This window comes from Martes martes (genome assembly GCF_963455335.1).
Source record: "Martes martes genome assembly, chromosome: 14".
Lineage (NCBI taxonomy): Eukaryota > Metazoa > Chordata > Mammalia > Carnivora > Mustelidae > Martes > Martes martes.
In genome coordinates, this window is record NC_137902.1 from 27,211,010 (window position 1) to 27,321,358 (window position 110,349).

General features: G+C 55.3%; 8 protein-coding genes across 15 annotated transcripts; 2 read left to right on the forward strand and 6 right to left on the reverse strand.

Moving 5' to 3' along the window:
• Positions 1-19,989: 19,989 nt before the first annotated feature.
• KAZALD1 (Kazal type serine peptidase inhibitor domain 1) lies at positions 19,990-23,781 on the reverse strand. The gene is made up of 5 exons (XM_080823555.1): positions 23,509-23,781; positions 22,547-23,121; positions 21,234-21,394; positions 21,005-21,152; positions 19,990-20,831 (listed from the first exon to the last, which is right to left on the reverse strand). The coding sequence occupies exons 2-5, from the start codon at positions 23,067-23,069 to the stop codon at positions 20,737-20,739; spliced, it is 927 nt and encodes a 308-aa protein (XP_080679681.1). The 5' UTR covers positions 23,070-23,121; positions 23,509-23,781; the 3' UTR covers positions 19,990-20,736.
• A 5,675-nt stretch (positions 23,782-29,456) lies between these two features.
• On the reverse strand, positions 29,457-29,981 carry LOC308355437 (small ribosomal subunit protein eS24-like). Its single transcript, XM_080823671.1, has one exon. The coding sequence runs from the start codon at positions 29,949-29,951 to the stop codon at positions 29,559-29,561; it is 393 nt and encodes a 130-aa protein (XP_080679797.1). The 5' UTR covers positions 29,952-29,981; the 3' UTR covers positions 29,457-29,558.
• Positions 29,982-36,567: 6,586 nt separating this feature from the next.
• SFXN3 (sideroflexin 3) lies at positions 36,568-52,570 on the reverse strand (the record flags this gene model as incomplete). Of its 4 annotated transcripts, none has more annotated exons than XM_080822420.1 (11): positions 36,568-36,813; positions 47,064-47,111; positions 47,792-47,841; positions 48,517-48,566; positions 48,743-48,870; positions 49,132-49,217; positions 49,363-49,438; positions 49,790-49,888; positions 50,248-50,418; positions 51,082-51,245; positions 52,486-52,550. In XM_080822420.1, the coding sequence occupies 10 exons, from the start codon at positions 51,240-51,242 to the stop codon at positions 36,810-36,812; spliced, it is 873 nt and encodes a 290-aa protein (XP_080678546.1). In that variant the 3' UTR covers positions 36,568-36,809. The 4 variants fall into 4 exon arrangements, with proteins under 4 accessions (XP_080678546.1, XP_080678544.1, XP_080678547.1 ...); XM_080822418.1 differs by lacking the exon at positions 36,568-36,813 and adding an exon at positions 44,667-46,804 and having other exon boundaries at positions 52,486-52,570; XM_080822421.1 differs by lacking the exon at positions 36,568-36,813 and adding an exon at positions 45,290-46,804 and having other exon boundaries at positions 51,082-51,209; positions 52,486-52,534.
• A 2,271-nt stretch (positions 52,571-54,841) lies between these two features.
• PDZD7 (PDZ domain containing 7) lies at positions 54,842-73,804 on the forward strand (the record flags this gene model as incomplete). The annotated part of the gene is made up of 17 exons (XM_080822703.1): positions 54,842-55,064; positions 60,320-60,460; positions 60,781-60,955; positions 61,490-61,666; positions 61,900-62,047; positions 63,259-63,319; positions 63,715-64,122; positions 64,622-64,816; positions 66,388-66,438; positions 66,996-67,171; positions 70,526-70,617; positions 70,736-70,827; positions 70,984-71,055; positions 71,557-72,150; positions 72,459-72,559; positions 72,964-73,008; positions 73,514-73,804. 17 exons carry the CDS (start codon positions 54,842-54,844, stop codon positions 73,802-73,804), a joined length of 3,042 nt encoding a protein of 1,013 aa, XP_080678829.1.
• A 201-nt stretch (positions 73,805-74,005) lies between these two features.
• On the reverse strand, positions 74,006-84,125 carry LZTS2 (leucine zipper tumor suppressor 2). 4 transcript variants are annotated; one of them, XM_080823192.1, is made up of 5 exons: positions 84,068-84,125; positions 78,246-78,695; positions 76,960-77,622; positions 76,142-76,399; positions 74,006-75,376 (listed from the first exon to the last, which is right to left on the reverse strand). In XM_080823192.1, the coding sequence occupies exons 2-5, from the start codon at positions 78,651-78,653 to the stop codon at positions 74,693-74,695; spliced, it is 2,013 nt and encodes a 670-aa protein (XP_080679318.1). In that variant the 5' UTR covers positions 78,654-78,695; positions 84,068-84,125; the 3' UTR covers positions 74,006-74,692. The 4 variants fall into 4 exon arrangements, with proteins under 4 accessions (XP_080679318.1, XP_080679316.1, XP_080679319.1 ...); XM_080823190.1 differs by lacking the exon at positions 84,068-84,125 and adding an exon at positions 81,268-81,341; XM_080823193.1 differs by lacking the exons at positions 76,960-77,622; positions 84,068-84,125 and adding an exon at positions 81,268-81,351.
• A 2,406-nt stretch (positions 84,126-86,531) lies between these two features.
• Positions 86,532-91,664, reverse strand: TWNK (twinkle mtDNA helicase). Of its 2 annotated transcripts, XM_080823011.1 has the most exons (6): positions 91,526-91,664; positions 89,782-89,908; positions 89,354-89,594; positions 89,093-89,200; positions 88,644-88,785; positions 86,532-87,728 (listed from the first exon to the last, which is right to left on the reverse strand). In XM_080823011.1, exons 3-6 carry the CDS (start codon positions 89,473-89,475, stop codon positions 87,408-87,410), a joined length of 693 nt encoding a protein of 230 aa, XP_080679137.1. In that variant the 5' UTR covers positions 89,476-89,594; positions 89,782-89,908; positions 91,526-91,664; the 3' UTR covers positions 86,532-87,407. The 2 variants fall into 2 exon arrangements, with proteins under 2 accessions (XP_080679137.1, XP_080679136.1); XM_080823010.1 differs by lacking the exon at positions 91,526-91,664 and having other exon boundaries at positions 89,782-91,338.
• Positions 91,665-91,717: 53 nt separating this feature from the next.
• MRPL43 (mitochondrial ribosomal protein L43) lies at positions 91,718-93,132 on the forward strand. Its single transcript, XM_080823012.1, has 3 exons — positions 91,718-91,911; positions 92,001-92,107; positions 92,238-93,132. Exons 1-3 carry the CDS (start codon positions 91,781-91,783, stop codon positions 92,477-92,479), a joined length of 480 nt encoding a protein of 159 aa, XP_080679138.1. The 5' UTR covers positions 91,718-91,780; the 3' UTR covers positions 92,480-93,132.
• A 605-nt stretch (positions 93,133-93,737) lies between these two features.
• SEMA4G (semaphorin 4G) lies at positions 93,738-107,650 on the reverse strand. Its single transcript, XM_080823008.1, has 16 exons — positions 107,556-107,650; positions 104,150-104,624; positions 103,891-104,039; positions 103,545-103,607; positions 100,351-100,449; positions 100,119-100,212; positions 99,861-99,974; positions 99,500-99,669; positions 99,247-99,416; positions 98,801-98,945; positions 98,445-98,667; positions 97,929-98,044; positions 97,631-97,794; positions 97,428-97,489; positions 94,946-96,003; positions 93,738-94,831 (listed from the first exon to the last, which is right to left on the reverse strand). Exons 2-15 carry the CDS (start codon positions 104,271-104,273, stop codon positions 95,174-95,176), a joined length of 2,523 nt encoding a protein of 840 aa, XP_080679134.1. The 5' UTR covers positions 104,274-104,624; positions 107,556-107,650; the 3' UTR covers positions 93,738-94,831; positions 94,946-95,173.
• Between the last annotated feature and the right edge of the window lie 2,699 nt (positions 107,651-110,349).

The window sequence follows — 110,349 nt, forward strand, 5'->3', positions numbered from 1 at the left end:
AGGAGTTCTTCAGAGTGGGACGTCCAAGTCCAGGGCCTCTCTGCCTGGGCTTGTCACCTAGGGAGGGATCAGGAGCTGGGAGACAAGGGAGGCCGAGGGCGAGAAAGAGTCATTCTCCCCTAAAGCCCACACCTTCACCACGCCCCTGGATCTCCCCTGCTTTGGCTGATGCTTTTGATAATTATTCAAAATCTACAAGGTGCCAGACACCGTGCGAGGCCCGCTCTCACATCTCACTCAAGCATCACCACAAGCCAAGGAAGTACACACTATTCTTCCCATTTCACAGATGAAGAAACTGAGGCTCACAGAGACAGCCAGGATTTGAAACAGGCATTCTACCTGATTTGCCTTAAATGATCTCTCCTCTCCCTTCCCCAGCAACCCCTTACCCCACTGAAGGAGGCAGAGGTCATGGGGGCCGTTCCCTAGACGGGGTGAGAAGGCTAGAAGCCAGAGGACACCCCCAAACACTACTGCCACAAGAGTTCCCACACGGGCTAGAGACCACGCCCCGACCCAGGATCTGGCCTAAACCAGAAGGAGGGAGAACCAGGGGTGTGGAAGGAAATCACAGCAGGCTAAATCCTCTGTTACCCCCATGATCCAAACCTGAAGACTCGGGGATTCTGCTCCCGGAGGGTCTATGCGAAGGGTCTTCATCCACCCCCACCCCAAGGATAAGAACAGCCTCTGGATGGGATGGGGGTGGCCTGCTGTCCTGAGCCACGGCCACAGCCCCAGATGGAGCTGAAGGAGGGGACGCCCGAGACTGACAGGGCAGAATCAATGGCTGCCCTGAGCAAGGGGGCAGTGGCTCAGGAAGGGAGACCCTTGAACCTCTGCTTGGAAACAAGCTCCCTGTTCCCGCTCCCCCTCCCTCAGCAGGCCCAGCCTGGAAGCAGCCACTTGAAATGGGTCCCAGGGAGCCTGGGAGAGAGGGGCTGGCCTGGCTGCCGCCCAGTCAGACCCACTCCTCCACCCCGCCTTGGGCCCAGCCCCAGCTGGGGTCGGGTGAGAGAAGGAGAGCCTTCTCTCCAGACCCATCCCAGTCAGGGTCCCTCCCTGCCACACACACCCAGCAAGGCACCTCTCCAATTGTTCCAGCCCTGGAGAGGTGTAGGGGGAGGGGAATGTGGGCAAGTCAGCACCCTCTCCTTTCCCAAAAGGCCATGGGGCCTGGGGAGGGGGCAATCCTCCTCCCTGGGGTTACTCCAGGGCAGGGCACTGGGGAGCCTCCCCGGGTGGGGCCTCTATTCTTCTCTTTGCCCTGGATGAGTGTTCTCTGACACGAAGCACCCCCCTCCCCTGAACAAACAGTGCCACCCTCCCCACCCGCCTCACACCCAGAGGGATCTGGTGCCCTGGTAAGCTCAGCCAGAGATATCCAGGATCAGCCCACAGGGAATGCTGAGAAGGGGCCCGGGGTACACTGGGGGGGCCTTGAGTAAAGTTAGCCTGTACTGAGGCGCTGGGTAGTGGCAAGTATGGGTTTTACCATTTCCTGGCTATGCCAGCTTAAGCATGCCTCCAAACCTCTCTGAACCTCAATTTTTCATCTGTAGAATGGGGCTGTAAATAGAACCTACTTCAAAGAGCTTTTTGTGAACATTAAAGTTGTGACATATGTAAAACACTTAAGCTTGTATCTGGAGATACTTAGAACACAATAAATGACAGTTGTATTGTTGTCTGCCAGGTGAGATGGTCCCTAGATTGTCAATAAGAATAATAATAATAACAGATAACATTGTTAGACCAAGTTAGGGACCACGGCCTCCTCCACTAACCCAGTGGTTCTCACTAAGAAAGGAGGAGAGGACTCTGTCTCCTCACCTCGACCCTCCGAGGCCTCCACTACCTATAGCCTACCCTGGCCTGAGGATTTCAGAGGGCAGACTCAGTCCTGGCTCACTCCCGATAAACCCTAAAGGTGCCCCCATCACGTCTTTATCCGTGCCCCCGCCCCCCACGCACACACGAGCACACACATGGCGTTCCTCCTTCTCCCTTCCTTTCCCTGAAGCAAGGAAGAAAGAGATATCAGAGTTTGAAGGATGTGAAAATTAGCTGGAGCTGAGAGGTATCAATTTCAAGGAAGCACCCCCCTGCAACACCCAATCTCTGCCCAAGGGATGGTGTCTCCACAAGTCTCTGCAGGGAGCCCCCCAGCCCGCCCCAGGTGTGGACTGACACTGTCGAGCTGGGAGAGTGAGCAGGAAAGGTGGTTTGCCAGCTAGAACAGCTGCCCCAGCCCGAGGGCCCGTGTCTGGGCTGGGGCCACCAACCCACCAGCCCAGCACTCAGAGTTGTGGCCAGGGTGGGAAGAGGCCTGAGTTGGGGTCGGTCGGACCTTCTGGATCCCAGCTTCCTTGGCCAGAGCTGAAAGCCCGTGGGTTTGTACCAGCTGGTTGGGGGACAACGCTTTCCCTGGGAAGCAAGAGGGATCTAGGACACTGCCCTTGTCTCCAAGTGCCTTCCCAACCTCACCTCCGGCCTGCCTAAAGGTCCTGTTGGAGTCCCGGCCTCGATTTCCCTCTCAAAGAGGGCCACCAGCTGTTACTTGCTCAGCCTTCTGGTCAGACTGAGCAGCGAGTGAGAGCTGTGGGAGGGAAGGCTGGGGCAGAGGGGCGGCCCCTCATCCTGTCTCTGTCATCGTTAACAGCCACAATTATTATTATTTGGAGAGACGGGCCAGAGGTGGTCAGAGACGCGGTTGGGGTGAATGAAATGAAGAGGTTCTCGGTATGTGCCGTCTCGCCAGGTTAATACTCCTGCCTGTCGGCCTGACAGCTGCAAGATTGATTACCCGGGCCTTCCGCTCTTTATAACTCGATCAGTCGAATTAATCTCTGGCTGTCGGCCCATCTGATGCCTGAATCACAAATTTAATTTGGAGGTGCACGGCTCCTCCCCCATCCCCGTCTCCTCCTCTCCTGCCAGCCCCCTTCCTCCTCCGTCCCTGCCTCCTCCTCCTTCCCTTTCCTCCCCTGGCCTCAGCTTCTCCCCACTTCTTCCTGTTCCTCCTGCTCCCGCTTCCCTCTGCCTCTAGGGCCCCTCGGGGGCAGTGGGCAGAGGGCGAGGGAGAGAGGGGTGGGTGGGTCTGAGTCAGCAGCCCCTCTGCCCGGGCAGGGGGAGGGGTCATGTTCACCCAGCCACCGGGCAAGGCGCCCACCCCACCATGCTCCACCCCAAATGGAAAAAGAGGCTTAGCTGACACTAAGTAAGACATATTAATGTACTAAAGACTTAATGAAGTTGGGGGGGGGTGTGGGGTGGAAAGTGCTTGCTTTATTAGTTTATGGCCGATTAATGGGGACGCCATTACTGTGATGGAGATGGATTGCTGCTGTCAGCAGCCGAGGCTGAGGGCCGGCCGGTGCTCTTCCACTGGTGGTGGGTGCCCTGAACAGAGTCAGGGAGAACTTCATTAGAAGGGCCTATAGAATCCCACCTGGGGAGGCCCAGAGGCCAAGCTGGAGGGGTGGGGGCAGGGCTCAGCTCTAGGTCTTGGGAGGGGAGTTCCAAGGGGTCAAGAGCTGGGAGCAATTATCAGCCGGGAACTCACCCAAAGGCAGCGGGGCAGGGAGGTGACTCCAGACCTGCATACAGCAGGCGCTCACCAATGTCACCTGGAGGAAAGAGAGGGAGGAACCTGAAAGGACAGAATGACCAGTGCCCACTTTATCCGCCTAAGACTCTTCTCAGGAAAGAGAATGAAGACGAAGGGAAGGGAGCCCTATTGCTTCCATCCTTCCTCAGAGGGGGATGGTGCACAAAGACCCTGGGGCCCGCTACCCAGAAGGACTGGGCCACTCACCACCAGGCGGCAGTCTGCCCTCGCCAGCACCAGGGCCCGAATCCCCAGCACCAGGGCCAGACTTGTCACCCCACTGCTCTACAAATGGGTAGAGAGAACGCCTCATTGCCTCAACTACCTGCCAGCTCCCGACTGCCCAGACAGCCACAGTGGAGGTGGAGGTGGAAAACAGGGTGGCGGGACTTAGGGGAGAGCAATGGAGGGATGGGAGGGCAGATGCTACCCAACCACCCCAGGCTTTCTCAGGCCTGAGGACAGGGTGTCCCAGTCACTGGGCAAGCTGTACCACACCCCCTCTCGGTGGCATCCCTCTTCCCCAGCCCCTCACCTCCGTGACCCCAGCTCCACCTCGCGTACTAAGACGGGGAGAAGGGCTGGATCTAACACAGCTCTGCTCGCAGGGGTCACTCTCTATTTGGAAGAACCCAGAGGTCCCCATCTCTCAGGAGTACACGACATTTGGCCACTTTGATGCAGGAACATTAAACTTCCTGACTTTTTTTTCTTTACCAAGTGATGTTCAAAACAGCACTCTTCAACTCCTCCTGAAGCCCCACTCCACTCGGTCCTGAGCCCTGCCCAGCCCCCCACTCAGCCGTGAGAGGCATCAGGGATGAAAAGAGAATCCAGGACGGACTCAGAATCAGTCTGTTGACCCCAGTACGCGGTACTCGAAATACATTTTTACATTTTGACACACGTTAGACCAAGCAGCTGTGGCAAAACGACTGAGCCCAAGTGTCCTGTTTGGTCTCCTTGCTCTTCTTGCTCCACGCGGGATTCTACGTGCGCATGCGCCCAGCCCAGCTCCGAGGGCCCGCCGCGGGCTCTGAGCTCCCTGGGCTCCCCAGGGCCTGCGCCTGCGTGTCTGCAGCTCAGGTGGACACGCCCTCCTGGGGCGCTGCCTTTGCCACTCTGCCAGCTCGGCCGAGGGCCAATCACGGACTCAGGGGTCACCACCCAGGCTCCCTCCCCAAGGTAGGAGCTACCTGCTCAGCCTAACTGGGAAATAAATACCCTCTTTCTGAGAGTAATTTAATTATTGGCTCCTGCGGACTAGTGGGTAATTAAATTCCGTAGCTCCCAAAGTAATTAATTGCTATGCAAATAGTAATGCCCTCTGCTTTGGAGAAAAGGATCTCGGCCTGGGTTTGCCCTGCAATTAGAAGCTAATAATTACCCTGTCAGTTCCCAGCCTCTGCCTGGTAATTACCTGCTGCTGCCCCACCGGTCACTGAGGGCCGTTACTGTCACCGGCTGCAGTGGCCCCAACAGCCAGGGCAGGGCAACTCGGGGGCCCTGGTCCATCTTGAGGTCTTCTTGAGGCTGCACTGTATCCAAACCTCAGGAGCCCCAGAGAGATACCCTCGCTTCTGACCCCAGACAGCTACGGCCAGAGCCCCCTCAGCCTCCCTTTGTTAAGAGAAGCGGAGCCTCAGCCCCTCAGTGTGTAAATCCCTGCTAAGTCCACACGGGGAGACTCCTAGCTGCCAGGAACTTCCCCAAAGAGTACCTAACAGATGATCTTCATAAAAATAATTTTTGCCGTATGATTTTCTTAGATGCGCCCACCAGGCTAGGCCCAGCCACGAGAATGGGAGAGGGCAGCCACCACTCTGTAGCAAACACACACCTGCTCCTGGTATTCAAGAAACACTCATCTAGGGCCTGCTTCAAAGGGATTTGGAAGACCTCATTAAATTCCCTAATTAGTCGACCCCTTCCTGTTCAGCAGCAGGGTGTGGCTCCGGGTCTCAAGTCCAGAGTGGGGACGCCTGTGCCCGAAGGGGAAGGTATCTGTGGGTCCCCATATCCCATAACTCTCAGTGTCCCTGTAGTTTGGCTGCTTGTTCATCTCTCATCTGGATCTCATCCCCTCTGTCAGCTCCCAGCCTCCGATGTCCAGGCCGCTGATGCCCTCCTGTGATCGCTGCTGCCTGGGAGCAGCAGCACCATGTGTCTTCTCAGCACCGGTTAAGGAATACCCAGATCCCATCTCCTCTAGATCCTTCTCCTCTGGGTCTGAAGTCTTTCAGCTGAATCCCCAGGGGGAAAGTGTCTGGGTGAAATCTCAGAGTTGGGAAGACTCTGGGGAAGCCGGATGCTGGGCAGGGCGTGGCTGGTGGAGGAGGACTTGCAGAGACCTCACTGAAGGGCACTAGTCTGGGAGAAAAGTGGTGTAAGGAGCAGAAGGGGCCACGAGGCTGACAGTCCCCATCCTGCCCCACACTTGGGCATGTCCCCCCTCACCCTCCAGTGCTCCACTTCAGTGTACTTCTTCCGGGAAGCTCTCCCTCACCCCTAAAGGAGGGTGGGCCACAGGCGCCATTCTCTCCCTCCCCTCCTTCTGCTCCTTCTGTCCTGGGCCAAATGAGCAGAAGAGCAGAGGACACAGGTGATGCGGGTGACCGGTTCTCCTCAGCCCACAGGACCATGTCTAGGACTAGAGGTGACAGGAAGCATGGCAGGCTTTGAGGCCAAAGTCTAGCCCTTGAATGCCTTGCCCTTGGGTCAGACTCAACCTGGGATGAGTTTGTGCCACTTAAGGCAAGACAATCGCCAACACTACTGGCTGGAATGACACAGAAATGGCAGATAGACAGTGGGCACCAGGAAAGCCAGTGGTGAGAAGGGCGCCTGGGTGGCTCAGTTGGTTAAGCGACTGCCTTCAGCTCAGATCATGATCCTGGAGTCCCGGGATCGAGTCCCGCATCGGGCTCCCAGCTCCACAGGGAGTCTGCCTCTCTCTCTGACATTCTCCTCGCTCGTACTCTCTCTCACTGTCTCTCTCTCAAATAAATAAATAAAATATCTTTAAAAAAAGAGTCTATTTAAAAAAAAAAAAAGGAAAGCCAGTGGTGATGAACAAACAGGCTTCCCAAACTTCACATGAGGACATGGGCAGGAAATCCAGGGAAATAGTCAAGACTCTCGATGTCAGAAGGGGAAAGTCACTTGACACCAGTGAGGGTCTCATCTGTTTGGGAGAAGGCAACCTAGGAGATGTCCCTTACCTGTCTCCCTGGCTTCCCTTGGCCCAGTTCCCCTCCATGGTAGAAGGAAAGTAATGGCATCCCCTGGCCAGGAGTCTGCAGCTTGCCTTCTATGCCCAACTTCTGTTTCTGATTTGCTGCAAGAACTGGGAGGACTGTTCCCTGTGCCTTCATGAGGAGGCAGTTTCTTGCCTCTTCCTAGAGATTTTAGGACAAAGATGTCTGTTACTTCTAAGTTAGTACTCTTTGGAGAGCAGTCTAGAAAGTGGGGGCCATTTCTCCCCCATTAAACTGGGAGTTCCCTCCAAGCAGGGGACCACATATCTCCCCTCTAAAGAGGGATTCCCAAAGGCAGTTGATAGTTCCCTCCCATCTTCCCCCTCAGGGCCTGGCACCAAGGCCTATAAACAGTGATTCTCAAAAACAAAAATTATAAAGTAGCCTCATAGGACCAGGGGTCTCAGAGCATGGCCAGGGCCTGCCAGGCACCCTCTGCACAGTCTGGCCTCCTGTCTTGGCTGGTGCAGTTACTGCCCCACTGACAGCTCTTTAGAATCCACTCAGAGTTTTGGCCCTGCTGTAATCTCTGGGTGATGAATATTTCCCCTAATGAACTACTGGGAATTGGATTAGGCTGGAATGCCCGTGTGCTTAGACTCTCGCTGATTAAACCCCCATCTGTGCAGGTATTGCCTGTGAACAGCTCGTTACATATAATTTTTTGAAGGAGGGAAAAGATGGTGTTGGTATTTGGGTTTTGCAAAGGAGCAGAGGGAAAGTAGAAGCAAAATGTCTATCCAGAATTTGGCAGGGTCTAGTTGCTTTAAAGCTGACCAGGCCGGCACTCCACTTTCCCCGACACAGGCCAAGGGTTGCAGAGTTCAGATGCCTGCACTTTTACTCAGGAGCCTTGCCCAGGGTTCTCTGGGCTCACACCTACCTGTCCCCTGCAAGGAGCACTGACAGGATAGAGAGTTGCTTTGAAAAAGCCAGGGGAGGGAGATGGGGTAATAGTGGGAGAAGTCAGACCTATGAGTTCAGTTCTCACCAGATGAGGCTCCAGATCTTTGTTTTTTTCCAAAATTATCCAGTCTCCTTCAAAGAAAATTGTAAGGAGTTTGGAGACCCATTCGGGTCAGGGGCTCTGGGCTATTCCTGAGCAGATTGTCAGTCAGGACCAAGGATAGCACCTGTGCCAAGAATCTCCAAACTTCCCAGCTCCTCCACCCATCATCCCTCTTTCCTCCGTGCTGAACACGTTTGTCCATTCTTTAACACTCCTTCCTCTTCCTCCTCCTCCCCTTCCTCTATCCCTCCCTCTCTCTCCTCCTCCTCTCCTCATTCCTTCTCCTTCTTAATCCCAGGGACGGAGCCTGGCTCTGGTTCTTCACCACCAAGTACTTCATCCCAGGAATCTCTCAAGAAGTTATTAAAAAAAAAAAAAAAAAGGAAAAGAAAAGTTATTTAAGCACCCCAAGAAGCCTAGCCTATATAGCCTCTGTTAAAAGCCTTATTCCCAGGATTGGTACTCATCCACACCATACAAGAACACACATACATGGGGTGTCTGGGTGGCTCAGTGGGTTAAAGCCTCTGCCTTCGGCTCAGGTCATGACCCCAGGGTCCTGGGATTGAGCCCTGCATCGGGCTCTCTGCTCAGCAGGGAGCCTGCTTCCCCCTCTCTCTCTGCCTACTTGTGATCTCTGTCTGATAAATAAATAAAATCTTAAAAAAAAAAAAAAAGAACACACACACACACACATGCTGAAACATGGTGTCTAGCAGGAAGGAAGGTCAGAGTGATTGTGTTTCAAAGACTGGCTGGCCAACTCTCCCCATCTCCAGTGGGGTCAGGGATTGGCCCACCTGACTTAAGTCCTCCCAGCATAACTCCAACTCCAACTCCACAGCCCTCCCTCTCTCTTCTCTCCTCCCACCCTTTCCCTCCCCCTCCCTTCCCCTTTGCTCCTCTCCTCTGTGTCTCTATGAAAAGTGGCAGCAGCTGCTGGAGAAGGCATACCCTTCAATGAACATCAGCATTTGTGGTGACTGAGTGTCCCAGCCTTCTTTCCTGGTTAATCTAACTTGGGAAGACTTGAGGTGCGCTCTGGCTCTGCTGCCCATGAAAGGCAGAGAATAAATAACAAGCCAGAGGCATAAACAGATGTGCAGATAAACGCAGCTGGGGCTTTCCTGCCAAATTACCACGGACGGAACACTGGCAGGGGGCCAGGATGCCTCCCCCTTTGTTTGGAATTTGGCCACCAGGACCCATCCAAGCTCACCATCCATTTGGCAACATCTGAGTGAGGGGAGGGGATGCCAGGGAAGGGAGTGGAAAGGCTGCAGGTGCCCTTAGGTTTGGTGAAGAGCTCCGGAGCCTTAACACGAAGACTCAGGCGGGTGGGGGTTAGTGGGTTCAGGGAAGAATGGGGAGTTCTGACCAATCCCACGTGCAGTTGCCTTAGAATAGCATCCCCCAGCATGTGGCTTGAAGTGGCCTGAAGGCTGACTCTAACAATGCCATATATACATTCAATGGGCCCTATGTTGCCACCCTCCCTCTCACCCAAGGACTGGATGTTCCTGTGATCTTTGATCACATACGGTACTGCTTAGTGTTGGCATGGCATGCAGCGGGTGGGCAGCAGCTGGATGAGAACCAACCAGAAACGGCCCCGGGTGAGAGGCTTTCCCTGAAGACTCCAGGTCTGGAACAAGGAATGGGGGAGAACTGGTTGGAACTTTTGTGGAACGAGGGGAAAATGCAGGTGAGCAGGGTGGGAGCAAGGAAGCATGAGCTGGGTGGAGGGGGAAGTGTTGCCAAGGACATCTCCCTCTCTGCAGACACCCCCAGATCTGAATTCAGAGACACACCAAGCCACTTGCTGGGATTCATTCAGATCACACAGAAACTTTTTCTCTTCATCGGTTATTAATTTGTCTTCCTCTTGCCAGGCCAGCTCACGCAGATTGGGGGGGGGCATGGAAGAGTGTTTCCAGGGCCCAATGACTAGCATCCATGGGCTCTTGCTTGGAAATATGGGTTTCAAGCTTGAAAGAAAAGTCCAAGTAGATATACTGGTCTTTGAACCCAGCAATGTCAAGAAATACTCATTCTTATGCAAAATGACATATATTTAAAGAGGCTCACTGTGGCATTATTTGTAAGAGACAAACTTGGGAACAACCCAAAGGCCCACTAATAAGGAATTGGTTAACTCTGTTATGGAGTGCCCTGTAAAGTATGTCTATATGCATTCAGGTATGTCCTTATATGCTGGCCTGGAAAACATCTCTGATATTTAAGTGAAAGGAATAACTAATAAAGTACGGCATGAAAAATCTATGTAATAATTGTTTTTAAACCTAATTTGGGTGCGTGTCTGTCTGACCGAATGTATGTGGTGAATGTAGAAAAGACCTAGAAGAAGACACACCAAATGGTTAAGAGCAGTAACTTCCAGAGAAGAGGATAGGATCAGAGGGAAAGAGGGAAGAGGGGCTTGTCCTTCTTACTCTACCCATTTTTGGATTGTTTGAAATTCTCATAATCCTATATTCATGTACTACATTTAAAAAATAAAAACAAGGGACACCTGGGTGGCTCAGTGGGTTAAAGCCTCTGCCTTTGGCTCAGGTCATGATCCCAGGGTCCTCTGCTCAGCAGGGAGCCTGCTCCCCTTCCCCTCTCTCTGCCTGCCTTTCTGCCTACTTGTGAGCTCTGTCAAATAAGTAAATAATATCTTTAAAAAAAAGAATAAAAAAATAAAAACAACAACAAGGATTCTTACAGACAGATAAGGAACTACCTTATGAAGGTGATGGGGAAAGTTCTGGAGGTGAGAGCTGGGCTTGGAGCTGGAAGATGAGGACTATACCCGCAGAAGGGGAGCTAGGAGAAAGGAGGCAAGGCTAGAACGTGCCTGAGGAGAGTGGAACTCATTTCTGGCCTCCAAGGCTGAGACAGACTCTGCACTCCACCTGTGAGGCTGTCCAATCCATTCCCTCCAAACTCCAAGCCTCCCCCTCAGCAGGACTGAATTGGAACAAGGGCCCATCTTTCTTCCAGGGCCCCTCACGTGACTGTTCCAGGCCCCATGCTGTTAGAGAAAAACCCACTTCTTTCTTCAGTGCCACACTTGCCTAGAAGACTACCTCAACGATCAGGGGCACCACACTGCACTGGGTGACCCAGCGCCCCCCCCATCCACAGGTGGCCCCAGCCCAGGCGGCCCTGATTCCTTCCGCTTCTCTCCTCTCCCCTTTTCCAAAATGCCCAGCACTTCCCCAGTGAAGAAAATAATAGCCAGAAATGAATTCCCTCCTGGAGGAGAGCTGTGTGTTTGGGGGGTGGGGACTGAAATCCAAGGGACAGGCAGCGGTGACTCACAGGGGCTCCTCCCCTGGGGAGATGGAACTGACAGACCAGGGTGTGGGGCCCTTGGAGGTGATTTCCTGACAAGGCTGTCAGCGCATTTCACTCTTCACTCTCCGCATGAGTCCCCTGCAGGGGGTTGAGCCTTCTTTCTCTCTCTTCACCTCTCCCGGCTCTCTTCCATTTCCAATGCTCCCTCTCCCCGTGTAGCAAGTCCTTTCCAGTGCTAACTTTCTGCCTTGGCGCTCTGCTCTCCAGTTCTGCTAGGCTTTCTTCTTTTTCTTTTAACAGAAGCATATAGAGTCAGCTTTTCTGTTGGGGTGCCCTGGCCCCTGGCTCCTTCCCAACCACAGCAAAATTTACACATGATTGGGAGTCCAGGGATGCACAGTGTGGGGAGGGGCCAGGAGGGCTGGGGGGTGGAGAGGCAGGGAGAGCAGCAGGCGAGCTAGTGAGCACCTTTGGGGCTCCTTATATGCTGCTCAGGGGCCGGAGGGTTCTGAGCATGCGTAAGGGGAGGTGCAAGCACATTTGAGCCTGCTAATGTTCCTCAGGTCTTAGAAGATCACGGGACATCAGGATGGGCAGTATCTATAGTGTGTCTCATCCGTCCACCCCTCCCCCCCCTTTATAAATGAGCAGCCTGAGGTCCAGAGAGGTTAAATGCTTTATCTTCCATCATGCAGCTAGCTAAAATTGGTTCCGTTGGCAGAACCAGGATGAGAACCAGGAATCCTCCCTCGCAGACAATGCCATGTCCACAGTTCTAGCAGAGACTTTAGAGACTATTTCTCAGACACTGTAGATGACAGATTTGACTAACAACCTCTCAAAGAGATGGAAAAAGCTAGAATCCCCTGGCCCTCAGGCTGCCCGGGGTGGGGGTGGGGGGACCTGGCAGGGTACAGTCTCTCTACGCCCCTAGGAGGCCCAGTAGTGACAGCAACAAGCAACACCTCTCCTTCCCATCCTGGCTGTTGGCTGTTTCTCCCTGGGGTCACCTCCGACGCACAGCAGTCTGTCTGGGAATAGTTCACATCCAAATTCATCTCCTTGGCTGCAGACAACTCTTGCCTGACCTAGAGTCCCACCTGCTTCATTGGAGGACCTAGCCCAAAACAAATTTGTCTTCTGTTTTTCTAAGCTCTGATTCCAACCACCCCGCCCTAAGGCTTTTGTTTTTGTTTTTACTTTTTGGATGTGTTGTCTTTCTCCCACCCCAGATCTGGAGAGCTTTTAATCCAGGGTCCCTTGGCATTGGAGTCACTTGCCTCTCCTGGACAGACCCCTCCGCTTTCACTGCTTGGAACAAAAATTAATCCTTAACATAAGCTCTAGTCATTTGCCATAAATGTGAAATATTGGCATGGCGATCCCCAGGGCCACGTGGAGCAAAGCGGGCTCATCCTCAGGTCTCCTCTTGGCACTAAACTAGCAGAGCAATCTCCATCCCTACACCACTGTGCCCCAGCTCCCCCCCAGGGCTATGGGAGGCACCGAACTCGCCCATGTGAGGGGAGCTGTGAGCTGGTGAGCGCACTAGGCTCTCTCCAATTCTTCTAATTGTCCCTCCCAACTGCCAGCCATTCCCGGTGAAGAGAGAGTGGAAAGAAGGGTGTGGAAAAGAGGTTGGCAGGGCAATAAAAATGTCAGGGCCTTTCCTCTCGGTGGCTCCCTTCCCTCTCAATCCTCTCCCGCTTTTGCCCTTCGTCCCTCTCCATCTCCTCCCTTCCCTCCCGTTTTTCCTCCCGCAGACCCCGCTGCAGCCGAGGCCGAGAAGGCAGCATTTGGGGTATGAGGCGGGAGAGGTTAATTATTGCTCCCCCGCCCCCACGCCCCCCCCACAAGATGTATCTGACTGTCAGAAGGGGTGACAGATGAAGACAAAGTACAGGTAGGCTCTGCGAACCCGGCCCTCCAAGTACCAGCCAGGGGTGGGAGTGGAGGGGGGCGCGCTACCGAAGTTTTAACCCCTCTGACGCCGATCCGCACAGCTCGGCCGCGCGGTGCGAGCTGGGGAAGCCGGGGTTAGAACCTGGGTTCCGGCCCCTGCGCGGGCTGCGCGCCCGGAGACTTGTTGGCTTTCTCTGGCCCTGCAACGGGGATCTGGGGGAGGCGCGATGGGGGGTGGTGGAGAGGCCGGAGGGAGGCAGGGAGTAGCTCTCTCCCAGAGGCTGCAGACTCAAGGTCACCAGCAGTCAACCCAAGATCGTACAGGTGCAGAGAAAGGGACTCTTGGAGTGGCCTAGGGGACAGGTAGATTTGGGGGCCCAGGAGCTCCAATGAGAGAGAGAGTCCCAGGACTCCTCCACCTTCTCCATGACAATGTGCCCCCTCACCAGAGTCTGCTCTCCCGAGTCCTGGTCAGGGTGTGCTTGGTGTCTGAGAATGAGAGTTGTGTGTTTGAACCTGTGTGTACTTGTGATGACGACATCACTCAAGAGGCTGGGAAGGACTTGAATCCGGTGTGTGTGTGTGTGTACTTGCACATACAACGCTTAAGGGGCATGTGCAAGTATCTGCAAGAGTGCCTGTACCTGTACTGGGAGCACAGTGTGTTGTGAGTGTTTGTGTCTGGATAGAGAGCTTTGCCCTACAGGCACAGCTGCAGGGAAGGAGTGTCTTCAGGACAGTGTAGACCCGCGCTTGTGAGGGCTGAAGCATCTATACTGGGGAGGGTGTGGACAAGGCTTGTCTTTCTCTGGGTACACAACGTGTGCCCGTGTGAGGGGATACATGTAGACGCTGCTGTAGCACGACTGTGTGTCTGTGCATGCATGCACACGCGTGTGTGCGCACACGGGCTGGCTTGAAGCTGCCAGCCTCTTCCTCTCACTGGCATCCCTCCCTTTCCTGACTCTCTCCTCTCCATAAGCAAACGAGGTGAAATAATTACTTTTCCATTTAAATGCCCCATGTTCAAGCCAGAATGAAAACAAAGTGATTTAATAAAATTGTCTTTAAAGGGGAAAAGAGGAAAATAAACGTCTGTTCTGCTCCTCTCCCTGGTGTTCAGGGAGGCCCCAAGCCCTTCAAAGTTAATTAAAACAGGAACTAAAATCACAGAATAGCTTAGCAACCCTTTTCCCATCTCTGCCTTAAAGGCAAGGCAGCCCCCAGAAGCCCTGCCTTTGGCCCAGAACTTGAGGTCCCCCCCTGTTCTCAGGCTCAGCTTCACCCTGAGACTAGCCTTCACCCCTGGCAGGCACCCCCGCCTTCCTGCAGCCATACCTAGGGGAGGAAGCTCTGCTCCTTTCCTCCTCCCAAAGAGTCCTGAAAGGCCTTGTCTGAACATTTGAAATCTCTGATGGACACTGGTCCCCATCAGAAACTTCCGGCCCTTGCCTCCTCCCAGGGCACAGCCTGCCCAAAGCCCCTCCTGCTCCTCTGCCCCACGGGTCCCCTGAGTCCCCAGCTGCTCTGAGTTTTATCTGTCTTCACTGACCCCCTGGCCTGGTCCTCAGCTCCAGCTCGGTACAGTTCCGGCTGCTTCCGCCTGGTCTGTATCTGTTCCCCATCAGAGGCCCCATTGGAGTTCCAGCCCTTCAGCAGCCCAGATAAAAGAGATGGATGGAGGTGAATTTGGGGGACGCCCCTCCCTGCAAGTGCAGAGCTAGAGCCCTGGGCTGTGACAGGGGCTCCCTGGGGAGGGCTGAGAGTGAGGGTGAAGACTGCCAAGTGCTCTGGAAGCCCAGTTCCTACCCATCCCCACCCTGCCTTAGCCTTTTCCCTCCTCCAAAAGCCCAATTCCCAAAGCCTCCTCCAGGCAGGCACCAAGACTGCGATCACCCCATCCTCCAGCGCACACTTCAGCAGGAAGCTCTGTACTCGGTGCCCCCAGCTCCATGCAGCTCGCCTGCTGCGAAAGAGCAGTAGTAAAATGACCATTTGCTGAACACCTTTTGTGTTCCAGACACATTACTTAGAAGATCTCTATTGTCATCACAACCCCTACAGAGCAAGTTTTACATTATTTTTCAGAGGAGGACACAGAAGAAGGGAAGCCAAGAAAATCACCCAGGGTATGCACTTAGATGTTCAAACCTGTATTGCAAAACCTTGTGTGCCCTTGTCAGGCTGTCCTTGATCTCCAAGCCCTGGTTCTGCCCCCAAAGACCCATCACTGCCCTTGAGAGAACACTACCCCTGAGACATCCCCCCCCCACGAACCCCAGAACTGAAACCTTTCTGACACCAGTTCACACTGTGGGGGAGGGGCAGGGGGAGCTGGGGAGCCAGAGTTAGAACCTGGGTCCCTCCAGGACCAGCTGAGTCCAGGAGGCCAAGAGGGCCTTCTTCAGCTTCAATGATCTGGGATGGGAGTGGGGGTGGGAGGTAGGAAATATTTGTCCCTAGGTCCTCAACCTAGGAGACATCCTGGAAGACCCTGTCACTTCTCACAAAGACTCTGTCTTTTCTCCCAGGGACCTCCAGACCTGCTTCAGCACCCTCAAGTCCGTGCTGCCTCCCAAGGTGCTACCCACCAAGGGGACCAGGTGAGAGTTGATTGTGGGGCAGCATTTGTTACCCAAACTGGCTTTCCTGACTGTTCACCTTGTCCAGAGAGCCTTCAGTCACTCCCACGGCAGAGAAAACGTAAAAGAGAAGGAAAGGAAAGGAAATCCAGGTCAGGAGCCACCATGTCTTCCGCCCCTCCTCCACTCCTCTGACCAGTGGGGACACAGCACAGGGATCTAAGCCCTCAACCCTGGGAAGGAAAGAGAGACTGAAGGAAGGGGAAAGAGGCAAAGAAGGGACAGAAACCTTGGTTTTAGGGTGAAGTAGTCAGGCAAAGGTGTGGCCGCAGACCAGGGCTGAGGATGGTACCGGAAGACTTCTGGCCTTGAATGCGTCTGGAAAACATCTAGCAAAGGAGGGAAGGAAGGAAGAAATCATTCAGAAGCACCTTTCCTCATTCAGCCCCAGGAATGTGTGGGTGTATATGGGCAGGGGGAGTCTGTGACCTTTTCCAGGTCCAGGCCTCACCCTTGTTTGAACCCCTGCGCTGAGCCCAAACTGAAAGCTGGTAATGGCAGCGGGGCGGGCAGTGGCCCAGGTGGCTGAGATGAGGCTTCATGGTACAGTGGTATTGGGAGCCCGGCCTCACCTCGCCTACCGGTGAGTCACCTAAGCCAGGCCAAGCCCTGGAGCCTATACTCTTCTCCTCTGCCACCAGCACATCTGGGACCCAGCTTAGGCAGAGAGAGGATGAAAGAACAGAGGGGCCCCAGCATGGAGAAGGGAGGGTGGGGAGAAAGGCAGGGATGATTCCCTCTGAGCTGGCCTCCAGGTTCCGTCCCAAGACTGCTGCTTGTGCCTCCATCTCTACCCCCTCAACTCCATCCCTGATGCTGACCTCATTCTTGACCCCTGGGCCCATCTCTCTCTATCTACCAGCTCATCCCTCCCAGAGTCCTCAAACCACTTCCATTACCCACAACTGACTCCTAGAGTCATTCTAGACCAGATCCCTCCTAGACTCTACATGCCCCCACCACTGCCCTCAGAGAACTCATCCCTACCCCCAGCTTCCCAGACCCCATTCCCACCCATCCCAACCATCATCCTTCCCAGCCAAGATGCTTCGCTTTGAGATGTGAGAGTAACATCGTTAACATCTCATCACCCTGTGGATTTCCATGGCCGTTCACCGTTTAGAAAGAATCTACACATTTAGAGGGCTGCGGAAGTGACCAAAGTACATCCCAGAAGGTAATCAGCCTATGTCTCCAGTCTCTTTCTCTCTGCCTCAAGATGCCTGCACACTTAGAATAGAGTCCTAAGTGATGGCACCTGAACTTTTGAGCACAAAAGAGCTCAAGGAATCTCCAAGGCCATCAGAGGAGTGTTTAAGCCTGTCTGCCCCTCATGTGTGTAGACAGAGCGACACATACATGTGCACACAATCCCATGCACATACACATATATAATTGCTCTAAGTATATGTACATTCACATGCACATGTTACAACAGAATGTAAGCTCTGCAAGGTCAGGGATGATGTGGATGATGTATCTCCAGTTCCTACAACAACATTGGCCCATGACAAATATTTGTTGAAAGAAGGGCACATAATGAAACACATACTTGCAAGTAAATGTATACACAGAGCTATACACATGTAACAATACATCCCTCTGTACAATGCTTATGCACACACATATGTATCTGCATGGTTATCCGCATACACACATATGCTTTTAGATAATTCACATGTGTAACATATATTATGGTATATGTACATACATGTGTATATACACTTCATATACAATGCATATAAGCACACGCATAACTACTATGTATATATTACTGATATTAAATACACGTCACACACAGATACCACATATATATACTAAACACATATGCGCATGTTCACAAAAATAAGTGAATACAAATGGAAGCATCCTTTTACTCAAATTTTTCCAATTTAACTGTCTCAAGGCCCCCTGACCCAGACCTGGCTGCCACAACCAGAAATGTCCACCAGATGGCACTCTTTTGCTACTTCACGTACTCCCAAGCGTGGCCAGGGGTGTCGCCAGAGCTGTCGCCCCTTCTGGCCCACGCAAAAAACTTGCGAAGTCGATGTACCCCAAGAGCTTCCCTCTCGTTCCCCCACCCACCAGGGCGGTGGGCGAATTCTTGGTCCCTAAAGTCTGCAGTCTCGGCCATCTCCAAAATCGGGCTCGTCCTCTCGGGCCTCCAGGATTCTGTTGGACGGGCGGACTCGCCCTTCGGGGGGGCCCCAGTTCTGCTCAGCCCTCAAATCCACCCTGGTTCACCAGTGAGCCAAAAGTTAGGCTTCACCCGTCAGAACCACGCGGCCGAAGGACCTTTACTAGGAGGCTTCTTAGTAATAAGCAGGCCTATGTCCCATGACCCCAGAGGAGGGAGTCAGGGTCATTCGAGGCTCCTACACACCCGTACACACCGCCCTCTAACCAGGCGTACTCTCGACCTCCTGCCCTGGACAGCCAGCCGGGGTCAGCCAAAAGCAGAGAGAATGGCCGGACCTAGTACCCTCGGCTGGGGAGGGTCTGGTCCCGGGTAACCCCTTCCGCACCAGTACAGTGTAGACTACCGATCTCTGGCTCCGAGTCGGAAGGAAGTGCATTCGCTCATCTTAAGCAAGGCACTTAGAATCCCGGAGTTGGGGGAAGTTGGGTGGGACCGAGCTCCTCCCGCCTCCCTGCCTAGGCCACTCGAGTCAGCTCTCCTGGAGCCTCACATTTCTGGTGTGAGCAACCTCGAACGAAAAACGCAGGGAAGGCTTGAAAACCCGTGGGGAGGCGAGGCCGGGAGTTCTGGCAGCGGCTCTGCTTCCCCCTCCTCTTCCCCTCTCTTCCCTGGGGAGCAGCGGGAAATTATTTATTAAAACGCCGCCCGCGCTCTCATTTATTTGCGGTGAATAATCTCGGCATCGCAGCGCGTTTATTAAACCTTTCCCGTCCCCGCATTACTTTAATAATAAATCGCGTGTCACTTTCCAGCGACGTTATTAAAGCCCGTCTGCGGAGCAGAGGCGGGGAGGGGGCGGGGGTGTGGAGCAGCAGGGATTCCTTCTATTCCAGGCTGTGGGGTCTGAACCAGCAGGGCTGGGAGGGGAAAACTGAGGCCGTAAGAAGCCTGCACTCGAATAATCTATGAAGTCTGCAAAAGTGATCAAGGAGTACAGACTGCCGGGGTGCCTGTGACCCCCTTGGGTCGGATGGAGCCTCGGCTCTGCAGGTAGGCACCGTAGTAGCAATAGACCCACCAGGGGGCGCCTTCGAGCACGGCTGGGCGGGAGACCCGCCAAGAACTAGACAGGGTCGGACCACCCACACCACGTCCCCCCTCTCAGTCCTGAGTAGAACGCCTTCTGGTCCGGACGCCAAGCAACATGACCTCCTCTCCCCGGCACACCGCTCACATCCCCACTCCTGCTTCCGCGGTCGTCTTGGAATTCACCCCAAGTCTCAAACCCGCTCGAGCTGTGGAGTGCAGTTCCTGGGGCCGCCAGGCTCTAGACATACTAGTCACCGCCAGCTGCCCCCTCGCTTAGCCTGCGGAGGAGCCCTGCGGTCCCGCGGGAGGGACGGCCAAGCTCTTGGGTGGGGATCCCGGGCCACGCCCTTCCCAAGAGCCCGCGCTGCCTGCCTTGGGCCCCAGAGGACAAGCTCAGACACTGAGCCAACTGGGATCTCTCTGGTGGTGGCGCCAGACTCCAGGTGGGGCCCGCGCGCGTAGGAGACTGTCGCCATCCACACACAGGGTCTTGGCCTCCAGAAGTCAAGCCTTCATTTTCTGCTTCACTCAGCCAATAAACACTGGGCCTCCTCACCTAGGCCAGGTACAGCGAGTGTGGAGGGAGATGGGAGTGACCCCCCCCCCCCAGCCAGATAGGACAGGTCACAGTTGGCAGATAAGGAAATTGGCTTACCTGACTTTGGTTTCAGTCAGGAAACCTAGGGTGCAGCCCACGCTGGTTGCCAAGCTGCTCCCCTCCTTCATCCAGTTTGTGCTTTTACCCTGGGGCCCTACCCACATGGACCCGGGTTCCCCATCTGCAGGGGCAGGCCAGCCCCAATGGAGCGCAGATGGGGAGAACACCCTCCCACCAAGCAAGTGTCTTCAGACTTGCTCCCTAGAGGGCAGGGCAGCCCCCCCCAACCTGCTGCCCCAAGCTTCCTCTCTACATCCCACAGGCACATGCCTAGGGAGCAGCTTCTGGAAGCCAGTTTCCTACTACCATGGGAAGCCTCCCAGGGAAATGCGGTCTTCATGTGCACACCTGCACGAAACACCTGTGCATGTGTCTCAGTTTGTTCATAAATCTTTATTGCATGCCTACTGTGCCTAGTCCTGTGCTAGGCAGTGTCCAGTACAGAGTGGTATAAGATATGGTCCTGGCCTCGAATTTTCCAGAAGGACAGAAGTTAGACATGACCAAATGCCCATCTTAATGCACTGGCCTAAACCGTGCTCCATTATGCTTTTCCAGACCACAGATGGCCAACAGCAAAGAGGACTGCTGTTAGTAAGTGCAATTAGAACTTAGGTGAGGGGGGAATTTCTAGAAGGTGAGTTTTGAGGAAGGGAAAACTGAGGCTAGGCAAAGGTTAGGGACTAGAAAAATAACAGTATGAGTTGTGGCAAAGGGTAGTTCAGAAGACTGGCTGAAGAGGGCTGGAGGGAAGGCTGTCAGGAAGAAGTGGAGGATCCCGGCTGCCTCTTTGTGTTTCCTCGGCAACCCCCTTCTCTGATACTCCCACCCAGCCTAGGGACCAGGAGGCAGCTGCTGTCTTCTGCCTGGTTGGTCTATGCTGGAGGCCGTCCTGGCCAGTGCGCCTCCTCCACGGGCCTCTTTGCTTCCCACTTCCCCTAGCGTCTGCCTCTCTCCCTACCCTCTGCCAACTTTTGTCTCCCTACTTAACCACCACTGTGTTCCCCCTATTAAAGGCACTAAAGCAATGAAAGGGCCCTGCTCCCCCTTCCAGGTCTTTTCAAGAGCAGGGATGAATACTCTCCCCACTCACGCACCCCCACAGGCCGGGGCTGCAGACCTAGTAGTAATCCTCGCCCTCTTCACTCTCAGCCTCCTCCCCAGAAATCAGATGCAGGGATGGCAGATGGGGGATGCCTGTGGAGTTCAGCTGGTCTGCAAACACATGTGGGCAAAGGAGAGATAAGAGGAAAGAGGGGCTGTCAGTGAAGCCATACTTGCCTCTGAACCCACATGCACATAGGCACACAGACACACATTCAAGGGCCTGAATCCACCACCAGCACCAGTCCCCCCCTCAGTCCCCAGAGCCCAGGGCTCACCCTTACCTGGTGTAAGCACTGTCAGGCTAGCTGGGGCCTCAACCTGGCCCAGGGCATTGCGGGCCAGGCAGCGGTAGATACCTTCATCGCTGGGACGCACAGCCTGGATCTGCAGCCAGCCTGTCACCTCAAACCTCTGAGGTCCACCCCTGAACTGGAGCCAGGGGTGGGGTCAGCAGGGTCCTTCTAGGAGGACCCTGGGCTGCCCAGAGGAGGCCTCGACTCCCTCTCCTACCTGCACTGAGATGTGGGGGTCATCCCCTGGTAGCTGAACATCCAAGCCGTCCTTCCTCCACTCGATGGATGCCATGGGGTAGGCAAACACCTCGCAGCCAAAGATCACATCCTGCCCCGTCACGTTCCAAACGTCATACGGGTGCAACACGATCTGGGGCTCTGGGGACCGAGATGGGAGGCCTGAGAATGGGCACATCCAGCCCCAGAAGCAGGCCGTGTACGAACCATCATGGATGTGTTTGTGGGGGAAGACAGTCAACGCAGAGGTAAATACACACCCATACACATGACTTGATCAGTACACACGGGTACATGTAAATGTAGGTACAGCTACACGCAAGGTATAAACTCCGAAATGGTGAGGTACAAGCAGACAGGATGCCGCAGCTCAGCAGCCACGCTCCATCCCTGATCTCTCCCCTGTCCTCATTCCACCCTAGAGGCCCCTATCCTGCCCTACTTGTAACCAACACCTCCCTCTACCCTCCCCCTTCCTAACCAGATCCCGTTGCCAAAGACCCCAGGAGCAGCCCTTCCCGCCCCACACACACACCCTGGGACCAGGGAAGGAGGCAGGGGAGGGGGGATTCCCACGTGGGAAAGGCAGAGAACCCGAAACCAGATCTGGGCAGCGGGCAGAAAGCCTGCAGTTATGGGGCAAAGTCTTGGGACCCCGCCGGTGTTTGTTTTCCTGGCAGCCCCAGCCAGGCCGGATCCCTCAAAGGGGCTCAGGAAGTGAAAGTGACTAACGCTGCCAAAGGAAACCTGAGGCCTGAATGGCCCTCAGCCCCCGGGGGTAGGAGGGAGGAGCTGGAAGAGCCCCCTCCTTCACGAATCCTAAGGCACAGAAGAAACCGAAGGGAGGTGGGGAGACTGGGCGAACAGCTTGCTCTACGAAATCGGAATCCGCCCAAGAGAATCGGAAACGCCCGATTGCATCTCTCTGGAACCCAAGTCTCGCTGCCTGGGCCCCAGCAGTCTGGGCAGACTGAGAGTCTTTGCTCTCTCGGTTTTGAGACCAGTCATTGTCTCTGTGCCTGCTCCCTCTGAGGGTGGGTCCCTGCCGGCCGGGTCTGGGGCTTCCACGAGCCTCAGAGGGGCACACAGCGTGCGGACAGAGCTCGGCCCGTGAAGGTGCTGGTCTCTGCGGACCAGCGGTGAGAGCGGGCTTATACTGGACTCGAGGACTCCCCGGCCTCGACTTTTTCGCTCCGCTGGCCAGAGACCAATTCGGTAGCAGGTCGGGGAGCAATGCCTCGGGTGCCTGGAGTGCCCCAAGTGCCGGGGGTAGGGCCCGCGGGCCGTGCGTACCCGATTCGCAGGGTCCCGGGTGCGCCAGCGTGAGGTTGGCGTCAGGCCGAGCGCGGGCCGCCTCCTGCAGGCGGCAGATCTGCGCGTAGGTGCGGCCGTCCGACCCGCAGAGCGGGCGCTGCGAGCGGCAGGCACACAGAGGCTCCGGCACCTCTCCGCGGCTCAGGTCGCCGCCCGCGTCCAACCGGCACTCAAGCTGCTCGCCGCAGCGCCCGTAGAAGTGGGCGCTGGGGTCCAGGTCGCAGAGCTGGCCCTCGAGGTTGGCGCATTCCCAGCAGCAGCCGCATACGTCGCGCACCCGGCCGGCCAGGCAGCCCCGCGGCTCGGCGCACTCTTCTGGCCGACAAGGAGCGCAGCCTTCGCCCTCCGCCAGCAGCCGCAGCCAGCCGCGCCGCAGGTAATCGGGGCCTGGGGACGGCCGTGCGCCAGACGGGGGCGGCGTCCGCAGCAGCAGCAGCAGCAGCAGCAGCAGCAGCAGGAGCAGCGAGTGCGGCGCCGGGGCAGCTGCAAGCGGCTGCGGCATAGTTAGCTGGAAGTCCTGCGAGCACTCCGGGCATCAGCGCGTTCGTGGCACCCTGCCAGGGAGGGAAGCCAGGTCAGGAGGTCAGAAGCGACCTCACTGTTCCTTGTACCAAAGTCTGACCCAAGCACACTGCCCCCTCCCCTGCTGCCTTGGCGTCCAGCAGACCCTCCACACGGATGCCTGGTGACTCTCTAGGAGCCATCCAGTGATCGACTGGACTGTGTTTCTGGGGTTGGGGAGAGGTGAGAAGAACGGGTAATAAAGCTCAACCACCAGAGCGCGCGCGCACATACACACACCCCAGCGGCAGCACCAGACCATCCAGCTCCGAAGCTTCCTGCCCTAGAGGAGGATGAGAGCTGATGGCCCCAGAACTAAGGAGTTGTTAATAAGGGTGGGAATGGGGAAGAAGTAATGCCCCCGGGCCCAGAGCGCTCACCTAGTGTCCAGGACTAAGCCCTTCAGAACAGCCGTGTCTCCGGTGGGAAAAAAACAGGTGGTGGAAAGAAAGCAGAGGCCAACAATCCGCTGGGCCTGCCAGCCACCTCTGCTCCGGCTTGAGGATCTCTGAGAGAGCCCACGGACTTGGACTCAGAGAGCACCTCCTCCGCCCCTCTCCCCGCCTCTCGACGTCGCACTCAACCCCCTCCTTCCAGTTCTGAAGCTGCCAATTTCATGCAGCCGCACGGGACCCTCCTGGGCCACTTCCCCTAGCGGAGCCAAAGTCACAGTGAGAAGTGAGGAGCCGTAACCGTAACCGGACACCGAAGCTCAGGGAAGACAAGGGGCAGGGTGGGGTGGGGGTTGGGAGTAGGGGATATGGGGGTGGCTGGGAAGCTGGAAGGGTTGAGTGAAGGTCGAGGGCTTGTCCCATCGGACTTTACAGTCCCTGGGGTCTGCCAGAGCAGCTGCATAGTAGGGAGGCAGTAGGAGCTCTGCTGCCAAGTTGGGCGCTCCTGGAGGGCAGGGCCAACCAACGTAGTCGCCCTGCAGCCCAGGGCTGGCTTCCCGGGGGCTATTGCAGGCTTGCCCATCCAGCTTCCCTACCAAGGCGCTGACCAGAGACTTGGCGCTTCCATCTGCCACCCCACAACTGGTCTCCTCCCTCCCCACATCCGGCAGGTGCTGCAGCGCGACTGATTATAGAGGTCCCCGCAGACCAGCAGCCGCAGGGAGAGGTGGGCGGGGCGCCTCCCGCGCGGACCTCGCTCCGGGTCGGGATTACAGGTTACATTTGCAAGCCCGCCAAGGCTGGAGGCGTTCGGTCTCACGGCCGCCACCAGCGCCACCGTGGCACTCTGGGCTGGGGGTGGGGAGGAGAGCGTTCCTGGAGGCCCGCCCGCCTTACCGGGGGTCTGCCAGGCCCCGCCCTAGCCTGCCCCGAGCGGTTTACAGAAGCCGCGCTGCAGTCCAGTTTGCAGGGAGCTGAAACAGAGCTTTGCAGTCGGGGAGGTGACGGTATTTAGACGGTATTTACTCGTCCCAGAAGAACCTGGCCCCGGCCTAGCGGCCTGGACCTGGGCCTCCTGACCAGCCCCGAACTTCAAGGCGGGCGACTGCCTCCACACCACCCAGGGGGATCGGCTCCGCATGCGTATTGGAGGACTGGAGAGTCAAAACTCCCGGATGCGGCCCAGGACTCTCCCTCCGGACCTGAACTCGGCCAAGCCCTTTCACTTAGGGGTTCCCTAGCCGCATGCACGTCACTCCTAGCCGGGGTGGGGGTGGGGGTGGGGGCTCTGAGGAGGTGGGCGAAAGCAGAGAAACAGTACCCCCCATCTCCAAAACTCCAGCAGGACAGGGAGCACACTTCACGCGATGCCTCGAAACTGTCGCGAGAATCAGAACAGGAAGTCTAGGAATTCAAAGCAGGAAAGGCCCGCGGGTTTCAAACAGGAAAAAAGAGGGGGCGGAGCCAGCGGTTGCTAATAGTTGTGGGTAATCCCTTGTGCTCGGCCCTGGGTCCAACTGGAAGTGTTGACCTAGAGCAGAAATGGACTGTAAGAGAACTGCAGGAAGCCCCGAAAAATAAAACGAGGGAGGGGGTAGGAAGGGACATGAAATTGCGGAGCTTACTAATGGAGCCGCTCCAGCTGGTCTATGGCTCTGAATTACAAAATGCCTTGAGGGTGGAGATCATTCCCAGTGCACCCAGCGGAAGCAGTTGGGGATCTCAAAATGAATTGTTACCGGCTTCTAAGACTTGGAGCCAGTATTTAAACAACAAACTCGGGGGCGCCTGGGTGGCTCAGTTCTTAAGCGTCGGCCTTCAGCTCAGGTCACCATCCAGGGGGATCGAGACCCATTGTTGGGCTCCCGGCTCACTGGGGAGCCTGCTTCTCCCTCTCCCACTCCCCCTGCTTGTGTTCCCTCTCTCGCTGTCTCTCTCAAGTAAATAAAATCTTAAAAGACAAATAAACAACTCCCCAGACCCAGAAACTCTTCACTTACCCCACTTAATTGTACCCGGTTGTTTACTTTTGAGTCTTCGCTGCTCTCTAAGTGTTTGGTATTAGGAATCGTGCCTAATTCTTCACTGTATCCTGTGCACATAGCTCTGCACCTGGCAGCACAGTAAATTCTCGGTAAATATTTGTGTGGATTAAATATGAAAGACTTCCTGTGTGTGAAAGTCAAGTTTAATTTGGATTTTCTGAGTCTCTGATTGAAGGCTAGATAGACGGAGAACGAGCGCCCTCTGGTGGGCTTGCTGTTGGTGACAATAACATGACCGTGCACACAGTAGGCACCGAAGATGTGGACTCATACAGATCTGCTTTTATTAAGTAAAGATTTATTGCACATATTGTAAAAACATTTTTTAAATACGTAAAAACACCACATATTGTAAAAATATTTTTAGAAGGGATTTTTTTTACAGAAGACAATTTGAAAGTCTAGATATTTGGGGTTCCTGTGTGGCTCAGTGGGTTAAAGCCGCTGCCTTTGGTTCAGGTCATGATCCCAGCATCCTGGGATGGAGCCCCGCATTGGGCTCTCTGCTTGGCAGGGAGCCTGCTTCCTCCCTTCTCTCTCCACCTGCCTCTCTGCCTACTTGTGATCTGTCAAATAAATAAGTGAAATTTAAAAAAAAGAAAGTCTAGATATTTTCCCAGATCCCCATTATCTGACACTATCCATTCAGACTGCAAAACACATTCAGTAACATCTATTCCCATACAATTACAGCATACACATACTTTGAAAATGTTGGCTCAGTTTGGGTCATGCAAAACTGTTGGGCCACAAGAAAAGGATTCTCTAGTTTAGATAAAGTGAGTACTACAAGGAGAGGAGCCAGGTGGCCCCACCTTTGCATCTAGATGAGAGAGACTTGATTCAGATGAAGAGAGTGAAGTTAAAATTTCTTGAAGAACAGGTAGTCCTGCCGCTTTCTCCTCCCCACCCTTGACTGTAGATGCCTGGACTGGAGAGAGAATGACATCTAGAATGTAGTTTGCTTTCCACTGTGAATCATAGCCTGTACTTCACAGGCTATCATATCTTCATTTTCTTTCAGCCACTGACCCATGAAATAATTGTTAAGTATAATGACAGAATGAAATGGGTCTTACACAGATGAACAGCATAAGATGAAACAAGGTGTAAAGGATCAGTGTGTATCTTGTAAGAAATTACTTGGGAAGGGGGCGCCTGGGTGGCTCAGGCCCAGGTCATGATCCCAGGGTCCTGGAATCGAGCCCCGCATCGGGTTCCCTGCAGGGCAGGGAGCCTGCTTCTCCCTTCCTCTCTGCCTGCTGCTCCCCCTGCGTGTGCATGCTCTCTGTCAAATAAATAAATAAAATCTTTTTTAAAAATAATAAATATATAGAATCTTTTTTTTTAAAACCACCCAAAGACAACTTGAAAGGAGGCAAATGGTTGTGTATAATGCTCACTATTCCTTTGTTTTGTAAAATTATTTTCCATAATAAAAAAGTAGAGGCTATTTTTATAGGTAAATTAGGATGCTGAGATAAATTTAGAAACATGGGACAGCTAGGCGGAAAGAGAAACATAATTCAGCTACAAATGATGTTACCAAACAAAGCTGGAATACCCAGGAGACTAGCTGTCTGGAATAGCTAGAGGCATTAAGTCAGATTAAATGAGCTTTAAGGCATGCAGAGAAAGATCAGGTGAAAATTTGTTTAATTTACTTTTCCTATATCCAAAGAGGCAATTCTCCCCACCCGCCCCCAGTGTCCCACCCACCTTTGAAATGGAGAATGTAGCTCCATCTGACCTGATGACTTGGCCATCTTATGTATCAATAAACTTAGAAAGGAAGTTTAAATCATTTAGACTCTTCCTACACTTCTTGTTCTCTTTTTAAGTCCCCCTCCTATTTTGAAGTATAGCAGAAAAGTGCATGAAATAGAGATATAGTTTAATTATTACAAAATAAATACTCATGTGATCACCATCCAGATCAAGAAATAGAACATTGTTAACTTCTAGAAACCCCCATCATGTCCCATCACAACCATTAATTCCTCCTTTCCCCCAGACAATGATTTCTAATGCCACATTTTAATTTTACCTGATTTTGACGCCTATGTAAATTGCAATACATCTAGGAATGGAATTGTTGCATCCTGTGATACACATGCATTCAACATTAGTAGTTATTACCAAACCATTTTTCCAAAGTGACTCTATCAAGTCACACAGTCCCCAGCAGTTAATGAGAGCTCCCACTGTGCCACATCCTTGTCAACACTTGGTATTGTCAGTCTTTTAAATTTTAGCCATTAAGTAAATATTTTAGAGCTTAAGATTCTAAGATGGCCAGTCCACAAGGATTCCTTCCCTGGATTTTTTTTTTTTTTACTTTATTTTGAAATAATTTAACATTTGCCTAGAAGTTCCAAAAATAGCACAGAAAGTTCCCACGTACCCTTTATCCATCCTACCCCAGTAAAACATTTTATGTAACCATAATGTGATTATCAGAACCGAGACACGGACATTGCTACGATACTATTTTTTTAAACAGATTACTCATTTTGGGGGTGGGTGGGTGGGACAAAGGGGCAGAAGGAGAGGGAGAGAGAGAATCTCAAGCAGACTTACCGCTGAGCCCAGTATGGGGCTCAATCCCACAACCCTGAGGTCATGACCTGAGCCAAAATCACCGGTTGAATAATGCTTAACCAACTGAACCACCCAGGTGCCAATAAGTTGCTTTTTAAATTACTATCAAAAGTCATTGAAGGGAGGGGCACCTGGCTGGCTCAGTCAGTGGAGTGTGCAGCTCTTGATCTCAGGGTTGTTTGAGCCTCATGATGGACGTAGAGATTACTTAAAAAATAAAATCTTTAAGAAAAACGTCATTGAAGGGAAAGGAGGTTAGCTGTCAGGAAAGCTAAATACATATTTTCACGGTCTACATCTACCTGTTGGGGCAGCTGTGGGCAAGGCTCGAGCTCCAGGGTCACTGGTTGAGGTCCACTGTTCATTACGGCACACTCAGAAGGAATGATCTGGTGTTGACAAGTGATGTTCTCCAAAGTGGCAGGCTCTTCAGTCTCGCCTTACTTTTTACTTGAAGACAATTTTCTGTAAGCAAGGCCAATGAGATAGCTTTCTGTTGGCATCTCTACAGTGATTCCTCCTTCCTTCTACCATGGTTGTTTATGTCCAGATGATTCCCAGATTTCCATCTCTGCCCTAGACTTCTCTCCTGAATGTCACACCAGTATGTTCAAACTGATGAATCCACTTCTAATATTTTCTTCCAGGCCACCAGGGAAGAAGGCCATAAACAGCTCCTGCCTGCATATACTTATGGCTTCCAGAAAAAAAAAAATCAATATATCAAATCACAGGGTAACATTTTATTGACTCTGCTTGAGTGATACACTCGACAAGAATTAATGTCATGGCCAAGGCCTGGCCATCCTGGAGCATGAGTCTCCCCCTATAGCAGACACAGTCCGTGCCCCAACCATTTACCCTTGGCCACACCAAAGCTTACCTGCAGATGGTTCCTGTACAAGCTCATGGGTCCCTCTGCCTGAGGGAGGCTTCCAGCCCCTAGAGTGAGCTTGGGTAGCAGGGCAGGCTAAAAATGTCCAAGTTTACTCAAAAGCAAGCCACGTCCGATGAGGGCCAGGAGTTGAAGGATAAATACCTCTGCTTCCTTTCCTTCCAGTGGGATAATTCTGAGGTGCGTTCTGTCCGGTCTTCGGGGTGGCTCAGTGGGATTGAGTCCCGGTTACCCGCAGTGGTAACTCGCTCCCTCGCTCCTCTCTTTGCTTTTCCTCCCTTCCCTCCCTTCTGTCTCCCTCATTCTGTTTTCTGGGAGGCTTCCCAAATAAACATCTTATACTCAATCCTTGTCTCAGGATGTGCTTTCTTTTTTTTTTTTTTTTTTTTTTCACATTAACATTCTTAGTTTATTAATCCTCTCATGAAAAATCTGCACAATCACCACAAATAAAGCCACTGCAGCATCTTTACTCCTTCTGTTGTCCAATCTCCAGCTCACTTTTTGCCAGCACCAACATTGGCTTTCGCAGTCCCCCTGACTTTCTTCATTCTGTTCTTGCGTTCTTTTCGCTGTTTTCTTGAGGTCTTTTTCTTCTCATACAGACCATGTCTTGCAAGTCTATGTTTGGGTTCATTTTTCTTTGCATAATCCAAGGAATCATAAATCATGCCAAAGCCAGTTGTCTTGCCACCACCAAAATGGGTTCTGAATCCAAATACAAATATGACATCTGGTGTGGTCTTGTACATTTTGGCTAGTTTTTCCCGAATTTCTGTCTTAGGTACTGTTGCCTTTCCAGGATGAAGGACATCAATAACCATTTGTTTGCGCTGAAGTAGTCGGTTGGTCATGAACTTCCTGGTCCGGATAGTTACTGTGTCATTCATGATGGCGGCCGAGCTTCAAGCAGCCGGAGAGGAAAAAACCAGGATGTGCTTTCTGAGGAACCAAAACTAAGACAGCTCCTGGAAAGGCCATCTGTCTGGGAGCCCCATCAAGACCCTATGACCAGGAAAAGGTCTCAGATTCCAAACTACATGTGTGTGTGACAGTATCCTTGCTCACATCCCACTCTCAACCTTTGCTTTTAGGGTACAACAGTTCAGTAATGGCTTCTGTGAGGAGTTGGGCAAGAGGTTAACATTCAAGATCCCTCTGAACTGGTTATTTCCCTGAAACCAAGGAAGAATCTGGAAAATGTATGCTTAGAACTCCAAGGAAGAAATGATGGGATGTTTTCTCAAGGGCTGAGGTAAGACAAAGAGCACTATTAGGCAGGAACTACTCAGCTTTTTTTTTTTTTTTAAGATTTTATTTATTTATTTGACAGACAGAGATCACAAGTAGGCAGAGAGGCAGGCAGAGAGAGGAGGAAGCAGGCTCCCCGCTGAGCAGGGAGCCCAATGTGGGGCTTGATCCCGGGACCCTGAGATCATGACCCGAGCCAAAGGCAGAGGCTTCAGCCCACTGAGCCACCCAGGTGCCAAGAACTACTCAGCTTTTAAAGAACCACACCACGTAGAGAACCTTGGGCTCTAGGCAAGCATCAAAATATGGTGAGGATAATCCTGACCAGAGAACAGCTGTCCTCTCTGGTCAGTGTGGGCAACTCAGCACTCACTGAACAAACATGTTAGAATAGGCTGGGGTGCCTGGTGGCTCAGCCAGTTGTGTGTTTGCCTTCAGCTCAGGTCAGGATCCCAGGATCCAGGCCTGGGATTGAGCCCCGTGGGCTCCCTGCTAGGCGGGGAGTCTGCTTCTCCCTCTACCTCTGCCCCTCCCCCATCTGGCTCATGTTCTCTCATGTGTGTGCTCTCTCTCAAATAAATAAAAATTTTTAAGCAAAAGAGGAAAGAAAAGGCTATAAAGAACAAGCACAAGGGGCGCCTGGGTGGCTTAGTGGGTTAAGCCTCTGCCTTTGGCTCAGGTCATGATCTCAGGGTCCTGAAATCGAGTCCCGAATCAGGCTCTCTGCTCAGCGGGGAGCCTCCTCCCCCCCGCCCCCCGCCTGCCTCTCTGCCCACCTGTGATCTCTCTCTCTGTGTCAAATAAATAAATAAAATCTTAAAAAAAAAAAAAAAAGAACAAGCACAAGGCTCAGCATGAACCTCTGAACATGTTCAGAAGCCCATAAGCTGGGACGCCTGGGTGGCTCAGTCGATTAAACATCTGCCTCTGGCTCAGGTCATGAATCCTGGGTCCTGGGATCGAGTCTCATGTCGGTTTCCTTGCTGGGTGGGGAAGCTGCTTCTCCCTCTGCCTGCTGCTCCCCCAGCTTGTGCTCTTTCTCTCTGACAAACAAATAAATAAAATCTTAAAAAAAAAAAAAGCCCTTAAGCCTCACATGTCAAAATGCTCAGGCATATGAACCTCCAGATGCCTTTGTGCATTTCCTACCCTTTTCCCCAACAGTAAGGTACAGGAAGAGAGGTACCAAGAGGTAACAATCAGGAGAACTGTGCCTAGCAAGCCTCCTGATGGCTCTGTCCCCATTGAGAGAGACCAAAGTGGGGAATTTTTTTTTTTTTTTTTTGACAGAGAGAGAGATCACAAGTAGGCAGAGAGGCAGGCAGAGAGAGAGGGAGAAGCAGGCTCCCCGCCGAGCAGAGAGCCCGACATGGGGCTCAATCCCAGGACCCTGGGATCATGACCTGAGCTGAAGGCAGAGGTTTTAACCCTTTGAGCCACCCAGGTGCCCCAAAGTGGGTAATTTTTTAAGTAGAATCACATTGAAGTTGGGCTCAAGACATGTGTAGAAAATAGCTCTTTAAACAAAGTTGGTATCTCCAGGGTCCCAAGACTTGACTTAATGTCACACTGCCCTCTACAACATTTTTTAAAGAATTCGGGTTTCTCACAAGAGCGAAGATGGCTAGGACCCAGGTCCTGTGCCTCAGGAGCTGTCCGGGGCTAACCCTGGCTGCCTCTGTGGTGGGTGCAGCTGAAAAGGCCCCACAGGGTAGGAAGGGCCTCACGGAAGTTCTTACTTTGACTTCGAATCCAGGCTTCCAGTCAGCTTTGCCAGCAGCTGCAACCCATCTGAACCTCAGTTTCTTCTGAGGAACGAGGGTGAATTCAGCCTTCAGACATGTTGTATTTGGCACAGTGTTTTGGAGTTTTTAACTAATTGCCAATATTTCTGTAGTGAGGGTTTTTATATAGAAATCCAGAATTTGGAGGTCAGAGTCATCAGGCCAAGATGTTCAGAGAAGCAGGGGGGTAGGGGGAGAACTCCCAGCTGCTCTTAATATGAGCCTGGAGTAAGAAAAGTCAGAGCTAATATCAAGCTGTTGGTGCTGCCAAAAAAAAAAAAATGATTGAAAAAAGAAAAGAAAAGAAAAGCTAGGGAATTTGTTACATCCAGCAACCATTGAAGATAAGCACTGGCTGCTGTTTTCCGTGTGGCTGGCCTCTCCCGTTCCCCACATTCCTGATGACAGGACCAACTTCCCTCATTTAAGACTCCTGCCTGCCCCCAGGGGCTTTGCAGTTCTGATCCTTGAACCAGATGATTCTTTGGTTCTCATTCACAACAAAACAGCAATAGCGACCACTTAGCCAAAGGTTCCCATGTGCCAGGCACTGTAGCTGGCAATTTACATACACGAGCTTGTTTCAGACCTACAAAGCCTTGCAAGGTAGGATTATTACCCTTAGTGTTTAAGTAAGAACACCAAGGTTCAGACCTGTCAGTAAGTTTGCCCACTGTCACACTGACCAGAAAGCAACAGAGTCAAGACTTGAACCTGGGGCTGCCTAGGTCCCAGGCATGATTCTAGCCATCACGCTATCCTGACGCTATCACCGTTCTCTTTGTCAGCCTAACTTCAGGGCACCTGGAGCCGGAACTGCAGCGGGCGGTTTATGACTGTAAATGCCCCGTGTGCCGAGACAAGCCCTAGAGATGCAAGTGAGCGTGTGCCCAGTGAGCCGAAAACCAGGAGGTGGGAGGTGATGCGGCATATCCTGGGTTATAGCATCTGGGCCCCTGAGGTCAAGGTGATTCACGGTGAGTATCAAGAGAAGACAAGAGAGATGAGCTGGGGCTGGGCGGGGGAGGCACGTCAGTCTCGCTGGAGGACAGGACCCTTGAGAGGCCTTGGGGAGAACTTCCAGATGCTCCAGCACTGAGACAGGCAGGTAGAGGGTGAGAGAGCTTATGGCTCACACCGCAGCCGCTGCTGTTGGCAGAAGCTCTCCTGGCTGTGGGTGCTTGGGGTGAGGGGTTGGAGGGGGTGTCTAAGCCGGGGGGGGGCGATGTGAGCCTCGGAGCCATGGGGCTGAGGGGTCCCACCCGTGCTGTCCTCCTTCCTGCCCCTTTCCCCTCCTAGTCTGAGTGATCTGTGGTAACCAAGCAGGTTCCTTCGCAGGAGGCAGCCCAGTTACCTCACAGGGGAAAATAGAATTGAAGCCTTTCTTACGTGCAGCAATTTACCTAAAGCCTCTGGGCCACCAACCCCCTGCAGTGCAGGGTCTTGAGAGGGATCGGGAAGAAAGGACTAGCTCCGAAGTCCTTCACCTCGGCGCGTGGGCTGACCCGCGACTTACCTGGCGGGGTGGGTAGCAGGGAGGACGAGGTGCGGTCAGCGGGCGAGGGCACCGCGCGATTCCGTGGCTCAGTCAGGTGAACCCCGCGAACCCAGAACCCGGCGCGCTGCCGGCGATCCCGCAGCCAAGGCCTGGAGCGCCCCCTGCGGGGGAGCCGAGAGCACCGCAGGCAGGTGGTGGCGCGGGGCGAGGAGGCCGGTGGAGAGAGCTCCAGCCCCGCCCGGGGAGCCCGGGGCGCCCCCAGCCCACCTGCGCGAGGGCACCCCGCCCGGGGGAGGAGGGGCGGGAGTCCGAGGCGGGTCGGATTCCCAGCCAGCTCTCTCCTCACAGGAGGCGGCCCATTATCCGGCGTCGTTAAAGAGCAATTAGATGGAAATTAAGCCGAGAACAAGTATTGATTATCTCATTAAGGCCGGGGGAGCCCGCTCTGTCGGTGAGAGTTTACCGCCGCTCACCCCATTATCTGCAAGGTGAAAGCCTGCGGTCATCAAAACCCACTGAAGTATCGATCTTACCCTATCCCCAAACCCAGTCCGGGGCCCTCCCACTAGGTCCCACCTTTAGAGAGGTGACACGGGGAGGGGGTGTGTGACAGGTGAAGGAAGATCTCAGGTCCCCACTGTCTGGGTCTTAGCACTTCCTCCGAGGTTCCTTTCATTTTCTTCTTCTAAAGCATTATTTTCCCCCGATGCTACGTTGGTTGGGGGGTTGGTGAGACCAAAGATAGTTCACATCTCTCTAGGGTAGTAGAGGGGAGTCCCCTAGTTTTTACAACCATGGAAGATGAAGTAAAGTTGAAACTTAACCGCAAGTATTTGCCCTTGTCGGCACAGTGTTTAGGGCATCCCTGGGCCCCAAACTCCTTACCCTGCAGGGAGAGGGGGGAAACCTAGCTCTGGATCACCACCATCCCCAAAAGAGGAGATACTTTGGACAGTCCCCAAGGCCCCCAAGTCCTAGAAACCCCCGAGTTCAGAAGGGGCTTCCCCAGGGTCCCAGATGATGTGACCTTTGGAGAAAAATCACGGCATTTTAGAAAAGTTGTTTTCATCCTAGTTTTGCTTCTAGCTAGTTAGAGGCAAGTCACTTGCCTGTTTAGGCCACAGAGTCCTTACAAGAATAGGGTTGGAAGAGCTCTAAAGCTTCTGTGCCCTCAGACACAACAATCTGTCAGACAAAGTGCTGAGCTTAGGCTGGCAGGCCCCAGGGGTGCAGCCAGCCGTGTGCCCCAGCCCTTGCCTGCCCCCAGGAGCTTATGCCCTCAAGGGGAAGAAGACATTGAACAGATAATCATGGAAATAATTAATAAGTTACCATTGCGATATAAGTGGGAAGGAAGAGTGCAGGTGCTATGAGGCTGTTTAAGAAGAAGCGAAGGGAGCTTGCACAGGAACCAGATGTTTCAGTAAAAACACGGGGATCGCCTGTTGCCCACTAACTCACTCAACAGACAATTACTGAACCTGCTCCAGAGCCCATGGTGAGCAAAACGATGGTCCCTTCTCTCTGGAGCCCACAGCCAAGTGAGAGTGACAGATATCCATGATATAACCACAAATAAAGGCAGGAACACACATACGGTACGTATTCTGAAAAATATGACGGAGCAATGAGCGAGAATGAGGAGGAATCGACTCGGAGAAGAGGGTCAAGGAAGCCTCTCTGAGAAAGCAATAATCCGTCCATCATTTAAGATCCGAAGTCTTCCGAACCAGTCTTTGGGAAAGCTGGGGGAGTCTCCTGGAGAGGGCGCACCTTCCTCTCCAGCTCGCCTTGCCTTGGAGCGCGCCCAGGGCAGAGACCGTGCCGAGCACAGGGTTCGGGTCTCTGACACTCCCGACCCTATTGTGGGGCTCACCTGAGAGAGTTCCAGGGGAGCCCAGGGGAAGAGGGGAAGAAGGCGGAGGGGTGGGGGGCGCGGAGGGGGGGGATGGCGGCGGCAGGTGGTACGCCCGGCGCTCACCAAGTTGGCCCGAGCTGAGCGTGCGGCGCTGCTGCGGTATCTGGGCTCCTCTCCCTGCCCCGGAGCCGGGCAACTATTAATCTTGGTTGACGGTTTCTAATGTCCTAATTGGGAAGTGGGGAGAGCGGCCCAGTCCGCCCTAAAGGTAGAAGCGGCTAATGGGCCTCTTCATCACCGCCAGGAGCGGGTCCCTGGCGGAGCGCGAGGGGCGCTGCAGCAGGTGAGACGCGGAGCTGGCGGAGGCCCTTAATGAAGCCGCGGGGCCCGGGCGGCCGGAGCTCCCGGGAGGGAGGCGGTTCGAGGGGCGAGAGGGCAGTGAGCTCAGCCGCGCAAGGGGGCTCACCTGGGCGCCCTCCGCCTGAGGAGGCCTCCAGGGGGCGCGTGCGGGGATGGGGTGGGGGTGCTGGGTTAGAACTGAGTAGATACGGATCTTTTCAGAGGTGACAGGAGCTGGACGGGATGGGGGGGTCGCCCTGCAATAACCGAGGCCCGGGCGCAAAGTGGGCGCTCCGCAATGTTGCGGGTCCACGAAGCGTGGGCCCGACGCGTGCCGGGCGGAGATGTTAGAAGCAAATGTGCCTTCGCAGGCTTCCTGGACCCTAATGCCTCCAGAGCGCCTTGTCTTTTTCGTAGCCGCGCCCCTGCCCCTTTGAGACTCAGTTTCCCTTCTGGAGCGGGTTTGTGATCTCCCAAGCCTTCCGCCTCTCATGTGGGTCCCCCCTCCCCCCCCCTTCCAGGATATCCTAGCGGGACTTGCAGCCAAGCTAGTCCCACCAATCCAGTTCCCCTCACCCACCCCCGTGTGGCCCAAACCGTTGGGGAGGACGGGTGGGGGGGTGCTTGGGCCCACCCAGCCGGGTTGGCGCCGCTCTTCCCCTCCCCTGGGAACCGCTGCGTCCCGGAGCCGTGGCTTCTCTGCGGGTTTCGCTGTCTCTCGCTGTCAGCCTCTCTCTCCCGCCCCCTTCTCCCTCCAGCAGCCTCAGAAATATATTGTATTCTCACCTAATCCTGTTCAATTACAGCATAATAAAACACATAATAAAAACCTAATTCATTTTTCTCCCTCACCTCCTCCCCCCGCCCCCATCTCCCGGCATCTTCTTGCTCGGGATTAAAAATTTGTCTTCATGCTTGTGGCACCGCAGTCCCGGCGCGTCCGCATCTTTAATGTATGAGCACGGGAGCTAGGGACCCGCCAGTTCCGCCGTCTTCGCTCAAGGAAGGCGTCCGCTAGTCACCTGAGGATACGGGTGGGGAAGGAGGGGAGAAGCGCAGACCTGAGTGGGGCCCCACTTGCAGCCACCCCTCCCTTCCGCGGGTTGGCTTGGGGCTCAAAGCCTCCCCAGATTTCCAGTGGCGAGGCGATAGCCTGTCGGTCCAAGCCGAAGGACCCAGTGTGGCCTCCAGGGGGCGCAGTGTGGGGCAGGTCTCGGGGTGGAGTTTACTGAGGAGACTTGGCAACCCCATGCCGCCCCGTCCCGTGATGCAAGGCAGAGCCAGGCGGGAAGGAACCCCAGTGTCCTTAGCCTCCATTCTCTCCTTTGCTCCTGATCTCAGCTGGCCCGGACAACGCGCCTCTGGCTTCTAAATTCCCACCACCATCCCCAGTCCCTAGGGACTCTCTCCCACCCTCTGATCACATTGTGAACAACCTGGATCCCTGAAACAAGGTTAGAACTTCCCACAAAGAATTATTATGAATTCAATAAGAGAAAATTTCCTACAAAGCCACAGTGCCTGGAGATTACAGAGGGCAGCTCTGAGACCCAATACACCCCAGTGATATTCCCTCATGCCTTCATTTCTTCCCTCATGCATTTAGGGCAAGGGGTCCCAACTTTCTAGAATTATGAACCCTTAGTTTTCTAGTAATTTTTAAAAAAAATTTTTAAAGATTTTTATTATTTATTTATTTATTTGACACAGAGAGAGCTATCACAAGTAGGCGGGGGGTGGGGAGGGAAGCAGGCTCCCTGCTGAGCAGAGAGCGGGATGCGGGGCTTGATCCCAGGACCCTGAGACCATGACCTGAGCCAAAGGCGAAGGCTTAACCCACTGAGCCACCCAGGCACCCCTAGTAATTTTTTCACAATACCCTAGGCCAAAAGAAATATCTAGTAGTTCCCTGTAGGTACTTAGGTCCAAGAAATTTTAGGACATATTTATGGCTTAACTCCTTTGTACTCTTTTGAAAAATGAATACCTATATGTTGGAGGGAATAAAGAATATATTTTTTAAAGATTTTATTTATTGGGGTTCCTGGGTGGCTCAGTGGGTTAAAGCCTCTGCCTTCAGCTCAGGTCATGATCTCAGGGTCCTGGGATCAAGCCCCGCATCAGGCTCTCTGCTCAGCAGGGATCCTGCTTCCTCCTCTCTCTCTCTGCCTACTTGTGATCTCTGTCAAATTAATAAATAAAAAATCTTTAAAAAAAAGATTTTATTTATTTGAGAGAGAGAGTGAGTGGGAGGGAGAGGAAGAGAGAATCTGAAGCAGATTCTGTGCCGAGAGCAGAGCCCAATGTGGGGCTCGATCCCACAACAGCATGACCTGAGGTTGAACCGGCGAGAGTCAAACTGCTTACCTGACTGCGCCACCCAGGTGCCCCAGGTGTTTTTTTATGTAATTCTTTTTATTATTATTATCATTACCGTTATTACTTTCTTTTTTATTTTTTTTTTATTACTTTCTTTTTTAAAAAAAGATTTTATTTATTTATTTGATGGACAGAGATCACAAGTAGGCAGAGAGGTAGGCAGAGAGAGAGGAGGAAGCAGGCTCTCTGCTCAGCCCGATGCAGGGCTGGATCCCAGGACCCTGAGATCATGACCTGAGCTGAAGGCAGACGCTTTAACCCACTGAGCCACCCAAGCGCCCCTATCATTATTACTTTCAAGTAGGCTCTGCACTCAATGTGGGGCTTGAACTCACCATCCCAAGATCAAGATTTGCGTGTGCTACCCACTGAGCCAGTCAGGTGACCTCCCTTTTTATGTAATTCTTAACCTTTGTTAGTTACTGATTGGACATCGAGTATGCTGAGATCTGCATAACTTCTCAAAGCTTAGAATCAACTTGGCTACTGCCATCCTCATTGCCTGTGCCACATTAATTCTTTTTGTCACAACAACCATCAAAAATCCAGTTTCGCAAAGACATTGAAAATAATGCAGCACAATCTAATTTTGGAACCATGAACTGGAGTTTGTAGTTTGTGCAATGTCCAGATATGGAATATTGCTGGGTTCCTCTTGAAAACAAAAAATGTCCTGCAGCAGTCCTGCAAGTTCATTGTGGCACTCTGGGATGCCTCCACACACGGTTCTTGGTTCTCGGGAAACCACAGATTTAGGGAGTCTGCCTGTTTCCTTTACACAACAATGGTCTTGGAAAGTTTAGGACAATTGAATGGAAGTCATTTGATTTGGCCAAAGGAAAAGAACTTGAATTTCATCCACAACTCAGGGTCAGATATAGGCAGTGGAGTCTGAGAGCTTGAGGGTTTAGGTGTTGGAAGCCAGCTTGCAGAAATGGGGCCTTGAAAGAAATCACTAGCAGTGAGGAGCAAGTCCAGCCAGGAAGAGTCAGGCTCAGCAGAAGGCCTGAGTATCATAAAAAGGAATGCTTTTAGGTAGATTGCAGGAGGGTTGCTTAATCTTACATCACTACTACCCAGTACCTCCCCACCCCATCGTGCCTTGGTGCCTTGGAAAACAGGCCATGAAAATGAAACCATATGGCCAGAGGCCCAAGCAACTCTACGGTGAGACCCCTCAGTGGGAACTGGACAAGAGTAAGGCGAAGATGTCTCCTTTCCAGCATGCCTTAAATGATGGCAGCTCAGTGCCAATCCCAAGAAGCTACAGAGGTAGAGAGAGGGTAGGTCAGCACCACAGGCCACAAACTACCACAGGAAAGAGTCACTGACACGGTGCAGAGAAACAGACAACAGAGTGGAAGACAGTGGCTCTGATTACATGTGAAATACTCTCCCTCATCCCCTTTCATTTGGGGCTCCTGGAGAGACACAGAAGAGATGGGGCTGATCTCCTTCTCTCCCTGGCCATCATATGTAGGGACATTTCCAGGGACAGCTTCACTTTGCCTGAAGGACTTTTCAAGCCCCTAGGTTCTTTTTTGTTTTTGTTTTTGTTGTTTTTTTTTTTTTAAGATTTTATTTATTTATTTGACAGAGAGGTCACAAGCAGGCAGAAGGGCAGACAGAAAGAGAAGGGGAGAGGCGCCTGGGTGGCTGGCTCAGTGGGTGAAGCCTCTGCCTTTGGCTCGGGACTCAGGTCCTGATCTCAGGGTCCTGGGATCGAGCCCCACATCAGGCTTTCTGCTCAGCGGGGAGCCTACTTCCCCCTCTCTCTCCGCCTCTCTGCCTACTTGTGATCTCTCTCTGTCAAATAAATAAATAAAATCTTTAAAAAAAAAAAAAGAAAGAAAGAAAGAGAAGGGGCAGCAGGCTGCCCGCTGAGCACAGAGCCCCATGTGGGGCTCCATCCCAGGACCCCGAGATCATGACCTGAGCCGAAGGCAGAGGCTTCACCCACTAAGCCACCCAGGCGCCCCTAGCCCCCAGGTTCTGATAAACCTCCCTGGGAGGATATGCTCTCCCATTCTCCAGGCTGAATGCCACTAAAGATGTGAGCCACTGTTTCCTTTGTAAATATGTGACATATTTTAGATTTGTTGAGGAGTAAAACAGATTGAGAACCACTGTGTTAGTGATCTTACCGAGGACCAATCTATGAGTGGGGTTTAGGGTGCTTTGCTTTCCATTCATTTATTCAGCAGACATGTATTGAGTACTTACTGTGAGTCGGGCAGCATTATAGGTGTTGCAGGCATGCAAAAGTGAAGATATGGGCTGTTGTTTAATGGCTATAGTTTCAGATGTGCAAGAAGAAAACGTTATGAAGATCTGTTTCCCAACAATGTGAATATACTTAACACTAGTGACTTATACACTAATAAACAGTTAAGATGGTAAATTTTATGTTCTGCGTTTTTCACGTTTTTTTAAAAGATATTATTTATTTATTTGACAGACAGAAATCACAAGTAGGGAAAGAGGCAGCGGGAGGCAGGCACCCTGCCGAGCAGAGAGCCCATGCGGGGCTCATGCGGGGCTGGATCCCAGGACCCTAGGATCATGACCTGAGTGGAAGGCAGAGGCTTTAACCCACTGAGCCACCCAGGCACCCCTCCACGTTTTTTTTTTTTAAAGGTAAGATATGGTGCCAGCCCTCAGGGAAGATTTCATTTCAGAGAACTACAGATGCAAGGGACCAGTAATAACACATTGTGTATTAAATATCAATCATGGCAATTCCCAGCTCACAGTAATTGCCCTACTCCCCAGCCATAGAGGTAGACCTGAACCAATGATGTCCAATATCCTTGTAACTTGACCCTGACCTCTGGACACCTCCCGGGAGGAGACAACTGATCTAACCTGCACAGATTTCTGAAACTTGAATGGGAGATCAGAAACTAGAGCTGTTGAAGCTGCTACCTGAATGGGGGTGTCTATAAACTCCAGTTGCTGAGGCCCCAGAGCAGCCCAGCTTCCCGCTCTTTGCAAAGCCAGGCTGGCTAGTGCTGCCTCTGGTTCTGAGAGCTGCTGCGGAGTCCTTCCAATACATCTCTGTTGACTGAAGCTAGCCACAATCACTGTTGTTTTCCACAAAATAACTTGAATTAAAACCCAAACCAGAAGTGCTTCTTCTGGGAAATGAAAGTTGCAATTGATTGAGGACTTGCTGGTGATAAGAGAAGGAAGGTCTTTAGTCAGGTAATAATATAGGTGGTTGAGTGGTTAGTTCATAGATTTACACAGCAAATTCTTGTTCCATAAGCAAACACCTTACCTTGAAGGAACTGCTTGTGGCTTGTTAACAGGAGCCGGTTACTCTCCTATTGGATGTACGGGGTCACAGGAGGAGGAAGGGGTTGTGTGTGTGGCCCAAGCTATGCAGGCTTCCTCCTCTGTTCTCCCGGTCCTTATTCAGTTGCACAACTTTGCTAAGATTAGAAGGAAGGAGAGGCGGGAGGAGGCTGGGATGCAAAGCTGGGGACTGCAGTTGTCCCTCTGGCAGCCAGGGTTGGGACGACTGCCCGGGAGGTAAAAGGTGTGTGTATTTAGAGAGGAGGGAGCTGCCCAGGAAGTTCCCTTGGAGGGAATGATCCAACCCGGTCAAGATCCCTCCAAGATTCCTAGCAAAAGAATGCATCTGCATCGGGGGCCGAGATCGCTGACAGGTAGGGAGACTGACGTGGAGGGGATGGAGAGAGGCTTAATGACTGCTGGGCACAGGCTGTGTCCCTGCAGCTGGGAAGGGCCTCGGTTCACTCAACAGGCCATTTCTACCCAGCTTCGGCCACAGAGCCACTCTTAGCAGAGTTCAATAAACGTTTCCTGAACGTTTATTGCGAGGCAGGGGCAAGAGGCAGGGCCGACAGCCTCGTAAGCCGCGAAAACACCCGGGCTTGGTACCTAAGGAGGGAGAGGCCTCGCGCGATTCCTCGAAAACCTCGCGGATTTCCGGGCAGGAAGTCAAGGGGCGGGCGCCGAGGTGCTCTTGGGCTTCGAAACTGGAAAGGAGGAAGGCGATTTGGCGGATTTAAGGGTCCGGGACCGAGGTCACCCGGAAAGCGGATCTGAGCTCCTTGCTTAGACCGGGAGGATGAATCGCATTCCGGGCCAGCGAAGATTAAAGCCGTTGCCTGGGAAACGGAAAGGAGGTGGAGCCGAGCCTGACTTTGACAGGGGCCAGAACAGGGGCGGGACTCTGCGCCAGACCGGCTTTGCCCCCCCAGGGGGTGTGGCCTACCTATGACTGACAGGCACCCACCCACCCCCAGGGCGGGGCTGGCTTGAGACCGACTGCCGGACTGAGGAAACGGGGCTTTGGCTGTGATTCGTCCGGCACCGCGAGGGGACAGGGGACTAGCCTAGTCTGGCTGGCATGGGCCCACGGCGCCGGAGCTGAAACTGGCCGTCACCACTGCCCCTAAGACCCGGCCTCAGTGACCCTAGAAAAGAGTAGGGGACCCCAGAAGAGAACAGGATATACTCACTTAGCCCCCTCCCTCTGGCCAGGCTAAGCCAGAGGGGAGCCCTTTTCCTCCTTAGAGGATGGGCTGGGAGAGAGGGAGTGTTGTGGTCTTCATAATGGGCAAGGTGGGGGCAGATGAGGCCAGGCCAGGGGAAGAAGGCTGGGAGGAAGACCAAGGACGCAGATGTAGGCTCCCAAAGAAGCGTCCCAGGGTCTGAGCAGGAGGAGGAGAAAGGGAGGCCCAAGAATGGGGGAGATTGCTTTCCAGTGAGAAAAGGGCTACCTCTGCCCAAATGCTGACTTCTGAGGAAAAAGTCCAAGAGTCTGGAAGCAGTTTGGAAAAGGTACCTGGCTAGGCTTTGCCCCCAGAGAGCCAGCCTGTGAAGTGAGCTGAAAGCAAACTTTTGCTTTGAGAAGCAGGTGTGGAACTAGGAAGGAAAGACGGCAAGAGAGCCTTCCTTCCTAACTGTCCCCCCCAGTGCCTTGGCTGGTCTTCTCTCTGATATGTTTGGTGTTATCTGCAGAGTGTAAATAAGTACGTTATAAAATGTTCTTAGTGATTTTAACAGAGATTCCTGCACCTCACTCCCCAAGTAGGTTTATTTTACATGGATTTTCCAGTAAAAGTTCAAGGCCCCTTTTCAAGGGGGTTACCAAAGGCCAAAGCTGTACCTTCAGACAGAGGCGTGAAGAGTTGACCCAGGGCCCCATGGGCTTGGTGGGAGGCAGCACTCAAGACAGGCAGAACAGGATGGAATTGAAACGTGTCTTCTAAATGTCACCCCATATTTAAAAAAAAATTTTTTTTAAGTAAGCTCTGGGTCCAAGGTGGGGCTTGAATTCATGACCCCAAGACCAGGAGTCGCATGTTGGACTGACTGAGCCAGCTAGGGGCCCCCTCTAAATGTTGCCGCAAATTCAATCAAGAATAAGATGGGTCGGGGCGCCTGGGTGGCTCAGTGGGTTAAAGCCTCTGCCTTTGGCTCAGGTCATGATCCCAGGGTCCTGGAATTGAGCCCCTCATCCAGCTCTCTGCTTGGTGGGGAGCCTGCTTCCCCCTCTCTATCTGCCTGCCTCTCTGCCTACTTGTGATCTCTGTCTGTCAAATAAATAAATAAAATCTTAAAAAAAAAAAAAAAAGATGCATTGCCCCGGGGGGCTCAGTCGGTTAAGCAGCCTCTGCCTTCTGCTCAGGTCATGATCTCAGGGTCCTGGGATCCAGCCCTGCTTGGGGCTCCCTGCTCAGTGGGGAGTGTGCTTCTCCCCCTCCCTCCTCCCTGTTTGTGCTCTTTCACCCTCTCAAATAAATAAATAAAATATTAAAGAATAGGAATCTTTGCTCATGCTCCTTCAGCTATAAACCCCTCAACTCTTCAGTGGCTTTAGTAAAAGGTCTGAGTACACTGTGGGCCTCAGTTTTGCTGGACTGTAACGAAACTGGGCCCAGGGAGGAGATGCCCTGAAATGTCAAAGGGACCAGGAGAACTATTTCAAGTTCGGCTGGGGACTGGCAGGTCAGGAAGAAGCTTAGCATCGCAGATTCAGAGTCACACAGGTCGGCTTGAATCCTGGTTCCACCACTCCCTAGTTGTGTAGCTGCGGGCAACTTTTTACATGTCTTTAAGCCTGTGTTTTTGCCAAGAGTGGATATAACAAATCTGGCCCCACAGTGGGTTGTGAAGATCATAAGAGATAATGGGCTTAAAGCACTGGGCTTTATCAAGCCTGGCACCACACATAGGGCTCAATGAGCAGTGGCTGCTGTCACCTCCACTGTCCATACCAGTAAATTTCTACGGCCCAAGAGGCATAATCGAGCCCAGGCCAAGGTACCAGGTTCACTTCTGGCTGCTGTGGGACCATGCAGCCCTAAAAATTTTTCCCTAACCACCTACTGTGAGAGCTTTGAGCTGACAAAGGGGAAATGAGGGCTATGCCCTGCTTGGAGTAGACAATGGATTTTATTGTAGATTCATTCCTGTTTATTCTTTTGCATCTTCCAAAGCCAAGACTTACCGTAAGAGACATAGCTATAAACTGTTTAATAATAGCTCTCATCATCTGTTCATAGACGTGAACTTTTGGTCTCAGTTTTCCCAGGGAAAAAAAGGGGTGTTACATAAGGAGGGATGGAGGGTCCTAGGATGGGGGGAGGGGGCATTAACCAGCAAATGGTCTGTGCCAGGCTTATTCTTGTGTTGTACTGATGGGGTGTGGAGGGGTATGGAGGGTGTGCTGGTGCCCTAACTTCTCTCTGATGGAGCTGGACAGTCCTTAGCCCTCTACCCTTCCTCTTTCCAGAGGCTGCCCCGGGAACCAGAAGCTACCAACCCATGCCAAATGCCTGAAGGGAACCAAGAAGCCCAGAGCCTGGGTTGGCCTGTAGGTGTGTGATCAGCCTTCTTAGCAAAAAAGGAAATGGAAGGCATCTACATCCCTTCTAGGGTAGTTAATACTCAGGGTGCCAATGGAGGACTGATTTTCTAATCTCACCGCGCCCTCTGCTGGGAGCTGAAGTTCCTTACAGAAGGGGAAGGAAGAGACTAAGACCTGCATTTTGTGGGGAGGGAAGGCAAGGCCACAGGCAGGAGGTTGGCTCTCCCTGGACCGCAGGATATGGAATCAAGTGAAGATCAAGAAGTAGACAGGTTAAAAAAAAAAAAAAGAAGTAGACAGGTTTTCACTTTATTGAGTAACAATGGCATCATAGTTTTAGTTGCTGGTGGCAAATAGCTGGGAGAGAAGGAAAGTGCTCTTAGAGGATCCCATGGGGCCTTCCTTCGTTGGCCAGAAGGCCCAGCTCACTATACTCACTATACTCACTGTACCGCCCACTGCTTCGGCTACAGCTCATGGGAGTTGGAGTCAAGGTCCAGCCCTGTACCCTATGAATATATCACCATATATTCCATTCCCAAGCCTACCTCTCCTTTGGACCCCCTGTGGATGCCCCAGCCCTTCTTCCTCTTGGGAGATGAGGGCAGGAGTAGGGGTAGGAGCAGGACTAAGCCTCAAAAAAGAGGAGCTAAGGTCGGACTTCTGCTGAATGTCTAACAAGAGCCAACAGAACACAAAATGTCCTGTCTTAAGATTGTACACTCAGGGCCTAGTTGCCCTTGGGTGTGTCCTTGTCACATCCATCCACTCAGATACCTGAGCAGGGTAAGCACCATTCCCACAGCTGTGTCCCTCTGTAAGAGGGGGCAGTGGGAGCTCTTAAAGGGGAATGTTTGCTCTGCCTTCGTGGCTTTTTGGTGTGAGGAAGGAGTTGGGACCCTAGCGTAGAGTCTATGATGTCAGAGCAGACCAAGAACTCTGAAGGTTGTCCCTAAGGACTCCCACACTGTGGTGTGGGGGAGAGGGGAAGATGGCAGGGGTGCTACAGGATACTGACACTCCTTTGTTCTCAGAGAGGAGAGAGGATGAACGTATCTATTTCAGGATGTGGGGGATGCCTAAACTGCCTGTCTCCCTTATCCTGTCATGTCTTCCTCTGCCAGCCCAGTTCCCAGGACAACTTTGGGAGCTAGGAACCAGAATTCTGAAGGGAGTCAGCCCAGTTTGGCCGGCTAGTGTCCCTCAGTCTCTGTGCAGAGATCCCGCGGCTCCTCCTGCATCTAGAAGGGGCGAGGTGCTGCTAGAAATGACTTGGCCAGTGGAACTGTTGAGGCAGGAAAGTCGTGTAGCCTGGCTGGCTGACAGGTGGCGAGATGCCAAGAGAAGCCAGATAGCAGCATACCCTAGGACAGCATATCTGTTTCTAGTTTCCAGAATAGCACGTACACACACACACACACTTACGTACATGTATCGTGTACGTACGCACGTAGACAGAGAAGCCCAGCAGAAAGGGATTGTGTGGCCCTGCTCTTTGAAACCAGAAAGGAGAGAAAAAGGCTGAATGGAGGCACCTCTCTCAGCCTAATGGACTGCTGGTCTCCCCCATGGCTTCCCCACCCAGACCCCACCCAGTACCAGGCAGATGGGCAAGGGATGGGGAGGGAGGGTGAGGCTCCAGGAAAGCAGCAGCCCCAGGAGGTGAGGGAAGGGGCCAGGGACTGACCCTCCCTCAAAGCCCCTTGTTGTAGTAAACCACTTCGATGTCTGGGTTTTGCTCACGGATCTGAGCTCTCAGCTCTGGCTCCAGCCTGCTCACAGGTAAGGAGCTGCAACAGAACAGCAGAGGTGGGCTGAGTATCCCCGGAACCCAGCCTGCATCAGGCCAAGCAATCACCGCCTTTCTTCCTCCCAGACTGAAGAATCTCCTTCGGCGGCCAGAATCTCCTTTCCCGGCCCCAGAATAAGTTTAGTGCCCGGCAGGCCAGCCCTCCTCCTGGAACACACTGAAGGACCCTCAGGGCAGCTGCTTCCACAGATATGGAGACCCACCCAGAGCCCCCAGTCCAGCCGGGGGGCAGCACTTACCTTCTCTGGGGGAACAGGGCACAGCACAAGGGGGTGGCAAATACCAGGCTGGGGAGAAAAGTGTTGGAAAGGTTTGTGAAGTTTTGACCTAAGGCTGTTCCCTCCCTGCACCCCATGCCTTCTCTGGAGGCAGCCCCTAGGGGTGGAGACTGATTAAAACCAATGGTGACATTAGGTTCTGGCTGAGGGACGAGCCTCAGGGCAGCGACAGTGAGGGCCAGAACCAGCAGTTAAATGTGCATGAAACTCCTGGATGGTACCAAAAGGTATATTTCCCTGCTTTCCTCTCACAAATGAAGACTAGAAATATCTCTAGTATTTCTACTGGAAATACTGGCTCAGTAGGTTAAGCCTCTGCCTTCAGCTCAGGTCATGATCTCAGGGTCTTGGGATTGAGTCCCGCATTGGGCTCGTTCTCTGCTCAGAGGAGAGCCTGCTTCCCCCTCTCTCTCTCTGCCTGCCTCTCTGCCTACTTGTGATCTCTGTCTGTTAAATAAATAAATAAAATCTTAAAAAAAAAAAAAAAGAGAGAAGTATCTCTTCGACTAGACTGTTGGCCTTCAAGGATGGAGATCACCCACAACACGCCCTACAAATGTCCCAAGACCCCCTACAAGCCAGATGTATGAATGAATGAAGTACATGAATATCTTAAAGTCAATAAATATCCACCATACACCCACCGTGGAAAGGACACTCTCACCCTAGCTGAGTCTCCGCACACTTACCAGAAGCCCACCAGTCCCACCTGCAGGGGCGCCCCCAGCCAGGGGCGACGCTGTGGGGAGACAGAGACAGTGGAATGGTTTGCACCCCTTCCTCCCCTCCCCTCCGCCAGGCCTGCTTGCTGACACCCTCCTTAGCGTCCCATCACCCATTCTCCCCTCTCGGAATGGGTCCCACACTTCCTCTAATCCTCCACTCACTTTCTCCTGGCCTAATTGGCCTCCATGAACCTGTCCCTTCTCCATTCACTCCAGCCACAGGAACCACCATTCTGTTCCCCCCAACGGACCCAGTTGGTGCTCAATACTTGTGAATAAAAGATTCAGTGAATGAGCTTGTATTCCTGTGTCCCCCTTCTCTGTTCTGTTCATGCATGTGTGAGCCTGTGTGTCTTACTGTTGTCAGTAGGTGACAGCATGAATATGCTGGCAGATGTGATTGTGGTAGTCCCTCCCCGAGTCAGAGGCCTCGGGAGTGACACCGGTTCTCTTCCGGACAGAATCCATTTCCTTCCTTCCCTTATCTTTTCCTCCCGTCCCCTCAGGGTTCCTTCACCCCAGCCCAATCCCCTCTTGCTGAAGGAATGAAGGGGGAGGAGGCAGCACAGGGGTGGAGCAAACAGGGGGCGTGTCTCGGACTCAGGCCAGGCTGGAAATAGGCTCCGGGCTGGTCAGTACTGCTTCCAGCCACCACCACTTCCAGGATGGGAAAGGTGAGAGTGACCTACCTTTAAGAAGTCCTTCTTCTCCAGAGTGTCCATGATCACGGGGGGAATGGCTGCAGGGAGAGTAGGGCGGCAAAGCAGGGAGTTAGTGAAGTGAACGCCCCCGGGATTCCCGGGAGAGACCGATCACCCTTCACAGCTCCTCCCACTCCCCCCAGCGTCGCAGCCCCCAGAGTGCTCAAAGCCCCTGGAGAAGCCCCCACGCCCCACCCAGGCGCCTGTGCCTCACCCATGGCAGGAATGGCCATGCAGATTCTCGATATCACCACCTGGAAGATTCCTTGCTTGGCCGCAGCCACCGAGTGGCCAAGTCTCTGATTTTCTTCATCAGTTACTGGGATGCCCACTTGCAGTTCCCTGAAAAGGAAAGGGGGTGGGGGGTCACACCACAGGCCCTAAATCTTACCAGCAATGCCCTCTTGGGCAGCTGTTCCCTGGGGTTCCCCCAGGTGTCAGAGAGTCAAAGACTATTGTTCCCAGCCCAGGATCTCAGAGTCAGACTGAGACTGTGCCCAGCAACTTCTGTTTGGGGAGGGAGAGGGCTGGGCTCGCCTGTGTGGTGGGACCGTGTGCCCACACGCACGGTGGGCGCGCGTGCCCAGAGCGGGAGCCACTCACCTCTGCCTCATCAGGGGGATGTTGATGCAGTTGGCAGCCGCCACCGCTGCAAAGGGCACAAATCTGCCGACCAAGGGGGGCAGGTGCTGGGGGAGGGAAGATATCACTTAGTGGCCCTAAGGGCCATGGGGTAGGAGGAACTCTGGGGAGAGATGTGGGGAGCCTGTGGATTGGTGTGGATGAGCGATGAGGAAAAGGGAGATGAATAAAGGGCACGTGGAGGGCATTTACCTTGGTGAGGGATTTGAGACCCAGGGCTGTGGCCACGGCACCCGTGGTGGCACTCACGTAAGCCGTCCCCAGCTGCCTGTGGTGACAAGAGTCAGGACACAACGTGGGAGGTGAGCAGTCCAGCCCGTGGTTCTTTCTCTCAGGGAAAGGCCAAATCCTCAATACGTGAGGCATGGAAGGCAGAGAAATTCCTCCCCTGCCACAGTGTAGGCTTGTCTGGAAGCTCCGATCCCTCCCTTTCAAGGGGAGAGAGGCCCCCACAGCACATACAGGGGATGCCATGCCCTCAGGCCAGGAAAGCGGGGAGAGGCACAGGCCTTGAGGAGGGCTTTGAGGCATCAGCTGAACAAGCACAAGCACGGGGAACAGTAGCAAACAAGAAGAAACAACAGGAGGCCGGGGCGGAGTCGCTGGGTACAAGCCTCACCTCACAGTGATGGGAGCATCGCCACTGCGGTTGGAGTAGTTAACAACAGCATTGAAGGACTGATTCACCCACTGCCAGAACACCACCGTCGGGGTCTTCCTGAGGGAAAAAAGACGCTTACTTCTGCCCCCTCCACGGTGTCCCTCGTCCTCAAATTCCTGATAATGCAACCCCAGAGGATATTCCCAAACCCTCAGGGGGGATCCAGCTGAGGACCCTAGGACTTGCTCTGGTGACCCCCACACAACCCTCCCCACCTGCCCCACTTACACAACCACAAACCCTGTCTCTGGGGTGGGAGGCAGTGCCTGGGGCTGAGTTCTGCGAGGTGTCTGGGATTCTAACACGAGCTCTCACCCACCCACTATTTTTGGCCCACCCGGCCTCACCTCGTCATCAAGCTACACTCTGGCATGCCTAAAGTGCTCAGGGTAGGGGACCCGTGGGACAGGACCTGCCTGTAGAAGGTGAGCATGCAGCCAGTGATGGTCATGTTCATGGGCACCTGCGCCGACATACGGCCAATCAAGACCACCTTCTCCCCGGTGTCTGGATGGAAGGCAGAGTCATACACATACTTGGCCCTCCACAGCTGGTCCTCGGTGAGCCCAGGTGTCACCACACCAGCCCTGCAGAGAATGGCAGGGAGGAGACAGGTAACTGTAGGTGGCAGATCTGTCCCTGTAAGGCCTGACCACTCAGCTCAGGGCACGTCTGGGCAGAGGATCAGGAACTTTGACCCCCGATCTCAGAATAAAGGAGCTCCTTGTCTCGGTGGGAGAACCACATCTTCCCAGAAGAGTAGGCAGGTTCCTATTTCTGTTTCCCTTGTAGCCACACAGAGAGGGGTCCCCTTCTCTTTCTGCCTCAGTGCTTGGTCGTGAGTGATGGTGGTTCCCAGTGGAGTGAAATGGCTAGGGGCATCACAGGCATCACTCCTGGAAACAAGGGGGATCCTCTCCTTCTCCCTGGGCTCCACTTTGAGACCCTCTGTTCTTGCAGAGGGTGGCCTAGCAGTGGGACACGCCCCTTTAGAGGGTTTGTGAAATAGACAGCAGCCCCCTGCCCACCAATATCCATGCCACCTCTTCAACCCAAACACCCTCAGATTCTCTGGATTAAAGCTCTGTGCCATAGCTGTCTGTGAGTCCAACACATAAGGCCAGGGAAGAAGAGGGTTGAGGAGTGGGGCAGGGTCACTCTCAAGCTTGGGGAGATAGATGCAAAAGGTACTGTAGTCATGGCAGGGAATGAGGCTCTGGGCTACAGGGTCAGATGGGGTAGTGGTCTACCTATAGTTCTGCACGATGTTTCGGGAAGCTTCCAGCTGTGCTCCAGACAGCAGCAGATTTCGGGGGTCGGTGACAGTGAAGAAGTGCCGGGCTCTGCCCAGGAAAGTGCTTTGGTCCCAGCGAGGTTCCTGGATATTGATATCCAAGGGCAACTCACCCATTTTCTGCAGGGCAAACACCAGCGTCGGGAGAACTCCAAGGAGGGGGTCCAAGAGCTCTGCCTGTGGGAACCTCTGGTGGGCCCTGCCCTGGTCCCTGGGCCGCTCACCAATCCCTTTGAGAGCTCAAGGTGACTCCAGATAGGTTAGCAGGGTTGGGGGGAGGAGCTGTTTTCCAGGCAATGTTCTGCCTCGGAGACTTGCAACTTGCAGCCTCGGGAGAAGGGGGCAGGGGAAAACAGAACCAGAAAAACAGATCTCCTTTGCACTCTGGCCTGGTGCAGATTTTCACCAGAGAGGGCTGACACGTGTATGGTTGATGCAAGAGCAGCAGCTAATCCTGTGTAGTTACTCTCGTGCTCTCTACCCACAAAAATACATATTATATGCATTATATATCCATGTTCACGTCAGTTTTAGGGCCCAGCTGCCTGGAGACCTAGATGCAAACTCCCAAGGCTGTTGGGGAAGATGGCATAAGCCATCCAAAACCCCAGCCCCTGATTGGAGGAGAGCAAGGGCTCAATGGCCACCCCAGGGGCTTATCTATTCCAGATCTCAAGTCAGGGACGCTGATGCCGGTCACGCTGATGCCGGTCACGCATGCGTGCTAGTGGGCAGGCCCCAGTCTCCTCTCCAGGGGCATCTTACTCAACCCACACTGAATGGCCCCAGGCCCTCCTTGTTCCCCAGTTGGGCAGGGCTGGCACAGACACCCATCCACCTCTCCCCAACACACCTTTGGCCCGAAAGGATTCAGTAAGTGCCCTCTCCACCCAGTACAGAGAGGAAAACCTGAAGCAGCATCTGGCCGTGTTAGGCAAAATCCTACAATATGACTAATCCTCTCCAACCACACTTCCTCCCTCCCTGGAAGACACACCCTCCCCTCTCCCGCGCACTCACACGAACATACCCACACACATACATATATGCCCTACACAGACACACGGAGGACACGCCCTGCATACCCTAGCCCACAAAGACCGTTACCTGCACGCTCACACATGCACGCACAACCCATGGCCATCAGCTGCAGACCCCTGAATGTACAGCCCCATGAGGCCCCACCCTGACATTCCTCCCCGCAAGCAGCCTCCCCTCGCGCCCCAAGGACTCCTAGAACCAAAGATACTGAGTCCGGAGAGGACAGGGAGCACACTTCAAGGCAGGCTTCCGTCCCTCTTAGCCCCCCATCTCCTACTCCCCTGACCGCCGAACCCCGCCCGGGACAGCAGACACTCACGCTTTCTTGAGCTCCGGGGTTTCTGGCCTCTGCAGCTCGCAGACCCGCCTTCCTCTAGGCGCCGCGCCCCTGCTCCTGCCCTCCCACCCATCACGCGTAACGTCACGCGTGACGCTAACCGGCAGGAGGGGCAGGGGCTCCCCGCCTCCGCGCGTTCGCTGAGCGTGCCCAGGGATTGGCAGAGCCTGGGGGCGGTGGGTGCCATTTGGGGAGACGCCCCCAGCCCAGGCTCCCGGGACCTGGCCCAGCGCCGCCTCCCAGAGCCAATCAGGGCTCGGGGAATCAGTTCTGGCCAGTCCCCAGCCAGAGAGAGGAGAGGAGGGACGGCGGGAGCGCTGCCCCCTTTGCTTGCAGTCCCCTAGCTGGCCTCTGGGGGGATCCGGCCGCGGCAGCAACGGGTCTAGGTTCCCCGGGCGAAGGCTCGCAGCGCCTTTCGCTGCGCGGAGGGGCCATCCTCTGATGGTGCGCTCCGAGGGACTCGGATTACCGCCCGGCTTGTTGCCAGATGGCCGCCTGGGCAGCGGCTTCTGTCTCCTTGGCCCCCAGAGCTCCTACCCCAGTCCCCACAAGCTCTTGTCTCCATACTTCGGCATTCGCAGTCCTTCACAGTCTCCCCCTGCCTGTGTCCTATGTCCCCACCCTTTTCCTCCTCCAGCCCCCTCCTTTTTTTTTTTTCAGCCCCCTCCTTATCCGCCTCTTATAACCCCTAGCTCCACTGGGTCCCCAGTTTCCTTCTGCCCCCAATCGCTATGCCTGCACCGCAGACCTTAGCCCTAGTCCCTGCCCTGGGATGTGTAGGGGCGGAAGGCTCAAGGTACCTCTGTCTACAACAAGCAAGTGGATCAGAAAGATTCTTCCTCCCCCTGGTGTCATGGAACCAGCGGCTCCACCCTGTGCCCTTTCCAGAACTGAGTGGCCGGAGAGACACTTAGCAACACCGAAGGAGGATGCATGTGAAAGAAGGCAGTAAACACACCACACACACACACACACACACACACACACTTCACAACTCACCCAGTCACCTCGGAGAGAACGCCTGCCCTGTACCCAGGCGCCAGCCCACGCTCCTGCCCACCAAATGCTTACACCCCCTCTGCCCCGGTGCCATTCCCTCACTGAGGCCTTGGGGGTGACGCGGAGGGGTGGCAATTCCAGGAGCCCTAGTGTCTGGCTTGGCCTGGAGAAGAAGCGGTTCTGGGCTCCCCTGCACTGAACCCGTAGCGGGAGGGGACGAGGCGTGACCCAAACCCTAAGTTCGTGGGGCGGGAGAAGGCATCAGAACTCGAATTGCAGCGGGCAGAACCCAGCGGCCTCAGCCCAGGTGACAAACTGCAGTCCTGCGTGCCCAGGGGAGGGGACGGAGCTAATGACTGGCGGCTGTCGCAGCCAATGGGAGCCCGCACCTACGCAGGCCGGCCTTATTCCCGTAGCCTGGGCGGAGCGCGGGCGAGGTTCCCCCGGTTGCTGCGCACGCGGGCGCCCACCGGCGGGGGAGGCCGCCGGCTGCCGCACCAGCGAGCAGGTGAGGGGAGCCAAGCTGGAGAGGTGGGGGCCGAGAGGACCGACCCGAGGGTGGGATGCTGCGTTCTGAGTCCCAGAGCTGCTCTGGGGGACTTGGCTCCGGGTTTTGTGCGCGCTGTTGTTGGGCTCTAGCCTGCAGGTCCTCCGCCAAAGCCTGGGAGAGGTTCAGGCCACCTCTTTAGAGGAGAGAGGAGGGGGACGGAGGGGACAACAGCCTGGGACCAGGTAAGCTCTGGTGGTCGGGGAATCTCTGGGACCCTTGGCTGCAGCTGTCCCAGGTCCTGAAGCCCTGGCCTAGAGACCCGAGCCCCCTACCCACAAACACAAGGAGAGGTGTGCAGGGGATTGTCCTGGCCCCAATTTCCTTCACACCATCTGAAGCCCTAGGGCCCGCAAGAATCCATCTCCACTCTACCCAGGACTGGGCACTGGGGTAGATGACTCAGCTGAGAGCCGGAATGAAGAGTGAATGAGAGGCTCCCACTGGCCTTGTAGGATTGGCTCCGAAAGTCTGCGATGGTGCCTGGACTGGGCCAGGGGCAGGAGAGGAGAGGGGCCTAAGGCATGGGACGACAGGATGCTCAAATCAGGGCCGGGGTGGAAGTTCTGGCGGGCAGCGAGGGCAGCGATTACACCCTTGTCCCCATCCCTGCTCTCCATCCGCAGGCCTGGAGCGCACACTCCTGAGAAGCAGCCGAGGTGGGGCGCTCCCAGTACTGAGACCCCTGCCCCCGAACAGAAGGCTCATGGAGCCGGGAGCACGCAGGGCCCTTTTCGCAAGGGCTAGCAGGTTCCTTCTGGACTTGTAGGGCGCCGCCTCAGGCTAGCCACAATGGCGCAGGGTTTTGCAGTGGGCTTTGATCCACTGGGCCTCAGAGACCTCAGCTCGGGCTCCCTGAGCTCCCTCTCCTCCCGCGGCCACCTGGGCAGCGACTCGGGCTCCGCAACGCGATACCTGCTGAAGAGGCAGCAGCGGCTGCTGAACGGGCCCCCCCGCGGAATCCGAGCCTCATCGCCCATGGGCCGCGTCATCCTCATCAACACCCCCATCGAAGGTGTGAGCAGGGCCCAGCTCGGGCCTGGCGCTGAGGGTGGGGGTAGGGGCCCTGCTGGGAGGAGGAGCTGGAGAGATGGGAGTCTTAGAGCTGTGGGGCATGGGGGCCCCTGTTTAGCCACACACTCCTCCTGGTCAGCCCTTTCCTGAGGTTCAGGCCAACACTATAGGGTTGCAGGATTGTAGAGAGGTGGGAGGGGGAGATAGGAGTGTGGAGGCAGGGACAGGTGTGTGTGATGTGCTAGCTCCCCAGCCAGCAAGGTAGGCTATGGAATGGGCAGCCCCATCCTAAGGACTCCGCCTTTCTCCTGTCCCTTGGTGTTTGCCCCTCAGGCTGGGAGGAGCAGGATGGAGAAAGCTCTCTCCATCAACCAACCCACTGTGTGACCAGCTCCATGCTGGGCTGTGAGGACTCAGTGACCACTGGGGAGACAGAATTAAAGGTTTCAGGTGCAGGGGCACCTGGCTGGCTCAGTCCAAAGAGCTCGTGACTCTGGATCTCAGAACATGAGTTCAAGCCCCAACTGGGTGTAAAGATTATGTAAAATAAGTAAATAATTAAAAAAAAAAGATTTCAGATGCAGAAGAAAAGAAAGAGGTAGGGTAGCAAATGTTCCAAAGAGAGGGGAGAGGAGGAGGGTTGAGGGTCCAGAAGGGAGCCCCAGGCCTGGGCCCCGAACCAGGGGGTTACCTGATCTGACACAGTTGCTTCATGCTGTTACATTGCACACCTGCTCTACACCAGGTCCTGCGGGGGGCCTGGAGAAAAACAAGGGTCAATCTTCACCTTCCAGAAATGAACAGTGTAGTGGGGCTTAGAGACAGAGCGATGAGAGCAGCTGGTGCTGGGATGGAGGTTTCCCAGACAGGGCTGGAAGTGGAAACTGAGAGCACAGGGTGGAGGCCCCAATGGTGGTGGTGGGGGCAATTAGGAGACAGCCTGGCTGCAGTGACAGATGTGAGGCGACAAAGAGGCAGTGAACAAGGCAGGACTTTGAGTGTCAGCAGGGGTGGGGAGCAGAATGGGCACCCCCTGGGGCTGGGCTTCCTGTGGGACAGATGTGATAAATATCTCCAGCTCCCCTTCTGTTTCCCAGCCAGCAGAACTCCCCTGGCTGGATCCCAGAGTGGACTTTTCAGACCCATCTCCTCCCCTCTGACCCAGCTGGCATCACTGTCCCCTTACCCCGGCTGCTGGGGTGCTCAGGGTGCAGGCTTTCCTGCACCAGTGGCCCAGGCCTGCTCACTCCCATCATCTACCGTGCTGGGTCTCCCCCACCCCAATGAGCACCAAGGCACTACTCAGAGTTACCACTGCCACTCGGGTCATGGAGCAAAAGTCCACAGAGGAGCTAAGGGACGTGGTAGGGGACAGGGAAGGCACTGGGGCACGACCTTTTTAGGTCCCATTGTTTTTTTTGTTTTTTTTTTTTAATTTATTTATTTGTTAGAGAGAGAGAGAGCGAGCAAGCACAGGCAGACAGAGTGGTAGGCAGAGGCAGAGGGAGAAGCAGGCTCCCCGCCGAGCAAGGAGCCTGATGTGGGACTCGATCCCAGGACGCTGGGATCATGACCTGAGCCAAAGGCAGCCGCTTAACCAACTGAGCCACCCAGGCGTCCCTAGGTCCCATTGTTTTAAAAGAACATATACATCCCCCTCACACAGCCCCAGACAATGCCCCAACTATGGTGTGACGGCTCTGTACGCTCTCCCCCTAAAGATGCTCTTGCAGAAGTTCCAGGATGGCTCTATCCAACTGCCTCGCCCTTGAGCCCTGCTCCTGCAGCTAAGGGGAGGGCCAGACAGACTTCCACCTGCCGGCCCCTACCCTGTCTGGGCCGGGAGCCCCTGAGCTCAGAATTTTCCCTTCCACCTGAGCACAAACATCTCCCCAGTCACTGCATCCCGGAACCTTTCCTCCTTGTTACTATTTAGACCATTCCAGAGGCCTAAAGTAACTGATAAGGGAGACACAGTGGGGAGGGAGAAACCACGACTCACCTCACCCCCATGACTTCCCACCAGCTCCTCAAACTCAGCTGGTCCCAGAGAAAATTCATTCTCTGATCCAAACCAGCCCTTCCTCCCCTCTCTCCTTCATCCATTTATTCTTTTACTTACTCAAAAAATCCTTGGCAGATACCAAGTGCTGTGCAACATACTGGAGATACATTGGCAGAAAAGGATTACAAAGTCCCTACCATGAGTGAATTTATAATCTAGCGAAAGGTGACAGACAATAAATAATATGTGAGGAAGCCAGTCATGAGAAAGGATGGTAAGACCCTTGGAGGCACTAATTTGCATGGTAGGATAGAGTAGTGGCTCACAAACTTGGGAAGACATCAGAATTGCCTGGGGGGGTTGTGAAAAGATAAGCTGCTGGGGTCCCACACCCAGAGCCTCTGATTCAGGGCACCTGCAGTGAAGCCCAAGAATACACATTTTTTAAAATATATTTTTCTTTTAAAGATTTTATTTTTGAGTAATCTCTACCCCAATGTGGGGCTCAAACTCACAACCCTGAAATCAAGAGTCACATGCTCTACTGGCCGAGCCAGCCAGGTGCCCCAAGAATACACTTTAAAAAAATGTATTGGGGGGCGCCTGGGTGGCTCAGTGGGTTAAAGCCTCTACCTTTGGCTCGGGTCATGGTCACAGGGTCTTGGGATCAAGCCCCACATCGGGCTCTCTGCTCAGTGGAGAGCCTGCTTCCCCACCCACCCCTCTGTCTGCCTCTCTTCCTACTTGTGATCTCTGTCTGTCAAATAAATAAACAAAAAAAAATTAAAAATGTATTTATTTGAGAGAGAGCAGGGGGAGGAGCAGAGGGAGAGGGACAAGCAGACTCCACGCTGAGCTCAGAGCCTGTTGCAGGGCTCGATCCCAGGACCTGAGATCATGACCTGAGCTGAAATCAAGAGTCAGTTGGTTAACCAACTGAGCCACCCAGGTACCCCAAGAATACACATTTTTAATAAGTTCCTAAGTACTGCTGGTGGCCTGGGGGGCACGGTTTGACAATCACTCTAATAGAGGTCACCTGGGAGGAAGGGAAGGGACTTCAGGGAGGGTAGACCAGGAAAGCTTCTCAGAGAAAGTGCTGTGTGGGCCAGGAGGGGCTGCAGATTGGGAGCTGGCTTTATGAAGGTCTGGGTAAGAGTTTCACAGATTGAGGGAACACTGAAATGATTAGCCTGTGAGAGGAATAGGAGAGAGGTCAGTGTAGCCAAAGCTCAATGAGGCTGGGATGGCAGCCAAAGGTGAAGGGAGAGAGGTGGGCTGAGGATAGCCCACGGAGGGCCTTACTGGGCCTACGGGACTGTGGAGTTCCTTCTAGAAGCAGGAGCAGGTGCTGAAGTTTTTAATAAGCAGGCATGATCTTCTGTAAAAGCTAACTCTGGCCATTGTGTAGAGAATGGCCTAAAGGGGGCAAGACTGGGAGTGAAGAGACAGTGAGAAGGCTGTGAGCTCCTGGAGGGGGAGGTCAGTGGGCAGGGGTAGGCCAGTGGAGGTAGAGAAGTTTCTATCCTCAGAGGCCCCAAGCTCCTATGCTCAACACTAGAGATTGGCAGCCCACTGGCCCAGGGCCCTAGGAAGGGCCCAGGGAGGAACTGAGAAGAAAGAGGGTTGGGGGACAGGAGAGCCACAGACTCCTGTGCTGGGTGGAGATGTGTGCAGACAGAATCAGGCAGGAAGCCTCAGGATGCCACACATATCTGTCTTGCACCATCCCCTACCCACAGGCTGCCCTTGGAGATTTCTTCCAGAGCTGCTCTGGTCATGTATTGTAACCTGATTTCTCATACATCAAGCAGAAGTCTGTGTGTGTGTGTGTGTGTCTGTGTGTGCACGTGTGAGACAGAGAGAGAGAGAAACAGAGACAGAGAGAGAGAGAGAGAGTTCTCCCTCTCAAATACCTCTAGAGTAAGCCTTGCCCAAGAAGAAATCTCACCTTCTCACCTGGGACCCAGCTTCCCTCTCGAGTCGTCTTCTTCTTCTTTTTTTTTTTTAACATTTTATTTTATTCATTTAAGATATTATTTTTTTATTTGACAGACAGAGATCATAAGGAGGCAGAGGGAGGCAGAGGGAGGGAGAGGAGGAAGCAGGCTCCCCACTGAGCAGAGAGTCCGATGCGGGGCTCTATCCCAGGACCCTGGGATCATGACCCGAGCTGAAGGCAGGGGCTTAACCCACTGAGCCTGAGCCACCCAGGCACCCCCACCTCCAGTCTTCTTAACTTTTCTAACCGAAGACCTTCTCAAGGACCCACCTCAAAGCCTTTGTTCACTCCATCCCCTCCCTCTTGGCGCCCTCCCTTTCTGCTCCACCCATTGAAATCCCACCCATCTTGTCTTCCCAAACATCTTCCCTGGCAACTGCAGCTCCTGGGAAGCCTGCTTCTCTGACGTGATGATGGAGTGCTGATGGAGAGGAGCACTCTGGGGGCTCCGGGCATATACTGCAGCAGAGTGGTATTTTGGGTTTCCTTCCTCATCTAGTTAAGTAGCTCCTTGAGCCCTTACCTCCAGAATCATAGAGTCTAAGAGATAGAAGGGGCCTCAGAGATCCTTCTACAACACCCCAGACAGGGATTTATCAAGTGCCAGATTGTATGCCTCCAAAGATGGGGAACTCACTATCTCTCTTGGAAAACTCATTCCATTGTCTGACGGCTGAAGGTTTTAGAGTTTTTTCCTACTAAATTGACCTCCATCGAAGTCCATTATTGAGCTTGGTTCTGCCATCTGGGTTACACAGACAAAAACATCCAATGCCTTTCACAGAATAGCTCTTCAACTATTTGAAGACAGAGCTCGAATACTCCTTTCTGCTGAAGATGAAGAGCTCAAACTTGGCTCAACTCTGCCCCATAGAATGGAATCTTGAATTTCTTTTCTATCCATCTGACCCTCAGAGGGGCAGGGGTTTTAGGAATTTCTTCTATCCCAGGCCTGTGGGAGTGAGAAGCTTAGTAAGCACCAGAAACACACACAGCCCTATATAATCAGGGAAGGAGAAGACCATCTTCTAATATGGAGCCCTGTCCTGCTTGTTCCCATACTCTCTCCCTGACCCACACTCTCAAAGTCACCGACCGGGAACTCAGAAATTGGCTGCCCTTAGGCCTTAGGGCCTTAGGTATCTGTGCCTAGCAACCCAGCCCAAACTGGGAAACCCAGGGGCCCTCTGTGCCCAGACTGGACATGGGAGTCATGTCTGTGTCCCTCCCTGCTCCCTCCACCACACAGCCAACAGTAATGAGAGCGATATCATCCGCGCTGTCCGGGTGGAGAAGAGTCCAGCAGGGAGACTGGGTTTCAGTGTGCGGGGCGGCTCTGAGCACGGCCTGGGCATCTTCGTCAGCAAGGTGGAGGAGGGGAGCAGTGCAGGTGAGCAGGGTCCCCTGAAGGGAGGTGCTGGCTGAAGGTATGAGCCCCCACCTCACTGGGGTTCTGGAGTCCTATTTTCAGGGATGACAGGAAAGGGTCCTCAGCTTTGGAGGGACTGATCCAATGGGGAAATGGGGCCGCCTCCCCAGATGGAGCGGGCTAATGGACAAGTCCCTAGTCTAATGAGGAATACCCAGACTCATCTGAGGACCCCAAATCTCGTGGAAGGGAGCCTGGTGGGGGGGGCAGTGGAAGGCTTAGCTTCGCCCTGGGGGAATTGTCCCAAGAGGCCCATGCCAGTTGCCCCTCCTCTGGTGCAGAGCGGGCTGGCCTGTGCGTGGGAGACAAGATCACGGAGGTGAATGGGCTGAGCCTGGAAAGCACCACCATGGGCAGCGCCGTGAAAGTGCTCACGGGCAGCAGCCGTCTGCACCTGACGGTGAGACGCATGGGCCGAGTGCCGGGCATCAGGTTCTCCAAGGAGAAGACTACATGGTGAGAAGGCCTGGTCCCGGCCCTGACCTTGCCCCACCCTGTCCAGCCCACCCAGCCCACGCAGGAGAGGCAGGAGACACAGGGCTCTGCGTGGGACTTGGCTATCCCTGGCTCCCGCTCTTTCTGTCCCCCTGGCACTGGAAACACAGCGATCCCAAGGCCTGACACTGCAATGAGACAAGGCCGTGTCTGTCCCCCAGCTCTCCTCCCAGCTCTGTCCCAGATGCCAGCGGTCCTGCCCCCAATGCTGTCATCGCTCCCGGGAGCCAGGGCATAGTAACAGCTCCTCACCCTCAGGGCTCTTGTGGGGACGTGAGAGGGGCCCTGGCACAATGGGCCGCTCCACAGAGAGAGGAAATTGGGGCGGTTTCCCCACCTGAGGAAGGGGACTTCCCACTGAAGGGCTCAGGACTGGGGAGTCCCCCAAGGCAACCAACCCTTACCTGTGCAGTCATCGGGGATGCTGGGAAGAGAGGGGGTGCCTGGTGGTGGCTGGGGGGAGCCTAGACTGATGGCTGCTTGCTGCTGTCCCAGGGTGGATGTGGTGAATCGGCGGTTGGTGGTGGAGAAGTGCAGCTCAACGCCGTCAGACAGCGGCTCGGAGGACGGCGTGCGCCGCATTGTCCACCTGTACACCACGTCGGACGACTTCTGTCTGGGCTTCAATATCCGCGGGGGCAAGGAGTTTGGCCTGGGCATCTATGTGTCCAAGTGAGGGCTGGGGCAGGGCATGCAGTGGGGACGGGTTGGCAAAGGAGGCTCAGCCAACCACATGTCCCAAGGAGGGCCTAGGTCAGGGGTGGGGCCTGGGTAGGGGTGGGGGGCTCCAGGAGGAGGGTCAAGGATTTTGGCTGGGGTGTTCCTGTATCTAAGTGAAGAGTCTGGTCTAGGGTGAGGGAGGGCAGGCCAGGTGACCTCTCAGACTGCCTCCTGTCTGACCCCAGAGTGGATCATGGTGGGCTGGCTGAGGAGAATGGCATCAAGGTGGGGGACCAGGTCCTGGCGGCCAACGGCGTCAGTTTCGACGACATCAGCCACAGCCAGGCCGTGGAGGTGCTGAAGGGCCAAACACACATCATGCTGACCATCAAGGTGGGCAGGACTGTGGGTGTCAGGGAGAGGCCAGACTGTAGGAAGGACTTCCCAGACCTCTAGTACTTAATACCTGTTGCCCTACAACTTAGGACTTTTCCATAGCCATTTGAGAGGGCAAGACATTGTGCTCATCCCTACTGCACAGAAGAAACAGGCTCAGAGAGGCAGAGTCGTTCAGGAATCATGGTCACTTCCTCAGCTGGCCAGCAGCAGGACCTGCTTGCAGTCCTGCTCCCCAGACATGGAGGGCAGTGCCCTTTCCGATGAGTGGTGGAGGTGCAGGTGTGGAAGGAGAAAGCATCCTGCCCAGAGGGTGGGCACTAGCTGTGTCTTTGGGAGGGACCTGGGCTCAGGGCAAGGAGGCTGGGCTGGGGCCAGAGATCGGATTTCAGGGGAGGCACCTGCATTCATGATTCATGTGGGTCTCACACTTGCCTGAGGATCATGTCATTCTCACTCTGGCTGCAGGGCCAGGGACGGCTCGCTCTCCACTGGAACCCACTCCGGCCCCACTCTGGCCCCGCTCTGCTCTCCTCCCTTCCCTAGCCTTCACCCATCTCGCTCTTCAGGGCCTCCTCTGCCATTCCTCCGCCTTCTGCCACTTGGTTTCCTATCCCACAACCCCCTCACATCCCGTTTCTCCCTTCCCTTCTTCTCACATGATCCCAAACACTCTTCCTCTCTCCCACTCTGCCCCTTGTTCATTCCTTCAACATTTTTGAGTATGTACCACATGACAGCCTCTCTGCCAGGTGCTGGGGCTATGACAGTGAGCAAGACAGAAGTGTCTGCCCAGAGGGGTGGGAGGTACTGGGGTGGGGGGAGCCAGGCAAACAGGCATGCTGACTGACAAATGCTGTAAGGAAATTAACAGAGAAATGGGAGGGGTTACTGAGGAAGGCATTTTTAGCCGGGGGTCAGGGCAGGTCTCTCTAGAGGGCTGACACCTGAAGAGGGAGAAGGAGTTAGCCAGAAGACGAGTGGAAGGAAGAGAATCCAGACCGAATGGGCAGCAAATACAAAGCCCCGAGATACAGAGGAATTTGGCATGTTCAGACATAAAGTGGCCCATTTGTCTCAAGTGTGATGAACTTGGAGGAGAGAGATGGAGTTGGAAAGTTTACTCCTGTCCCATCACTCCCCCTTCTCACCCACCCCCTTCTCACCCACTCCCCCATGCCCTCCTATGCCCACCATGATCTTCCCAGGAGACTGGCCGGTACCCTGCCTACAAAGAGATGGTTTCTGAGTACTGCTGGCTGGACCGATGTAAGTGGCTCAGACCCTGGGTTGGAGGGAAAGGGCTGAGGCCCGACAGTGGGTCGGAGTCTCTGAGGACTAATGGGGCAGGAGGAGCAACCTGCTTGGGACTTCCTCACTGCCGGGAACCATTTCTGGGTTCCCGGCTCCCCTGGCTCTGGAGTCCGGGGTGGGGTGGGGGTGGGGAGTTGCCGTGAATGGAGGAGAAGGGACTTGCCTAAGGTCTCTCAACAAGTCAGGGGCAGGACTGCTGAGCTGCCGGTTCCCCAGAGCCCGTGCTTCCAGCCTCCTCGGGTACCCAACACTCACCCACCCCCATGCCCAAGGTGGTGTGCAACCCTGGCAGGGCCCTGAAGCCGCCCGGCCTTCCCCTGAGATGCCCCTGCCTTCCCCACTGCCTGCAGTGAGCAACGGGGTGCTGCAGCAGCTGTCCCCGGCCTCTGAGAGCAGCTCCAGCGTCTCCTCCTATGCCTCCAGTGCCCCCTACAGCTCCGCTGAGGGCTCGGGTTCCCTGCCCTCCGACCGCATGGATGTCTGCCTGGGGCCTGACGAGCCGGGCAGCTGGGGCCCAGGCTGGGGGCGGGCAGACACAGCCATGCAGACAGAGCCTGACGTGGGGGGCCACGTGGAGACCTGGTGCAGCGTGAGGCCCACCGTCATCCTCAGGGACACTGCCATCCGCTCCGACGGACCCTGGCCTGCCCGCCGCCTGGATTCTACGCTCTCTGAGTCCCCGAAGACTGCTCTGCTGCTGGCCCTGAGCCGGCCACGGCCCCCCATCACGAGGTCCCAAAGCCACCTGACCTTGTGGGGTATGTAGGGAAGGGGCGGCTGATGCTCTCTCCAGAGCTCCCAGTCCAACACCTGCCGCACATCCAGCCCTGGGCCCTCCCTTGGCTCTAGGCCTTGACTAGGCCTCATTTCCAGCCCCAGAATGCACTCAGATGCCACTCTGGGCCCCATTTTCAACTGGTCCTGGGCCCCAAACCCACCCTCAGATCCAGTCCCAGCTCCTGTCAGCTTTGGGTCCCAAACCAGCCCAAATCCATCCCTGCCACCCTACACACACACAGGCACAGACACACACACCCCGGCCTTTTCGGAGAGTCCTCACAAAGCTGGAGCTGTGGGTGGGGGAGAGGTGGAACGTGAACGAGGAAGCCCACCTATGTCCATCCCCACCTCCCCATAAGGCTGGGGGTCTTGTCTGCCTCTCCTGTCCCTCCTCTCTGCCCCTCTTCACACCCCTGCCCCTCGGCCTTCCCTTCTGCCCACCACCCCAGCTCCCTGGGTGCTCCCTCATGTCCGCAGAGGAGAAGAAGCAGCGGAAGAAGAAATTGGGGTCCTCTGGGGAAAAGGGGGCCCTGCAGCGTTCCAAGACACTGATGAACCTCTTCTTCAAGGGAGGGCGGCAGGGGCGGCTGGCAGGCGATGGGCACAGAGAGGCCTGGACGCTGGATGGAGGGAGCCCAGCCAAGCCCCGCCCTCGCCTAGACCTGGAAAAAGGTAAGCAAGCAGGATGAGAGAGCGGGAGGAAGGCGGTACAGCCCACTTTGGCATCCAGCAGCTCTGGGCTGAACTCCTGCACTGCCTTTTACCAGCTGGGAGTCGCTACCGGCCCCCATAAGCCTGTTTCCTCATGAGTCGCACGAAAGTAATGATTACCTATTTCTTCAGGAATGGTGAGGAATAAGTGAATGGGTGTATGTAAATCACTTAAGGACATCGTCTGACATGCAGAAGGTCCTCAGAAAACATAGTGGTCATTGTTAAACTGTCTCATCTCCCCACTTTACAGAAAGGAAAACTGATAGAGCCACAGCCTAGCCAGGAAGTTAAGGGCTTGGGTCAGGTCTCTGTGCTCTTGGTGCTGAGGTGGGTTGGGCACGCCTCTCCTGGAATATTTGTCTTCACCTCCCCTGGCCAGAGCGCCACAGACCCTACCAGTTCTAGAATCATCCCTGGGCAAGGCTGTTTCTAGATCAGGGCCCAAGTGGAAGGGTCTGGGCAGGCTTCACTTAAGACAGGGGCTTCCAATGGACCCTCAGAGAGGCCTCTTGTCTCTCAGGTGAGGCTCCAAGACTGGACCACAAGTGCATGAATAAGACTCTCAGGGTTGTATGGGACAAAAACTCAACTCAAAGTAGGTTTAAAAGTACTCCTTAGCTCAGCTACTGACGTAAGGAGTTCTAAAGGTTTAAACAGTCTCATCAGACATCTGCCCCCTTCATCTTTGGTTCCCCTTTCCCCTGGGTTGGCTTCATTATCCTGCAGGTTTTGCCCACTCAGAGGGAAGATGGCACTGCTGCTTAGCAACCCAGGGACAGAGGAGAGCTTCTTAAAAATGTCCCGCTGAAGTTCCAGGCTCTCATTGGCCCTGCTGGGTCACATGCCCAATGGGGTGGGCCCATGGTGCTTTCATGGGCCTTCCTCGGTCAGGGACCCACCCTGGAGCCCATGGACTGAGAATGGAGGTCCCCAGGTGAAACTGGGGTGCTGTTTGCAGAGGGAGAGTGGAGGTTGGGTAGGCAAAAACAATGAAGGGATGAGGATCTGGACCCAGCCCCCAATGGGGGGCTAAGGTGAGAGTTCCACGGAAGAGACAAGCTCTTCAGATCAGGCTGGGCCAACCCCACTTCCTCAACCCACCTCTTTTTCCACAGCCCCCGGGGCCCTGCTCTCACCTGATGCTTCTCCTATCCCTCTGGACACTCCTCTCTCTCCTCCAAAGGCTCCTCTTTTTTTCTCTGTCCCCTGAAGGTAGGTGCTCCCCCAAGCTTTGTTCTTGGGGTTCTTCTCTCCATGTATTTGCTTCTAAATGAATTTCCAGAAGCAGAACCCAGACTGCACCCTCTCTTGATCTCAAACTTTCACTGATTCCCCACGGCCTATGAATGAAGTCCCTAGGGGACCGTGGTCCCTGAAGACCTCCGTGGCCTGGCCTCTTGCCTCCCCATTCCACCTCCTTCCAGCCTGAGTTCTTCATTCCAGCCGGTGATCCAGCCACCCCTGAGCCCCCCAAGCCCTATGTTCAGATTGGGAGCCAGGGCCCGCCGCTGAGCCTTTCTTCTCCATAGCAGGGGCAGTGGGGCCCGTGCAGAAGTTTGTCACCTGGAGACTGAGACGTGGTAATTCATGCATCTCTTTTCCGAGGCCTGGTTGACATCAGAGCTGCAAATGGGGTGCATGTTGGGGGCAATTAACGGGCTTTGGGCTGAACTCAGTTGGGGTCATGCATGGGGGATTGAGTGCATACTGGAGGCAACTAAAAGAATTGGGCTAAGCTTACCAGGAGAGACAGGGCTACAGAGAGATATTGGGGTGCATTTTTGAGAACTGGGTACTCAGAGGGACTCCTAAAGACAGGTTTTGGGGAATGAGGGAGCCTGGGCCAGAACTCCATTGAGTACTATGACAGTAACTGTTCATAGGACACCAGCAAGGAACAGACTAGTTTAGGGGTCTGTGTTGGGGGCCAAAGGGTCTGGATTGGAGCTCCCTTGCTGGGCAGATCGCTATGGGAGACCATGGTGCGGAGATCTGGGGCTAGGCTGGGATTCTGTCAGCAGTACCTAGGCCTCTCAGCTGACCTGTTCTGGGGTCTGACCCCACTGAGAGAAGCCCCTGTCTCCTTCCCTGAGGGTTCCTGTCTCCGTCATCATATGCCTTTGCTCCTTCCCTGCAGAGCGGGAGAGGGGCCGGGCCCTGCTCTCTGCCAGGTCTGGGAGCCCCTCCAGCCAGCTGCCCAGCATGGATGAGCAGGTGCAAGCCTGGGAGAGCCGACGGCCTCTTATTCAGGACCTGGCCCGACGGCTGCTGACTGACGATGAAGTGCTGGCCATCACCCGCCACTGCTCCCGGGTGAGCTTCCCGCCTGCCCCCAGCTCCAGCCCGCGGTCACCCAGCCACCTAGTCCCTCATTCATTCAGGCCACAGTCTCTGGTCAGTATCTGGGCTTGATGCCGTGAGGCCAGTGGTCGGTAAAAGCAGAAGTCACTCCTGTTGCGCACGTGCACACGCATACGCGCGCACACACACACACACACACACACACACACTGAGCTCACAGACAGGAAGGGGAGATACAATAATTAGAACCTAAACACCCATAGTGACAAATCACATCAAGTGCTAGGAGAGGAAAGAGCAGGAGAAAATAACCCAAGAGGTACAAATTAGGTAGTGTGGTCTAGGAGGGCCTCCTTGAGCAGGTGATGTTTCAGCTAAGGAGAGAAAGAGCTGGACAGGTGATGAGTTGGAGGACACAAGTCTCTTTGGTCACTGCCTTCACGCTCCTCAAAAGTCCAGCCTTCTCCCCGGAACCCCTGCCTCCCTCTACACCTGGGTCAGCCCACAGGCCCGACCTGATGCCACACCCCCTCCCCTGTTACCCAAGTAAGTAATCCTTTGTCGTCCACACACACACACCTCAAGCCTCCCCCAGCATCTGCACTGTTGTTCTGTTTCCTTCTACTTCAAACAGAAAGTGGGGCTCCAGGGTGGAGTGCAAGTTAGAAGTGAGGGAGTCCTTGTGGCCTGGATGTTGGGGAGGCTGTGGGAGGCACAGCCTCCCCCTCCAGGGGGATCAGAAGGCCCTCTGCTCTTGTCCTGTCTCAGAGTCCCCGGGTTTCCTGTCCTGGTGTCCCCGTGAGGTGCCGGCATCAGCGCACATTAAGCCCGTATGCAAGAACAAGCTCCAGGGGCTCCAGGAAGTCGCTTGTGATTCCCCCCACGCCCTCAGCCTGGTCGGGGTGGGGCTGTGTTGTTTGTCTGTGTGATGTGTACAATTGTGTGTCTGTGGGGTACCTAGGTTTGCGTGCGACTGTGTGTGTGTCTAGCTAAGGCAGGTACGTATCAACTGGAGACAGACACAGTAATTCATGCATCCTTTTCCCGAGGCCTGGTTGACAGCAGAGCCACAGATGGGGTGCATGTTGGGGGGTACCTAGTGCCTTTGGGCTAAACTTGTCATCACCCTCAATTCAGCGCTGAGTGGGAACCCAAGCATCAACCTCCGTGAGCTTGCACCTCTGCTCTCTGGCCATTAGGTGGCGCGCTGTGTCCGTTTCTTGGCTCAGCTCCTTTTCCATCAGCCCTCCGTTCCTCCCACCCTGTCCAAGTCAGGACCACCTCTCACTGCACCCCCACAGCACCTGAATACCCCCCAAACCTGACCCACGCCTCACCAAAGCAATCAAACCCTCTGGGGTGGAGCTCTGGTCGGAATGATTAGTACATCTCCCCTAATGACTTGAAAGCGTGGCCTCAAACCCTAGGCCTCCCTTCTCACTCCTCTGAGCCAGCTCTCCACGGCCACCAGACCAGACTTTAGAAACCCCATCTTGGATCACTTGACACTCCCCAAGTCCCCTTGCAATCTCTTACCTTTGGTGGAACAGAGAAAGTTTCTCAGGCTCACATTCAAGGCCTTCCCTGCTTTGACTCCCCAGCCACGAACCTCAGCCTTCCTGTGGTTGCCACGTCACCACCTCGTCATCTTCTGTTGGCCACTGCCTAGGATTACACATGTGATGAACCGCACAACTCTGGGCCACCACTCACCCTGCAGTCCCAACCTATGCAGCCTACATGGAGGCCCTTTTCTATTTATTTATTTATTTATTTATTTGACAGACAGAGATCACAAGTAGCAGAGAGGCAGGCAGAGAGAGAGAGAGGAGGAAGCAGGCTCCCCGCTGAGCAGAGAGCCCAATGCGGGGCTCGATCCCAGGACCCTGGGATCATGACCCGAGCTGAAGGCAGAGGCTTAACCCACTGAGCCACCCAGGTGCCCCATGGAGGCCCTTCTTGTACCCCGCAGTCAAGCTAACCTTCCGTCTACCCATTATTCCACCCCAACCTTAGGGCACTTTCCTCCGAGTATTCATGCTGTTCCCTGCATGTATCCTTAAGAGTAAATGTAAATGAAACAAACCTACCAAGAGGGGTCAGGGTAAAGGTCACTGCCTCCAGGAAGCCAATCCCGGACTTCGCATGCTCCTCTGAGACTCCCTCTGCCCCACTGCCAGTGTTGTGTCATCCACTGGGGCACTTGGCTCCTTCTGCCCCACGTTTCCCGCTAGACTGACTTCTGAAGGATTTGGAACAGGGTCTTCATCGTTGTGCCCCCACTGCCAGCACAGGGTGTGACACTTAGTAGGTGCTGAATGCAGATTTGTGGCGTTGAAGTGTGTACCTATGTGACAGATTCTGTGCAATCATAGATCTCTCTCTCCAGACACAAGGAGGTGTATTTTGGACACGTGTATGTGTGAGTCCCTGTAACTTTGTGTGTGTTTAGGACCACATAGTTTATATTTTATGTCCCGAAATTTATGATGTTTCACTCTGACCACCAGGCCTTGCTGTCTGTGTTTATTCCTTTCCAGGATGAAGAGTGTGTGTGTGTGTGTGTGTGTCCCTGAATCAGTACTTGTCTCCATTCCACCACTAGGGGGCAGTGTGTTGTCCAAAAAGGGAGGCTCCCAGTGTTCCCTTTGCCAGTTTGTCTTCGTTGGTGGGGTGTGGCTGGTGGCATCGGGCAGTGCCAGGCAGAAGGGCTTCCACCCCCCGCCCCCGCAGGGGACTGAGTGGAGAGGCTTTCTGTCGAGCCACCCCTTCCCCAAGGTCCCTATTCCAGCGCTGAACAAAGCCTAATTGGTAGGTCTCTCTGCAGACACAGGCTGGGCCAGGCGAGCCCAGAGCCTAGCGTTTGGCCCTGGTTCCTTCCTTCTGCCTGGAAGGTGGGGGTGGGGAGGAGAGTCCACTGCCCGCACATCCTTTTCCGGCACGCAAGCTGGCGGGAGCCTGACTTCTCAGGTTCCAATCGCTCTTCACACTTCCTTATCTGTGTGGCCTTGGGCAAAGTCCTTCTCTCTGAGCCTCAGTTTCCTCAATCTGTAAAATGAGAATAATTCATGTCATCTCTCAGCGTCGCTAAATGAGAGACCATATGGAAAAGGCGTACAAAAGGGCTGGTCCCAAAGCCGTTGCTGGTCCCAAAGCCGTTGCTGCCCCCCCCCCCCCCAGCTATTATAGGTCTGTTAGCTCACTTGCAGGCTTCCCCCTAGTCACCAACACTGCCCTGTCCCGGGGACAGCCTGGGGATGGGGAGCAGCTTTCCTAAACATGGGGAACCCCACAGGCTCACGCAGCCCCTCCCCCCAGCTCTGGATGTCCCAGCCACTGGGTGACCTGCAGCCCCTCTCTCTGCAGTACGTGCATGAGGGCGGCGTGGAGGATCTCGTGAGGCCCCTGCTGGCCATTCTGGATAGACCCGCAAAGCTGCTGCTACTGAGGGACATCAGGTGGGGTGGAGGCTGTGGGGAGGGCTTGGGGGCAGAAAGGGGTCCCCGGAGAACTCCCCCTACTGTACCCCACCAGAACTGTGCCCCTGCCCACCCCTCATCTCTCGCCTTCCCCCAGGTGCGTGGTGGCCCCCACCGACCTTGGCCGCTTTGACAGCATGGTGATGCCCGTGGAGCTGGAGGCTTTTGAGGCCCTTAAGAGCCAGGCAGGTCAGCAGCTGGGGGTAGGATGTGCAGATTCCGAGCCCCAGCTGGGGATGGCAAGAGGGCCTCCCAGGGGAGAGGAGGCAGAGATGACCTTCAGCTGTGTCCATCATGGAGCCTGGCAGGGCCCCCAGTCTCTGAGGGGATCTCCTTTCCCAGCAGTGCGGCCTCCTGCCTTGAGACCAGCCCGGCAGGACACACCGCCCAAGCGTCACCTCATCACACCTGTGCCTGGTCAGTCGGAGTCCCAGAGCTGGGGGAGGGGGCACACTCCTGGGGTACCGGGGAAGGGAGGACGGGCCTTCCGTCCCTGCCCCCACATAGGGTGTCATGGCTTCAGAAGGCTGTCTGGTCCCCTGAAGGAAATCCCTTGTCCCCCAGAGTTACATTTATCACTTCCACTCACCACCCGTACTATTATTTACTTAATAATTGGTTTTAAACCCACTCACTTTTTAAATCTAGTCTCCTTCTACGCAATAATCTCTGAGAAATGACCAGTTTGGTGAGCGAGTCATGTTTTTTCTAAGACACAGACTGTGATAGAAAGCTTTAAAGTACTGTGTTAGCCGGGAACCTAGGCAGAGTCCCTCCCTGTGGGAACACCACCGGAGGGCCTGAGCCAACCAAGCCAGGGTCTCACGCGCCTTCCACCAGCAAAGGCAAGGACTGGAGCCTGGCAGGGTGGCCTGGGCTGGTGAGGACGGGCAGCCTGACCTTGGCCCTCTTCCCCAGACAGTCGTGGAGGTTTCTATCTGCTGCCTGTGAATGGCTTCTCAGAGGAGGATGACAATGGGGAACTGAGGGAGCAGCTGGGGGGCCTCCAGCTCTCCCTGGGGGCCTCTGCTCCCCACTATCCTCATAAAGGGATCCCCCCTCTCCAAGATGTGCCAGTAGATGCTTTCGCCCCACACCGAAGCACCAGCACCCCCCCTCCCCAGCCACCTCCTGTCGCTCCCCGGCCCCCAAGGCCTAACTGGCTACTGACGGAACCCTTGACCCGGGAGGACCCTCGGCAGAGCCAGAGCCAGGGCCTGGCTCAGAGCCGAAGCCGCAGCCGCAGCCGGTGCCGAGGCAAGTCCCCGGGACGCAGGTGCTCCCCATCCCCAGCACCTATCCCCACCCCGAGTGCCGCCGACGGGCGCTACCACAAGCCTCGCAAGGCCAGGCCCCCTCTTCCCCGACCCGTGGGTGAGCAAGCAGCCAAGGCAGGGAGCCGTCAAGGCCACTCTGAGAATGGAACTGGCAGGACAGCCAGGGAGGCCTCCAAGAAGGCCCCTGGCGGGGAGCTGAGGACAGTCATGCTGTCCAAGATGAAGCAATCCTTGGGTGAGTCCACCTGGGGCTGGGCCTGGCAGATGGGGCTCTTGGGTTTGGATGAGGTTCCTGGCCTTGGTTTTGGGGTACAACTGGGGGGCCTGGTATTAAGATTTGGATATGGGGGCCTCTTGGGGAGGTTTGAGATTGGAGGGGGTGGGAACTGGAGAATTTTTGGAATCAAAGACTGAGTGGGAACTGAATCTGAGGATTTGGGAGAAGTTGGGGTCTAGACTTGGTGCTGGGGTGCTGGGTTTCTTCTGGGAGCTCTGGGGTGAGGGGAGTGGTCACACACTCACCCAGTGCTTCTCTTTCACTAGGCATCAGCATTTCTGGGGGCATTGAATCCAAGGTGCAGCCCATGGTGAAGATAGAGAAGATCTTCCCTGGGGGGGCTGCCTTCCTCAGTGGGACCCTGCAGGTGGGTGAAGAGTACCCAAGCCCACTCCCAAGGTCCAGAGCTGAATTGGGGGGTGGGGGCCGGAACCTGCTCATCTTCCAGCCAGACAGGTTTAAACCAGGTCATGGGAGGAGACTTAGGTGCAGGGGGGGTCAGGCCGGCAAGATGAACAAGCCCAGGGAGAAATCTGTCCCCTCATGCCAGCCTGAGCCTGAGGGTGGCCCATCCTGTTCCACCCCTATCCCCAAGGGACAAAGGGCCATTGTCTGTGCTTCACCCTGCTCCCCACGGCCCCAGGCACAAAAGTCCCATTGTCCATCCTCTCCACCCAGATGGGGAGGAGTGTCCTAGCTGCTGGAGGTGAGAGGTTGGATGGTGGGATGACCTGAGAAGGGAGGGCTGTGATTTCCCCACCCCCACCCCAGGCTGGCTTCGAGCTCGTGGCAGTGGATGGAGAGAGCCTGGAGCAGGTGACCCACCAGCGAGCAGTAGATACCATCCGCCGGGCTTATCGAAACAAGGCTCGGGAGCCCATGGAGCTTGTGGTCAGGGTCCCTGGGACCAGCCCACTACCCTTACCCCCTGACTTGTCAGCCCTCACTGACCAGCGCCTTCCTGTTGACCATGCCCCTGCCCACTGACCCCTTGATGGTACTCCTTTCCTCCCACTGCCTCCTAGAACGTCCCATTAATGCTCTGCTCACCAAAATCCAGATTCCTCCCACCAATGCCAGGCTCCTCCTTCAGAGGGCCAGCCCAGTCCCTTCTCTAGCTTCCAGACTCCTGATGCTAATCCCAGACTCTCCCCACCTATGCCATGACTCTTCCCACTGACTTCAGATCCTCCCACTGACTCCCAGGACCCTCCTGCTATCTCCCAGACCCCACCTACTAACCTCCTTGGGACTCAGGAACCTCCCACTCTTGCTTGACTTGGCTCCTCCCAAAGCTCCCCCCACCTTCTTCCCTCTCCCGCTATCACTAAGGCTCTGCCCTTTCCAGATAAACTTGGTGTCAAGGACAAAGTGCTCCTGGGTAGCCTGTGTCACTCGCTCACTGCCCACAAACTCCCAGGATGGGAAGAGTTTGGGAGAAAGCCAAGGTCTGGAGCTTGGGATTCGTGGGCACTTTCTTCTGACGTTCCTTTTAACGCCCCCAAGCACTGAGGAACATGGGCTCTCAGATAGGGCTTTGAAGGGTCATAGCATCCATCCCCCAGCCCCAAGTAGTGTTCTGTGCAAGGGACAGGATGGAAGGCTTTTCTAGTTTCTCAAACCCTGAGAGACCATTTCATGTTGTAGTCCATTAGGACCCCACACTTTCTACTGGATTTGTCCTCCCCCTATCACCCTTTCTCTCCCCAAGATCTCTATGAGGAGTAGGGGAATAGCCGGCAAATTGGAGGGGGAGCTGGGGGTAGGGGGTCAAAGAAGTTCCCATCTCTACCTAGCACACTCGTCTTTTTTTAAAAACAAAAAAAAAATTTTTAATTTTTTTCTTTGGGTTTGTACAAGAAATTTACAGTGTGGAAAAATATACAAGTGAAAACGAGGCCATAAACCTGGGTGTGGGGAGGGGCCCCTTGGTCACAAACACAAATAAACAAGACAATTCTGAGTTCTTCCTTTGGTCTGACTACAGCCTCCTCGCCCCAGGAGAGAGGCTGCAGGGCTGGAGCGTGGGGGTCAGACCCCAGTCCCAGCCCTGGCCCCCTACCCCCAACATAGGCAGAGAAGGGGCAGGCACATCTGAAGCAGCTGGTGCTGTCTGGCTTTTTCTGGCTTTGGGGTAGGGGAGAGTGTGGAAAAGAGGGACCCTCCTCCTCCTCCTCCCAGCCCCCCCCTCCACCCCAGTCAGGGACAAATGCGGTTGGCAGAGTAGCAATGGCAGCAGAAGGAGGCGTGAGATGGGTCAAGTGAGTAGGAGCCTCTATGAGACAGTGAAACAGGGACCTTCAAGGGGGCTGATCTTGCTCAACCGAGTCATAGGGCTGCCCCCAGGGTCCTGGCAGAGGCCCAGAGGCCTGGATCCTGGGGCACGAGCGGCTCTGCAGCCCTCAGACCCAGGGAACCTTCGTGGCCCCGAGGTTCCCGCCCCACTGCAGTCAAGCTCCCTGCTGCTCCGGGATGCCACGGGCCCTAGATCTCGGTGGCCCTAGATCTCGGTGGCAGTGATCTCCTCCAGGCAGATGCAGGGGGCCGGCTCGGCCAGGCCCAGGTCAGCGAGCTCTCGGGCCTCCAGCTCCAGGCTGAGCTGCTGCAGCTCCTGCTCCAGCTGCCGGTTACGCCGGTACATCTGGACGTAGTTGTGCTGCAGCTGTTTCTGGTAGCGGATCACCTGCTCCTTCTCCGCCTGCCAGGCCAGGCGCTCCCCCTCGAAGCTGTCCCGCTGCTCCTCCCCCCGCCTCCGCTCCCGCTGCAGCTCTGCCCGCAGCCGCTCCACCTGGGCCCGCAGGCTGCCCCCGACCCCAGCAGCCGCCCGCTGCGCCTTGGCCTCATCACTCTCTGCCAGGAGGAAAGGGTCCGTGGCGGCAGGTGGCCCGGGGGGTTCCCGGAGTCCGGCTGCCTCGGTGTCCAACTGGCCAGCTTTCTCTCGGAGCCGCTCAGCCTCCTGGCGGTGCCGCTGCAGCTCCTGGGAACAGGCCTCTAGCTCCAGCTCCCGGGCCCGGGCCGCCTCCTGCAGGCCCCGAGCGCGGCCCTCGCTGACCCGGAGTGCAGCTCGGGCCTCTCGCAGCGCCACCCGCAAGGCCACCAGCTCACTGCCCTTCTGCACCAGCTCTGCCTGGGACTCCTTCAGCTGCTGCTTCAGCAGGGAGATCTCACCTGACTTCTGGCACACCTAGGGGTGGGAGGGGGTCGGGAAGCCTGGTGAGAAGTTTTCTCCACAGGCTCGGGCCCTGAGATCATGCGGGCTCTCCAGGGACGGTTTGTTTGATCCTGACACCCACGACATGAACAGAGACACTGAGGCGAGCCTACTGACATGTCCAAGGTCATATGGCTAGTAAGTGGCAGAAGTAAAATGCAGACCCAGATCTTTTTCCTTCAAAGCAGGTGACTTCCAACCATCATGATGCACTGCAGAGCCCCAGGGACTGGCTGGTGGCAGGTTGTGCAGGTGTGGGAGCCACCGAGAGGCACCCCAGCATTTTGGGGAAACGCGCAGACGCTGGAGCCACATGGCCTGGGTTGCGATCTCAGCTCTGCCACTGACTAGCAACCATTCTGGGCTCCAGTCCTTCTCAGCTCAGAAATGGAGATGAACAGCAGCCACTTCACAGGGCTGCTCTGAGGATCACAAGATCCATTCTAAGTAACAGTTAGAAAGTTCTGGGCACAGAGCAGGCTACATTCCTATTCTTATTGTTTGGGAGGCAGTGGACGGGAAAGCCACTGACTATGTGAGCACTCGACCTGACCCCTGAGGACACCTACAATGGTGGCATGAGGAGACCCTCCCCCTACCCAGAAAGGGAAGCCTGAGGGGGATCTTCATCTCCCAGAGGTGAGGACGGGGAGGATCTCTGGGAGTAGCAGGCTGGAGGGGGAGTGGTATGGCTGGACCCTTTGAGCCCCGCTCCCCGCCCCTCCTGGCCTGGCCCACCTCCCACTTGGTCTCCTCAAGCCGAGGCCCGAGCTCCCGCTGTTCCCGCTCAAAGGTGGCACAGCGCCGCTCCAGCTGCTCCCGCTCCTGCAACAGCTGCGCGAAGTCGTCCTGCAGCTGCCTTTTCTCCTGCTGCAGTTGGAACACCTGCAGCTGGAGCAGCTGTTGGGCCCGCTGCGCCCGCTGGGCCTGGGTGGCGCTGTCATCCCGCAGCGTCTCGCGTTCCCGTGGCCAGTGCCGCTGCCGCTCCTCGTAGGCCTGGGGACAGAAGGCAGACCTGGGTCCCAGCGGCTCCCCTCCACATCCAGCACCCCCTCCATGGCCCCCCACCGCTCCCAGGTCACCGACTGCTCTGGCAGCCTATGGCTGGGCTCGGGGACAGGAGACTCCATTCAGCCATGAGAAAAATTAGGGTAACTCAAGTCACGACCACTTCTAGGATTCTAGAAATGTCCAGAATAGCAAATGCTTCTGCAGGAATTCCTAGGTGCCAGGCGTCATTCTAAGCACTCCACAGCCTTTGCCTGACTTAATCCTCATAATAACCCTAGGAGGCCAGGAATCTCCCCATCTATAGCTAAGGAAAATGAGGCTCAGCACCGTGAAGTGTCTCGCTCAAGTCTGAAAGACAATAAATGGCGGTGCTGGCTGGGCATCCTCACCACCCCCCCGGCAGGTGAAGCCCGACAGCTGGGCGGAGGACTCCCCGACACCTCACCCCCCACTGTGTCCCCCCAGCACACATGGAAATGCTCCTGGGACTCCCAGCTCCTGTGGATGTCCTGCCACACCACCCCCGTTATCGCTGCTGGCCACACCTGGCACATGGTCACCTCACTCTCGTCCAGACTGTCCCGCAGCTGCTGCAGCTCTGCCTCACGGTCGTGGAGCTTTCCTTCCAGGACACAGTGCAGCAGGGCCTCATCTGAAGGGGGTGGTGGGGGTGGGGGTGGGGGTGGGGAACGCTCCCCACAGGAGCTGCTGTCAGGGGAGGCCCGGGTGCCGCTGCCCAAGAGCCCCCCAGCCACACGGCCTCCCAGGGAGCCTGTGCTCTTGCTGGAGGAAGATCGACCACTGTCCGAGTGGGAGGGCCCAGTCGGGGCCCCTCGGGCTGGCCCGGGCAGCGCCCCCCGCCCCGGGCCGTGGGAGGGCAGGTGCCCACCAGGGGAGTGGCTGGCTGGCTCGGCACCCCCGGTGCTGTAGGTGGGCAGGCTGGACAGTGAGTTTCGGCCCGAGTCAGACAGTGTCCCCGATGGGCAGCCGCTGGCCCAGCCACTCAGTGCCAAGGGTTTGTCAGCAGCCGAGGAGGAGGAGGAAGAGGAGGACGAGGCAGGGCCCCCAAACAGCTGTGTTAGGCTGCCCTGGCTCCCAGACAGTCCGGCGGCCCGAGGACCCAGGAAGCTAGGTAGGGATGGTGCCCCTCGAGGTTTGGGTAGCACTGGCTTGAAGGCTGTTGGGCGGATCAGGATTTTCTCCATGTTCTGAAATGAGGTGCCACGTGACACTGGGGATGAGCTGCCCGATCTTTCAAAGCCCTTGTCATACTCCCTGCCCTCCCATCTGGGGTCCCCGATCCCCACACATTAATACTAACTGCTACCACCAGCTGAGGGCCTCCTGACATCCCTTATATCAAGCCATTTAAAAGCCTCGTCTCCGATCATCCCAACAGCCATACGAGCAAAATATGATCACTATGCCCATATTACAGATGAGCAAGTGGAGGCTCGGCAAAGTTAAAGGCCTTGTTCACAGTCAGATTCATAGCTGTTGCATTTGCAGGAGTCGGAGCAGCTCGCCTCTGAGCACACGTTGTGTGACAGGCACCAGGCTCAACACTGACATACGTCATGTGATGGAATGCTCTCGACCATCACTGGAGAGCTGACATGGTGCGTCCACATTACAAATACAGAACCTCGGGCTCAGAAAGGTTAAGTGACTTCCCTGAGGTCATGCAGCCAGAATGAGGCCGAGCTGGGATTGGAACCCAGGTCTGGTGACTCTGCAGCCCACGTCTCTCCTCTAAATCGGCCCCCAAATTCCAGCTTCTTCAGGGGGCTCCTGATTCCACCCTCGCCCCAAAGAAAAGGCTGGTCCTCACCTTCTCCAGCTTTCCAGAGACAGGGATGAGCTTGGGTGGGGGGCCGCGGAGATGGGCACTGCGTGCCCGCTGTTCTCGGGCATCCTCAATGTCACTGCTCGGGCTGGAGGGTGACTCTGCCCGGAAGTCCTCGTTGATGTAGGTGAAGCTGGTGGCAGGGACGGCCTTCCTAGGGGGCACAGCTGGGCACAGTGGCTCCTGTGCCTCATAGCCACCCCGTAGCAGGCCATCCTGCTGGCGAAAGAAGGTAGGCCCAGGGGGGCCATGGTGGCGGGGAGGTGCTGGCCCCCCGGGGCAGGGCCGGCCTGAGATGAGGCTGCTCACGCTGCCCATGGCTGGAGCTTGTGGGGCAGTGGTGGCCTCAGGAGCGGGCTCCAGTGGCACTGGCAGAGTCTGTACAATGGCCATGGCGACAGAGGCTCAGGCCTGGCCAAGGGCCTCCAGGGGAACCTGTGAGCAGGGCAGTGGTGTCAGAGTCCTTTTACCTTGAGCCCCTCCCTATACAAGTCCCTCAGTCCCTCTCCTGACCCCTTGTCCCACATCAAAGAGCTTCCTGACATCAGTCCATGCCCTGATCCCCCAGGGCTCCTTCTCCAAGCACTGGCAGGAAACTCAGATCTTCCTAGGATCCAGATCACTGCCCAGCTCTGGTCTGAACAGGGCTAAGGGCTGGACCCTACCAAGCAAAGATGATGAGGGGAAGGGAGGCCTGGTGGTTATGCAGGGCCCCAGCCCAAACCTGCATCCTTCCCAGAGGCTGGGATGCCAAGTTTAGGAGGGAGTTCTCTACCAACGCCCAGCACAGGTTCCCAGTCCCCTGGGACAGGTGGCCTCATTAGAGGGTACTTGGGGCAGAGGCAACCTCAGGGACACAGCGACTCAGATGGTAATTAGCGAATAAAGAGCCAAGGCCAGGCAGTGCCCAGCCTCCCCCCAGCTGGGCCTCAGTTTCTCCCAGACAGAGAGGCGGCAAGGGTGGAGCTGGCCAAACAAGTAACCCAGAGCTTTTAGGCAGCCCACAGGTGCCCTCTGGGGTCTCCTGCCTTGTAGAGGTGGATGCAGGCTGATGCTTGCTTCCATGCCAACTCCTAGCCTCACCACACCCAATGAGTCTGGCCTAAAGGAGCCCACACAGGCCTGCCGCCAACCTCTGATTCTGTGAAACCATCCGGCTTTAGACATTCTCCGAGAAGCCCCGAGGGGATGAGGATGGAGGCCCCACCACCACCCACCATCACAGCAGCTGCTCGCAGATCTCCCTTCCCTGGAACCCAGGGAAGAGGGCTCCACCTCCCCAGGCTCTGCGCCTTCCCGGAAGGGGACAGCAAGTCTCCACCCGGAACTCCGTCCCCAGTCCTGAGGCCGAAGACCAGGACTCCGGCATCTGCTGAAGTCATCATGCAGAGCGGGGGCTAAGAAGTGGACAGAGAATCGCGCAGGAACAGGAGTTTGTGTTTGTACTTATCTGTGTGTGTGAGACTGTGCATGAGTACTTAACAATGTGTGGATGTGAAAATGTGGGAAAACGTCAGGAATTAGTGTGTCTATGTGCCTGTTTGAGCAGCCGTATCAATACATTCCTATTATTCATATGTGCAGATTAACATGTCATATGAGAGTGTGAGTGTGCATCAGGATTCCTCAGAAAACACGTAAAAGTAATAACTGTGTATATGATACGTGAATTTGTGGTATATGAGCTCAACTATCTTGAGTGTCTTTGCGTGGATGTCCCTTCAGGTACACATGAGTTTATATGTAAAACTCCCTGTATCTTAATTGAGCATACGAAGAGGAAAATGAGGGTGCACAAGTATGTGCAGAGGAGTGTGTGTGTGTGTGTGTGTGTGTGTACAGAGCATGTGTGAGAGTGGGTGGGAGCCTGGGTGAAAGCAGGGCCAACTGCGTGAGCAGGAGCCTGGTTCTTGTCACTCATTGGAGTGTGGGGAAAGGAGACACACATTATCTGACTCCTTTGCCTGGTCTGGCCTCCTTCTTTCTGGCTGGTATTCCCCTAGGCCTACCCTCCACCTCCCTACCAAGTCAAAGGACCCTGAGAACCAGGAAGGTATCCAGATTGAAGGCAGAGGAGCTAGGGGTTGGGACCTGGGGGAGAGTAGAGCTCACTACCAAGGGCCAGACCTGGGCTAAGCAGACTGCACATGCCATCTCCTGCCCTCTCCCACACCACTCCAGGGGAAGCTGTGGGGAAGGGGATTCTTAGGGGGCAATGGAGGCCGGCACCTCTGTCTACATTTGCCCACTTCAGTGAGCTCTGAGAAAGTGAGAAATAAGGGCAGGACAGAGACAGACTCAGAGAAAGACAGAGACCCCAAAAACAAGAGACAAAGACTCAGAGTGGCCCCAGGGTCAGACAGACAAGGAGACAGGCTGACCCAGTGAGCCTGGGTCCCTGAATCCCATCCCACAGAGCCAGGGGCCCCTAAACCCAGAAGAGATATAAAAACTGGGTCCTAAGAGCCAGACACCCAGGGAGCCAGGGCCAGGCCTCTGGAAAGCCAGGCCCAGCCAGCCGGGCTCCAAGAGCGGGAGCCCGAGAGAGAAGGAGGGGCAAGTGGAGGCTCCATTTTGAGAAATGCGTTGCGGCTGTGGGAGAGGGAACCCCTGGCTCCCCCCAGCACTCCCTGAGTAATCACTCTGGCCCAGCACACGCACACACACCCCCTTGGGGTGGGGGCACCGAGCGCTGGGTTCAGCCAGTGCCCGAGGCAGGGCTGGCTAAGCCGAACTCCCACAAACCTGTTTTGGGGGCTGAAGAGTTGGGGAAAGTCTCCCCCCACCAAACTCCAAAGACCGGTCAAGCGGGATCAAGTCTGGGATCACGAGTTCCCATTCCGCGACAGGAAGCCGGAGCCCCCAACCCACCCTCTAAAGCCTTCCCCCCTTCCCCCCGCTTCCATTAAGTGGGGGCGGCTGGGGGCTGCCGCCTCCCCACCGGCCCTCCGCCGCGCAGAAGTTGGGGGCGCCCCCAGGTCGCCTCCCAGTCCCGGCCCCCCCTCACCTCCGCCGCGCCGCTCCATGCTCAGTCCCGGGCCGCCCCCAGCGCTCCACAGGCGCGCCGCCCGGCTCCAGCCCGCGCGCAGCCACTCGGAGCCGCCCGGCCCGGCCCGGCCCCGCCCCGCCTCCGCGGCGCCCCCCGGCCCGACCGGCCCCCGTCCGGCCCGAGTGGGCGGCGCAGCGCGGGGGAGGGGTCCGAGGGGCGTCCCCGCCCCGGGCGCGGACACGCGCAGGCACCCCGCGTCACGCGAGGCTGGCGGGACGCACGCGAGGGCCGTGCCGCGGGACTCAGGATCACCCCCCGCCCCAACCTCCGAAGCCCGGTCGGCTCAGGACTCGGTAGCGGCGGCGGGTCACCCTCTACCCCTACCCGGGCCCCGGGGCCAGCGGCAGCTGGTCATTGTTCGAGCACAAAAGACCAGGCGCCACGGCGGCCGCCCTTCCCCCTCCGCTCCTCAGGTCGAAGCCTGCTCCACAAGACACACTCTGCGGCTTCGGAGTCCAGAGCGGGGCGCCGAGAGTCAGCTGCCCCCCCCCCGCCTCGGCTGCTGGAACCCTGCTCCCCAGGACCGGTCGGGGACCCAGGCTCGGGCCCTGCCTGCCCCACCCCCAGCGGTTGATGGAGGCATATTCGGACTTGCGGAGGTGGCGCCACCTGGCGACATATTCGGAGAATACACCGTCACCTCCCCAGCCTTGGGGGCCCCTACCTGGCTCCCCAGCACTGTACCCTCTCGACCCCGCGAGCCCAGGCCTGCCCCGGGCGGGGCTGTCTGCTCCCCAACCTTCCTTCAGAACCATTTGTTAAGAGAGAGGTCATTGCTGGGAGAGAGAGGCAGCCCCTGCCCGGCCCCCCCATGACTGGGGTGAGGCGGTCCAAACCTACAGTCCAAACCTACACCAGCCTCACAGCTGACAACACTCCTCTGTCTTCTCGGGTCACAGATATTCTCACCCTCTTGCAAACAACACAGTCTTCATAACACCCACACGACCTTTCCCACATTCAGTCCCACGCAGCCACAACCACAATCTCATCCATCACGTGGTTCCATGTTCCTTCTTTCCATAATCTTTCAGTCTAACTCACACACAGACATACCTGGGTGTCACACACCTTGCTGTGCACAGTCTTCCACATCGACTCAAAGCCTTTCCTACACAGACACAATTTTAAATGGGCTTCCTCTCCTAAGCCTCTTCCACACATCGGTGGTCTCCTTCAGTCAGACAACTTACACACACACACACACACACACACACACACACACACACACACACACGTGGTGTTTCACAAACATTTTACCACACAGACTTTCCTCCAGGGGTCTCTGTGCCCCAGTCAGGTCAGCTGACACCCACACCCTTGGGCAAGGAGCTCCTCCCACCCCCTACTTGCATCCCCACCCCCAAGGCCAAGGCCTGCCAGAGCTCCTCTGCCCCAGGAAGGAGCATCCCCCCCTTCCAGGCCACAGCCCTGGCCGGCTCTCAGCTCTATTTTTAGCTCCATGGAAAGGGTTGTTTTTCTTTCTTTTTCCCTGGAAAGGGAGACATAGCCCAACCACCCTCGGGCTCACCCCAGACCCTGATCCTCACAAGAACAGACTGAGCCCCCCTCCCCAGTAAAGACCCCCTCCTCTGGCCTTGCCCTGATCCCAGCCTCTTGGGGGACCAGGAGCCTCCTCCCCTTTCTGGCAGCCAGCCCAGAAGCTCAAGCAGCAGCTGGGCTCAGCATGTGTGGAGGGGTGGAGGGTGGGGCAGAGAAGGAGGCATAGGGCCGCTGCCCACTCCCTCATTCCCGGGGGAGGGGGCTCATCCTCCCTTCTAGGGGAGGGACATAGGCCCACTCCGTATTTAGGGGACATTTACCCTCATGCATTCTCCGGGAATGGAGGGCTTCCACTCTTGCACGAGTGGGCTTTCTGCTCCTACAGTGAGAGGAGCTCCCCGTTCTGCAAGTTGGGGTGGTGGTAGGAAGGGGACCCACCGGCGCTCAGGCAGCTGCTCCCCAGACTGGAGGTATGATGTAGGGGCTGCTGTACACTGCCATCCAGCGATACCTTCAGGGATGAGGGCACCATGAACATGCTGGGGTGAAGGAAGGAGAGGAGCCCAGGTAACCCCACCGAGCCCTACAGTCTTTAGTCCTGTGCTACCCGGACTCCAGGGGGCGTCGTGCTCCCATTTCTGGGGGAAGGCTTAACGTTTCTCGAGGCGGAGAATGGAATACAGCCCGGCAGTAGACCTCGCAGACTCGCCCAGGACTGGGGAGGCCGGTCCTCGCCCTGCTGCGCGGGTGGGGGAGCACAGCCCACTTGTCTGCGAAGCGATCACGTGCTCAGCGCCTGTTTACGTCTTAGTCTTCACCTGTGGGCGGCCAGGAAGCAGGAACCTCCGGAGTTGTCCCACCCGGCCCGCCCCCGTCGGCGGTCGCCGGGGAGCCCTTTTCTCCCACCTCCGTGAAGTACACGACAGCAGAGCACCCTGTCCGCTGGGGGTCCCTGTGGGCTCGTGGCGCTGCTCCAGGGACTGCAAGGGTAACCCACTGGGCGCGTCCTTTCCGGAGTGCACGTGTGTTCGTGTGTCCCAAGTGCGTGGGTCTGTGTGCGCGCGTGTATGGACCCGTCGGCGAGTTTCCGTGTCGGTTCCCTGTTCAGGATCCTCGCCTGCACCCCCCACTCCCAGCCCAGAGTGGGACCCCTCCTCACTCCGACCCCTGGCTTTCCTAGACCGGGAAAGTTCGCTCCGGAGCCGGGATGTGCGGGAGACTGGAGTTCCGACACCTCCACCGCCCCACCACTCACCCCACGCCACCTGCGCCGCTGCTCCAGCTCCCGCCCAGCTCCTGCTCCAGCACCGGCACCTCCTCGCGGCAGATCCGCCGGCTCGCAGCCAGCTCCGGGCTCCGGACTCCGGGCGCCCGCCTGGCCCGGCCTGGTAGAGCGGGGCGGGGCGGGGCGGCTGAGGCCGCGCCCCCGACCCAGGGAGGGGAGTGGTCTGCCCAGCACACCCCCTACCCCCCAACAGCCGACCCGGTACCCAGCCCCGCGGGAGCTCGGCGGTGGTGAGGCTGCCCCTCTGGCCTCCGACTTCACAGCCTTCTGGATTTGGTTTTCGACGTGGGGGAAGGGACGAGCAGCACGTGACCGAGAACTACACTACCTGGCCACCCTAACCCAGTCCGCGATAGGGCTTTACTAAGCCACCTGCCTTGCCGGGTAGGGAATCAGGCCTGACCCACTCCGCGCATTCCCCAGGAGCAAGGAAAACCCCTAGGAAGCAGACAAAGACCGCTCGGGTTTCACCAAAACAGACCCCGCCCCGCCCTCCGGTCGGTCGGAACTGCCCTAGCAGAACCAGCACCTCCCCTCCCCCTGAGCAGGAGTCCGCCCAGGTGAGCCGTTTGCCCGTCGTGGCCCCCCACAGAGCATGGCCAGGCTTCCCTTCGACTCCTGAAGTTCCACCCACAGGCACAAACAGGAAGTTGCACGGTACTGCGGGGAGGCACCTAGGGCTCCCTCCGTGGCACCCAAGGCAGCCTGTGGGAAGGTACCTACAGCCATCTGGGCCATACTTGCAGCCTGAGTACTTGGGCAGCAGGAGTCCAGTGAATTTAGTTTCTTCTCAAACCCACCTGTAGTAAAGAAGCTACTGGAGGACCCAAGATGCCCCCTCACAAATATGACGCTAAATCTTAGGACAAGGCTGTAGATCCAGCTGGCCCCTTTGTGGCCAGGCCCTTCCTGATCTCTCAGGGAGATTACTAGTATCCAATCGGATATAGGCAGAGCCTAAGTAATTTGCCTAGATCCACTCTGGTTGGGCACAGGGACAGTGGTTCCCAGGGACCTTACACAGGACCCAGGGATCCCCCACTGCTTTCTAGGCTCCAGGGACTCCTGAACACACTTTGAGCTAATCTTGATGTGAGGAGTTTAGGACAGGTGTGCAGTGGAATGTGTTTGCGTAGGGGGTGGGTCTGGGGGAGCATTAACTTCCCCTCCCATCATTCTGGTTTGTGCTGTGTGTGGGGAGTCTGCTAGGAGGTTTGGGCAAGACAAACAGGCAAGTTGTATCTACCCTTCTATCCCCAATTCACAGAGACCTCGAAAAGGTCCCCTAATGGAAATCCCTAAAGGATTTCCTGAGAGAGAACACACCAGGCGTTCCCAGTAAACCAGAGTCCTCAGAGGTAGGAATGACCTGGTGGTGTACATCTGGAACACATGGCTGACGTTCAATGTTACAGACCCTGGGTGAGGCAGAGACCAGCCAGCGGCTGGGAATGATTACTGCGGGATTAGGAGGACTGGCTCCAGCCAGTCTGGGAGAGACCCCCAAGAAGGGAGGCCCTGGAGGAGCTACCCCCTCCCCCCCCCACCACAGGTTCTTCCCCAGAGAGCAGCTTTGTTCCAGGGTCTGTTTCGGGAGACAGTTGTAGCCACAGTTCTCACACACAGCAGACCAGAGACCCCAGAGCCTTCCACAGGTCCCCAGAAGCAGCCCCCTTAGGTGGATTGGGAGGACTTGATAAGGCAGCTCTGCTTCAAGGGAGCAGGAAACCTCTGCCCACCCTTGCAAAAGCCTTCTCCCCAGTCCCCTCAGAACATCTTGCATTCTGACCATCCTTGCATGCAAATCTAAAGGGAAAATGGGACTTTAGGATATCAGAGGAAGTGAGATGGGAAAGTGCCCTCATTTAAAACTATTTCTGACAAGGTCTCTAACTTTACAATCTCCTTCAGTACTTGTTAAAAAAGAGGAATCCTGCACCTTTCCTCAGACCTCCAAAATTAGAAACGTCTGTGCATGCCTACTGGAGAGTAGGCCCTAGGTTCTGCATTTTTAAAGAGCCCCAGGAGTTCTGACACATACGAACAGAAGAGAAACATTTGAGTGTACAAGGACGAGGGAAATGGACGGAGAGCCAGATAAGAAGACACTAAGTATGAGTCCACATTGAGAGGTCATTGAGTGGCTCCTATCACCTAGGGACAGCTGGTCAGGCAGGACCCAGGCATGTGGCCTAGTGACCCACACCTCTGCTACAGATCACATGGATATCCTCAGGGAAGACAGGGATAAAGAGGCACCATCCTGTCATCCCTAAGCCAAGAAGAGACATAAAGGGATGTGTGGGTCAAGGTCCTTTAATGCCTCTGCTTCCTTGTGGGTGCATAGCTCAAAGATTCCCAATTCAAATCAAGAGGAAAACCCAGTTATAGGCTGGGGAGACACCTGGTGGACAAACAAGAAAAAACACAGAAACAAAGGCAATGGCAAAATTTTTTTTTTCAGTATAACTAGAAAAGGCTCTACAAAAAGTTATGACTGTGTCCACTCCAGTGGTCTGAGGCAGCATAACATGAAATCAGTGTCCAGGTGGCAGGCACTCTGGGCTCACAGCTTTCTTCTCTGGCCAGCTTCCACCTCTGGGGCCCTGATACTACAGGGCCAAGCACCTAGGATCCGATGGTAGCGAGTGCCACCTCCTGACAGGGTCCAGAGTGGGCCGCAGAGGCCCACCACATCATCCTGTAGCTCCAAACCTAGGCTGGAGTTTTGGCCAGAAGTCCTCTATTCCCTTCCAGGTTCAGGGGGCTTGAACCCAGTGCTATGAACTCAACTTGCTCATTCCTACTTCAGGGCCTGTGTCTAATTTTCCCTCTGCTTGGATCCCTCTTTCTCTAGATGTTCACATGGCTCAATCCTAGTTCTTTAGGCCCCATCTCCAATGTCCTCTGCTTAGAGATACCTGTTCAGACCTTAAACTAGCCTATAAGCATTACTGCATTACTGTTTTTTCTCCATAGCATATCTCGCTGTCTGAAATTATGTTTTGTTCATTTTTTTTCTTGTCTCCCTTACCAGACTGCAGGTTCTAGAGAAGCAGGGACCTCATCTGTCCTGTCAGTGTTGTACTCCCAGGACCTAGAACAAAGCTTGGCACACAGAAGGTTCTCAAATATTTGCTAAACTGAATTCTCCTGGTATGGAATTCTGAGCTAGGTAGGCCCCTCTGACTGAGGGGGGTCCCTAGCTTGAGACCACAGGACAGAGGGAGCCTAAGCAGAGGACTAAGAAACTCTGTGTCTCAGCCTGTGTCTTGTCAGGTTCATTTCAGTGTCCAGCTCTCCAGTACCTTCACCTTGAGGGCTTGGAGGGGTTTGGCTGGTAGGAGTGGTGGGCCTGACCCAAGCAAGTCTCAGAGTTCTGGGGCACAGCCCCCTTTCTGCCAGAAGAGGGCTTTTTGGTCACTAGCCCATTGTCATCCTTGACCTTCTTGAGCCGAGCCTTGCTCTTTGGTGGTATGGAGAAGGTAAGAGAGCTCTTGTTGAATTCCAATGGGAAGACACCTACGTCTCCATCAAAGCGGTTCTTGGACACCTGCAGATACCGTTTCCCTGGACCAGTGACCAGCTTCCTGTCCTGTAGAATCAGAACGTTGTCTGCTTCCTGGCTTGCCTGGGGGATGGGGGCAGGAGGAGGAAGGAGCAGTGAGAAGACATGAGAAGAAGAAAAGAAGGCTGAACCTCCAGGGAAGAATGGCAAAGCTCCCTGAACTACTGACCATGATGATGGGGCCACCTGAGTCTTCCAGTTGCTCGACTATCTCACTGCCCTGGATTCTGTAAACACTGTTCCTTCTGCTTGTGACACGTCTCCTCCACAGCTTACCACCCCGCTCTCCCCCATCTTCTTGTCATTCAGGTCTCAGTCTAAATGTCACACTTCATCAGAGACCATTCCTGATCCCCATAAAGAAAGAACCACCATCTTTGCACTTCTGTGTCACTCTCTTCCCTAGCTCCATGTTTGTTCCATTGTGGCATAGTTTGTGCTCCTCACCCTGGACTCCCTGTGCCCAGCCCAGGCCTAGCATGTAACAGGCACTCAGCATATCCCTGGAAGCTCCAGGATCGGGCTGGTCCTGCTGCCCACAAGACCCTCCCATTTATTCGATTATTTAACACTTACTGTCTGGCAGAACTCAACCCAACCTCTGTTGACACCTCCTCTTCCCAAATGGGCAAGAAGTCTCCCCAGATGTCTCCGGCCGACTCAGATGTCTTGTTGTTCCCCCAATACGTGTGTTGCCTATTGTAGCTCTTATCATACGGAGTTATAATCACTGTCTTACTATTTTCCCCATTGGATGATGTGAGCTCTTGGAGGGCAAAGAGGGCAAAGGACCAACTAACTATTATCAGCCTTTGTATTCCTAGCACACGTGTTCCTCATGTCATGGCCCCAGAGGCGGCTGTCTCCTGCCTCTTCCAGGTGGACAGTCAAGATGATTTAAAGCTGAATGAAGGCCATCCCTGGTCACACCTGTCCCCTCTACTATCCAAAGTTTAGGCTCCTCTAAAGACCACTTACTTTGGCTGAACCAAAAATTGATGCTGTCTGTAGTTCCTTATCATCGTCCTCCTTCCGGGGATGAATGACCAGTGTCACATGGCAACTATTGTCTGTTGCAAACTTTCGAAAGGCCCCAACGATGTAGTCTTGAGCCGCAATCCTGCCCCAACCCCAACAAAGTAAAGGCATATTCAGACAGAAGGACGAGAACATATCCATACTCTTAATTCATTTACAGCTCCCTGCAAACTGCCCACCCCATTCTACCCAAGGACTCACACTTAGGTCCCTATCCATCCTTCCCAGTGCCACAACTCACACCTCTATGAAGACAGAAATACACAAGGGGTGGTGTGCGCAAACATACATTTCAGGTAACAAAAGAGTACAGTGTGCGTGCCTAGGGGCCAACTGCCTGAGAAGACATGCATGTTCGAGTGGGTTCCAGTGAGACAAGAGGATGTCACCTGTCTGTGGACAGCTGCTCATGCCCCATCATGAACTGCAGATTGTCGATGACCACGTGACAAATGTCATAGACGTATACTGCATGTTGCATTGTGTCTATGACAGTCCTGGGGAAAGGAAGAGGCAAAGAATTCAAGAGTCAATTACAAGCAGTCTCTCTACACCAGCCCAGCAGAAAAGCCAGCATTCCTGAAAATTCTGTTGGGGATCTGTTCTCCTGTCCTCCCATTCTTTGAAAACCCTAGGCCTCGGAATCTTACCTGATGCTCTGCTGCCCATGGAAAGTCATGAAATAGAGAGGTAGGTCTTCAAAGCGGTCGGCCCACTCGTCATATCTGTCCAGTTGTTCTTCTAGCCGCCCCACAGCAAACTGTGTCAGCATGACCCGGGCTAGTCTCACGTTGCTGATCTCAAAGCTACCCCAGAGTGTGTTTACCCCCTGGGTACACAAGTCCAGGGCATACTCACTGATGAATGTCGTCTTCCCACTGCCTGTTGGCCCTGCAGAGGGGTTGAACACAGACCTGGGTGAGGGAGGAAAGTCCTACCCTTAAAACCAAGACGTGGAGCAAGGGCTTCAAAGTTGGGAGAAACCTCCTCTTTATCATTTGTCATGTCCCAAACCCACATGCTTTTGTCACCTGATCCTTTGCCTCTTACCCCAAGTAGTGATTTCCCAAGGGCTCACCTGTGAAGACTGTCAGCTCACCCTTCCGATGACCCTTCAAGAGACGATTGAGGTCTGGGAAGCGGTTCCAGCGGATGCCAGCTGCCTGCTCCACATTTGACAGTTCTCCTAGCACCTCTTCCCGAAGCTGCCGGAAAGACACGATAGACTTGTGCCAGGCAGGCAGGGCAGTACGCAGAATACGAGAAAGATTTAAGCCTCGGTTCAGGGCCTCAAGGGGACGGGGCTGCTGGTCCCCAGGTCGCACCAAGGAGCATCGCTTGGGATTCAATTTTCGGGCAAACAACTTGGCAGCTTCCCAAGACCGAAGGTCATCTCCCAGCCAGAGCACAATACGTCGAAACTGTTCGAGGTAAGGGAGCAAGGCAGGGGGTAAGCAGGCCGTTCCTCGGGGTAGGGCAAGGGTGGGCAGTCCTGTGGACTGGTTCAAGGCCAGGCTGTCCAGCTCGCGACTTGTCAGTACCACCTCAACATCTCTCCGACTGATCAGTGGTAATCCAAACAGATTGCAGTAGACACCAGGCCGGGGAATGGTGGTTTCCTTATAATGTACTTCATCTCCCTGGCCTTCAGCACTTAGTAGCTTCAAGCCTCGTAATCCCATACCTCCAGGGGAGAACCAAGGGAAGACAAGGCTGCGAGCAGGCCGCAAATACCGTACACTGAAACGCCTGAGTGTGTCATCTGTCACTTTGGGAAGGCCAAACATCACACGGGCCAGCTGGGCCTCCTCTGGTTCAGGCAGCTCCCAGAGAGGTATGGCTCGGTCCCAGATCCTCCGGATCTCCTCACTGTCCTCAGCTTCTGGGGCCTCACCAAGCAAGACCCCCTCTCTGGCCCCGTCCCCTTGCCCCTCCACGCTGGCCTGGAAGTCTTCCCAGCTCCCCTCTGCTAGGCTGGTCATGCAGAGAAAGCGGCCTGTGGTCTTGTCAATGAAAAGGCTGAAGGAAGCAGTAGCACCAGTCTGGTCCTTGAGCTGCAAGGCCTTCACAAAGGGGCTTGGTGCCCGCAGGCAGCTGTGGCCATCCTGGAAGGGGATCCCATGTGCCCGCAAATACTGACGGATTTCAGTTGCAGTTACAGGCAACACTGGTACCTCCAAGGCTGGGAGAGCCTCCTTCCTGTACCTTCTTCGAGGAGGGCCTGGGACCAAGCTTCTGGGCAGGCCCCTCCGACCCATCCACTCCCCACGCAGGGGCAGCAGGATACGGAGGGGGTACCCACCTCGAAGGAGTACCCACATTCTTAGTCAAATCGAGTAAGTTACTAATTGAAATGCTTTTCTCCCTGGTTTGGGTGCCTTCACTAGGTCAGGACCTAGGGATTCTCTGCAGAGCACTCTACAGAGTCCACTCGAGGTGGTTTCTTTCTTCCAACTTGTCCCTCATAATCATCTCTGAATCCTCTTCACCCCTCTGCATTGCTACTTCACATCTGTGCCCATCTTTCACAGCCGTGTGCCTCTCTCTGGCTCTCTACCTCTATGGCCCCGTACACCCACTGCCTCACCTCTACCACCCTCCACGCTGCCCCTCACCGCTGTGCTTTCTCTAGATCATCTCTTTACCACTCCCGCCCGGCCAGGGGATCTCCTCGTCGTCTCCATCTCTACCGCCGCCCGCGTCGTTCCGGACTCCAAAGCGCTAGCCCCCAAGTGGAGGCCGTCCTCGCCGCTTCTTCCCTCAAAGGGGACTCGCCACGACTACAGCGCCACCGGGCGGCTCCCGCCAGTTCCCGCGCTCACCTCGACCCCGCGCCGGTGTCCTCCCTCGGCTCTACTGACAAAAGCTGCGCTGCTCGCGACCCTGACCGCGCGTCACTACCATCCTCTCCCTCATCTAGCCCGCAACGTGGGTCACTGGCGCGCCTCGCGCCGTGACCGCGGAAGCAAAACTCCGGGACGCTAGTGTTCCCGGAACCGGAAGCTTCCGCGTTCGTCCCGCCCCCCTACCACACTCCTGCTCTCCAGGCTGGTCTGTGTTACCTGGGCGCTGCGGGCATGACGGCGCGCGGGACCCCGAGCCGCTTCCTGGCCAGTGTCCTCCACAACGGGCTGGGTCGCTACGTGCAGCAGCTGCAGCGTCTCAGCTTTAGCCTCAGCCGCGATGCGGCGTCGTCTCGCGGCGCCAGGTGAGCCGGGCGAAGGGCGCGGGGTGCTCTCCGGGCTGAGGTCGCCCCGGGTCAGCGGTCGCTGTGCTTACTCTTCTCGGCTTCCTCAGGGAGTTCGTGGAGCAGGAGGTGGCCGACTTCGCCCGACGGAACCCGGGGGTCGTAATATACGTGAACTCGCGGCCGTGCTGTGTGCCCAGAGTAGTGGCCGAATACCGTGAGCGGGGCCGGAAGAGGGCTGGAGGGAGCATGGGGGGGAGGGGGTGGAGGCTGGACCGGCTTGCCTTTCGCGGGTCTGACCCCTGATCCATCCGCTTCCTCTCCCCCCACCCCCTCCCGTCGGCCAGTTAACGGGGCAGTGCGCGAGGAGAGTATCCACTGCAAGTCAGTCGAGGAAATTGCGACGCTCGTGCAGAAGCTGGCGGACCAGTCGGGCCTGGATGTGATCCGTATCCGCAAGCCCTTCCACACGGACAGCCCTAGCATCCAGGGCCAGTGGCACCCCTTCACCAACAAACCGACAACGCTAGGCGGGCTGCGCCCGCGAGAAGTTCAAGATGCTGCCGTAGCCCAGGTGCAAGTGCCATGAAGAGTTGCTCCACCAACTCCAGTCCCAGGCTTTGGACTCTCACCCCAGTAGGGGGTGGTTCTTCCTCTTTTTCCAAGCCCGCACAGGCAGATAGAGCCCATCAAAAGGGAAATTGATGCCAGAGCTTTTGCTTGGGATAAAAAGCTGTGTTTTCGTTGCTCAGGAGGCAGGGCAGTGACTTTGTTAGTCTCCTAATTCTTCCTTATTTGACATCCCTGAGACCTGACTTCAAGGATATTACAGGATCTGTTCTGAAGTCCAGACTGAGAATAGTGATCTCACATCCCAGCGTGAGGTTTCAAGATTGGCATCTGAAGAATCCCCAGTGTCCTATATCTGCAACCTTTGAGCTAGAGAGGAAGCATTTTACACTCTGCTGTGAACTTGGCATTAGGATAACCACTTTATACCCGTGTGAATGTTTAGATTAGAAAAGTGAGGTTAGGGTGCCTGGGTGGCTCAGTGGGTTGGGCCTCTACCTTCAGCTCAGATCATGATCTCAGGGTCCTGGGATGGGGGCCCACATCAGGCTCTCTGCTCAGCCAGGAGCCTGCTTCTCCCCCCACCCCCTGTCAAATAAATACAATCTTTAAATTAAAAAAAACCTGAGGTTAATAAACAGTCACGTTTACACTTGAGGTCTTCAAAATATGTGATTTAAAAAATAATCTCACTTTTCGTTATTCTAAAACCAGAAACAGAACATATAACCCTTCAAGATGGCTAGTATCAAAGGCCATGTGGTTAATCTAGTCTGGACCCTTGGAGAGTGATTCTAAGGTCAGATCCCTGGTAACAAGCTTGCTGGGGTCCTAACTATTTCCCAAGACAGGCCCCTCTGCAGAAAGGAATTCATGTTGTCCCTTGTTGGGGGAGGGGAGGTACTGAAAAGCTTCCTGTGGATGAGTGAGAGAACTGATAAACAGGGAGCATCTTCTAGGCTTAGCTAAAGCAAGGGGGGAGGAATGGTGAGGAAGAGAGCCAGTAGGTAAAAACCTACAGTCCTTTGTATGAATTCTTGAACAGTTGTAATTTTGTTTGTCAGGCCCTTATCACCATGATCAGTGAGTAGTGAGAGCCCTATAAAGGCCTGTGTACCTGCCCAGGGCAGCCAGATGGAGGCTGAGGATTCCAGTTTTCTCTGCAAATGGTTTTATGGGGAGCAGAGCCAACCTTGCAGCAGTGTATCCGTAGGCTCAGAAGCCTGCCCCCTGGCGATCAGGGAAAGCCAGCCTAGACCAAGTGGAACACACAGAACTGTGGGAAGAGAGGGCCTTTATTGACCAACAAGAGGGGGAGGAGCTGAACCCAGGCTCCCCACTCTGTCACATGCCTGTTCTGCCCACCTGGGTGGTGAGTGGGGGCATTCCTAAAGAAGTATAGCCGTTCTTACAATAAATACATTCATTGTGGGGTGGAGGTGGGAGAGGTTGGGTGAAGGGCAGTAAAAATCCGTGGGGATTCCACGTTCTCAGCTACAAAAATAACAGTCATCCTCACCCAAGGGGAATGGGGGAGCTCAGTCAGGATTTGATTGTCCCATATGGGCCTGGAGACTTCAGAGGCCCCTGGACCCTGAAAGTGCCCCGGTGAGGTAGGACAGGGGTGGGAGCCAAGCATCCAAACTCCCAGCCTCTGCCCTTTGCATAGTTCCAAGAACGGGCTTCATGTGCCAGGTGCGACAGCTGATCTCCTCCCCCTGCTCTGGTCTAGGGGTAGCAAATGCTTGGTCCCCCAAAGGGAGGCTGGCTCATTGCAGTGTTGGTCACCCGTCCTAGGGAAATGTCTGAGAGGACAGCTGAACGGGAGATGGCTCTCCCTCTGAAATGTCCACGGACCAAACCCAACAGACAGGTCCGAGGCAGCAAAGGGAGGCTCAGAAATGCACGTGGAAATGTAAGCACATGTGTGTGAAGGGACATGCCTGGGGCTCTGTCACTCCTGAGAGTGACCAAGGGGATGGGGGTGCTGACTCACAAGGGCTACACATTAAGGATGAAGAGGGGAATGACACAGTCTTACCTCCCCAGGCTGGCCTGTTCCCAAGCTCTTGCCAAAGAGGTCACTACATGGGTCTGGAACTAGGGGAGAGGACTAGATAGTATGGGATGTGGCAATTGGAAGGGTACCCAAAGTCCAGGAGAGGTGAAATACAAGAATGCACCAGGAGGTGGGGGCGGGGGCCCTGCAGCCCAGCTGATGGATATTCATCCATGTGCACATGTGAATGTACGCAGGGCTCAGGTGGCTCTGGCGGCTGGCAGAGGTCTTGTCTGGTTTCGGGACCATCCAGCACATAGGGCCATGCAGAGGGTGGTGACATTGAGATCATCTGGACCTGCAGAGCCCTGCCTGGGAGAAAGAGGAAGGGTTTGAGCAGACAAATGGGGCAACCCAAGTGTTTGGGTTACGGGAATAGGAATGGGGACAGGTCTACAGAATACCAGGTCCTGAGGGAGTACCCACCTCTGAGGAGCACCGGTTGGCCTGGGCTGCTCACAGATGGGTCTGTGGAGACTGAGGAGGGGGCTTTGGCTGGGCCTGACTCTGCTAGCCCTACAGGGACATCAAAAAGTTGGGAGAAGGGCCTGGAGTTGGCGGGGGTGACGACAGAGTGGCTGTGTGGGGGAAGCAGCAGCCCGGCCTGGGGCAGACAGGCTGGCTTGGAAGAGCATTTGTCCTAGGAGACCAGGCTCAGACAGAGCTCTCGTCCAGGTGCTCCACGAGCTGTGTGTGCTTCCTCTTCTCCAGGATGCGACTGAGCTCCTCTGCGAACGAGCAGGGTCCCGCCGGCACTCCGTTGTTGCTCTGCCTCAGGAGCACGTAGCTGTTGCCATTCATCCTGCGCAGCCGGCTGGGCAGAGCCACCAGCCCGTTGGTCAGCTCGGCTGGTGGGGGTGGGGGCGGTGGGGGCGGTGGGGCTGGGGCTCCCTCTCCAGGGATGATCTGGAGGCAGCCACCTTCCAGTCCCCCAGGCCCCTCCCCGTCGTCTCCCTCCTCTTCCTCTCCAGGACACTGGCCTGAAACGGTCTGCAGCTGCACAGCCGAGCCCCCTGCCCGGCCTGCCCGACCCAGAGAGTATTTCCTTCGCCGCCCTCGTCTGCCTCCCTGAAGACAGGCCACGTAGAGGAGGGAGGAAGCTAGAAGGAGGCAGAGGCCGCCAAGTGCAGCGATGGCCAGCACGTAGAGCAGCCTCACGTCAGGCGCCAGCTGCGCCCCGGGCATGGCAGGGGCTTGCGGAGCTGGGGCGGGCGTGGCTGGCCGGACGGTGAGGCTGTAGGAGGCCAGCAGGGTGCGGAGGCCGTTCTCCTCGGCATAGCAGCCATAGTTGCCACTGTGCTCAGGCTGTATGTCTGTCACCAGCAGCCCATCCACACCCACACGGTAGCCGTGCTGCCCGTCACTCAGGCCCGTGCTCCCATTAAGCAGCCACAAGGCCCGGGCCAGGTTGGATGGCTGGTCACAGGGCAGGAGGACATCATCCCCTCGGAGTACAGAGCGAGTTTTCAGGGGTGGTGGAGGCCCTGGAGGGGGGTGAGAGACAGGAGTGGTCAATGTTTGTCTATCTCAGGGAGGGCAATGGAGATGGCAGGTCAGATGGTTCACTGTTAGCGTCCCCAGCAGCAAGCACAGGATCTGGAACCACAGTGACAACTGACAACGGTCTCCTGCACTCATGCTCTCATGTAAGGTTCCCAAGGTTTGCACTGCCTCTTCCTGGTGGTTTCAATTCCTGCTATCTGCCAGTGATTCGTAATCTCAACCTCCAGCGGAGTTCTCTCCTGACTGTCAGGCTCAGACATCTTCCGCCTGCAGGGCCTCTCGGTGTGAGGCCTCTGGGGCATGGCACATGAACTAAGGCCAAAGCCTCCCTCCCAGACTATACCAGGTCTTTTCCTTGAACTGTCATCGCAGTGAATGGTGCCACTAGCTACTCAGCTGCTTAAGTCAGAAAGAAACCTGGGAGTCTCCTTTGCCTCTCTCTCCCCTTCGCCTTTGTATCTAACTCTCACCAAGACTCTGCTTCCAGAATCCATCTCAGACCTGTTCACTTCTCTTCTTCCCCAACTGGGGAAGCTGGTCCCCTCTGGCCGCCATCTAACCCATTTTCCATGCAGCAGTGGGGTGACCTTGTAAAAACACCACACCAATTATGCCGCCCCCGCTGCCTCGGCGTGGTTCCTGCCCACTTCTCCAGCCCCTTCTCAAACACACCAAGCCCATCTGCCTGCTGTTCCTTCTGCTGGGGTGTCACCCCCACTCCTTGCCCTCCACTGGTTCTCTTGCAGGAAAGAGCACAGCGGTGATGAAAAGTACAAACTCCAGTCAGGCTGCTTGGGGTCAGGTTTGAATTCTGACCCTGTTACTTCCCCGCTCATTAACTCTGGGTGGTTTACTTACTCTCCCTGTACCTCAGAGAGATTGCCTCTCACAGGGATGGGGATCATGGCACCTGTCCCCTGACTGCTGTGAGAGAAAGCGACATGGTGTGTGTGTGTGTGTGTATTCAGTCAGCGCCTGTCACCAGGAAGTACTCAGTACATGTCAGCTGTGCCTATTAACTTTCGCTCTTCAGGCAGCAGCCCAGTCATCTGATTTTCCTCAGGGAAGTACCCATTATCCTTCAAACCCTTGTCATAGTTGTAAATATTCCTTTTGTAACAAAAACCAAAGAAAACAATTATTTGTGTGGCCATTTAATTGCCTGCCCCCCCCCCCCCCACGTGGCTATAAGTTCCAGAAGTGACAAAAAATTTCCATCTTGAGCCTGTCTCCTCATTTATGATTCCTTTGGGCAACAACTGTCTGTGAAGCACTTACTCTGTGCCAGACTCTGCTAGCACATCCTTGCCGAAAGCCCACAGACACAGCCGTCCAGAGACACCCATGCACAGGTAAATGACAGTCTGTGCAGCCAGGCCTACTCACATCCATGAAGGTCACTTACCTGAGTCCCTGTGGCCTTCGCAGCCTCGGTTGCCTCTCTCCATGTCCTGTATCAGTGCTGTCCTGGAGGCAGAACCGGGGGAAGTAAGCTTAGTTTTCCCCAGTGGCAGGGTCCCTAAGGCTGTCACCAACTGCCCCCATTTCCTCTACAGCCAGCAGGCCTTCCTCCTCCCCTGGGATCCTGACCCCCCTGCCACCACTCACCTGCTACCCTGGGACCTGCTGAATACGATGCAGGCATGGGTGCTGGGGTCCCAGCCACAGTAGGGGTCCCGGGCCAGGATGCAGTCGTAGCAGGAGCGGTAGCGGGAGCAGCTAGACAGTGGTAGCTGGATGACTCCACTAGGGGCCCCCACGTAGAGGCTATGCTGGGAGCCAGAGAGGAAAGCTGGTTGGCAACACCCCGGCTCCCACCTATAGACACACACAGCCACCGCCCAGCCACCCACTCCCTCCCCCTACTCTGGCAAGGCCACATTGATGATCATGAATCAGAGGCTACCTGCACTGGAGAGATGACCAGATTTTCCACGGGCTGGGGCTCCTTGAACACTTGCGTCTCTTCAATAATGTGCATCCCAGAGCCCAGCACCACGGCCTTGTGGATCCAGCCATCAGCTGGTATGGAGAGGACGGAGAGTCAGAAATCAGAACCAGACAGAATCTGGTTCCGGTCCCCTGCAATAGCCTGATGGGAGCGGCTCCGGAGTCATGAGATCAGGGACAAGGATTCAGCCAGGAGCAGTTCCTCAGGACACTGGGAGCTCTGGGTTAGTCATGGCAGAAATTACTGGGTTCACAAGCATTAGTGATCAGGGTCCAATATCATGGTGTTTGGTGACAGGAGTCAGCAGTCACCCAGAGCCAGTGGTCACTGGGGGCCAGCAGTGAGTGTTCACTGAAGAATCAATATCAATGGTCACCAGGGACTTGTGGTCAAAAGTCATCCAGGGGATTAGCAGTCAATGAGGGTCAAGGACTCGGTTACCTAAGGGCTCAGAGCAGGGCTCAGAAGTACCTGTGCCCAGAAAGAGCAGGTCATAGGTGGGCCCAGCGGGCGTGGAGACAGGCGTCCCCGTGAGGTGCGTGTAGCGCACGTTTCGCTTGAGCAGCAGGGGCCGTCCGCGTGTGGGCACCACGGGCCGGGCCATCAGTGGGTGCAACTTCACAAAGTCCAGGACCAGGGACGGCAAATCCTGGGATGAGTTGTAGCCACGCGTGCGCAGTGAATCTGTGATGCACTGGGGCAGGGGACAGAGGTGGCGAGCTCAGGAATCTATCGCCTGCCCATCCCTCGCCACCCCCAAGGCTAGATCCTTCTGCCCCTCCCAGGGGTTCTGTCTACCAGGGCGGACCCCAGGCTTGGGCACTCACTGAGCCAGGCCGAGGCTCCGGCACCCCACCCTCATAGCGGCCCCAGCGCCGGGCACCATCCTGGTACTCCATGTAGGGACCTGCGAAGACAGCCTGCACCTCGGCCAGGTCGTAGCGGCAGATGGCTGAGGCCTCTAGGGTCTTCCTAGGAAGGGACACAGGGGAGGGGGCTGAGCCACATGGAGTGGAGCCTATCCCCTGTCCCCTGCCCCCTGCCCAGCCTGGAGCCTGCTGTTACCCTGGCCGACCCCAGCTCTAGGCCTCAGGGCCTCCCCTAAGGGTGAGGAGGCCACTGTGGCCTCTGGCCCCAGGCTAGCTGGGTGCACCTGAAATCCTCTCTCTGCAGCCAGCCTCCCCACAGGGGATCCTGGCATACCCTCACTGACCTCTGCCCAAGCCCCCACACTGTCCCCAGTTCCTCCTCTCCCCACTGTCCCTGAACTGACCACTGGGTGGTCAGCGTGAAGGCCGCGTAGAAGTGTGTGCGGGCTGAGGCGTCGGCGTCCAGGCTGCAGACAGCACGGAGCAGCTCATACTGTGGAATGTGGCAGACGAGACGCGCCTTAAGGAAGGAGGTCCACTTCTTCTGCAAGATCTTCTTTCCTCCCAGGTCTCCCTGAGGAGGTAGGGGCACAGGGTCAGGGGTCAGGGTCAGAGGTTCAGCTTCTACACTCTTGCCCTGAACCTGGTCCTACTCACCTTGCACACACGGGCCACGCGGGCCACACGATGGCTGTTGCGGCTCTGAGCAAAGCTGCTGGGGCCCTCGTCAGTGGCACGCTCCGTGAAGAAGTAGTAAACCTTGTCATCGTCCCCCACGGCGCTGGCCTCGCTCTCCCGCACCAGGACAGAGAACACAAACTCAGCATCTGTGGGTCAGGCAGTTCAAATGGCCTCTGAGACAGGCTGGGGATCCCCCCACTACGGCCCTCATTCAGCACCGCACATGAATAGACAGGTGCAGCCGGGAGTTTTGGGAGGGGATGGCCCAGTGCCACAGCAAGTGAAGATGAAGAAACAGTTCCCCGCTCCCCAACACCCTGCGCCTCATCCCCCTGACCGTTGAGCCACTGCATGGGCGCCTCCTCCGTCCTTAGGGCGTGCGGGTGACGGCTCCGGCGGATGTCAGGGACGCTCCGGAATTCATACCGCGTGGCTGTGTAGAGGCCTCCATCTGGAGCAGAGACGGGCCGAGCATGAGACACGCCACCATACCACAAGGCACATAACCCACATGGGTGGTGAGTCCTCGCAAGGAGATCCATGTCCCACAAACCGCATGCTGGTGGGACAGGGGGTCGGGGGAGTGCATGCTCACCGATGACGAGGCCTGTGAAGCCACGGGCTGGGTCGTAAGGACACTTCTCCTTCCCCTCTTCGAAGCTTGTTGGCAAGGTGAAGGCCTCAGCATCCTGCGGGAAGATGGGGCCAGAAGTCAGTGGTCTCGAGGACAGGCAGGGGCTGTGGCCCAAGGTCAGACCAGTCTGGGGCCATGGACCAGAGGCCGGGGGCCTGGGACCAGCAGTCAGGGCGGGGGCAGCCATACTCACAATGGCTGCGCAGAGGGGCTGGAAGGCATGAGTCCCGCATGCGTAGAAGTGTGTGGCGTTGAGCCGCTGAAGGAATCGCACGTGGTTGAAGCACTCCGTCTGTGGGGTGGGTGGGGGAGAGCTGTGAGCCCCCAGCCTGCTTAGAGGCCTTTTCCATGAATCAATCCAGCTTTGTCATCCAGCTCTTGCCCCCGCCCACGGGACATGGCTCTTTCTGAGATCTCAGTGGGCCTGCTCACTGCCCCGGACACAGAACATTCCTTGGAACTCACTGTCTTTTGGCTTCCCAGTGGCATGACCCCTCTTCTCGGCTTCTGTCTCAGTTAGGACTACCTGAAACACTCTACGAGCTTCGCTTGCATTGCCTGAAGTCCCCTGCACGCCCAGCTCTGGGGCCCCCAGGGCTCCCACCACCCTGAGATGTTTCTCTCACATCTCCTTCTCAGCAGTGCCCCTCTGTCCTGGAGCCCCCCCGCCCCCTGATGCCCTTTGGGGTGACACTACAAAAATCTATCCCCAGGCTCTGGCCCTCTCTCCACCTGATAGCCCACAGACACATCAAACTCACCAGGTCACAAACCAAGCTCATTCCCTCCTCCCTAACCTGAATCTTCCCTCCTAAACCTGTTCATCCAGTCTTTCCCACCTCACTTCATCCGTCCAACCTATTACTCAGTCCAGACACCAAGAATCAGCCTTGCTGCCTCCCACTCCTTCACCCCCACGTTCAGTTCTTCTCCAGGATTCTCTGTCGTGTCTCCTGACATGGTCCCCTTCCCCTCCACCTCCACCATCGCAGTCCACGTCACCGTGGCCTCTTCCCTGGACAAAGGTAGAGACTGCCTGACTGTTCTCCCAAGCTTCTGCCGCTCTATGAAAGCTACTTATTTATTCAGTGAATGAGGAATACATGTATGCAGTGTAAAATTCAAAAGGTAAAAAGGGATATGTTGTAAACAGAGCATCTCCTTTTATCCCTGTTGCCTTCAAAGGGGACCGCTGTTACCACTGTCTCCTTCCAGAGATAGTCTACCCATCAGCACCCTCCGGCAACCCACTTTCCAAGGCATATTTTAAAAATGTAAACCAAATCATGTCACTGCTGTATTTAAAAAAACTTCGGTGGCTCAGCAGAGTCCTGAACCAAGGGTCCCACCACTTCTGCCCCTTCCTCACTCCCTCCAGCCACACTGCTCTTCTCTGCCCATTAAATGCCTTAAGCTGAGGCCCTCTTGACTTCTTTGCCTTGTTAATGATCCCTCCTCCTGCCGGTACCCAGGGTTTGAATCCATGCAGGCCTCTTTGTCTCATCCCAGTCCCTCCCTCGGTGTCTCTCTCCCTCCTCTCCACTAGCCTGCTCAGGCCTCCTTCCTCTGACCCCCAGGATACCCCCAAGCCCCACTGCCTTTCCTGCCTCCAGATTCACTCTAGTTTAATTCATCTAGTGCTTGGGGCTGGATTAATATTCTTCTAGAAGTGCTTCCCCAAGATGTTTACAGAACAAAGGGGTGGGGGTGAGGGAGGAATTCTGTGGTAAAATAAGTTGGAAACCATGGCGAAAACTTGCCATATCAGGGGACTTTTCAGAGCCTTAAGGATATTGCTGTGCATTGTGGGATTGAGCATACAGCACTTCCCAAACTCATGTGACCATTAAACCCTTCTTTTAAAAATTAGTGTTCCTTAGGGGCGCCCGGGTGGCTCAGTCATTAAGCATCTGCCTTCGGCTCAGGTCATGATCCCAGGGTCCTGGAATTGAGCCCCGCATCGGGCTCCCTGCTCAATGGGAAGCCTGCTTCTCCTTCTCCCACTCCCCCTGCTTGTGTTCCCTCTCTCGCTGTGTCTCTCTCTGTCAAACAAATAAATAAAATCTTAAAAAAAAAAAAAAAAGTAGTGTTCCTCAGAACATGCCTTGGGAAATGTTCTCCTAAAGTCTTGCTACCTGAAGTGGGGCTTGGGGACCAGCAGCGTCTGTTTCCTCTGGAAGCTTGTTAGAATTGCTGAATCTTGGGCCCTTCCCCAGGCTTACTGAGCTAGCATCTGCATTTATAACATACCCAAGGGCTTCATGCGCACACTAAGTTTGAGAGTCTATAAAGGGCCAGATGATGAGGGTGTCCATTGTCACAGAATAAAACCCATCCCCCAGCTGGGCACTTACAGTGCTCTGTGACCTGGGCTCCTCCTGCCTCACCAGTTCCACTTTCTACCCACGCTGCATGCTGGACCAGCAGGCATCTTTGATGGAGTCTCTTAGAGGTGCCTCTTTAAAGATTTATTTTATTTTAGAGAGAGAGAGCACAAGTGGGTGGATGGGCAGAGCAGGTAGAGGGGCAGAGGGAGAGGGAGAGGGGAAGCAGACTCCCCGCTGAGCACCAGACCCAGGAACCAGAGGGGCCGGAGGTGAGCGGGGAGCTCGGGAGCTCGATGCGGGGCTTCGTCTCAAGACCCTGAGATCATGACCTGAGCTGAAACCAAGAGTCAGACCTCAAAGGACTGAGCCACCCGGGGGCCCCTAGAGGTGCCTCTTTAAACACAGCTAATCCCAACACCACCCTAGACCTACTGAATTAGAATCCTTGGGCCAGGGAATGTGTTTATTCTTTTCTTTTCTTTTTTTAAGTAATCTCTATGCCCAACGTGGTGCTTGAACTCATGACCCCAAGATCAAGAGCCAGCCAGGGCCCCTGGGAATGTGTATTCTTAAAAAGCTCTCCAGATGCATCTGTTCCACAGGCCTACATGGGGCCCCTGCAGACACCCTGTTCTTTAGCCGGAAAGAGCTGGCAATTCACTGCCCCCCTCCACGGGATTCTGGGTACTTGACCAATTCTCTCTCCAAACCTTGTTTTTTACATCTGGAAAATGGAGGATAAAATGATTTCATAGGGTTATTTTAGAATTAGGAGATATAACAGCTAAGTCAGCATTTACTAGAGATTACTTATTGCTCTCCTGATTATTATTCAGGAACCCAGGAGAGATTAAGATGCCACTACAGGCCAAGCCAGTAGGTCACCAGATGTTTGGACTGAAAGTGCTGCACCTAGGGCCTGCTGCTCCGGCTACACTCACGTGCTTGTTGTGGTTGTTGAGACTGACTGGCTGATCCGTACCTCTCCATCTGCATCCCCACCAATCCTGACCAGATGAAGAGGAGAAGGAAGGAACTGGGGACAGGGCAGACCACATACCTGGTTGTTTTTCCCTTTCTGATGGCATTTGCTTTGCATCTCTGGGGAGGCCTCCCAGCGGATCTGGAGACAGGGAAAGGGAATGGGCTGATGTGCTGACCCCAGTACCCTCGTCTTCCACCACTATCTGTGGGACCAGGTGACAGGACTCTAGGGAACAGGGGAAACTGGGGTACAGGTAAGTTTCAGGAGTGACCCTGGATGGCAAAGGAGACCTGGCTTGGGAAGGGTAGTGCTGTCTGATCAGAAGGCTATGGAAGGCTGGCAGGGCTTCCAGGAAATTGAGGTCCCAGGGAGCTGGATAAAGTTGGAGACCTTCTGGGTGCTCCAGGTTCTAGGGGCTAACCTCTTTGTGCGCCCCATCTCCTATGTCACGGGCATTGAGAGAGAACAGGGCACCTCGGGCTCCAACCAGCAGTCTTGCGGAGGACTCCTCTAGCAGCAGTGTTGAGTAGTTCTGGGCTTGACCCTTGAAGTGCCGGGTCCTAGAGAGCTCTGGGGAGAGTGGGAGCAGTGAGCCCAGGCTTAGGGCTGCCTCTCTACTCCCAGACGTGGCTCCTGCTACCTTTCAAAGTTGCAGCGGGGTGGGGGTGGGGGTGTCTAACCTTCATAGGGGATGGTCATCCGCGGGGTGGCATCTAGTTCTCTGGATGGTCTCCGCAATGAGGGTCCAGGGACGGCTGTTGCTGTGAGGAAGCTCAGGAAGAGGGGCCAGAGCCTCCCCCACATTTTCCTGGGGAGGCCCACACCGGTAAGAACCCCAAGGGGAGCCAGGGCCAGAGTCACAGGGGACGAACAGTCACAGGGGTCAAGGTCCAGAGAGGTCACTTGGAAGGTCAGGGGTCATGGGGCCAGGGAGGGTCCTGGAATCGAGGGGACATGGAATCACAGGGTTGTGTGGCCATGGAATCCCACGTTAGAGGTCAGAGGGAGGGATGGATCACACACTGCCTTTCTGCATCAAATACGAACTCCATGGTGGGAGGGAGTTGTTGGAGGGTCATAGAGGGGTTGTAGGTCACTGATGGGATCACCCTGCTGCGACAGAAGGACTAGTCCTGGTTCTCTGAGGTCCGTTTTCTAAAGAAAAAAACAGGAAAAAAAGCTCTTGGATCTGTATGTGGGTAGAAGGTAGATGGCATCATCCCCAGACTTCAGGGGGCACCGGTGGGAGAAGGCCCCCAGAATCCCACGTCAGGATCAGCTCACTGTCACTCTGTCTACCTCTCTGCTCTGCTGCAAAGCTAGGTGGAACATGCCCTCCTTACAAGACCCTAGATTCCTCCCAGCCCAAACCCAAAGTAATGGTCCTCCTCTGACCAAGTCAGAAGCTAAACTAGGCCTCCATCTCAACTGGAGCTCTGTTTTCAGGGAGAATGCCTTCTCTTAGCAACAATGAGTCCGAACTTGGGGCAGCAGCTGCCCTGGTTGCCTGCGGGGGTGCCTTACGCCAGAAGGCTTGGGCAGAGACATTTAATGGGCCTTTGTTTATTTTGTCCTGTTTTCCCTTTGTTTTTTCTTTTCCCTGGCCTGAGCGCTCCCTCTGGAATTTCTCTTTAATTAGACACTTCTCCTCCTCAGCATTCCTCTCCGAGAGGGTGCACATCTCTACTCTGCCCATGCGAGTCCATACTGCACCCGCTGGCCAGGCATCCACACGTGCCCCTGCCTGCAAACAGGCACTCATAGACATGGGGGGGGGCGGTTGGTCTCTGGGCCTTGTGGCCGCACAGGTGTAAAGTCTGTGCCAGAGGCTCTAGTGTGCAAGACCATTTGAGACATAAGCAACATGGAAAAGGTGAATGATAAGATCCCTGAGTTCTTGGCCACCTCCCCTGGCACAGCTTGGAGACTATTCCCACACCTGGACCCTCAAGCCAACCAGCTGGAGATGGGGTAGAAGTAGGTGGCAGGCCTTCTGTGACCCCTGTAATAGGCCTGACCTCTGAGCTGGCTCTTGAAAGCTTCCTTGACCAGGCCAGGTGTAAAGCAAGCCTGACCCACCCAGTCTCATCAGACACCCACAGACAGGGCCACAGGGGCCACTGGCCTCTCCCCTCCTTTCCAGGTCAAATATTAACTATGTGGCCTTGAAGAGAGGGGAAGGACCAGGAACTGGCCAGAGGAAGAACAGAAATTTGGAGCATTTATTTAAGAGGTAAAGGTCAGCACTGTAGAGGTCAGAGCCCAGAGGGGGAGAATGTAGTATAAGTGGAGAGAAGAGGGTCCTTGGACCACAGAAAGGGCATCAGCTCCTCGTCTGGGGGCTGGGCAGCAGGAAGTCACAGGCAAACTGCCCATGCCCCACCTCTCACTGTGGAGGCACACCTGTTTACCTTTGGGGCCTCCTATTTGCTTAGTGCGGAAGAAGGGGGTGGAGGTGGGGGGGGCAGCGGAGAGCCCTATGGCTACGAGGTATCAGCCCTAGGATTGGGCAGGAGGAACACACCCCAGGTCAGAGGAACCACTCCGAGTGTGGCTCATGGCAAAAGTCACACATAATCCAGAGAGGTGTGACACGCACGCAATAGGTGCACATACACACATGTTCACAGGGCTGTGAACACGTGTACTCACAGGAGAGTCATGCAAACATACATTCACAGGGGGGTTTGTGGATGCATATGTTCATGTAAAAGCCTGCCAGATGTGTTCACACACATTGACAAATAAGGTTGTATTCACATCCACTCATTTAGCAGGTCACACAGCCTCAGAGATTGACAAGGAAGGTTATAAACCCACACACATGCATCTGAAGGACTGTACACCTATTCACAGAAAGATCCAGCACGTACACACATTTGTGTAGGGACATGCACATAAACCCACCAATATAGTGGATCAGGCATGTTCATGTTCACAGAAGGGTCGAGTAAGTGTGTGTTCACACAGTACTTAAACACACAATTACACGTATGCAGAGACAAGCATATGTACAAACAGGGGTCCAGTTCTCACTGCAGGCTTGGAGGCTATCAGTGCCCACTGAGGTGCAGAGCTTCCGTCCCTTCCCGAAAGTCCCAATTTTAAGGCCAGATTCCAAGTGTGTGTGTAGTGATGTGGGGAGGCATCTGACCTCCGATGCTCAGATGGGATGGGCCTCTCTGCAAAGGAGGGAAGGCGTACCTAATGCAGGTGGAAGGAGGCCCCTAACTTTCGCAAAGGAAAGATGGAGTGGATGGTGTAACAGCGCTGCTCTACTCCGATGTATAGACCGCTGTTCGAAATGTGGGAGCTGGATAGGGGCTCCCAGCCCCCATTTATTTAACCTGTTGGGAGGGAGGGCGGGGCTAAACGAGGGGGCGGAGCTGCTGCCCTCCCTCCCCCAGTGGCCACAAGGCTTCAAGGTCTCCAGTCCACACCCCACACTCCACCCCCAGTACCACAGTTTGGGTTCCTCCCCAGGGCCAGTCCCCTGAACTCTGGTCACCTTCCGAATATTAGATCCTAGGGCTGAAGAAATTGAGGAGGGGAGAACCCCCTCCCACCGAAACAGGATCGATGTTGGATCAGCAGGCTCTCGACCTTCATCCCAGATGTCCACCTGCTTAGGGTAGGCGGCATCCCCCTCTGCCCAGTAGGATGGCGGTCTCTTCTGGCCTGAGAGCCCCTCCCCCGCTACCCTCTCCTTTCACCACCCTGCACAGTCCGCGGGTCTTCCCTCTCCTCAGATCTGATCTCAGTCTCTACTGCTGCAGCTCGAGGACAAGCTCTCCTTCGATCCTGCTGGACGCCAGGAGACGTGACCCAGATCCCAGGGAACACTGTTCGCCACGCGGGTCCCCGCCCCTGGCGGGTCCCCGACTCCGCGGTGGCGGGTCTGCGTCCAGCACCGCCCGAGGCCTGGCCCGCGCCCCTCCAGAGCCTTTATGCGGGACCGGGAGACTTGCTGGCTAGAAAGGCCTGGTCTAGCCTGGAGGGTGGAATGGACACGGGGAAGGCCTGGCCTGGCCTCCGCCCCCCCCGCCCCAGGCCCCGCCGCCGCCGCCCGCACTCCCTGCCTCTCACCTTTGCGCTCGGATCCCGGGCCATAGAGACGGCGATGCGCTGCTCCGCGGCCCCACAGCACCAGCTGCGGGAGGAAGGGGCCGCGGCCGGAGGCGGGGCGGGGGGGTGGTGGAGGCGGAGCCGGGGGTGGGGCGGGGGCTAGAAGGCGGGGCCAGGGAGGCGGGGCTGACTGGGTGGGGTGCAGGGAAGGGCGCCGCTCTCTTCTTTAGTGCCCCCCACCTTACACAATAGAGAAGGTTTGAGGCCAGACTCCCACGGCCTCCGGGCATCTGGCGTCCTCCGCCCCCTAGGGCCGTGGCCCCCGTATCGCCCCCTAGTGGTGGCCTTATCATCCCATGCGCTCTCGATGGGCTTAAAGCCCACCTTCCCTCTCCTCTGTCCCTAGGACCCCTCTGACTTACCTAGTGCTGGGGACTTACAAACCTCTCCTCTGGGGGCTTAACTTACCGAAGGTCCTCTGACCTGTCCTCTAATCTGGACCTCACTTCTTGCGCTCCTGCCACCCTCTTCTGCTCTCTGCCTAGGGTGCAGTGGGCCACAGTAGGTGCTGCCAAGCATTGGGGCAGCTCTGAACACAGAACAGGGTCTGGATTCCCAGCTCAAGAGCCTCCAGCTGCTTGGTCCTTCAGCTTGAAGTCTGAGTAGGTCAGGCTTGGAGGGATGAAGTAACAGCCTGACCAGAAGTTCACACAGACAATGCTGTTTTTCTGGATAGGTAAGCCACAGCGGTTTGCACTTGTCCACTCAACCAAACCTTACAGTAACTGGGGTTTACCTCCTTGGGGACTGGGTCACTCAGATAACTGCCCTTCCTTCCAGCTCATGTTCAACATCATTCTTACTCCAGGTCTTCCAGTGAACTCTCCTCATAGGCAATCAGATATCTTGTCCCTCTGCGGCTCAATCACCTCACCTGTAAGAAAACTAGGAAGCCCCCCTCAGAATCGACTCCCCAGCCAGGGGAGGTCCGGGATGGTCCTCCCATGCAAACTTTGTGCTGCAGGTTCCCAGCAACTCAGGCTATACCTTTGCCTCACGGGCTGTCAAACCCTCTAGGGTTTGAATCCAACCAGGGCTGTAGCCATGACCTGGCCTGATCCTCCCCCTCCCTCATCCATGCCAGTATTGTAATAGGCCCAAGACCAGAACTAAAATGAGGAAGGCCACAGGGACACAGATAACTGACTCTTACATGTGCCTGGGAGTCAGAGCTCTGGAGAGGCAGGGGTTAGGAGAACAGGCAGATACACACTAGCCTGAAGGAGGGTGAACAAGATTCAAATGGCTCTGTCATTATTGAACTAAAAGGACTCTGGGAAAGACATGCCATCGCTCTTTCCTGAATTCCCCACAGCTCAGTTTGGCACTTCATCATACAGTCTCGTAGTTTGGGCTGCCGTGTGTGACTGCAGATCGCTAGACAGCAGGGCCCACGCTACACTTCCGCCTCCCCCAGCACTCTGTAAATAGGATGTGTGTATGTGGAGGGGGAGGTAGCTGGGGAGAAGTGCTTATGTTAAAGTGTACACACACTCTTAGACTAGCCAGCTTCATTTTAAAAACTGTACCCTTTCAGGACACCTGGGTGGCTCAGTTGGTTAAGCAGCTGCCTTCGGCTCAGGTCATGATCCCAGCGTCCTGGGATCGAGTCCCACATCAGGCTCCTTGCTCGGCAGGGAGCCTGCTTCTCCCTCTGCCTGCCACTCTGTCTGCTTGTGCTCATTCTCGTTCCTCTCTCTCTCTGACAAATAAATAAATAAATAAATCTTTAAAAAAAACAAACAAAAAACTGTACCCTTTCTATCCTGAGGGATTCATAGCTCCATTTTATAGATGAGAAAACAGGCTCTAAGAGGTTAAGTGGCTGGCCTTGAAATTCTTTCTTGTTTACAGAAAGGATAATCAGTTCTGGAAAAGCCTGAGAAGAGGGAAATGAGGTACACCTGAAGGGGAGTTATCAAAGGCATAAATGTGCAAGTTCGTGCATAGATATGTACTGGAGGAGAAGGCAGAAAGGAAGTGGTATGAAAGAGAAAAGGGAATTTAATGTGATGGGATGGGAAGGTTGCTAGTGGGAAACAGAAGGGAAAAGTCAGCAAATAGTTTGGGAGAGACCACAGAAGAAAATCCTAATAGAGAAAGAAGTCCAAGCTGGGAAGCCCAGGAAAGACATGATTAAGAAAAATAAGTCTAGAGTCCTGTGGGAAAGTGGGCTGGGGGCGGGAGTGGGAGACAGCGGAGGGAGGGCCGGAAGATGGCTAGCCCTACAGTACCAGACAGGAGATTGGACCACAGGGGCCCAGTGGGCTACACGACACAGCTCCTCCTGTTCTCATAGAACTCACGGTGCCCACTTCAGGTCCCTGTCCAGCTGCAGCAATCAGGTGGCGGGTTTAGCATTCTACTCGCGCCTATACCCCGTGAGGCAAGCCTTTCTCCTCAAAGGTACCCAGACGGCAGACTCAGAACCTCACACGTTTCAAATGAACAAAACGTGTAAGTGACAATGCGGAATCCCAGCATGGCGCTTGCAGAGCCGTAGCTGAGCAGTTACGGAAGGATCCTGATAATAGAGATTTACATCACAATCCATTTCTCTCTGCCGTTCTCCCACTTGAGGCTCTGAACCACTTGAGGCTCTGAACCTAATGATCGGATGGGATGGCAATTAAAGGAACTTTCTGTAGAAAGCCCCTCTGACAATGCTCTTCTCTGCAAATCAAGCTGATAAAATATGAATGAGGGGAATACTGACAGTGGGAGAGACTCAAAATCAAAGGAAGAAATGAATCCT

Excerpts from the sequence above, each read along its gene's own strand:
- KAZALD1 (XM_080823555.1), bottom strand. The coding sequence starts at position 23,069 with ATGCCGCAGCCGCTTGCAGCTGCCCCGGCGCCGCACTCGCTGCTCCTG. Across the intron at positions 21,395-22,546 it reads CCCGGGACCCTGCGAATCGG|AGCCCCAGATCGTGTTGCAC; the intron begins GTACGCACGGCC and ends CTCGGTCCCCAG. Across the intron at positions 20,832-21,004 it reads CCTGACAGTGCTTACACCAG|ACCAGCTGAACTCCACAGGC; the intron begins GTAAGGGTGAGC and ends ATGTGTTTGCAG.
- LOC308355437 (XM_080823671.1), bottom strand. The coding sequence starts at position 29,951 with ATGAATGACACAGTAACTATCCGGACCAGGAAGTTCATGACCAACCGA.
- LZTS2 (XM_080823192.1), bottom strand. The coding sequence starts at position 78,653 with ATGGCCATTGTACAGACTCTGCCAGTGCCACTGGAGCCCGCTCCTGAG. Across the intron at positions 77,623-78,245 it reads TCTCTGGAAAGCTGGAGAAG|AACATGGAGAAAATCCTGAT; the intron begins GTGAGGACCAGC and ends ACCTCATTTCAG. Across the intron at positions 75,377-76,141 it reads TTGAGGAGACCAAGTGGGAG|GTGTGCCAGAAGTCAGGTGA; the intron begins GTGGGCCAGGCC and ends TCCCACCCCTAG.
- TWNK (XM_080823010.1), bottom strand. The coding sequence starts at position 91,024 with ATGTGGGTACTCCTTCGAGGTGGGTACCCCCTCCGTATCCTGCTGCCC. Across the intron at positions 89,201-89,353 it reads CATGGGCAGCAGAGCATCAG|GACTGTCATAGACACAATGC; the intron begins GTAAGATTCCGA and ends TCCTTTCCCCAG. Across the intron at positions 88,786-89,092 it reads GAGCAGCTGTCCACAGACAG|GATTGCGGCTCAAGACTACA; the intron begins GTGACATCCTCT and ends GGGTTGGGGCAG.
- MRPL43 (XM_080823012.1), top strand. The coding sequence starts at position 91,781 with ATGACGGCGCGCGGGACCCCGAGCCGCTTCCTGGCCAGTGTCCTCCAC. Across the intron at positions 91,912-92,000 it reads GCGTCGTCTCGCGGCGCCAG|GGAGTTCGTGGAGCAGGAGG; the intron begins GTGAGCCGGGCG and ends CGGCTTCCTCAG. Across the intron at positions 92,108-92,237 it reads CAGAGTAGTGGCCGAATACC|TTAACGGGGCAGTGCGCGAG; the intron begins GTGAGCGGGGCC and ends CCCGTCGGCCAG.
- SEMA4G (XM_080823008.1), bottom strand. The coding sequence starts at position 104,273 with ATGTGGGGGAGGCTCTGGCCCCTCTTCCTGAGCTTCCTCACAGCAACA. Across the intron at positions 100,213-100,350 it reads AGCCCCTCTGCGCAGCCATT|GATGCTGAGGCCTTCACCTT; the intron begins GTGAGTATGGCT and ends ATCTTCCCGCAG. Across the intron at positions 97,490-97,630 it reads AGCAGGTCCCAGGGTAGCAG|GACAGCACTGATACAGGACA; the intron begins GTGAGTGGTGGC and ends TTCTGCCTCCAG.